We start from the raw sequence: 131303 nt of genomic DNA on the forward strand, positions 1-131303 counted from the left end.
ACATCTTCCCCTTCTCCTGCCCCCATCCCCTGACAACCACTGTTCTTCTGCTCTGTGCTGTCTTTTTAAAAATTGGAATATAATTGCTTTATAATGTTTGTTAGTTTCTGCTGTACAACAAAGTGAATTGGCTATATGTATACGTATTATTGGGCTTCCCAGGTGGCTCAGTGGGTAAAGAACCCGCCTGCCAATGCAGGAGGCATAAGAGGCACAGGTTCCATCCCTGGGTCGGGAAGATCCCCTGGAGGAGGGCAGAGCAACGTACTCCGGTATTCTTTCCTGGACGATCGAATGGACAGGGGAGCCTGGCAGGTTTTAGTCCATGGCGTTGCAAGAGTCGGACATGACTGAAGTGGCTTAGCAGGCACACATCCCCTCCCTAGCGAACCTCCCTCCCTCTTCCCATCCCTCTCCTCTAGGGCATCTTGGATCACTGAGTTGACCTCCCTGTGTTATACAGCAGCTTCTCGCTGCTGCTGCTAAGTCACTTCAGTCGTGTCCAACTCTGTGCGACCCCATAGACGGCAGCCCACCAGGCTCCGCCGTCCCTGGGATTCTCCAGGCAAGAACACTGGAGTGGGTTGCCATTTCCTTCTCCAATGCATGAAAGTGAAAAGTGAAAGTGAAGTCGCTCAGTTGTGTCCGACCCTCAGCGACCCCATGGACTGCAACCTTCCGGGCTCCTCCGTCCATGGGATTTCCAGGCCAGAGTACTGGAGTGGGGTGCCATTGCCTTCTCCAAGCTTCTCACTAGCTAGCTGTTTTACAGATGGTTGTGTATGTAAGTCAGCACTACTCTCCCCTCCCCTTCCCTGGCTGTGTCCATGCGTCTGTTCTCTGTGTCTGCAAATCTAATCTTGCCCTGGAAATAGGTTCACTCCCAATGTTCACTGCAGCACTGTTCACAATGGCCAGAATATGGAAGCAACCTAAATGTCCAAAGCCAGATGAATGGATAAAGCTATGGTACATATATACAGTGGAATATCATTCAGCCACTAAGAAAGAACAAAATATGGTCATTGTAGGGATGTGGATGGGCCTAGAGTCCTTCATACAGAGTGAAGTCGGGAAGAGAAAAACAAATATTGTATATTAATGCAAATATATGGAATCTAGAAAAATGGCACTCCGTGCCTCCGAGATTGACTTTTTCTTAGTCTACATATAAGTGAGCTCATGCAATATTTGTCTTCCTGTGTCTGGCTTCTCCCACTTGGCATAAGGCCCTTCTGGTTCATCCACATTGTCACAAATGGCAGCGTTGCTTTCTTTTTTATGAATAACATATATATACATAATAGTATGTTCTCCATCCATCAAGGACTTAGGTGGTTTCCATGTCTTAACAAAGAAGGCTAAGCACCAAAGAACTGATGCTTTCAAACTGTGGTGCTGGAGACGACTTTTGAGAGCCCCTTTGACAGCAAGGAAATCAAGCCAGTCAATCCTAAAGGAAATCAACCCTGAATATTCATTGGAAGGACTGATGCTGAAGCACCAATACTTCAGCCCCCTAATGCAAAGAGCCGACTCATTGGAAAAGACCCTGATGCTGGGAAAGACTGAGGGCAGGAGAAGAGGGCAACAGAAGATGAGATAGTTGGAAGGCATCATCGACTCAATGGACATGAGTTTGTGCAAATTCCGGGAAATAGTGAAGGACAGGGAATCCTAGAGTGCTGCAGTCTGTGGGGTCGAAGAGAGTCGGACACGACTAGTAACTGAACAGCAAACATCTTAACTATTGTGAATGGTGTGGCAATGAAAAGATGAGTGCAGATGTGTCTTCTGGATGCTGATTCCATGTTTTTGGTTGCTTACTCAGAAGTGAGAGCTGTTCTAAGTCACTGTGTTTGTGGCCCTGTGTTATGCAGGAATAGAAACACTAACAAGGGATAAGTAACACAAATATGCTAAAGTTTACATAAACATTATTAAAAATCGGCAATAATTGCACCAATTGTTTAGTACATAAGCCAGAAAAGATTCTCGAAGGGAGGAGTATTCTATCACTGATTTTGTTTGAATTGCTTGAGCATGGCAATAATAAAAAGCTGAAGGGCTTTTAGTCGGTCTTATTATTTTGAAATTATTTGCAGATGGTGCATCTCCTTACTGCCTGCAGCTGGCTGCTCCCTTTGTTCTGCTGTTGGTGAGCTGCTGAGAACCTGGGAACTAAAGGAAAGAGGAACTTTCTGGATCAGACAGTTACTTCCCAGTAGGGCAGAAACACAACCACGAGCCCCTTCCCCTTATCCCAGGTGGCGCTGGTGGTAAAGAGTTCACCTGCCAACGCAGAAGATCTAAGAGCCGAGTGTTTGACACCTGGGTGGGGAAGATCCCCTGGGGAAGGGGATGGCGGCCCACCCCAGTATTCTTGCCTGGATAATTCCATGGACAGAGAAGTCTGGAGGACCCCCAAAGGTGAGAGGAGTGAAGAAAAGAAACTCAACTACCATACACTTTTGCCAAGAGCAGGTACTAATTACTTAAGATTCAAAAACAAACAAACAAACAAACAAATCCTACTGACCCATCACGAGCATTCCAAGAAGGTAAGTACAGAACACCCTCTATCTGAAGTCTGTGCATATCTCAGAAACATCTAACAGTTCCAGGGGGCCTTTGGGGAATGATACTCTAGAATAAATAGCGCATGCACGCTCATGTGCTCAGTCATGTCTCTTTGCGACCTCGTGGACTTTAGTCCACCAGACCCCTCTGTCCATGAAATTTTCCAGGCAAGAATCCTGGAGTGGGCTGCCGTTTCCTCCTCCAGAGGATCCAATGCAGGTCTCTTTTGTCTCCTGCACTGTCACGTGGATTCTTTACCACTAGCGCCACCTGGGAAGACCCTGGAATAAACGGTGACTAGGATCAAGTCCCTGCCTATAGGAACCTCAGGAGCCGGGCAGTACATCTCTCCTGACCACCTGTCCACCCAGCTTTCCCATCCTGTCCACCTGGCCAGGAGCCTGGTTGTTCTGTTGTGATGATTGAATTAGGCTTCCTTCAGAGGTAGAGGACAGCTTAGCCTTCCTGCTCTGATATCTGTTTCCAAACTTACCTCGAGTAACATTATTTCAGTACATATTGCACAAAAATGTTTAAAGTGTACTTTATAAAACAATGTGAAAGCAGATACACACTACATAAAACAGATAAACAAGGTCCTACAGTACGGGATCTTGTTTTTTAATTTTTAATGAAATAATCTGAAAGCTATTTCTGCAAACAGACTAAACAGAATTCTTTCTTTAAAAACAAAAAGCACTATGTCTTCTCATTTTGCCATTCACAAGATGCCTGAGAATGATGTGCAGAAATACTTTTCTGAAAGGTTACAAAATAACTTGCATGGCATTCCATGGCTCTTTGATTTGGTAATAAGAAGCAATCACAGTAGCTTATTCACTTACAGAGACTAATTCATGCCCAGGGATACAGTCTAGAATTTGGTAGGCAGTTACTAACAGCTGCAGAAAAACGCCGTGAATCCTGGGGCGGAGAAGAATCATCATAAAAATTATAGCAATAGGATCTGCAAGGATTAAGGAGCAGCACTCAGATGAGTTTCACTGTACAAAACACATCGTACAGATGACTGGCCTCCCTAGATGCAACCTCAACTCAGGAAAACACTGAGAGAAACCGGGATGTGCCAAGAGGAGTTGTTCTTGTTCAGCTGCTCAGTCGTGTCCAACCTTTTGCAACCGCATGGACTTTAGCCCTCCACGCTCCTCTGTCCATGGGATTTCCCAGACAAGGATGCTGAAGCAGGTTGCCATTTCCTTCCTCAGGGAGTCTTCCTGACCCAGGGATTGAAGCCAGGCCTCCAGCATCGGCAGGTGGAGTCTTTACCACTGAGCCACCAGGGCTGCCTAAGTGTAGGTGGGCCATATAGACAAAGCAGCTATGATGAGCTCTGTCGCTGAAACAGTGCCTCCCTTCCAGAAGCATAATGGAGGAAATGACTAATTCTCGCCAAGGTTTGGGAAGATTTCTGAGAAGAAATGCCCTCTGTCCACCATTTGGACATAAAGTAGAGAAAGAAGAAAGGAGGAAACCAAAATATCTTAGGGCTTGATAGCCCAGATGTCAAGACAGTTGAGCCTAACTAACCAAGCCTCAGGCGCAGGCTTGGAAGGGTGTCTGCCCAACATGCCTGCAGGATTTTCACCTGGTTCTTGGGGAATTAGAACGACAATATATTTTCTATTTTTTTTTTTAAGACTACAAACACACTCCATTTCATACAAAGAAGGCGGGCTGCCAATCTTTTGGAGCTGAGATTCTTAAATTATTCTTGGCTATAGACTTGAATGTGTGTGAACTCAGAGCCCTTCTTTGTTTTCTTATCTCATTCCGGGGGAACCCAGATAATTTCTGGTCGCAGCTGCATATCTGGGTTTGTAAGTGATCTCCTGGAAAATCACCATTAAGTTGCTGAAATTATCCTTTAAACTTTTAATTTCATTCCATGACATAACACATTTGAGCTTTGTTCTTATGGCTCCATCTCGATTCCTGGCATTTCCCCAGCCGTGCTGTATCATCAAAGAACTTTACGCATTTTTAAACAAAATGATCCTACTTTCCCAGAGCCTTTCATTTCTTTTTTCAGGGTCTTCGACTTTTTAAAGATCAATTACACTTGCAAAAAAAAATAATTCCAGAATATTGGTAACTGTGGCTTCCATTATCCACTGCCTCATATGTGAACTTTTAACTTCTCCTTTAAATACATTCTTGAAAAATTATTCAATCTTTTGTTCTTCTAATAACGTCATCTCTTTCTCAGCATGCCACTGTTTATGACTATGCAATTAATTTTTCCTTCCAGACCTAAATTTGTTGACTCTTAATAATCACCCAACTTCCAGAGTATCCAGAATATATCAATAGATAAGGATGTTACATCAATCTCTACTTTCTAAGAAATTCTAAGCTGAAAAAGTATATAGATATTATTTTATCTTGATACTAGGATCATAAATTACATTTTTAAAGATTAACTACATAAAACATAAGACTTTTAAAGATTAACTACATAAAATATAAGATTTGTTCACAGCAAAAATTTACCCAAACAATAAATTAATTATATACTTAACAAAGCAAAGGAAAAGCACAGGAAAATGTTTGCAGACTATCCATGGGAAATGAATAGCATCCAAATTACATCTTACTAGACCCCTCCTACACTGTTGGTCAGAATGTAAATTGGTGTAGTCACTATGGAGGACAGTATGGAGGTTCCTTAAAAAACTAAAAATAGAGTTACCACATGACCATACAACTCCATCCCGGGCATATATCCAGAGAAAAACATGATCCAAAAGGATATATCACCCCAATGTTGACTGCAGCACTGTTGACGGTAGCCAGGACATAGAAGCAACGGAAGCGTCTATCGACAGAGAAACAGATAAAGAAGCTGTGGTGCATACATGCAATGGAATATTATTCAGCCGTTAAAGAGATAATGCCATTTGCAGCAACGTGGGTGGACCTAGAGACTGTCATACTGAGTGAAGTAATTCAGACAGAGAAGGAGAAATGCCATATGACATTCTGCATGTGGAGTCTAAAAGGAAATGATACAAACAAACTTACAAAACAGAAAGAAACACACAGACTTGGAGAACGAACTTCTGGTTGCCGGGGAGAAGGTTGGGGGGAAGAACAGTTAGGGAGTTTGGGGTGGATATGCACACACTGTTTATTTAAAATGGGTAATCAGCAAGGACCTGCTGTACAGCACAGGGAACTCTGCTCACTGTGATGTGGGGGCCTGGGTGGGAAGGGGATTTGAGGGAGAGTGGATCCATGTATGTGCATGACTGAGTCCCTTTTCTGTCCATCTGAAACTATCACAGCATTCTTAATTGGCTATAACCCAATACAAAATAAAAACCATACAGATCCTTATGAAGAGCTGTTACAAATCAATAAGAAAAGAACAAACACCCTAGCAGAAAAGCAGGTAAAGAACACGATTATTATTTTCATAGAAGAGATTCAAAAGGCATGAACTGAGAAAGGAAAACAACGTTAGTAATAATCAAAGAAAGAAAACTTAAAATCAAACTGAGAAAAAAAGGTACTGATTAGATCAACAACTTTTTTTTGGTGGGGGAGGTGGGTAGAATTGGCTTACGAGATAAATCAGGATGTGAAAACATGGGCAAGCATGTGAAAGGACTGTGTGTTTCATAAAAAGTAAGAGCAACTTTACCAAGGAGCAATTTGATGGTCTCTATTAAAAATTTAAACATGCTTTGGGTTTGATCCCTGGATGGGGAAGATCACCTAGAGGAGGAAATGAAAACCCACTCCAGTATTCTTGCCTGGAGAATCCCATGGACAGAGAAGCCTGGCGGGCTACAGTCCATGAGTTCACAAACAGCCGGACATGAGTGAGTGACTAAAAAACAACAAAGATGCTTCTTAACCCAACGATTTCATGTCTAAGGAACTATATGAAGAAAAGAATCATCCACTTGTAGAAAGAACTCTGTAGAATAGTATACATTGCTCTATTGTTTAAAATGAAGGGAGAGGATGAGATTTCGTGTTTGTTTAAATGACAAAAAATACTGCCTATTAAATATCAACAACAAAGCTAGTATTATTGAAGAGGAAATAAAGCGCATGATAGAAACTTCCAAAAATGAGTAGAATTCTTTCTTATTCATACTGTAGCGTTAGTCGCTCAGTCGTGTCAAACTCTTTGCAACTCCATGGACTGTAGCCCGCCAGGCCCCTCTGTTCATGAGATTCTCCAGCAAGAATACTGGAGTGTGTAGCACATTTATAGAGAAGCAATAATCCCTCACTCACTTGACATAATATGGGAAACCTGAGAGGTGACTGAGTGCTGAGAGTGTCTGTCAAGCATTAAAACAAGGCAAAGATCAACTTAAACCAGTGTAATGTTAATAGCTAAGACAGTTCAGTTGGATCTATTGTCACCTATGACATCTGCTGGATCATCGAAAAAGCAAGAGAGTCCCAGAAAAACATCTATTTCTGCTTTATTGACTATGCCAAAGCCTTTGACTGTGTGGATCACAATAATTGTGGAATATTCTGAAAGAGATGAGAATACCAAACCACCTGACCTGCCTCTTGAGAAATCTGTATGCAGGTCAGGAAGCAACAGTTAGAACTGGACATGGAACAACAGACTGGTTCCAAATAGGAAAAGGAGTGCGTCAAGGCTGTATATTGTCACCCTGCTTATTTAACTTCTATGCAGAGTACATCATGAGAAACGCTGGGCTGGAAGAAGCACAAGCTGGAATCAAGATTGCTGGGAGAAATATCAATAACCTCAGATATGTAGATGACACCACCCTTGTGACAGAAAGTGAAGAAGAACTAAAGAGCCTCTTAATGAAAGTGAAAGAGGAGAGTGAAAAAGTTGGCTTAAAGCTCAATATTCAGAAAACTAAGATCATGGCATCCAGTCCCATCACTTCATGGGAAATAGATGGGGAAACAGTGGAAACAGTGGCTGATTTTATTTTGGGGGGGACTCCAAAATCACTGCAGATGGTGACTGCAGCCGTGAAATTAAAAGATGCTTGCTCCTTGGAAGGAAAGTTATGACCAATCTAGACAGCATATTAAAAAGCAGACACTACTTTGCCAACAAAGGTCCGTCTAGTCAAGGCTATGGTTTTTCCAGTGGTCACGTATGGATGTGAGAGTTGAACTATAAAGAAAGCTGAGTGCTGAAAAATTGATGCTTTTGAAGTGTGGTGTTGGAGAAGACTCTTGAGAGTACCTTGGACTGCAAGGAGATCCAACCAGTCCATCCTAAAGGAGATGTTCATTGGAAGGACTGATGTTGAAGCTGAAACTCTAATACTTTGGCCACCTGATGCGAAGAGCTGGCTCATTTGCAAAAACCCTGATGCTGGGAAAGACTGAATGTGGGAGAAGGGGACGACAGAGGATGAGATGGTTGGATGGCATCACCGACTCAATGGACATGAGTTTGGGTAAACTCTGAGAGTTGGTGATGGACGGGGAGGTCTGGTGTGCTGCAGTCCACGGGGTCACAAACAGTCAGACATGACTGAGTGACTGAACTGAACTGATATTAATTATTCATATGAAAATAGCCCTTATAACATAAATTTAAACATCTATGGGGAAAAAATTAATATTTGTTTCTTAGATCCATTTTCCCCACAGTACAATGACTTGATTTAAACCAGGGGCTAAAATAAGGAATTCCCTGGTGGTCCAGTGGTTAGGACTCGGCACTTTCATCACTGAGGGTATGGATTTGATCCCTGGTTGGGAATTCTTCAAGCTTCATGACATGGTCAAAAAAGAAAAAAAAAGAAAAGTAAGCCAGTGACTAAATTAATGGATGAATACTTATACATTTATTATGAGTTTTGTGACTTTTTAATCTATATATAAATTGAAGGAGGCAATACAAGAGTTTTACTCTTATTAAATGAATTTTGCAAATAACCTAATCTTGGAGAAATTCCATTGAGTATAATTCCAGACTGACAATTCTCCAATACACATTGTAGATTACTTATTTTCCTAACCTCTTGCATTGTCTCTTGTCTGTTTTTACATTTTTGGTGTATTTGTTACACAGGTGGAAAAAAAAAAAAAGACTATGCCAAATTGGGATTGTGATAAAAGACTGCATTTCCTTTCAGTATTATTTTGGGACATTGTTGAACAGTCCTGCTCAAAGATTATTTGATTCTCTAGGGAACATAGCTTTGTTTGTTATTAATTACTACTAACTATGGCCCAGATTCTTAATTGTAGCTTTTTGTCCAGTAGAGTTGCAAAGATTTGTCTGGTGAAGAAAGTTCCACCAAAGATTACAGTTTTCTTGCCCCGTCAGGACTTAATTAGCTTTGTTTCTTATAGGCTGATTGTTGCACCCTCACCAAATTCATATGCTGAAGTCCTGACCCCCAGTGCCTCAGAATGTACTTGGAGATAGAGTTTTAAAGAGGTAATTAAGTTAAAATGGGGTCATTGGTGTGGGCCCTAATCCAATAGAACTGGGGAAGAGGAGACCAGGAGGCAGCATACACAGAAGACAGACCGCATGAGGACACAGAGAGGCCTGCCATCTTCAGCCCATCCGAGAGGGCACAGAAAGCCTGCCCCGCCACACCTCGGCCTCTGACCTCTAGCCCCTAAGATCGAGAGCTACCACATTTCTGTCATGTAGGCCTGAAGCCTGTGCTACTTTGTATGGTAGCCTTAGTAAACCAATACACTTACAAAGTTATTTCAGCACAACTTTCCTGACTGAATAAACAAATTCTTCCAAGAAGGAGCTTTAAAGTTTTGCTGAATCTCCAACTAATGTGTTAAATAAACATTCTACATTTGAATGAAAGTCGAATAAAGTTTTAACGTTTCGGAGATCATATTTTGACAAAAAGTGGTAAAATCTACTCCCTGTTCTCGTATTGGACATTTACTCCATCCAAGTCTTCGTTCCCAAATGTCCTATTGTTAATTCTTTTGATATCTATCTGATAACACACCCACCAGTCAGTCATCAGCCAATATTTTTATCAGCTTTTTTTTTTTTAGCATCCTCTAGAGACTTCAGTTAGAATGCCCCGTGCCAGCCCTTTTCCAGGTCACCCAGATTTTTTCCTGCCTTCTTTGTGTTATCTTAGGTCAAAGGTTGCTGACAGATTTTTGGCCACTGAAAGGTCCAAGCCTTAAATTCCAGAGGGCAGGAAGGTGAGGGAAACTGAGGCTTTTCAGGCTTAAGAAAAATGTTAGGGGGACTTCTCTGGTGGTCCAGGGGTTAAGAATCCGCTTGTCACTATAGAGAACGCGGGTCCCACCCAGGCTCAGGACCTGAGATCTCACATGCCATCGAGCAGCCAAGCCCGAGTGTCACAACTGCTGAGCCTGTGCTGAGAGCCGGGAAGGCACAGCAACGGAAGCCCGTGTGGTCCAGAGCACATGCTCCCCAGCAAGAGAAGCCAGTGCCTTGTAAGGAAGAGGAACCCCTGCTCACCGCAACTAGAGAAAGCCCTTATGCAGCCAAAAGTAAATAAATAAATAGACAGACACTTAAAAAAAAAAAAGCTGTTAGGGAGCAGTCACCTAGCCCATCATGGGGACCGTTCTGTGGGGAGCCTGACACTAGGGATTCTGCGTCAGCCCCATTTCAGTGATGTTAGCAGACATAAAGCCTAATAGAGCTTTGTGGCAATGCATCTGGGACCTTATCTTTAATCTCACCCATCAGAACCTGACACTTTATTCACAGCAAGGCACTCTCTGCTTATATTACGAAAATAGCTATTCCACATCTCTAGAGTGGACTCAGTTGGGGCCATTTGCTGAAGACAGGGAACAGGTCTGATTCCTTACAATGCAATGGGAGGTAGTTGTTTTTAACTAAGGAAAAACACTAGTATTAGTTGCTCAATAGTGTCCAACTCTTTGTGACGCCATGGACTGTAGCCCAGCAGGCTCCTCCGTCCATGGGATTTCCCAGGCAAGAATGGCCACCAGAGCGGGTATCCATTCCCTTCTCAAGGGGATCTTCCTGACCCAGGGATTGAACCCAGGTATCCTACATTACAAGCAGATTCTTTTCTATCTGAGCTGCCAGGGAAGAACCCCCACCAAGAAAAAAAAAACACCACTAAGTCATTTTCAATTAGAAAAACATGTATTAGCTGACTCAAGGCACTTGGAGGCCACAAGGAAGCCCTTAGCCCAGGGGAGAAAATGTATCACAGTGTCTGGAATAATTAGTTATTAATAGCTATGTAATTGAATAATTCATTGCAAATTAAATAAGTGATTCACATAAAAATAAATAAGTAAAATTCCATTTCAATTATAATTACAAGTTTAACAGAATTAGCTAGCACTAATTCAGAGGACTGCTGGACTGGGGCAGGCACACAGGGACAGAGACGTCAGTCTGGAGGCTCGGCATCCAGGCCCTGTAACGGGAAACAGAGACGCCACCACACTTATTTTCTTCTATCCCCAAGAGGAAACAGCAGTAAATATGTGAAATGTCTGTCTTCTGTAAGGTGCTGTGCTGTCCTGTCCACTGCTGAGGAGTGGGGCAGGGGATCCTAGAGGCCATCCCTGAGCCAAGATAACAAGAGTAGGCGCTGCCCACATCAGACAGGTGATGGTCATTGTCTCAAGTCACTTAGCCTTCACAACTAGCCCTGAGGAGGAGCTACTCTCCCCCTCTTTACAGGTGAGTGAATAAAGTTCGTGAAGTTAGGAACCTCACTCAGAATCACATAGTGGCCAAGCTGGGCGCTAAACTCTGAACTCTGGTCTCATCGACTTCCCAAAGTCATCCCTCAGGCACCGATAATTCCAAAGTGAGTCGTCAAATGAATTAGGCATGATCTGAAATCAATTAGCATTTTTTAAAATTGATTTTAAAAATTCTTATTGGAGTCTAGCTGCTTTACAATGTTTTGTTACTTTCTACTATACAGCAAAGTGTGACCCCATGGACTGTAGCCGGCCAGGCTCCTCTGTCAATGGGATTTCCCAGTCAAGAATACTGGAATGGGTAGCCATTCCCTTCTCCAGGGGAGCTTCAAAACCAAGGGTTGAACTTGCATCTCCTGCCTTGGCAGGCAGATTCTTTACCACTGAGCCACCAGGGAAGCCCAGGGGAATACAAACCACATTTTGAGTCCTTTTGGTGACTCAGAAAATCTCTAATGCTGAAGATATTTTGAGGTCATACTCTATTACTAGAGCATCCACACATCAGACAGAAATGAAAACCTTTTGTAAAGGAAGACAACATAACTCTAAACTTCAAATTATTTCTACATATTATTTCTCTAACAATATCAAACACATAATGAGGAACAATCAGGTACGACATCACATCCATTTGGATGACGATTAAAAACAAAACAAGAACAGAAAATAGCAAGTACTGATGAGGACGGGAGATACTGGAGCCCTGGTGGACTGCTGGTGTGAGTGGGAAATGGTGCAGCCACTGCGGAAAATACTGTCCTGGTTCCTCAAAAACTTAAACAGAATTACCATGTGATCTAGCAATTCCACTCCTGGGTATATACGTCAAAGTTGAAAGCAGCACCTCAAAGAGACATTTCTATACCCATTTTCATAGCAGCAGTATTCACAATAGCCAAAGTTTAGAAATAACCCAAGTGTTCATCAGTGGATAAGCAAACTGTGGTCTCTACACCCAGTGGAATATTATTCAGCCTTCAAAAGAAAGGAGGACTTCCCTGATGGTCCAGCGGTTAAAGATCTACCTACCAATGCAGGGGTCACAGGTTCAATCTCTGCTCCAGGAAGATTCCACATGTAGCAGGGGTGGAGGGTGGGCAACTAACCCCATACACCACAACCTCTGAGTCTAGCTCCAGAGCCTGGGGGCCTCAGCTACCGAAGTCCTCGTGGCCACAGCCCATGCTCGGCAACAAGACAACCCAGCACAGTGAGAAGCCTGCGCACTGCAACGGAAGAGTAGTCCCTGCTCCCTGCAACTAGAGAAAGCCTGTGTGCAGCAGCGAAGACCCGGTGCAGCCAATAAATAAAATTTTAAAAATGGAGAAGTGTTTCAGAAAGGAAGGAAATTATAACAGTTGTTATGACATGGATGAAACTTGAAGCCATTATGCTAAGTGAAATAAGCCGGTAGCAAAAACACAAATACTGAATGGCTCTAGTTACACGAGGTACCTAGAGCAGTCACATTCATTGAGACATAGAAAGCATGCTGGTTTCAAAGAGACAGTGCACGTGCATGCTAAGTTGCTTCAGTCATGTCCAGCTCTTTGGGATCCATGAACTATATACTTCCAGGCTCCTCTGCCCTTGGGATTCTCCAGGCAAGAATACTGGAGTGGGTTGCCATGCCCCCCTCAGGGGATCTTCCCAACCCAGGGATCAAACCCAGGTCTCTTGCATTGCAAGCGGATTCTTTACTCTCTGAACCACCAGGTATTTACCATAATAAAAAACATTGAGAAAAATATTTGAAACAAACCAAAAATTACCAGGCAACCAAAAGACAGATAATACTAATGTGAATTTTTAAGAACAACAAACAGTAGAAACGGGAACTCCAGACAGGGGAACTGCCAGATTATAAAGAAACCCACAATCACTATGCTCAAAGAAGTAAAAGCTTGAAATTTTTGGCAGGGAATTGGAAGGTATAAACAAAATCAAGTGTTTGCTAGGAATTCAGGGGGGAAGAAAGAGTGGAGGAACAAAAAGCACTGGGGATTTTTAGGACAATGGAATTGTTCTGTATGCTATCCTGTACGTGATGTCATGCTTGCACATGTGTGCCTAAAGACATTGCAGAGGATGAAATGTGCCCATCCCAAACTGGAAGCCACCCAAATATCCATGAAGAGCAGAGAGGATAGATAAGTCACAGTATAGTCAGACAACCATGCGGACTGCTCTACTGCAAAGAACATGAGCTAACTGCAACTCGATGAGGCCACAGGCGTGAATTTTAAAACCATAAGTTAAAAATGCCTTGCTGCAAAAAAATTAAGTGATTTCATATGTAATACCTGAAATAGGTAAAATTGTCTGTACTGTTTAAGGATGCATACCTGGGAGTTCAGGCTGTTTAGAAAAGCAAAGATGAGATTGTCATAAAAGTCAGTATGGTGATTCTGTTTGTGAGAGGAATTATGATTAAGAAGGGCTGAGAAAGGCAATATTTCATTTCTTAACTTGGTTGATGGTTACAGGAATGATTACGTATTAGTATAAATGACTGTAGAGTCAACAAACTATGACCTGTGGGCTAAATTCTGTTTGCCACCTGTTCTTGTAAATCAAGTTTTACTGGAACACAGCCTTACTCATTTGCTTACATATGTAAGCAAGAACACAGACAGAGTCTCTATTTCAGCATTTACACAACCATGTGGGGCTCCATGGCCCCTATTTTCTCTAACACATTTGAAGATTCATGGTGTATTTTTAAACATGTGTATTGTCCAAAGATGCTCAGTTCAGTTCAGTTCAGTCACTCAGTCGTGTCTGACTCTTTGCAACCCCATGAACTGCAGCACGCCAGGCCTCCCTGTCCATCACCAACTCCCAGAGTTTACCCAAACTCATGTCCATCGAGTCAGTGATGCCATCCAGCCATCTCATCTTCTGTTGACCCCTTCTCCTCCTGCCCCCAGTCCCTCCCAGAATCAGCCAAAGATGCTACAATTCATTAATTCATATTTGTAAGTCCATCCCATCCTTAACGCTAAGTGACTCCACGCTCCAGTGGGGATCTGATAGCCCCTCCTCCCTTGACCTGCCTGTGGATTTGCAAAGTGACTTGACTGTCAACTGTGTTGTGAATGTTCCTCTCATTCTCAGCAAAGCTGCTTTATCCAGGAAGAAGAGTCACCTTTCTTGGGTTTGAGGAACTCTCTTCTTTGTGTAAGACAAACAGTTTTTCAGCTACACGAGAGCTGAGTTTGGGCGCCATTGTTTAAGCTTTCCTGTGCTGCCTTTCGTGATAAATTGAGACTTTTGTTTTGTTTTGTTTTTCTTCCTTGCAGAGGAAATCAAGTACAGGAGAAGTCTTTATGGTGGGCTATATCTGATTCAGCAAAGGCAACAAACTCAGGAAGTTCAAATGCTGTCTCCCTGGATGGACCCAAACACAAAAATACCACCTCCATCTAATAAAGTAGAAAACACTACGCTGGAGCAAAAGATGCAAGAAATGGTCTTTTTAAGAAACACAAAACTCGCGTATTTTTTATCACATCTTCTTAGAGGCCCTTTCTCATTAGTCATTCAACAAACGTTACAGTATCTATCCAGTACTATGCTAGGAACTCCCCACATTAAGGAGCTTACTTTATAGGCAAGGGATAGGACTTCCCTGGTGGTCCAGTGGTTAAGAATCTGCCTGCCAATGCAGGGGACATGGGTTTGATCCCTGGTCCAGGAAGATTCCACATGCCATGGGGCAACTAAGCCTGGACACCACTACAGAAGCCTGTGCACTCTAGCGCCCATGCTCTGCAACGAAAGAAGCCACTGCCGTGAGAAGCCTGCACACGGCAACTGAAGAACAGCCCCCGCCCCCCGACTTGATGCACCTAGAGAAAGCCCATGCACCGCAATGAAGACCAAGCATAGCTAAAACTTACTTTAATTTTTAAAAACGTATAAGAGGAGGGAGAGCCCAGTGTGAGCAATGCCGGAGTGGGGTTGAGCCCAGGTGGGTATGGAGGACACTGGGAACTCCCACTTAAACTGGCTGAAGAAGAAGGGGGCCTGGAAAGTCTTCCAGGACAAGGGGAAATTGAGCTGAAGTAACCTGGACACCAGTTAGCCAGAAGATGAGAAGACCCAAAATTCCAGGCAGTCAGAACAGCTTGTGCAAAGGCCTTGAGCTGTACAGACATGCAGCTCCTCACGAAACTGCACAGTTCTGTGCTTTAGGGACGTGAGTGAGATAGGGCTAGAGTAGCAGTTGTTCAAATCTGAATAATTTCTACACAAATATTTGAAACTATAGGCTTCCATCTGTAGGGAAGAAAAGAAGTCCTCAGGTGTGTGGTCATGGACTTGTCATGCTTTTTGGTAAACAGGACCCAGAGTGTGACAGAAATGTGCACAATCAGGGCACATTTAGTTGCAGTAAAAATTGCAACTGTATGATCTTGAGCTAAATACTCCAGTTCTCTAAGGCCTCAGCTGATTTACCTACAGAGCAAAAAACATGCTGCTGCTGCTGCTGCTGCTGCTGCTAAGTCGCTTCAGTCGTGCCCGACTCTGCGACCCCATAGACGGCAGCCCACCAGGCTCCCCCGTCCCTGGGATTCTCCAGGCAAGAATACTGGCGTGGGCTGCCATTTCCTTCTCCAATGCATGAAAGTGAAAAGTGAAAGTGAAGACCCTCAGTCCTATCCAACTCTTAGCGACCCCGTGGACCGCAGCCCACCAGGCTCCTCCCTCCATGGGACTTTCCAGGCAAGAGGACTGGAGTGGGGTGCCGCTGTCTATTCCACAAATGGATGCGCATGAAAGCGTTCTGGGAGCAAATGTGATGTGACGGTAACCACGAATGCACTAAGTCTCACTGGGTTTGCCATCAGTGTCATTAAGATCACAATTTTTGTAATTATATTATTACCATAGTTTTCACCATCTTGACAAAGTTAATCACTTCCCAGGAAGATGAGCAATGAAAAGAAAGGAGAATAGAGAGGATAAAGTAGAGGGGGAAGGGAGGAGAGGCCCAGGGACTCCAAACCCCAGAGTCCCTGGGGGCAGTGGCAGAGGGAAGCCTGCAAGCAGGGCCAGGAGGAAGGCCACGGCCGTAGCTGCGGCGTTTGGCTGGGCTGTATGAGAGGCAGGAAGGGGAAGTGGCTCGTTGTGTGGCAGGCAGCGAAATAATAAGAAAGTGAGCCTGTGAACCAACAGTTTGCGGCTCTCAGCATATTTCTTGAGCAGCTATGATCACACTCTGTTTTTTGTTTTTAAACGAATAAAAGCAAGGAAATCCTAAAGTGATGTGTCTGTTCAGGTTGCACGAAGCCTTCCAGTGCATAGTCAACATGCGAGCTCAAGTGCCGACTAGAGGAAAATCCCAGAAAGTCTATTCATATCCTAGCAGAATGCAGAATGTATAAAACACGACTCCATATGTGTTTTTAGTTCCATATGTTACCTCTCCTTGGACACAGCCGAAGGCTGGCACAGATCCTGTAACTGAAGAAACAGCACTGCCTGCAATCGTGGGGGGCTGGGGGGAGTCAGGCCTTCACCCCCATACCAGGGAGAGCAAATGTCCCTAGCGTCTCCTGTTCACACAGCTCCTGTGGGCGGGGTAGGCGCAATGAGCTCAGGAGGCGCCTCCCCCATCTCCGGGTGTGGGGTGGGCTGTGGGGAAGAGGTTGTCGAAGCAGAGAGGTGCTCAAAGGAAGCCAAAGACTAGGACCGTTTGTTTAAAGCAGCCTGGCTTCTGGGACAGCTCGAGATATCTGACTAATTCCACACTGCAGCTCATTGCAGCTCATTTGCCAGACTTAGTGCATGGAAGCCCAGGACCCGTCAAGAGGCTCATTTGTGGTAATCAATGTCATGAAGAAACAAATAAGCCAAAAATGGGGGAGGGGTGGAATTCTGCAGACAATGAAACTCAGAAACAAGAAATCAAGCGGAATGAAACAAACTTATTTCCCACAGGACCTCTCAACAATGCAGTAATACCAGGTGGAGCTAGTGGTAAGGAACCCACCTGCTAATGCAGCAGACATAAGAGATGCAGCTTCAATGCCTGGGTCAGGAAGATCCCCTGGAGGAGGGCATGGCAACCCACTCCAGCATTCTTGCCTGGAGAGTCCCCATGGACAGAGGAGCCTGATGGGCTATAGTCCACAGGGCTGCAAAGAGTCGGATACCACTTAGCACTCACACCCATGAATCATCAAGATAGGATTTGGGAGTTTCAAAAGGAGAACCTTTTTTTTTTTTTTTTTGACAGAACGCTAAACCAGAGTCCTCATAATGCCATATTGATAAAACACTAGTGCTAATTATACTGTTAATAACATATTGCATTTGAGTATCTGACATGTTGAAGAAAGTTTTTAAGGCAGACCTGAAACTACTTTGTGTGTATATGAATGTATTTTATGGATCATCCCCTAGAATACAGTGTGTGTGTGTGTGTGTGTGTGTGTAGTCATGTACAGATGTGAGAGTTGGGCCATAAAGAAGGCTGAGCATGGAAGAATTGATGCTTTCATATTGTGGTGCTGGAGAAGACTCTTGAGAGTCCCTTGGACTGCAAGGAGATCAAACCAGTCAATCCTAAAGGAAATCAACCCTGAATATTCATTGGAAATACTGAAGCTGAAGTTCCAAAACTTTGGCCACCTGATCAAAGAGCCAACTCACTAGAAAGGTCCCTAATGTTGGGAAAGACTGAAGGCAGGAGAAGAGAGGGTGAAACAGGGTGAGATGGTTGGATGACATCACCAACTCCATGGACATGAGTTTGAGCAAACTCCGGGAGAAAGTGAAGGACAGGGAAGCCTGGTGTGCTGCAGTCCATGGGGTTGCAAAGAGTCAGACACAACTTAGCAACTGAACAACAACAACAGTATATATATGAAATAACTGAAATCATGTTAGCAATTTCTTTCCAAAGGCAGCTGGACATAGGTAACAGTCACAAGTTTACTGAGCACTTACTGTGTGCCAGGCACCGTGCTGAAAGCTTCATCCACCTGCTCTTAGCCTCACAGCTACACTCACTGGTAGCGAGTGCCCTATTTTAGAAACAAGGAAAGTGTCTCTTAGACCTCCCCCAAGAGTGGTCAAGCCCATGGCCCTCTGCAGCCGTGTGACTTTGGACATGGTTCTACAAGCCTTGTTTCCCTCCCTGTAAAATGAGGCGAATAGTACTATCAATTCAAGTGGACTTACAGCTCGTGAATAGGACCCTAAGGGGAGCCATGTTCTCTTGCACCTGTGGGGTGCCGGGCTGGGGGAATCTAAATTTTGGGCTTATCTTCTAGAGTTACCCCATGTAATGATTCATTCAGCCCCCTGAGCCCACTCCAGGTTTCCTTAGGTAAACAGGATCTCTCTGTCAGTTTCTCTTCCCTCCTCTGCCTTTCCCCAGGATGGCCCAAGGCCACATGGAGTCTGTGTGGGAAGACCGCATCACTCATGGTTCAGGCCAGGCCACTCTGGAGCATGACAAAGACCGCTAGAAACAGTGGCACAAGGGCCTCAGGCATAAGCTGCACTGTCCCCGGCAAACCCACCCACGTGGGTCCCCTGGCACACCTTGCCCTCTTCTCTGGCTGCTGGGACTCAGAGGCTACGGCCTTGTCCTCTGGTGACAGGAAGGCCAGTGTCTGAGGCTGGGCATGGCTGAACCTCGGTCACCCTCCCTGGAGACTGGCTCCCTCTCCCTCTGGAGGGCTCAAGGAGGACCAAGGAGGTCTGGATGTGCCTACCCCAAGGTGGCTCCATGCCAGGAGACCCACCCTGTGACCCTGAGTTACATGACCTTTCCGATGAGATCCCTATGAACCACCGTTTGATGTGTTCTATTATACAGAATATTTGGGGTAGCCCTGTTTTCATTCCTAGCCCTTAGTTAGCGACAGTGATGGCTGTGGGTACCACCAGGTCAGGTACCACTGCAATGCGTTCTTACTGAGACCTCTGCAGCCTCGAACATGCATGTCCTATGCACGCGCTTCATAATTATTCACTGAGCTCAAACCTAGTCATCCCTATGCTGAGCCATGATCACCAAGAATACCTCAAAGTGGTCCCCTCCAGGTTGGTGTGGGAGCAACCTGCTCCTCCCAGAACGCTCCCTGAGAAGATACAAGTTTTAAAACCGCATCTACTCATCATAAGATCTTCTTTAACTAGCTCAAGGGCAAAGGCAATTTGCTGGAAAACACAGAGGAATCCTGCAGAACTCAGCTCCAGGAGGGACAGCTGAGCCATCCAGGGAATGGAAAGTCCTCAGGCATCAGCCCTGTCCAGCTCTCGCTACCTGTATCCGTGGCCCCTCACTGCAGAGAGCTTCCTTCAGCTCATCTACCTCCTGGGCAAGGTCCTAAGAAATGTGGCCAAGCTAAGTGATCCAGGTGGGAGATGGATCTCCCTTGACTGCTCAAGTGCACGTAAACGTGGATAGGAGGGGTTATGTAAGCGTCTAGGCTTCCGGCACAGTGACGACACGTGAAAGTGACATTTGAGAATGACGATCTTGACAAACTGTTTACATCTTGGATTGACTTCTTGGGGTCTTTTTTTCTTTTTTGGCTGCACTGTGCCACCTCTGTGATCTTAGCTCCCTGAAAGAATAAGCACAGAGTCCTAACCACTGGACTGCCAGGAAAGTACCCTCTTTGGGGTCTTAATGTGAGCAATTTTTAACCCAAGTGGAGACATGCTTCTTTTCATCAAACAGACTTTAACAATATGTAGGCACCTATTGCAGAGAAGGCAATGGCACCCTACTCCAGCACTCTTGCCTGGAAAATCCCATGGATGGAGGAGCCTGCATTCCATGGGGTTGCTAAGAGTCGGACATGACTGAACTACTTCACTTTCACTTTTCACTTTCATGCATTGGAGAAGGAAATGGCAACCCACTCCAGTATTCTTGCCTGGAGAATCCCAGGGACGGGGGAGCCTGGTGAGCTGCCGTCTATGGGGTCGCATAGAGTTGGACATGACTGAAGCGACTTAGCAGCAGCAGCAGCAGCAGCAGCAGCAGCAGCAGAGACTTCAGTTAGAATGCCCTGTGCCAGCACTTCTCCAGATATTTTTCCTGCCTTCTTTGTGTTATCTTAGGTCAAAGGTTGCTGACAGATTTTTGGCCACTGGAAGGTCCAGCAGTAGCAGCAGCAGGCACCTATTGGGATGAGTACTTTGGTCTGGAAACAAAGCATCCAGGCAGATGTTCTTTATAAGACATGCCTCTGTTTTTAGATTTATTTTGTAATTATAAATTAATTATTTATTTGGAGTATAATCACTCTACAATGTTGTGTTAGTTTCTGCTGTGTGTATCAGCTATATGTATACCAAGACACAGCTGGGAAAGTGAGAGTGTTAGTTGCTCAGTCATGTATGACTCTTTGTGACCCCATGGACTGTAGCCCACCATGCTTCTCTGTCTGTGTGATTCTCCAGGCAAGAACAATAGAGTGGGTTGCCATTCCCTTCTCCAGGGGATCTTCCTGACCCAGGGATTGAACCCAGGTCTCCCACATTGCAGGCAGATTCTTTACCATCTGAGCCACCAGGGAAGCTCCTATATACAGCTATATGTGCACATATATCCCCTCCCTCTTGAACCTCCCTCCCTCCTACTGCCCACCCCCCCCCACTCCCGCCACCATCCCACCTCTCTAGCTCATCACAGAGCACTGAACTGAGCGCCCTCTGATAAAGCAGGCTTCTTGCCTCTCCCAGCTGGGGAATTCTGTTCGCTGATTAGCAGGAGAGGGGTCACACATCCACTTGAAAAGTGTCTACTGTCCTTTAGTTGCTTTCAGAGAGATGTGGCAAACAGTGACTCTGGGGATGCTTTAGTGAAAGTTATCTCCTGGTGAGCATCATGAGATGATTCCATGCAGACAGCAGGGGACAAACAGCTGTCAGAGTATGTTTCACCAAAGAATAACATGAACTATGAAGCAAGACGAAGGTTTGTCATACCAGAGAGTCAGCTCATGCTACCATTTTAAAACTGCTTAGAAAATAATTCCTCCACTCTCAAGAAAACTTAAACAAAACAGTATCTATGGAAGTCTAAAGTAATTGCTGCGGGTTCCCCAATGGCTTAAGCAGTAAAGAGTCCACCTGAAATGCAGGAGACTCAGGTCTGATCCCTAAGTTGGGAAGATCCCCTGGAGGAGGAAATGGCAACCCACTCCAATATTCTTGTCTGGGAAATCCCTTGGACAGAGAAGCCTGGCTGGTTACAGTCCACAGGGTCACAAATGACTGCACACACAAGCATAGTAATTGCTTAATATGCTTTTGCCCATTCTCTTGGGAAATTATTAAATGAGTCAAGGTATAATTTATGATTTTGCACACGATCATGATTTGAACAAGTGCCTTTTGAGGTTATGTGACACCTAAAAAATGACTTTTTTAATTCCTATGTTCCTTTGCACACAAGGAAACCACTTTTCCTTTTGTTTCTGCTTTGTGTTCTATCAGCCTTCCAGAAAAATCCCACTTTGACTGTAACAAAAGAGTTCAAATGTGTTACTCTACAAATTACAGGTTACAAGCAGTCAGTGAGGAATGAAGTTCATTCCTTCTCTTTCCACACATTCTGAGAGTTCCCGGCAGATAATACCGTTGATCACGCTGCAGGTGGCCCACCTTTCACGTGAACCGAGAGGATGGGAGACCGCGGTCAGTGGAAAACAAGCTGTGCAGAAATGGCATGCCCCTGCACGGCTCCAGACCATGGGCTTCAGAGCAGGAAATGGCAGAGACGCACTTGGTGTGACTTGGAGCTGCCCATCACCCACATGCCAGGGACTGTCATGTCCCCATCAGTTTCAACGAGAGCCTGATCCAGACACTCAGAAGGTGAGTCCAGACCAAGGAAAATTTCAACATACGGCAGTGATCTGGAATCTCTCCAGTGAGATTGTCTTGATTGAGCACAGTTTGAAAGTCACCATGGCTTATGGGTTTAGAGCCCAGTGATCTTAAAAGGTCCCTTTCAGGGGCTTCCCTGGTGGCTTGGTGGTAAAGAATCCACCTGCCAATGCAGGAGACACAGGTTCCATCCCCGATCTGGGAAGATTCCACATGGCTTGGAGAGTTCCAGAAAAACACCTATTTCTGCTTTGTTGAGTATGCCAAAGCCTTTGACCGTGTGGATCACAATAAACTGGAAAATTCTTAAAGAGATGGGAATACCAGACCACCTGACCTTCCTCCTGAGAAATCTGTATGCAGGTCAGGAAGCAACAGTTAGAACTGGACATGGAACAACAGACTGGTTCCAAATAGGAAAAGGAGTATGTCAAGGCTGTATATTGTCACCCTGCTTATTTAACTTCTATGCAGAGTACATCATGAGAAACGCTGGGCTGGAAGAAGCACAAGCTGGAATCAAGATTGCCGGGAGAAATATCAATAACCTCAGATATGCAGATGACACCACCCTTATGGCAGAAAGTGAAGAAGAACTAAAGAGCCTCTTGATGAAAGTGAAAGAGGAGACTAAAAAGCTGGCTTAAAGCTCAATATTCAGAAAACTAAGATCATGGCATCCGGTCTCATCACTTCATGGCAAATAGATGGGGAAACAGTGGAAACAGTGGCTGACTTTGTCTTTCTGGGCTCCAAAATCACTGCAGATGGTGATTGCAGCCATGAAATTAAAAGACACTTACTCCTTGGAAGGAAAGTTATGACCAACCTAGACAGCATATTAAAAAGCAGAGACATTACTTTATCAACAAAGGTCCATATAGTCAAGGCTATGGTTTTTCCAGTGGTCACGTATGGATGTGAAAGTTGGACTATAAAGAAAGCTGAGCACCGAAGAATTGATGCTTTTAAACTGTGGTGTTGGAGGAGCTTCTTGAGAGTCCCTTGGACTGCAAGGAGATCCAACCAGTCCGTCCTAAAGGAGATCAGTCTTGGGTGTTCATTGGAAGGACTGATGTTGAAGCTGAAACTGCAAAACTTTGGGCACCTGATGTGAAGCACTGACTCATTGGAAAAGACCCTGATGCTGGGAAAGATTGAGGGCAGGAGGAGAGGGTGAGAGGACAGAGGATGAGATGGTTGGATGGCATCCTGACTCAATGCGCATGGGTTTGGGTGGACTCCAGGAGTTGGTGATGGACAGGGAGGCCTGGCATGCTGCGGTTCATGGGGTCGCAAAGAGTTGGACACGACTGAGCGACTGAACTGGACTGAACTGGAGCGACTGAGCCCACGCACCACAACTACTGAGCCTGTGCTCTTGAGCCCGGGAGCCGCAACTACTGAGCCCTGAAACCCCTGAAGCCCCCGCACCCTAGAGCCCGTGCTCCGCAACAAGAGAAGAAACCGCAACCAGAAGCCCGGACACAGCAACAAGAGAGTAGCCTCGCTCACGGCAACCAGAGAAAGCCCGCACAGCAACGAAGACCCAGCGCAGCCAAAAACAAAGAAATAAATTAAATTATTAAGAAAGGTCCCTTCCAGGCAAAAATGGAAGATACGGTTGTCTGTTTTCTATAATGCTCTGTCTGTGCAGATGCCAAATACATTCTACTTTCTTGACCGAGTGCATCCGACTCATTAGCTGTGTTTAACACTACATCTATTGCCCAGAGACACCTGGTATATCTACAGAAAGCGAATAATTGTGAGGATTGAATGAAATTAAGCACCCTGGATCAGAGATGGTTTTGTGCAAGGAAACGGCACAGCTGTTGCCCTTTTAAAAGGTGAAATGTGACTAACTGGATCACCTGGAAACCAGTTAGGCTGAAGTAGGCAAAAGATATAGCTGTTTGGCAGGGGGAGACAGAGCTTTGTGTGCACAAAATGTGACATCAGGAGTTGGAATTCTGTGGATATAAACTTCAAGATTTCCTTTCCCTTGTGATGACAAGGGGACATTTTGAGGGCAGATGCTGAGCCTGAGTTCGAGAGAGGTTGGACTTTTCAGGTGCAAGAGAGCCTATATATAACTAGGTCTGACTGCCTCATGAAAATTTTTGTTATGTCTGTGGCAAGGCCACATTCTTTGAAAAGAAAATGGATTTTATGCCTAATTCTCTTTAGCAGTCTATGTGGCTATATGCTGAACTCAAATGAAAGCTGTAATTATGCTGCTAGCGGAAGGATCGTGTACAGAGCCCAGTGTCCTTTCCACATCCAGCACACAAGGAAGGCAGAAACTGTGAAAAAAAACCTGGCTGTTACAGTGCTAACATGTATCTATTCAAATGCTTCATCTGTAAGGGACTGGTTGAACTAGGGGCACCAGCAGTGGTGGGTGGAATTAACCGGTCCTTTGGGTGGAGGGTGTGAAATTGACCCAAAGGCCTCATTAGTAATGTCCTCTCACCACCAGACCTCAGTAGCTCTGGAACAAAACGAGGTAATGTGTGCACTTTGCAGCATCTCACGTTTGATGCGGTAAACAGCAAAGAGGCCAAAGTCAACCGAAGAATCCTGGTACCTGCTGTATTTCCAGGGTTTCTCGGTGCCTGGTGCTTGCCGGGGCTCAGTAAACATGTCAGTGTTACATAATCGGCAATGACGCAATAGGGCCACAAGTTGGCCTTGAATAACAGTGAGCTCATCTCTTGGTTATTTCCAATCTCTGTGGAAATGGGTGGGCTTCTTGGGGAGCTTCTTGGGTGGCAGGGAGCTACTGCAGGACGGAAGCTGACATGCTCTCAGCTCCCACCGGCCACCAAAAAGGATGTGCACCGCTGGGGACCCAGGACCTGGGCATGCAGGCCAAAGCAAAGCCCATGAAGGGGCCTCACAGGGCCCCCACCAAGTGGGTGCTACCTCTTCTCAAGACAACCAGAGAAGAAGGGCTGCCCTCCAGTTACCTTGGAGGAGCTGCCATGTCCTTTTCCCGGTGGCTTCCTCTCCCCTCCTGCGGGTCCTCCTTCACCTCTGCCTTTCTGCTTTCTCCATCAACGGTGCTTCCTGGCACTGCCTGAAGCCTGTGCCAACCTGCTCCTTGCCCATGCCTCTGGCCTCCCATGCTTGCTCCATGAAGGAGTCTCTACAGACACTGTTCCCTTCAGTTCCTGTCTTGAGAGGGGCTGACGTGGGGTCAGGCTTTCCAGGAAGCAGAGTGATGAAGAACCTTCCTGTCAATGCAGGAGACCTGGGTTCAATCCCTGGGTCAGGAAGATCTCCTGGAGCGGGGAACAGCAACCCACTCCAGTATTCTTGCCTGGAGAATCCCATGGACAGAGGAGCCTGGCGGGCTACAGTCCATGGGGTGTCAAAGAGTTGGACACGACTGAAGGGACTCAGCACGCACGCATGACACGGGGTCAGCTGTTCCCTGATGGATGTTTTAAAGCAGCCAGTCCATAAAAAAGGACATTCAACTGAAAAGAGAACTAGGGCAGACAGCGGCCCCATCACTTAATTACAAGATCTTCCCACATATCCGCCCATCCTACTATTACCTTCCCCCAAAAAAACCTCCCCAAGTTTCAGGACCGGGGTGATCCCTGGCACAGCTCAGCAAAGGAGAGTCAGGTGCTGTCTGAGGTGGCTCCATTGACCTGGTCAAACCTCAAGGCTCAGACTCTGCAATGAACATCCTATGATGTCTCCACTGGGACTGCCTTGGAGTCTTCCCCTGACACCCTGATGATGGGGACCCTCCGACAACTACATCACAGTGCTGTCACATGGAAGGCAGTTGACATTGTCTGTGGACTGAATCTCTGCCTTGCTTCCAGAAATGGTTGTCAAATGTACATGTGGTGTTATTGGTGGTGTCTGGTTTCCTGTTTTGATCTGTTTTTTGACATTTTTAGAAATTTTGGTAGAACACATCAGTTCAGTTCAGTTGCTCAGTCGTGTCTGACTCTTTGCGACCCCTTGCACTGAAGCATGCTGGGCCTCCCTGTCCATCACCAACTCCCAGATTTCACTCAAACTTACGTCTATTGAGTCGGTGATGCCATCCAACCATCTCATCCTCTGTTGTCCCCTTTTCCTCCTGCCTTCAATCTTTCCCAGCATCAGGGTCTTTTCCAATGAGCCAGTTCTTCGCATCAAGTGGCCAAAGTATTGGAGTTTCAGCTTCAACATCAGTCCTTCCAATGAATACCCAGGAGTGATCTCCTTTAGGATGGACTGGTTGGATCTCCTTGCAGTCCAAGGGACTCTCAAGAGTCTTCTCCAGCACCATAGTTCAAAAGCATCAGTTCTTCGGCGCTCAGCTTTCTTTATAGTCTAGGTCTCATATCCATACATGACCACTGGAAAATACACATAAAACATAAAATTTCCCATTTTAAAGTGTACAATTCTGTGGCACTAAGTACTTTCACATTGTGATGCAACTATTTCCACTATTAATCTCCAGAACTTTTCCATCATCCCAAACCGAAATTTTGTATCCACTGCACAACCCTCCATCTCTCTTCCCCCAGCCCCTATATGTGTGTGTGTGTGTGTGTGTGTGTGTGTGTAAATGTAAATGTCGCTCAGTCGTGTCCGACTCTTTGCGACCCCATGGACTGTAGCCTACCAGGTTCATCTGTCCATGGGATTTTCCAGGCAAGAGTACTGGAGTGGGTTGCCATTTCCTTCTCCAGATCTTCCCAACCCAGGGATCGAACCCAGGTCTCCCGTGTTGTAGGCAGACGCTTTACTATCTGAGCCACCCGAGAAGTCTATATATATATACTTTATATATAATTCTTTGGTGATGGACAGGGAAGCCTGGCATGCTGCAGTCCATGGGATGGCACAACTGAGTGACTGAACTGATACAATTGTTTATATTTAATATATACTCTTTATCTTTACTCTTTTTTAAAAAATAACAGCAATTTCAATGAGTATGGCATGGTAAATCAGCATGGGTTTTGATTTGCATTTCCCTTTTGATGAAAGTGAAAGAGGAGAGTGAAAAAGTTGGCTTAAAACTCAACATTCAGAAAACTAAGATCATGGCATCTGGTTCCATCACTTCATGGGAAATAGATGGGGAAACAGTGGAAACAGTGTCAGACTTTGTTTTGGGGGGCTCCAAAATCACTGCAGATGGTGATTGCAGCCATGAAATTAAAAGACGCTTACTCCTTGGAAGGAAAGTTATGACCAAGCTAGATAGCACATTAAAAAGCAGAGACATTACTTTGCCAACAAAGGTCCATCTAGTCAAGGCTTTGGTTTTTCCTGTGGTCATGTATGGATGTGAGAGTTGGACTGTGAAGAAAGCTGAGCGCCAAAGAATTGATGCTTTTAAACCGTGGTGTTGGAGGAGATTCTTAAGAGTCCCTTGGACTGCAAGGAGATCCAACCAGTCCATCCTAAAGGAGATCAGTCCTGGGTGTTCATTGGAAGGACTGATGCTGAAGCTGAAACTCCAATACTTTGGCCACCTCATGCGAAGAGTTGACTCACTGGAAAACACCCTGATGCTGGGAGAGACTGGGGACAGGAGGAGAAGGGGACAACAGAGGATGAGATGGCTGGATGGCATCACCGACTCGATGGGCATGAGTTTGGGTAAACCCCAGGAGTTGGTGATGGACAGGGAGGCCTGCTGTGCTGTAATTCATGGAGTTGCAAAGAGTCAGACACGACTGAGCGACTGAACTGAATGACTAATGATGTTGAGCATCTTGTGCTTATTGGCCATCTGGATATCTTCTTTGGGAGAACAAAATCCTTTGCTCAGCTTTTAACTGGGCAATTCTATTGTTCTTATGGCTTCCCTGGTGTCTCAGAAGGTAAAGAATCCTCCTGCAACGCAAGAGACTTGGGTTTGATCCCTGGGTCAGGAATATTCCCTGCAGAAGGGAATGGCAATTCACTGCAGTATTCTTGCTGGAGAATCCCATGGACAGAGGCACCTGGTGGGCTACAGTCCATGGGGTTGTAAAGAGTCAGACATGACTGTTCTTATCGTTCAGCTGTCCCATGTGTTTTTAATCTAGATGAAGAAGTCCTTCCTAGGGACTTTGGAGCTGTCAGTGGCCCAAGTAATAGTGGCCTGACTGAGCCTGTGTCCCTGCCACATGCCCTAATACTTAAACACACATGCCAGGCCCCTGAGAAGCGGGGTTAGGAGACAGCAAGCAGCTGGTCTCCCCAAAAGGGAGTAATTAAATAGTTCTTGAGGGAAGGACCGCTAAGGCAGGGCTGCAGGTCCAGGGACTCGTTTAGGGCAGGGGGCCTCACTAGGCTCCAGTTGGAGTCGCCCCCACCTCTCCTCCCTCCGATTCCCAGCACCAGAGGTTCTCACCCCAGGTCGAAGGTTAGCATCACTAACCTCTGAGGAGCTTATAAAAGTGAGTTTGAGCAGGCCTTCCCCTCAAACCCCAGACCCTCTGGGGGTGTCTCTTGGGAGGCTACATCTTTGAAACGTGCACAAGTAACTCCAAAGCGCAGTCAAGGTTGAGGACCACGGTTGAGGGATTCACAAGATGCCCTGACCTGACTTGAACTCGGTGCGTGCACTGGGTTTTGCGTGTTGCAACCTTGTTTGACTGGTTGGCAGGGGGAAGAGCGCCACGTGTATTTCTGTTCTACGGTCTTTAGATCCTGGGAGAAACGAGGACACCGCCCCCCAAACCGTCCCAGCAGGCACGGGGCGTGGCCCAACGCCACCACAGGCCCGGGGGCCTCCCAGACCGCCCCGCAGGACTACGCGTCCCCCCACTGCCCCCAGCAATCCCCCCACCCCGCGCTCTCCAGCCCTCCTCCAACCACGCGCCCCCCATGCGCGCCCCGCCCGCGAGGTCCCCCGCCCCTGCCCAGACCTCGCTGACCCCGCGCCCCCGCGCGCCTCCTCCCGACCCCCGCGCGCCCGGCTCTAAAGTAAACAGCAGGGAGCGGCGGCGGCCCGACGGTGCTGCTGCGGACTCGCCTCCTTGGAGCAGCGGGCGAGTCTAGCCATGGCCGAGGGCGTGCCGCCCTCCCGGTTGGGCGGCGCGGGCGGCCGGGGCCTGCACAGGGGCATCATCCAGTGGTGAGCGGCCTGGGGGCAGGGGGCTCCCGGCGGATGGGAGGGGAGGCGGGGGGGCGAAGAAGAGGGCACAGCTTCCTCCGCTACTGCCCCTGGGACCTCCGGCCAAGTGCCAGGGGCCACCGCCTGCGCCCGGGGCAGATAAAAGGCTCGAAAGGACAGCCGTTCACACGCAGGAAGGACCAGCGCTTTCTAATGTTGGTGGGATAGGTCTAGACACACACACACACACACACACAAAATCTGCCATTTGGGTTTCCCACCTGGGGGCTACTTTGTTGGTCTGCCAGACACACACACACCATGACCCACGGGGGTTTCCCACCTGGGAGCTCCCCGTCGGTCACACTTCCCTGCAGGAAGTAATCCAGCCCGCCCTCGAGGGGCTTGGTGGTGGGTCTGGGCTTCCATCTACATGGAGAGCACCCAGCTAGGCCAGGAGAGGAAGTGTGTTCTCTGACTGTGCCATTCTGCCTGGGAAGTTCTCTAATTTAAGGCAAAGCCGTTTTTTTAGCTCTAACAATGCACTCCACATTTGCTTGTGAAGTTCACTTCTGGCTATTTAAAGAGAGGAAGAAGAAACTGGAAGAAAAACACCACCAGCCCTTGGGACTGATGAACTCAAGGGTTTGTAGCTCTTCCTAAGTAGCAAAATAATTGAAACCAGCCCTAAAACCTTCGCTTTAGAAGGTGAACAATGAGTAGACAGCTGATTACTTCTCCTTTTAAGTTTTAAGGCGTATTTCTTCAGAAAGACTTTCTGAAAAGTTTCAGTGGGTGAGATAGAAAAATGAACAGTGTGTTTGTGATTGGAACCCAAAAAAGTCTTAATTGGTCACCCCTTTTCTCCAAAAGGCGATTCTTGACGTCTTTTCTCTGGCATAAGAAAGAAAATAAAGAGAATAAGTATTTTTTAATGTTTTAAAATAATTTTAAAATTTTAAAAACAATAACCACAGTACACACAGTATTTTCCAAGTGTTACAAGCAGGCCTCTGCTTCTTTCACACTTACTCAGGCCCCTCATCATATCAGCAACCTTCTTACAAAAAAGGGCTCTGAGGAGGCCGTTGTCAATTTTCAGGTCACCCTTTAGTCAGTTAGACTTTCTAGGACTGGAAAAAGTCTAGAGACTTGAGAGAATGATTCGAGATTCAAAAAAAATACCTGGAGCTTCTCCTAGGGTCTTTTGTAAACTGGTGGGATGCAGGCTGCCCACGAAGCTGGTGCCCTAAAGGCAGGATGGTGTTCAAGGCCTGTGTCGCCAGTTTTGCCCCCGCAGGCCTGGGATCCCTGGGTGGGGTTGCGCTCTTCAGGCTTGGGAGGGCAGGAGGTGAGGAGGGGCAGAGTTTCCCCAGGAAGACTGCTCTTTAGGCATCCAGTCTATGAGGTGCTAGAGAAGACTCTTGAGAGTCCCTTGGACTGGAAGGAGATCAAACCAGTCAATCCTAAAGAAAATCAACCCTGAATATCATTGGAAGGACTGATGCTGAAGCTCCCATACTTTGGCCACCTGATGCAAAGAGCAGACTCATTGCAAAAGACCCTGATGCTGGGAAAGACTGAGGGCAGGAAGAGAAGGGGATGACAGAGGATGAGATGGCTGGATGGCATGAAGAAGTTAGAACCCTTGTGCACTGTCGGTGGGATGTAAATTGGTGCAACCACTATGGAAAATTATAGCGAATCCTCAAAACATTGAAAAGAGAACCACCGTGTTATCCAGCAATTCCCCTTGAAAGCAGGGATTAGAACAGATATTTGTACCTCCATGTTCATAGCAGCGTTATGCACAATAGTCAGAGATGGAAGTAACCCAAGTGTCCATCAGTGGATGGATGGATAAACAAAATGTGGTCTATACATAATGCACTATTTTTCAGATATAGAAAGGAAGGAAATTCTGACGCAGACAGCAACATGGATGAACCTTGAAGACATTATGCTAAATGAAAGAAGCTAGTTCCCAAAGGATAAACACTGTGTGATTTCAGTATATGAGGCACTGAGAGGAGTCAAATGCGTTGAGACAGAAAGAAGAGTGGTGATCGGCAGGGGCTGGGGGGCTTCCCAGGAAGTGCTAGCAGTAAAGAACCTGCCTGCCAATGCAAGAACCTTGAAGAGATGAGAGTTCGATCCCTGGATCAAGAAGGTCCCCTGAAGGAGGGCACGGCAACCCACTCCAGCTTGCCTAGAGAATCCCATAGACAGTGTAGCCTGGTAGGCTACAGTCCGTAGGGGTCACAAAGAGTCAGACATGACTGAAGTGACTTAGTTCGCACACACACAGGCAAGGGCAAGGAATGGCCGGTACAGAGTTTTAGTTTTGTGAGAGAGCCAGAGTTCTCTGGATGGATGGTGATACACAACAAGGCACCAACAATTTCACAGTAATGAGAAGACAGTTAATGGCACTGAACTCTGCATTTTAAAATACGCTTTATGGTATATATATTTTATCAGAATTTTAAAAAATGAACAGTTAAAAAAACAAACAGAACCCCTCAGTTTGTAACAGAGCCAGCCTGGTGTCCTGGAGGATGTTAGAAGATGGCCTTTGCAGATGTAACCAGTTAAGAGGAACTCTCACTGGCCTTGGGGGCACTGGAGTGGAGCATCCATCCACAGCCGAGGAAGGCCAAGGGTTCCTGGCAGCTGCAGCAGCGAGGAGGGAAGGATGGAGCACATGCTCCCCCAAGCCTTAGGAGGAACCGACTTGGCTGACACCTGGTTTCTGGACTGTCAGCTTCCCCAACTGTGACAGCATACATTTCTATTGCTTAAAGCCACCTGGCCTATGGTAGTTTGTTACCTGAGGAAATCAAGACAGGGTCAAAGCTTCCCCCATCCCCATATGTTGACTTTCCTCCTTCCAGGAAGCAGATGGGATTAACAACTGTGGCCTGTAGTTTGCAAGGACCTCAGCGTGCCTCATCCCAGAAAATAAGCCGTAGGTCATCAATAAGAAAGGAGATGCATTGTTGGTAAAGTGTTAGTCACTCAGTCGTGCCCGACTCTGCGACCCCGCGGACTGCCACCCACCAGGTTCCTCTGTCCATGGGATTTTCCAGGCAAGGATACTGGAGTGGGCTGCCGTTTCCTTCTCCAGGGGATCTTCCCAACCCAGGGATCGAACCCGGGTCTCCTGCAGTGCAGGCAGATTCTTTACTGATTAAGCTACAAAGGAAGCCCACATTGTTGGTAAATTCCCTGCTAAAAAATGCTTCTGTGTTTAAAAACTGTGCTGGCTTCACCAAGGAGGGAAAGTCAGGGGTATGAATTGGGAGATTGGAATTGACCCATATATACTACTGATACTATGTATAAAATCGATACCTAATGAGAACCTACTGCATAGCAGAGGAAACTGTATTCAGTGGTCTGTGGTGACCTAAATGGGAAAGAAATCCAAGAAAGAGGGGACAGATGTATATGTACAGCTAGTTCTTTACCATCTGAGCCATCTAATTTTGATCCCTAGGTCAGGAGATCCCTGGAGAAAGAAATGGCTACCCACTCCAGTATTCTTGCCTGGAAAACCTCAGGGACAGAAGAGCCTCATGGGCCACTGTCTGTGGGTTGCAGCTAATTCTGCGTGGCTAGTTCACTTTGCTGTACAGCAGAAACTTATGTAACTGCAAATCAACTACACTCCAATACAAATTGATTTTAAAAATGAATCAAAATATAGTGGCTGTCCTAAGTCACTTGGGTTTAAAAGTTATGTAAACAACTGTTTCAGAGAAAGAGGGGGAGGGGAGGGCTGTGCATACATGTCCCAGGTCACAGGCGCATGGGGACCGGGAAGCCACATGAGCTCCAGCTGTCACCCCCAGGGGTGTTGACTCTGTGGGGGCAGGGGGAGTGGCCTTGTTTTGTGTCCTGGTGAGTAAATAATCCTCTGTGTCATAGTTACAGAGATCTTGGCTGCCACCTTTGTAAAGTTACATGAAGCAGTGTCTGCTGAACACAATAATTTGGGCTTCTTATTAATATGCCTGCACACCAAAAAGATATAAAAGCAACAATACTGCACCATGTTGGAAGTCTAACGTCACAATCAACTTATTGATACTTAACTCTGGGCTAAGCACAAAAGGGTACATTGCAGATACTGACAGATTAGCCATGGTGTTCATTCAGTAAACTAAGTATGTTTCATTTAGTTAGATCCACCCTTGTCTCTGACCCTTATGAAAGCATCCCCTTCTAGAATCACTGATGCCAGCCTCCTCTTCCTGCTCTTCCTCCCCGCCCCACCCCAGGTTGGTTGACAATTTCTGCATCTGCGAGGGATACAGTGTGCCTCGCTGCCTCATGTATGAGATTTACGTGGAGACCTGTAGGCAGAATGCTCAGAACCAAGTCAACCCAGCCACATTTGGGAAGGTATGTTGTGAAGATAAAAATACAGTGTCCACTGAGTAAAAAAGTATGCAAGTTATTAATAATCAATGAGGAAATGCTGAAGAGTCGGACACGACTGAATGACTTCCCTTTCACTTTTCACTTTCACGCATTGGAGAAAGAAATGGCCACCCACTCCAGTGTTCTTGCCTGGAGAATCCCAGGATCGAGGGAATCTGGTGGGCTTCCATCTATGTGGTTGCACAGAGTCGGACACGACTGAAGCGACTCAGCAGCAGCAACACCAAGTGGGTATAACCGGCTTCACCCTAGAAACCAGCCAGATGATTAGCCTACTTCCTCACACCTTCCCAAAGCCATCCCATCCTTTGTCCACACTTCATAGTGAGAGGCCAGGAAAGGGAAGGGTGGGGTTACATTCACCAGAGAGAATGCAGCTCTGGCAGCCCCAGAGACCCCCGGCGCTCAGCCAGGCTTGCTGGGTCATTGTTCCCTGCATAGACATGCCACATCTCAGGACCCCAGAAGCACTAAGAGCTGCCTTGTGAGGTCAAACAGCTGATCCTTCCCACAATTTGCTCATATCTAGAGAACTCTTGTGCTCTCAAAGGTTTCTTCTGGAGGTTAAGAGCTCTGTCAGGGGCTTTGTTTATACCACGCAATATGCAGCAAATGTTAGCACAAGAATGGCCCATCTGAGACCCTCTACATCCAAGAAATATTCATTGAGCAACTGCTACTTCAGCACTGTTTTAGATGCCGAGAGTACAGCAATTAACAGAGAACAGAGAGAAATTCCTGCCTTCACTGCACTTATTATTTTTTTAATTTAAATTTACTCTATTTATGTATTTATTTTGTCTGCACGTGGGCTTTCTGTAGTTGCAGCAAGCCAGGGGTTCTCTCTGCTTGTGATGCTCGGGTTTCTCAATGCAGGAGCTTCTCTTGTTGCAGAGCACAGACTCTAGAGTGCAGGCTCACTAGTTGTGGCACGTGGGTGTAGTTGGTCTGTGGCATCTTCCCGGATGGACCAAGGGTCAAACCCATATCCCCTGCCTTGGCAGGGAGATTCCTAACTACCAGTTCCTGTGTTTATTATTAGTATATTATAGTCGATGGTGGCAGATAAAGAATATAAAATATGTAGTTATTAGATTGTGTAAATGGAGAAGGTACTGGCACCCCACTCCAGTACTCTTGGCTGAAGAATTCCATGGACAGAGGAGCCTGGTGGGCTGCAGTCCATGGGGTTGTGAAGAGTAGGACATCACTGAGCTACTTCACTTTCACTTTTCACATTCATGCATTGGAGAAGGAAATGGCAACCCACTCCAGTGTTCTTGCCCGGAGAATCCCGGGGACGGAGGAACCTGGTAGGTTGTCTTTGGGGTCGCACAGAGTCGGACACGACTGAAGTGACTTAGCAGCAGCAGCAGATAGTGTAAATGCTGAGTAGAGTAGAAAGAGTTAAGGATCCACGTGTGTGTGCCTGTGTGTGTATGTATATGGATGTGTGTTAGGGGAAGGCCTGTAATTCGAGGGGAGGCAAGAAGTAACTTTTGAGTCCAAGCTTCCAGGAGATGAAACACTGAGTATGGGGCTATATGAGCAAAGAGCAGAGCAGGCAGAGCCAACGTCAAAGACGCAAGGCAGGAGGGGGCTGACACAGCAAGGAGGCTGCAGTGGTTGGAGGGCAGAGACCAGGGAGAGAGGATCAGAGGCTCAGCTCTGGCAGGTGGGAGAAGCCCAGGTGTGTAGGGGTCAAATCCTGGGTGTATTTGAAGGACAGCCAATAGGATTTGTTGATGGAAAGAATTAATAGAATCACAGAGCTTAATTGTTTTAGCAATAATAGCTTTCATATTGCTTCATATTTACTTTCAATCTGGTTTTCAAGAACAGACAGAATCTACTCAAAACAAGTTAACAGGATACTTTTGATTGTTATCATTTTTTAATTTTCTTTTGGCCGCACTGGGTCCTAATGGTGGCGGGGGGCTTATCTAATTGCAGCACTCAGGATTCATTGCCCTATGACGTGTAGGATCTTAGTTCCTGAGCAGGGATCGAACCTTCATCCCCTGCAATGGAAGGTGGATTCTTAACCACTGGACCACCAAAGGTCTTGAAAGGAGAACTTTTTTAGAGGGATATCTCATTTAATCCAATTGCAAGAAGTTTGACCAGACCTCATAGAATCTAATCTAGTACTGCCCAATAGAAATGTAATAGGAACCAGATATATAATTTTTAAATACTCTAGATTTTCCTCTTAAAAGTTTTTAAGGTGAAATTGATTTTATAAATTTTAAATTTCACCCCAAATATCCAAAATACTATCATTTCAAGATGGAGTCAGTATTTAAAACTCACTGAGTTGTTTTGTTCATTCTTCTTGCTAGATCTCAAAAATCAGATGCATTATTTTACACATAGTTGTTCAGTCACCTAGTCGTGTCCGACTCTTTGCGACCCCATGGACTGCAGCACACCAGGCCTCCCTGTGCCTCATCATCTCCCGTAATTTGCCCATGTTCATGTCCATTGTGTTAGTGATGCTGTCCAGCCATCTCATCCTCTGACACCCTCTTCTCCTTCTGCCCTCAATCTCTCCCAGCATCAGGGACTTTTCCAGTGAGTTGTCTGTTCGCATCAGATTACCAAAATACTGGAGCTTCAGCTTCAGTATCAGTCCTTCCAGTGAGTGTTCAGAGTCGATCTCCCTGAAGATCGACTGGTTTGATCTCCTTGCTCTCCAGGGTACTTCCAGGAGTCCTCTCTAGCACCGCAGTTCAAAGGCATTAATTCTTTGGTGTTCTGCCTTCATTACAGTCCAGCTCTCACAACCGTACATGACCACTGGGAAGACCATAGCCTTGACTGCATGGACCCTTTACATGTACAGCCCATCAATCAGACCAGCCCATTTCAAGTGCTCAGTGGCCACTTGTGGCTGCTGGGTCGCCTCTCAGACAACCTAGACTAGGTTCTGAGTCACCAGGCATCTCCTCTCTCCCTCTGGTGTGTCTGTAAACCACTATGATGCTGCTTCTCCTTCCAGGCCTGCTCCAGGCCCCATCCCAGAAGCCAGCGTCCTCCCCCAGTGTTACGGTTTCCCATGATGGCTGCTTGTATGGTGCTTGCTTTCCAAGATGCTTTACTTGACCTTCTGCCCCAGGCCCTGACTCTGTAATGATCTGCAGGCAAGAGAGGCCGGCAGGAAGGATGGGTGGGTGGGAGGAAACAGTTGGCTTCTTTAATGCTTGGTCTTGTGACAGCCGTCAGCCGAGGCAGGTAGCGTTAGAAGTCAAGGAACAAACCATGAGTGAGTAAGGTCAAGGTTCCCACAGCCTGCTATAACGCGGGGGCAGTTGACTTCATTATGGACTTCATTCAATTGACTTCATTCAGACTTCTTTCCACCTGTTATTCCCTCAAAAGTATCCTGTATTCCGAAAAGACCTTGGAGGTCACTGGTCTAACTGCATATCCAATGACCAGCCCTTCAAAGTCACCTCCAACTGGGAGCTTTGTATGAGAACAGAATGCCCTCTGGGGGCAGAGAGAGGCCTGGGACTCAGAGCTGTGAGGCGGCAGCGTGTTTCTCTGTGTCCGTTACAAGGAATTGACTCTTCCCCTGGGCAAACAGCCCTCCCCCAGGATCCGTGCTTGGCAAGCAGAGCACAGGCGGATAGAAAGCCACCTGGCTCCTTGCAGGCCTTGGGGCAGCTCACAGCCTGCAGGATCAGACCCCCACTGGAGCCCCCTAGCTGGTGCTGAAATGACCTGGGGATAAGGAGCCTGCTCACAGGCCACAGAGGTGTCAGTCCAGCCTCCCTCTGGCTTCTAGTCTTTCTTCCCTTCCTGTCTGCTGCCTTTCTCAGGGTTCCTCAGTGGACAGAGTGGAACTGGCTCCTGACATGCCCTCACTTTCCATCCACTCATGGCCTGATTCTCTCAGGTTCTTTTGTTCTTTTAAACAATATGATAAGCATCTGTGAAGCCACCACCCTATAGGAACCATGTGGCCAGAAACCCCTCTCCCTGCCTTCCCCAGCTCCTGGGAACCATCAACCCCTTCATCATTATCTTGCCTTAAACATATTTTTTTAATTTTGGGGGCTGCATTGTGCATTATGTGGGACCTTAGTTCCCCAACCAGGGATGGTACCCGTGCCCCTGCATCGGCAGCGTGGAGTCTTAACCACTAGACCACCACAGAAGTCCCTTTCTTGCCTTTTTAAAAAGAATCTTAGTACATTTATATCATTTCTTTTTTCCTTAAACTTCTGATCCCCTTAACCCATTTTGCCCATGCCCCACCCCTCCTGTGACCTCTGGCAGCAACCAGTCTGTTCTCTGTGATCAGTGAGGTTTTTATTTGTTTGGTTTTCGTTTCGCTTCTGTTTTGTCACTGTTTTTTAGATTCCACATATAAGCAAGATCATACCATCTTTGGCTTCCTCTGCCTGACTTATTTTATGGATTGCATTTCTTTCAAAAAGCCCAGTTTTCATTTTTGTGGCTTGACTTTTTTTGGAAGGAAATCATGCTATGTGTCATCTTTGGGGACTTGTCCACTTCCTCTTACATCAAGACTCCTCTACATCGTTTGACTGCTGTGTAATAGTTCAGTTGACTCGTTCGCTCTCCTACTGATGAGCATTTGGGTTGTTTCCCAATTTTGCTGTTATGAATATTCACATGTGTCTCCTCCTGTGCACGTGGAGCTGTTCTCTTGGGTGTGTGTCTGGGGGTGAATTTGCAAGCTGCTGGGTTATTTGACATCATTTTCTGAAATGATGGCTCCTGTTGGGCTCCCATTGAGAACCCATGGGCAATTCTGTGAATTCCAGTGATGTTTCCAAAGCACTGATATTCACTTCTCCACTGAATATTCTTGGCTCCCAACTTTTAACTTCCCTGCCCATTTGTTTCATTATGACTTCAATGTATTGGTGTTTCTCTTCAAAGATAGGTTCCCCAAGGGTACAACTCAGTGTCTCAGGAGGGCTCAGGACGGAGCTTTTATTTTTATTTTGTTTTACTTGTTTGGGTACTAACCCTTTTATCCTTCCCTGCCATTATGTTGGTTTCATTTAAAGCTTGTGGTCAGCAAAAGTTTTTTTTTTTTATCACTATTTTTAATCACCATTTTTTTTTACACACGAGTTAGAAGTAAGGTGGCTCAATGATGAAGAATCCATTTGCCAATGCAGGAGACACAAGAGATGCAGCTTCAATTCCTGGGTTGGGAAGATCCTCTGGGGTAGGAAATGGCAACCCACTCCTGTATTCTTGCCTGGGAAATCCCATGGACAGAGGAGCCTGGTGGGCTACAGTCCTGGGGGTTGCAAAAAAGTCGGACAACACCGAGAGACTGGGCACAGGCCTCCCAAAACTGCTTTGTAAACTGAAACACTCCAGATAAATAGAATGTCTTGTCCTTGTTATCAGATTATTGTCAAGCAGATGGGTGTTGGAACCCAAGAGTGGCTGTTTCCTTATTCCAAGTTGTAGCTTCTTAGTTCTGACCTGCTGAATCTTCTAGACTCAGAGTCATCCAGCTGTGTCAGCTGCTGAAGCTCACACGTAGCCCTCCCTCAATAAATCAAAAGTGATGTGGGCACGAATGAGGTGTTAGGCTCTGGAGCTCCCTGAATGTCTCTGGGTGAGGTCTTCCAACCCACCAGGAACTCCCCAGCTGTCTTATCATTCAGCCCACATTTTGCCCTTTCATCACTCAACATATTGGGACACTTCCTCTAAGGCTTTTGAGTCTGGGCATCCTGGCACTACAGCACTTTCCTTATCTGGCAGCCTTATCAGATGGGAGTGGGGTGACTTGAGCTTGACACATTTGGGCTCTGGATCATCCCTGCCTCCTTTTTTAAGAAACCTAAGGCTCCTGTTCAAAACCTCTCTTCAATTTCCTTCTCAGTCGTTTCTCATCCAGGGTGGTCCCACTGCAGTGTTCCAAAGAAAGTGTTAAAAAGAGCCTCCGGTATGATCGCGGGCATTTGTCCAGTGTTTTTGATCTTCCGACTTCCTTTCAAATCCATCCCCCAAGACACTGGGGTCCTGGCTTTCAGTTCCTGTTGGGAATTTGCCCAAAGAATGAGCCAGTTCAGTGGTGCTGGTCTTGGAAAGGGACTCTGAGTTGCTGAATCTGTGACTCAAAGAAGGGAGAGGAAGGGGAAAAGGATGTGATCCCAAAGCTTGTTTACAAGAGAAATAGCAAAATACCCACTTCTCACTTCCTGCCTCTTCCCCTGGGAATGGAGTTGATTCCAGGTTCCACACAAGTTCCTGTGCAGATGTTGGGGTGTTTCTTGCTCTGCTCCACAGTCCCGGGTACATGACGGGTCATCTCACTCCCAGTGCAAGTAACAGGCTTACGAGGATGAGGAAACTTCCCAAACGCTGACTTCATTTTTTTTAAAGTAACATTTCCTGATGCTTTTCTGATTATGAAATAATACATTCCCTTAATAGAAAATGTGGAGATCAAGAAACGTGTACAAAATAAGAAGGCAAATGTTGGCCGTGGCCTCATTGTCCAGAAATGCAGCCTGACCTCCCTAGAAATGTTGGGTAATACAAAGCCCCATTGTCATTCTGGTTTACCAAAGGGTACCTGTCTAACAAGGTCCAGCCGCATGTGACATCCACACACTCTGAGTTAAAGTGGAATGGTTTCCCCAATCCTCCAGCAAGGTTTCTCATGAGCAGACTACTAGGAATGGGGACCTCCTTTTCCTCCCTCCCCTCTCCCACCACCTCTCTGGGTTTTGGGAGAAGTAAAAGTGGACAGAAAATTTCTACCACACTTCTTCACATTTGGGGGCTAGGCAGACCCTTGTCTCCTGGTCCCCCAAGGGGCTTTTGCAGAGCAACCCTTGAGAATGTTCTAGAATGCATCCCTGGCTTTAGTGAATGACTCATTCCAAAGCCTGACTGCCCATCCTGGGGCCTTGCTAGGCAGAATCTGGGCCTTCTCACCTGTCAGCTCTGTTTTTTTTTATGATTTTTTTTTTTAATATGGGCCATTTTTTAAAATTTTCTTAAAAGTTTTTTATTGAACTTGTTACATTAATGCTTCTGTTTCATGTTTTGGTTTTTTGGCAACGAAACATGTGGGGTCTTAGCTTCCTGACCAGGAATCAAACCCACATCCACTGTATTGGAAGGTGAACTCTTTACCCCAGGACTGCCGGGGAAGTCCCCTACCTGTCAGCTCTTTATCACTTGTGGCCAGCGTCTGGCTGTGGAAACTTCTCAGCCATTTTTGTCTTGAACAGGCTGTGGGTGTGTTGGAGGCAGGGCAGCGACCACACTCCTCAGCCTGCCCCCAAAGCCACTGGCCAGCTGTCTCTCATTGACTTGGAGTCCTGTACCCAAGCCAGACGTTGAACGCAGGGGCCTCAACATCAGTCCTTGATGCTAATTCTTGAATCTTCTTCCCCAGGGTCTGAGGTAATTGCACTACCCCATCCTACCCACTCTTCACAGGTCAAGGGGTGATCTGAGGGAGCTCTGAGGGAGAGGCTCTGAGGGAGCTGTGAGCAAGATAAGGTCTGCAGGAGTGCTGAGAGAGCAAGGCTCTGAGGGAGGGAGGGCTGGCTGAGGGAGCCAGGCTTTCAGGGAGCTCTGAGTGAGAGGGTCTGAGGGTCTGAGGGGGCTCTGATCCAGAGACTCTGAGGGAGTGCTGAGAAAGGGAGGCTTTGAGGGAGCTCTGATCCAGAGAGGCTCTGAGGGAGCCCTGAGTAAGACAGGGTCTGAGGGGCCAGTGTGGGAGAGAGGCTCTGAGGGAGCAAATCTGGGGGAGCACTGAGGGAGAGAGAGTCTGGGGGAGCACAGCTCTGGGGGAGTCCTGAGGGAGCACGGCTCTGGGGGAGCTGGAGTGAGGGATGGGCTGGTGGTCTGAGGGGGCTCTGATCCAGAGAGACTCTGAGGGAGCACTGAGCAAGAGAGGGTCTGATGGTCTGAGGGAGCTGTGAAAGAGAGAGACTTTGTGGGATCTCTTAAAGAGGGACTTTTTTGAGACAGCTTTGATTGAGGGAAGCTCAGAGGGAGCCACGATGAAGAGGCGTCAGGGGAGCTCTGAGTGAGGAAGGGTCCTTGGGAGCTCTGAGTGGAAAAGGGTGTGAGGGTGAGGGAGCTCTGGAGGTTAGTTGGTCGGAGCTAGTTCTGAGGAAGAGAGGGTCTGAGGGAGCTCTGAGTGAGGGGGAGTCTGAGGCAGCTGTGAGGGAGGGAAGCCCTGAGGCTCTGAGGGAGGGAGCTTCTGAGGGAGCCTCTGAGGGAGCTCTCCTGTCAACGGTTTCATGTCTGTTGCGGTTCTCCTTCCTTGATTTGGCCTCATGACTTTGATGTTAATTGTGCCAGACCGAAAGCAATTATACTCCAATTAAAATATATGTAAAGTGAATAAGGAAAAAAAATAACGTTCCAGACCTGCCCTCCTCTCCCTTTCTGTGCCTCCACACCCGGTCCAGCGGGGCGAGCGGAAGTAGGGGAGCCTTCCTGTAGGAAGAGACAGGCAGGAGAAATGTTTCATGACATCCAACCCTCCCACTTGGAAGCTGAGAATAAAAGAGAGAGGAAGGCAGACCCAGAGACATAGAGAATATGGAAGAAATCATTACATGGCCGCCTGGAACATCCTGCCCTCCTGCTCTGTAGTTTTGTAATTTTACCAGAATACAGGATTTCCCTTTCCAACAGTCATGCATTTGGATACTGTGTTTGTCACAGACCTTTAGACAGAACAAACTTCTGGTTTTTAAAAAATATAATTGGTAATAGATATCATATCAGTGCTAACAATGTACATCAGAAAGATAGTGTGTAGGGAGGGAGGTGGGAGGGAGGCTCAAGAAGGAAGAGACGTGTATACCTATGGCTGATCCATGTTGATGTTTGACAGAAACCAACACAGATACTGTAAAGCAATCATCCTTCAATTAAAAATAAGTAAAATTTTTTTAAAAAAAGATAATGGGGATGGGGACTTCCCTGGTGGTCCAGTGGTTAGGACTCTGCCTTCCCAATGCAGGTTTGATCCCTGGTTGGAAAACTTAAGATTCCACAGCCACTTGGCATGGCCAAAAATAAATAAATAACTGATGGGGAGATGAAACATTGAGTCAGAAGTAGCTCTCATTTAATATTTTGTAACATTTGCTAGCCAAATCTTTCAAATGAAAAGTAAATGAATAAATTTTAAAATGCCAATCACATTGGAAAAAGGAAAGTAGCATGATGGACTGTTTTGCAGTGTTAGTAATGCCCTGGTTTTAGAGGATTTTTAATGACAAGGGGAAATGTTTACAGTACAAGGTAGGGGAAGAAAGTGGAAAGCAGAGCTGCTGACACAAGAATTGTGACGATGCCAGTATTTCCAGTGTAGACTTGCAGAATCCACTCGCACAGCGAGGCTTTGGGAAAAAGTCAGGAATGAGCTGCGTTGGAGTTTACATGGTGGTTTCCTTGGAGTGCTGTGTTTTCTTCTTTATACTTGTCTGATTATTCCATATTTCATTTATTTATATTTTCTTTATGATTAGAAAAGAGGGAATACAGTTTAAACATGGCAAGAGATGAAGCTGAAAGTTCTATTTCTAAAGTTTAAAATTGCAACTTTAAATCTAACTTATTCTTTTAGCTCGTGCACTTGGTTTTCCCTGATCTTGGCACCCGGAGGCTGGGAACAAGAGGCAGTGCCAGGTAGGTTGATCGTTTTGGTTTTATTCTAAATGTTAAAAACACACATTTTGAAAAATCACAAAATGGATGATCAAAAAGTGCAAAACTAAACAAACTATAAATATCAAGTCTTCCCAAAGAATTTCCATAATTAAATGAAATTCCCAGTGCCTGGTACAATTCAGATGATGCCAGAACTGAATTTGAGTCTCTGTTTTCTCAAGAGATTGTGTTAAAGTAAAAAGTCACAGTGTATTTTTCTGTTTCAACACTTTCAGTGTTTAGACATGTAAATGTCTAATAGTTAAGTAATGATAGCCCTAGAACAATAAAACTATTTTAATTACTCTTTGAACTAAAATTGCTAAGTGTTCCATCTAATTCACATATTTGAATTATATTCAAGAAACCAAGGTACCCAGGTGATATTTTTAACACAAAAGGAAATTCCAGCATTATCGGGTGCATCCTGTTACAATTATCACTGTTATCATTGTTACTTGTTGTTTGTTTTAAATCAAGAAAAGTCAGGAGAAATCAGTGAGAGCCAGAAATCACTAAGAAGGGACAGAAGCCAAGTTAGGGAAGGACTTGCCACCCATGAAGGAGTTGAAGGCATGGGAAGTGTTTGCCAAGTTAAGCATTGGGCAATAGTTAATTTGAAAAAAAAAGTTTGTTGGGCTGCTATGAGCCCATACAAGCTGCTGCCTTTCCTGGGCTTAGCAGAGGAGGAACCAAACTTCCTTCTGGGGGTTTGAGAACCTGAGTCCATTCAGCAGAGGGAACACTGGCCTTGGTCTGCATTTCTTTGAGGTCAGTGGCAGAGATGACAGGAGGCTTTCCCTGTGGCATCCCTCAGATTCAAGTGTCATAAGTCGGGAAAGCAGAGGAGGACATACACGTACTTGCTTCAAAGCCGATGCGTGTGAGATAGTATGAAATGGTCCACCTACCAGAGCCTGGTCAGGCTGAATGACTGACTAGCTTTTCCTGCTAAATGGGGTCAATGATGAAACCCAGAGAACAGCTCTAAGTCTTCCTTGGCTAGTCTGTCCTGTCTCTTCTCTAAAACCCACTTAGTGATTTGATACCATCTTTAAGACCGTGTTTATTTTTCAGGTATCATTACGATGGAATCTGTATCAAGAGAAGTTCTTTCTTCTATGCCCAGTATTGCTACCTTCTGGGTGAAAAAAGGTGCCCCAGGTTAGTACCTGTCACTTAGGTATTTTGGTCTTGGTCATAGCCTGATTCCTATTAGGACCATTGGTACTTGCTTTGACTTGAATTGGCTCTTTGAAGCATGCACGTCACATCAGCACACCTCTGACATGGACAACGTCAATCTCTGGCAACATCGTCTGCCAGAGAAACGTGTACCGCATTCATTTCCTCAGTTATGGATCATTTTCATCATCATCTCAACAGCCAGGGCCATTTTGCACCATCTTTGTTCTTCTCCTCTGTCAAATTTGACAGAATTGGCCACGTCCTTCTTGAAATTTCCTTTAGCCCTCAGGACTCTGAGTCATCCAGTCCCTTCCCTAGAATGAGCCCTTCTTGGTCTCCTGACCTCTCCCCTCCCCACCAGGACAGGCATCTCCCAGATACCGGGCGCTTCATCATTAATGATGCTTTTCCTACGCTTTGACCCCAGGACACCGCCTTCTTTTCTTTCACCTGCCGCTCCCTCCATGGACGAGTCCTCCTTCTGAATCACTTCTCCTGCTCCTCATCTCACCCACCCCGAGGGATGTTCTATTTGGCCATCTCCTGGACGTTTCCATGCAGAGGACCCATTGGCCCCTCCCACTGAAGATGCAGAACTTTAACTTCATTCTCTCCCTCCCGTCACCTCTGCCTCGTGACACCCTCAAATCCCAAGAGATAGAACCTATGCAGAGGGTCACCCCAGAGCCCTCCCTGACTCCCCAGGTCACAAGTCCTGTTAATTCTCCTCTCCTGGATCTCCTGATGGCTCTTCCTGGTTACAGATGTTTCCTGTGTGTCCTCGTCATCTCACATCAAGATTATTTTCATGGGTCCTGTGTAAGCTCCCTCCCTTCACCTCACCACTGTCTGAACACAGCCATGAGACTAACCTGCCCCTAGTTCTTCAGTTTTCCTCTCTCTTGCTTGGAAATCTCAGGAGCTTGCTCTTACCTCCTGTGTAGAGCCTACAGCCCCCTCTTCCCAGACTGGTGACCGTCCCCAGCTCCTTCGGTAGGCACTTCTCATCCATGTTGCCAGTTCCTCCCGAATGCACAGCCTTGGTTTCAGCCATGCTCGCTTTGCTCTGAGGACATCAATCAAATGCGTGTCTGTCTTGGCTCCCCATCATCCCATCCTTGCAAGACGTCATTCCTTCTCTCTCAGTCCAGCTATCCGTCCAACCGCTTGGATGAATCCCCAGGGAATTACAGAGTGGGGAGCAGGGGGGCGGAAACCATCTCAAAGGGTTCCATACTGTGTGATTTCGTTTATAAAACATTTTGAAATGACAAAGTTTTTTCTTCCTTTCTAGTTGAAGGGTAGTTGATTCACAATGTTGTGTTAGTTTTCAAGTGTAGAGCAAAATGATTCACACACACACACACACACACACACACACACGTTTTCATATTCTTTTCCATTATGGTTTATCACAGAATATTGACTACAGCTCCCTGCGCTCTACAGCAGGACCGTGTTTATCCACCCTGTATATAATAGTTTACATCCGCTGATCCCACCCCCCAAATCCATCCCTCCCCCACCCTCCTTGTCTTTGCGTCAAGCCTGTTCTCTATGTCTGTGACCCTGTGTATGTCTTGTGGATTTGTTTGTTTGTGTCATATTTCAGGTTCCACAAATAAGTGATATCATGTGATATTTGTGAAATGGCAGAATTTCTGGAATGGAGGACAGCTTCCTCCTTGCTGGGAGTTAGGAACGTTGGGCTGAGGGAGCAAGAGATGGTGCAGCCACCGTCACCTTGTGATGAGACACGCACTGTCTCAGCCGCGGTGCCGGAGGCAAGCGTTTCCATAGGCGAGCTACATGCCCACATGCAAAAATGAGTTTAAGTAAGACTTGGGAAATCCGAGTGAGATCAGTGAATTTGTATCAGTGTCAAAACCCAGATTGTGATATTGTACTCGAGTTTGGCAGGATGTCACCATTGGGGGAGATCAGGCAGAGGTAAAATGGAGCTCTCTGAATGATTATTTTATTTTTTATTGGAGTATAATTGCTTAATAGTGTTGTGTTGGTTTCTGCTGTACAATGAAATGAGTCAGCCATAGGTATTCATATATCCCCTCCCTCTTGGACCTCCCTCCTTTCCCCTCGCCCCATCTCCACCCCTCTAGGTCATCACAGAGTGGAGTCAGAAAAAGAAAAACAATACCGTATATTAACACATATATGTGAGATCTAGAAAAACGGTGGTGATGAACCTATTTGCAGGGCAGGGGTAGAGACACAGACATACAGAACAGACATGTGGACACAGCAGGGGAAGGGGAGGGCGGGGTGAACTGAGAGAGGAGGACTGACGTACAGATACTGTATGTGTGTAAAACAGACTGCTGGCGGGGGGGCCTGCTGTTAGCGCAGGGCGCTCAGCTCGGGACCCTGAGTGATTTCTTACCCCTGCTACCTACATTACAAATCATGAATCAAGCCTGACCCTTCAGTCCAGGAAAACACGTGATGGCAGGTCCTAGGAAGTGGCCAGTCTTCTGCCAGCGTCTTCTGCTGGCGTCCATTCCCGCTTCGGCAGTTAGAGTCCAGATTGTCCCTGAGTCTCAGAGCCCTCCTCACTCTGGCCTGTGTGTGTGTGTGTGTGTGTGTGTGTGTGTGTGTGTGTGTGTGTGTTGGGGGCCGGGGGGCTGGACAGGTAGCACAGATGTTCACCTGTGCCCTAACCAAGCACTCCCCCTCTGTCCTCACACACCTGGAAGTAGGCAGGTCGCTGTGTCCGCCCAGGGCACACCCTCAGGTCCCGCTGTTAGAGCTCACTTGCATTCAGAACCCGGAGGGGATCCCCCAGCCAACCACAGACCAGCATCTTCCTTGTTCCCCAGAGTGACGGCTCCAGTGAGCCAGGCGCTTCTCTGAGGGTGCAGGCAACTGAGGTCTGATTAGCACTTTCCTGCTAATATTTGCCTCAGGAAGGAAAAGGCATCTGGATTTTTCAAGGGCATCTTGTGTTGTGTTTTTTTTTTTTTGTCTGGACCTCATGTTAAGGAAAGAAATGGAAACCTCGGATGAGAGCATCAGCATAGAGATTTGGCTGGGAGCCAGGCTGGTGGCTTTAAGGGACTCTGGGGGTTTTTCACTTTCTCATCACTGCCACCACCAGGCACTGCAGAAAAAGCAGGTAATCTAATTACAATCAGTTTAGTCTTGAGATAAGCCCCTGTCTCCTCCTTGTCTCCTCATACCATCCCTCAGAGCCCTTTCAGATGAGAAACTCTACTGTCAGCTCTCTGCCACCACCCACCACGCCCTGTCCCTGACGCCAGCGGCTTAGCAGGAGGACAGGATCCCTAGCCAGGGACATCTTTCACTGGACTCCTCACAGGCGGCCCAGGAGCAAGCAGCCCGGGAGCCCCGGCGTCTGCAGCGTCTGTTTTCCCTGGAGGTGAGGGCGGACCGGGGTGGACGACCATGTTGTGGTGGGTCCCACTGAAAACTGCTGAGGCAGTGTTTCCAAGAAGAGACCAAGATTTGATCTGCAAAACCAACGAGCAGCTTGAGGCTTTTTTTTTTTTTTTTTTTTAGGAAAATGACTATAAATATGCAGCGTGTGCCAGATGCAAAGGAGCCCTTTCCTAACTCCAGGGTACTCCTGCCCTGCTCCCCTCTCCAGGGTAACATCTTTATACAGGGAACAGACCTCCCCAGATCCCAGTCTTGTTTAGCTGGCAGCCGGACTGAGCTCTGGACCAAGGTCTAAGCGCTGACCTAGAAATTCTTGGAGGATGGAGGCCAAAGTATAAAATGCTCTGTTATCGTCAGGGGAAGGGGAGGGAAATGGAGAGAGAGTGTGTGTCGTCGTCACATCTAGAGAAACAGCTCTGCTTAACGTGTTTATTCTCTACCTCCTAAACACCATTCCTGGCTGACATATCACAAGGAAAACTTTGTCATTTTCCAAATAGATGAGACCCTGGTCTATCTAATGTGACTTCTGAGATTAGTGGGACAGAGGCCCAGGTTTCTCTCAGGACATATGAAAACTAGCCCTTGCCCTCATCTGTCCCCCAGTCCACACACACGCACACACACAAACACACACACTGACACACACACACACACACACACTCACTCAGCTTTTCCAACTTAGCATATTAAAAGCCTGTAAAAAGCTTCTAAAATTGGGCCTTCCTGAGTCACGCCTGCCTTTGTTTTCTGTGCCTTTGTTCCTCTGCCAGCTCATGAACTCAGGGGGCTGCCTGGCAGCCTGCAGAACCCAGGACCTTGGGTCCATGGCTGGCTGGTTGTGCCCAAGGGAGCAGAAAGGCTCCGGTTTATCTTTCACATTCATCACCCTGGGAGGGCGAGTTCAAGGGAGCCGTCAGCCAAGCGACCGTGGGCACCACAGACCCAGAACATCTCGGTGACTCTGTGGAGTCTTTCCCGTGGAGTCCATGTGGCCCCAGCGCCTGCAGGAGATAAACCCTCCTGGGGCCAGCCCTCCCCTCACAGCAGGGCTCTGCTGAGTCCCTGGCGGCCTCCTCCTCAGGTATAATCAGGGGTCCAAGTTGCAACCCGCACTTGGGCCGTGTCCACCCTGTGCTTTGCAAGGCTGGTTGGAACTTGTTAAGGTGTTTTGTTTTTTTTAAAAAAAATAGGCATTACCTGGTTGTTGTCTAGCAGCTCACAAAACATAGGTGTGGAGGATCCCGCCCTGGACTGCACCCTTGCTGGGGGGAGATTTGAAAAGCAGATGAAGCTCCCAAACCATCTCACCTGTTCAAAGCACCCTTCACATTCTCCTCTCCAGCCCAGACGCCCAGACAAGGTGGCATGCCATCTGCCGAGGAGGCCTGGCTTCCGGTTGCTGTTTTCCCTTGTGAACGATAGACTTTCAGCAGTTTCAAAGGTGTCCCGTTAGATCATCATTTTGTAATTAAGTTGCCCATAAAAATCTAATGGGAATAGAGTTAAGCAATGTAAAAGCAACAGCCCCCAGCACAGAAAATAAGGAATCCACGCTACTCAGCCACACTCAGCCAATCCAGTTTAAAAAGAAGGCTGTTCTTCCTAAATGGGAAAAGAATGAAAAAGAGTAGATATATGTATGTGTATAACTGAATCCCTTGGCTACACGCCTAAAACTAAGTCAACTTTGTTAATCAACTATGTGCCAATATAAAATAAAATAACCAGTGAGGACCCACTGAATAGCACAGGGAACTCTGCTCAATATTAGTAATAAGCTAAATGGGGAAAGAATTTGAAAACCAGTAGACACATGTATATGTGTGTATATATGTATGTCTATAAAACTGAATCACTTCGCTGTATACCTGAAGCTAACACAACACCGTTAATCAGCTATACTCCAATATAAAATAAAAATTTTTTAAGTTGCTCTTTTCCACTTTGTTTCAAAACCCTCTCATCTTCCTTTGCCCTCCTCGTGTACATTATTCATTATCACACATACGTGTGTCTTACAGCAGTGGTCCCCAACCTCTTTGGCACCAGAGACCAGTCTCATGGAAGACAGTTTTTCCATGGACTGAGGTGGGAGATGGTTTCGGGATGGTTCGAGCGCGCTGCATCTCCTGTGCACTCTATGTCTATTATTATTGCATCAGTTACACCCCGGGTCATCCAGCATTAGCTCCCGGAGGTTGGGGGACCCCTGTCTTAAAAGATGGAAGCGTGGAAGAGGAGGTAATAGTGATGAAGATGTGAAGTCAGAGCTGGGTTTCTGGCTCTGGGAATTGTTTCTTGTTTCCTGTACGTAACTGGGGAAAATAATGAATTATTATCCGCTACCTACTGGATCGTTGTGAGGAGTAAGGGGGAGTGAATAAGGCACTCAGCGATGCATAAATGCTCAGTACATTTTAGTCATTAGTGTCATTGTCTATGTGCTTAGTGTGATCAAAAGTATATTAAGTAAAGCTTTTTGCAATCATAAGACCTATCCTGATATGAATACATACATTGACTATTTAACTTGAGATGTAAAAGTATCAAGTTGATAAAAAAATTAAGTGGGAAAAAAATATATCAAGTTGAGAGGCTTCCCTGGTAGCCCAGTGGTTAAGACTCTGAGCTCCCAATGCAGGGGGCACAAGTTCAGTTCCTGGTTGGGGAACTAAGACCCCACATGCAGCATGGCACGGCCTAAAATTTAAAAAACAAGTTAAGGGTGTCTTGCCCAAGTTCATTCCCTGGGTCAGGAAGATCCCCTGGAGGAGGGAAATAGCCACCTACTCCAGGATTCTTGCCTGGAAAATCCCATGGACCGAGGAGCCTGGTGGTCGCAGGGTCAGACACAACTGAGCAACTAACACACACTGCTAACCAAAAACAGAGTCGTTGATTCATGTTCTTTGAGTAAAAATGGAAATGAAGTCCTTCGACGATGAGAAGATGAAACACCTTCCCTCCGCAGTCTGAGGCTGAACAAGTCCGGGACGTGAATTCGGTTTTATTACATTTTTATCTTCTTACCTTTGTGCTTGCTTCACGTTGTTGTTTCACTGCTGTTAGGGTGATTTGCAAGGGCAAATGATGATGCCAAAATGATGCAAACGAAAGTCTGGATTAATGACAAATGATGTCAGAACCTGAGAATGTGGATGCAAATTGTAGTTAAGCTAGAAGAAAGTTGTATGCCAGAAAGCGTATTAAGCTAACACAACACTTGAGATTTTCCGAGGAAAGGAAAAAAAAAAAGGCTGAGTCGTGTGGCATATAATGATGTCCAGCCCTCTTACGCTGGACCCTTTTTAGCCAAATTGATCGTAAAAGCTAATTAAAGTCAAATGTGTTTTTTATGTGTCTACACTGAAGCAGACAGTCTGCAGGACCCAGGAGGGACCCTGACCTTCCTCTGACCTCCTTTGTGAGGCTGGGAGAATCCTCTAACCTTGGTGCACCCCCTGGAGACTCTGAGCGAAGGTTACAGGCTCTGGGGGTTGGAAAAGTTCTTTTAGTGGTGGGAGATTGTTATTGTTTAGACGCTAGCTGGTATCCAACTCTTTGCGACTCCATGGACCATAGCCTGCCATGCTCCTCTATCCATGGAATTCTCTAGGCAAGAATACTGTAGTGGATTGCCATTTCCTTCTCCAGGGGCTCTTCCCAACTAAGGGATGGAACCTACCCCTTCCTTCCCCTTCATTGGGTGGAAAATTGAGGCTCTCAGAGCTCAAGTGGCACTAGAAAGAGCAGCCAAGGATACCTGTTCTGTTGTGGAGTTAGCTGCCGCCTCCTTCCCAGGCTGGCCCTCCCTTGTCCCCCAGCAGTTAAATCTTAACCGCCTGGGCCCTGCCTGTGAGGACAGCCCACAGGGAAGCCGAGTGACCTCTCCGGGCCTCTCACCTCCAGGTAACTCCTGCGCCCTGGCTTTGTTTCTGTTGTGGTGATTTGACACCTATTTTGTTGTTGTTCAGTCACTAAGTCGTATCCGACTCTGCAACCCCATGGACTGTAGCTCAGCAGGCTTCCCGGTCCTTCAGTATCTCCCGGAGCTTGCTCAAATTCATGTCCATTGAGTCGGTGATGCTGTCTAACCATCTCATCCTCTGTCGCTCACTTCTGCTGCTGGGGAGTTGGCTCTTTGCATCAGGTGGCCTAAGTATTGAAGCTTCAGCTTCAGTATCAGTCCTTCCAGTGAATATTCAGGGTTGATTTCCTTTAGGATTGACTGGTTTGATCTCCTTGCTGTCCAAGGGACTCTCAAGAGTCTTCTCTAGCACCACAGTTTGAAAGCATCAGTTCTTCAGCGCTCAGCCTTCTTTTATGGTCCAGCTTTCACATCCGTACGTGACTGTTCGAGAATGGACTGACCCAAACCTAAGATCAAGGGAGAGCTCCTGGGACTTTAGAGAGGCTTGGAGGGGATGAAGGACCTTCCTGCGTGAGATGAATGCCATTTTCCTCCACTTCCTTCTGACCACCACCATCCCAGGCCATCCCTGCCTTGAAGACCATGCACTTGCGTCCAGAAGCAGAAGCAGAGTGTTGGTCTGCTACCTCACACCACATGCGCAGAACTGAATCTATTCTCCATGATGTATAGAATCTTCTCTCCAAGGTGACATGTGAACCCACTTGCTGTGGTGACATGGACCTTACATATTATTCCTTCTCAGTTTCCCTGTTCTGTGAAAGTGCCCTGCCCCATCCATTGACTCAGAAGATATTATCATTTCTAAGTTGATCATTTTCAAAGCTCCAAATCAGAAAATAGAAGACCTCATCTGCATAATGATTTTTCTTTTCTCACCAGAGCAAGTTCTAAGCATGAGGATATCATATTCTTGCTTCTGAAGGGAATAAACTTTTAAAAATAAATTTGTGGTTGTCACAGTTATACAAACGAATTTAAAAAAACCTTAAGCAGGTGATAATCAGCAGTTGTGGAGAGAAACTTGGAGGAGGGTTTTGAAATCAAAGTTGTGTGTGTGTGTGTGTGTGTGTGTGTATGTGTGTGTGCTGTGTGCTCAGTCGGTTCCGATTCTTTGCAACCCTATGGACGGTATTCCCCACCCAAAATAACCTCACTGCAAAAGAACCTTTATGCCTGAGCTCAGAAATAAGGGTCTAACTAAAATTCTCTCTCTCTTATCTGTTATGTCACAGTGGAGACATTGTTGCCTTTGAAAAGTCTACTAATTATAACCGCATTCTGGAAGAAGAAGGAGCAGTGAGTGTTGAATAAAATAGATGTGCTATGATAGACCCTGAAATATTCAGTAATTGTTGAATTAGATGCAATTATTTTCTTGGGTATAATGTTATTACGGGCAGCCCTTAGCCACTCACCCCCCTGATCCTCAAGGTGATTCTGGCTGGTAATGAGGGAGCATCAGGTGAGGAGGAAGCTGGTGGCTGCTCTCAGTGAGCGCAGTGCCCGTGGGACACAGGCGGGGTGGCGCTCCTAGCCCTCAGGGTAGGGCGGGCAGTTCAGAAGACCTCTCTGTCCTCCTGTGGCTTGTAGACAAGGGCCTACTGCAAACCCACATGGACGATCTGCTAAGCGAATTGAGTAGCTCAGAAGGGAATAGCTCAGTGAGTAGTTTAGAAAGGCTCAGAGTGCAGAACGAGAAAGCCAAGGAGGATATACTGACTCTGGAGCTGTGCTGCCACAGAGCAGGCCGTCAGGTTGGAGAGGATGGAGGGGGCTCCCCTGACCCAGGTGCAGTCCTCAGGGCAGGCTATGGGGCTCAACTTCCAACTTCCCAGGAACGCTCTCACCTACTCTATTAGAATGGAAATTATTCCAAAGATGTCAGGGAAACCCTGAAGAAATCATTTCAGTACAGTCCTTCATGCAAATCAGGAGCAGCCATGCCTCCCCTTGCTCCAGGGTGGGAGTAGGACAGGGAGGTGAACAGCAGTGTGGCTGACACAAGGCAGGAATGTTGAGTTCACTTTCTGCTGCGTTGCCTTTTTCCATTCTTAATGAAAATGTTTTGCACTCTGTAATCTGTTCTTCGAAAGGAAAGTCAGTGCCCCTCACTTTCCTTGTTTATTCGGCCCTGAGATTTTATATATGACTGACCATTTCTGTAATCCAGGGACGGTGACCCAGACAGGAGATGGTTGTAGTTCAAGGGTGGATGACCATGTAGACAAGCATTGTAGAATGTGTTTATGGCATCGGATTTTTCATAGGTAGTCTTTTTATTGTTTGTTACTATACAGCATTTGTGGGCTTCCCAGGTGGCACTAGTGAAGAACCCACCTGCCAGTGCAAGAGACAGACATGGGTTTGATCCCTGGGTTGGGAAGGTCCACTGGAGGAGGGCTTGGCAACCCACTGCAGTATTCTTGCCTGGAGAATCCCATGGACAGAGGAGCCTGGTGGGCTACAGTCCATGGGGTCCCAAAGAGTTGGACACGACTGAAGCGATTTAGCACGCACACACACATAGAGCATTTGTAATGCAAGGCCATTTTGAAATATTAAATATGTGAAATATTAAATCCTAATTGCTCCTTGATGACTAGAGAGTATAGTCTTATAGAGGAAGGTTAGTATCATTTGCAGTGAAACAAGAGGGAATGGTTGCTGGGATCAAGAAAGTCCCCAGGGGTGTGGATGAAAGATTAACCTATAGCAGCAGTGAATAATTATCATCTGACTTGAAGAAATAATCTGTGTGAAAATGGTTTTAGGGTGACAGTCATTCACCGATCAAGACAGAACCTGTTGGATCCCCTTCATCTGAATTCAGGAGATGTCCATTCTGGGAGCAGGAACTAGCAAAGAAATACTCCTACCACATGGTAGGCTTGGGACTTCCCTGATGGTCTAGTGGTTGAGAGTCTGTGCTTCCACTGCAGGGGACATGAATTTGATCCCTGGTTGGGAAGTTTCACATACTACACAGTGTGGGGAAAAAAAAAAATTTTTTTTAACAGTAAGTTTGCACACATGAGGGAGACTAATGCTCCGTGCCTTGCTGCCTGGGGCAGTAAATGGCTTCTTAGTCTGCCAGTGACCACAGTTGTACGAAATGGACTAAGATTTGCCTTCTGCCAGGCCCGTGAGGACTGTCATTCCCTCCTGGGCTGGGTGATGGTCAGGAAATTCAGGGCTTCTCCTCATGCCCTATAAAAAGACTCCACCTGGGATCATGTCACATTCTAGAATAAGGGTCTCCATCACAGAGCAAGAAACAGGTCTGTGCATTTTCTAGCAACTGAGTCTGGGGGCATGTGGAAGGGGAGATGGGGCTTTAGAGGGAAAGGTGGCAAAGATCGGTGGTCTTTAGAGTGGGTGGTACAGACCCGGAAGTAAATGTTATGGCATCAAAAATGAAGCAACTTCAATTTTAGTTGAAAAAGTGAACTCACTCAGTCGTGTCCAACTCTTTTCGACCCCATGGACTGTAGCCTACCAGGCTCCTCTGTCCATGGAATTCTCCAGGCAAGAATACTGGAGTGGGTTGCCATGTTCTTCTCCAGGGGATCTTCTCGACCCAGGGATCGAACCCAGGTCTCCCACATTGTAGACAGACGCTTAACCTTCTGACCCACCATGGTGGTCACAAGTTATGCATTACTCCACATGAAATGAAAATGTTGCTCAGTCATGTCTGACTCTTGTGACCTCATGGACTGTACCCCACCAGGCTCCTCTGTCCATGGGATTCTCCAGGCAAGAATACTGGAGTGGGGTACCACTTCACATAACTATCAGTAAAAACACATGGCCCCAGGAAAGAGTTTGGCTAATGTCACAGCCAGATAATATTATTATAGGGCCTGCAATGCAGGAGACCTGGGTTCAATCCCTGGGTCAGGAAGATCCCCTGGAGAAGAACATGGCAACCCACTCCAGTATTCTTGCCTGGAGAATTCCATGGACAGAGGAGCCTGGTGGCCTACAGGCCACGGGGTTGCAAAGAGCCAGAGACAGCTGAGCGGCTGACACACACTAGGGCCTCGGCAAGGTCTGTGAGAAACAGGTAATGCTAGAAGTGGGCTGCAAGCTGAAACGACTCTCTGTATTCTCCCAGGTGACCTTTCTTGCTGATGAATACTGCAACTGCTGTCAAGACATTTTGCAACATGTGAGGAACCAAGAACTCGAGAGGGTAGGGTTTTATCTACAAAACGCAAGCATTTATGATTTGTTCTTAACCTTTCTGCTTGAAGAGACCCCTCAAGGGATGTGGAGCAGGAATTCATCACACTAAAGTGCTTAGAATGCAACTGTTTTATAGTCAGTGAGCTCTTGAAGGTGATATTTTTATTCAGTTTAATCATCTGGAAATTTTCCAAGGTGCTCATATGGATAATTTTACACTTTAAATATAAACTCAGCTATTTTTAGATCCTCATTCCAGCTGATCTGAAGCAAAGTACTGATGGCTCAGTGGTAAAGAATCTGCCTGCCCATGCAGGAGACGCAGGAAACATGGGTTCTATTCCTGGGTCAGGAAGATCCCCTGGAAAAGAAAATGGCAACCCACTCCTGTATTTTTGACTGGGAAATCCCATGGACAGAGGAGCCTGGTTGGCTACAGCTCATGGGTTGCCAAAGAATGGGACACAATTTAGCAACTAAAGAACAACAACTTTATTTACATTGGGATTCTCAGTGATGGTTTTCAGAGCTGTTACTGATACATGCTAATGCATGGAGAAGGCAATGGCACCCCACTCCAGTACTCTTGCCTGGAAAATCCCATGGATGGAGAAGCCTGGTGGGCTACAGTCCATGGGGTAGTGAAGAGTCGGACACGACTGAGCGACTTCACTTTCACTTTTCACTTTCATGCATTGGAGAAGGAAATGGCAACCCACTCCAGTGTTCTTGCCTGGAGAGTCCTAGGGACGGGGGAGCCTGGTGGGCTGCCGTCTATGGGGTCGCACAGAATCAGACACGACTGAAGCCACTTAGCAGCAGCAGCAGCAACACACAAGACAGTTTGAAGCAGGGTGCTCTGACATGGGAATCATCAAGAGTGGGTTGTATTCTAGAATTGTCCATGAAAGGCATGAAGAAATCTTTTAGCCATTCTATCTTTTACCATATAAAATGAAAATCCAGAGAAGCAAGTGCACATTTAAATGAAAGGTCTTCTGAGGCTTCAGTGTTCTAAGCACTTCCGCTTTGGGAGATGATATTTACTCAGCATGAAGGCATTTCATGCTTTGTAGAAAACATTGGCCTGAAGGAGGGACCAGGCTGTCTTCAGAGTGACCCCTGGCCTATTAACACCATGTTATAAACACCCCCCAAGTTGAATATCCAATCCACTCCTTCTTGTCTATGATGCTTCATCAAGTACCAATTGAATACTTACCCCGTGACCAGCACTGTATCTGGAACAAAGAGGGTACTCCCTTGGAGTCTTGAAAAGCTGATAGTCTGGTACTGAAAGGAACAGTGTAAGCCAATGAGTGTGATACGGTACAGAAAGTTCTAGAACACGGTGTGATCGGACTGTTCTCGGCTCCCAAGGGAAGAAAAGCAGAGATGCCTGGAGAAGTTTCCCTGGAAGAGGCCATGTTGCCGGCGAGTCTCATAGAAAAGCAGAAGTCCAACAGACGCTACATGAGGGAGAAGAGGGATTCTGGGAGGAACGCATGGTGCACACAGAGGCAGAGGGTGGTCACAGGCGTCCCAGGACAGGAAGGTCGCTAGGACCGGATTTATTATCTCACCGGCCCCGTGGGAAACTCTGACTTACTGAGAAGACGGTGGGTTGGCGGTGACATCAGATGCCATATTATGGGAGCAGAGGGTGGAGAGGAGGTTTTGCCACAGTCAAGGTGAGAAGGAAGGAGGGCTGGGTCGGGAACAGTGACAATGACATCAGAGAGAAAGAGGGACAAATCAGAGAAATATTTCTGTAGCAGGCGAATCGGGATGGATGACTCGGAATGTGGGAGGCAGGACGAGGGGTGGGCTGACACAGTGCTGTCTCATCCAGACCCATGAGCCCCAGGAGCCTCCAGCCTGGGGGTCAAAGGATTACTCCACCCTGCTCAGCCCGTTCTTGTCTTTCTCATTAAATACCTGAGTCTCTTTGGAGATGTCTTCTTTTGAACAGAAATTTGAAGAGGTTTTCAAATCAGGTACTCCGGGGTCAGCACTCACAGCCTACACAGAAGAGACAGCGTAAGAGTCTGGGGTTCTTGGAGTACCTGGAGTCAGTACTGTGTTGCCTCAGGATATCTGAGCTGCAGAAATCTCAGAAGGCCAGAGTCTTCATGAGCTGGCAACTCAGATGGACCACCAGATCCGCACGGGAGGAAGTAAAGGCAGGGCCCTGCCATTTTGTTCCTCAACAGAAGTCTTTAAAGAAGGCTCCTTAGGCTCGGGGAAGAATGGACACGTGTATATGTGGCTGAGTCCCTTTGCTGTCCACCTGAAACTATCACAGCACTATTAACTGGCTAGACGCCAATACAAAATAAAAAGTTAAAAAGATGCAGCTGGCTTTCAGGAGGTACACTCAGAATAAAGTGGCAAATACACTATTTATGGAAGTATAGGCTCTTTTATCAAGATTTATAGCATTAACCCAGATCATGATAAAATGCCATTTCACTTTAAAATGAATAAATATTTTGCCAATAATAAAAAGAAGTACCCTTTGTAGAATCACACTGGCACCCTTCAGCTGGCACTGTCCTTAGTCAAAGCTATGGTTTTTCCAGTAGTCTTGTATGGATGTGAGAGCTGGACTATAAAGAAAGCTGAGCGCCAAAAAACTGATGCTTTTGAACTATGATGTTGGAAAAGACTCTTAAGAGTCCCTTGGACAACAAGGAGATCCAACCAGTCCGTCCTGACGGAAATCAGTCCTGAGTATTCATTGGAAGGACTGATGCTGAAGCTGAAACTCCAATACTTTGGCCACCTGATGCGAAGAGCTAACTCATTTGAAAAGACCCTGATGCTGGAAAAGATTGAAGGCAAAAGAAGGGGATGACAGAGGATGAGATGGTTGGATGGCATCACCGACTTGATGGAGATGAGTTTGAGTAAGCTCCGGGAGTTGGTGATGGACAGGGAAGCCGGGCGTGCTGCAGTCTGCAAAGAGTTGGACACGACTGAGTGACTGAACAGAACTGAACTGTCGTAGGTGAATTCCAACGTGATGTCAAGGAGGAGGCAATATATCTTGGGTTATATATGGTTACACGTCTTCCTGAGCTGAAAGTAATTGAAGGGGTCAGTCCGTCACTGAAAATGTATTCTGAGCTCTGCTTTGTGCCCCCAGGGCCCTATCTTCCTCCTACAGTAATCAGTAGAGCCCCCTTGTTATCATAATCAGCCTTCTTTCTAGAAAACTGCCTCAGGACCAGTCTTCCACCCACCCAGCAGGTGCCCTCTGATGGATGTAAAATCACTCTAAAATACAGCTTGGGAGACCTTCCTTAATGCTCCAGTGGCAAAGACTGTGTGCTCCCAAGGCCGGAGGCCTGGGTTCCATCCCCGGTCAGGAAACTAGATCCCACAAGGCACACTAAGAGTTTGCATGAAAGTGGAAGTGTTAGTCGCTCAGTCGTGTCTGGCTCTGCAACCCCATGGACTGTAGCCCGCCAGGCTCCTCTGTCTGTGGGATTCTCCAGGCAAGAATGCTGGAGTGGGTTGTCATTCCCTTCTCCAGAGGACCTTCCCAACCCAGGGATCGAACTTGGGTCTCCTGCATTGCAGGCGGACTCTCTAACATCTGAGCCACCAAGAAGCCCTAAGCATTCGCATGCTGCAACTAAAAGATCCTGTGTGCCACAACTGAGACCTGGAGCAGGTCTTAATTATATTATAGATAAAATTATTATTTATTAATAAATATCATTTATAAAGCCTGGAAAATCCCATGGACGGAGGAGCCTGGTAGGTTACAGTCCACAGGGTCTCAAAGAGTCGGACATGACTGAGCAACTTCACTCACTCTATTTATTAATTAATAATGAGATTTACTTACTTAGATAAACATTTTTAAAAGTAAAATACGATACATTAAATACAGCTTGGAAAAGCTGACCGGCAAAGCTTTCCATGGATTGGAATGAAATTCATCCAGTTACCGTTCGGGGTTGATGAACTGCCTGTGGAGGACTGGTCTCACCAGGCACAAAAGCAGGGCTCAGAGCTATGTTCTGTCCCTCACGTCAGGTGGAGGACTTGCTGATGTCCTTCTGGAAGTCTCTGCAGCAAGACACAGTGATGCTCCTGTCGCTGCCTGACGTGTGCCAGCTCCTTAAGAGCTACGACGTGCAGCTGTACAAGGTAGGCTGTTCCTTCCAGGTGCTGGCTTGTGTCCTGTCCAGAAGTTGGCACCCAGTGCTGGGGGCTTCCCAGGTGGCGCTGCTGGTGGTAACAAACCTGCCTGCCAGTGCAGGAGACGCAGGAGAGGTGGGGTTGATCCCTGGGTTCAGGAAGATCTCCTGGAGAAGGAAATAGCAGCCCACTCCAATACTCTTGCCTGAAAAATTCCATGGACAGAGAAGCCTGGCGGGCTGCAGTCCATGGAGTTGCAGAAAAGTCAGACATGACTGTAGCGACTCAGCGTGCTCACACTGGGGTTAGGGCCACCACCCTTGCCCTCTGGGGTGTCCCTGGATCTCAGATCTTCTGAGCAATCAGTGGTGGGGCCAATGGACCAGGAGCCTTAGTGCTTTCCCTCAGACTCAGTTTTCCTTTCTGAATTCACTGAGAATCCGAGTGACCTCGTGTAGAGAAAAAGCCAGTGAGTGTGATACAGTATGGAAAGTTCTAGAACACAGTGTGATTGGACTGTTCTGGGTGCTCAAAGGAAGAACAGAGATGCCTGGAGGGGGCTTTCCAGAGAAGGCCGTGTTGCCGGCAAGTCTCGCAGGAAAGGAGAAATTCCACAGACTGGACACGGAGGAGAACACACTTGGAGGAGCACGTGGGGCAGGCAGAGGCAGAGGGTGGCCACAGGCGCCACAGGGCGGGAAGGCCGCTGTGACCGGACTTACTGCCTCACTCGCCCTGTGGGACACGGACTTCCTGAGGAGACTGTGGGTTGGCAGTGACATTGGATGCCGTATTATTGGAGCCGAGGGTGGAGAAGAGGCTTTGCCACAGTCAAGGTGACAAGGGAGGAAGGCTGGATTGAGAGATCCGATGACTTCAGCGAGGAAGACAGACAAATTAGAAAGAGGGATGGACACAGCATGACTGGGGGGTCCAGTGACTCAATTCAGTGAACCCTGAATTGAGTCAGAGTCCTTACTCTGATATTTTAACAGAAGAGGACTTTTAAAAATAGGTAATTGGAGTCATTGCTTTGGATTGTACACAACTTCTGGGGTTTGTAGGTTTGTTTTTTGAACTCTTTGTCTAGAATGATTAATTGTAGTTTGGGGGTCAATTACATATAATTTCTGGAGTGAAATGTACTTTCCTTAAGCTTGTCATGAACTTTTACCTTTTATTTTATATTTGTTTTTAGGGAAAAAAAAATCTAGGGCTTCTAAAATTTTAACACAAAGGTTGAAAACTTGAGGTTGGGGTTCAGCCCTTAAATATTTTGGTTTGACCTCAAAACCAAAACCAGTCTCAGCCAGCATTCATGTTGTATACATTTGTGAATCTGTCCTCAATATTTTGAAATCTTTCAGAGTTCTGATTCCAGCCTCTCCAGCCTGCTCTCCTGCCCAGTGGGCAGCAGCCAAGGCTACGTGGTGGCTGCGTCCTTAGCTGGGTGGGGGCCCCTCTCTCGGGCTGTGGCTCACGTGACCCCTGGCCTCTTGTAACCGGAGGCTGCCCGCACTGGCTGGCGGCCATGTGTCTTATCACTTCTGTTGCAGGGAATTGAGGACGTTCTCCTCCATGACTTTTTGGAAGATGTTTCTATTCAGTATTTGAAATCTGTCCGGTTGTTTAGTAAGAAATTCAAGCTGTGGCTCCTCTCTGCTCTGGAGGGCTTTCCAGCCCTCTTACAGATCTCCAAACTCAAAGGTGGGTTTCCATGGAGTACGTGGATTCTTTGAATTCCACGTGGGGTAGGTCGTCTCCCCTCTACTGCAGCCTGAGGCATATAGGATCTTAGTTCCCCAGCCAGGAATCAAACCCGCACCCCCTGCCATGGAAGCATGAAGTCTTGACCACTGGGCTGCCAGGGAAGTCCCCCTCTCCCCTCTGGTGTCACTTTGCCCTCGTGCACTAAAGTGCAGTCCACAAGTCCTGGCCGCTTCGGCTTTCTCAGCTTTTCCTTTAATGCCCATCAGGGAGGCATGTGTTGATCCATCCAAACCCTCTTGCTGATTCCCCAAGCAGGGCCAAGGGGTGGGGAGGTAGAAAAGGGCAAGGGGGAGGCCAACCAGCTCTGCCACCCTTGGCTCACTGCCCACCCAAGCAGGGCCAACGAGCTTCCTGGCCTCTCTGTGCTCTGCTCAGGCCCCACAAGGCTCCAAGAGTTTTGCTCCCTCCTTAGAAATTCCTCCCAAGGCCCAACTTGCCCACGCTCCAGGCCTCCAGACGTTCACGCCCACGTGGAGTGTGAACGCAGGAGGCTGTTGGTCTGCTCAAGCCTGCAGCGGCCGCTCCAGGCCTTTCTGAAGCTGACTGTTGGTGTCCCTTCGACGCCATGGCCCTCATAAACTCCAGCACACGCCCTCTGGATGGACAGTGTCTTTTATGGTCCTGGAAATACCCTTGTTTCCCCCTCCTGCCTTTGTGAGGTTCTCCATCATCGCCTCTAGCTCTCCCCGCCCAGCCCCACCCTTCTGGGCAGCTCAGGCCTCTCCCAGCGCCCAGCCCTCCCCACCTATTCCCCTCCGTGCTGCAAGTCTGCCTCCCTGGCACCCTGTGTGTGCCATCTCCCCCGAGGGCCCACAGAACGAGCCATGCCTTATCTTCACCCCCTGGTACCCCCAGCACCCCTGGCTGCATTGATCCCTGTTTGACCCATTTGGAAACTCACAGGCCCAGGGCGAGCGATCACCAGTCAGGAATGAGGCAGGAAGGGTCCCCCAGAGAGAACAGTGAGGTCTGGTGCATGCTGGGAAAGGGGGCCCAGGATAGGGGTCCCGTTTTCCGGTGGCCGCTTCCCCACCTGCCCTCATCCTGCCCTCCAGCTCTCATCCCTCCGCCCCAGGCTCTTCAGTAGCTTCCACTCAGATGGTCCTGCCTCCAGCCTCACTCTCCTTGGTAACACGGCCCTCCCCTCCCATCACCCCCAGCACCTCTGGCTGTGTTGATCCCTGTTTGACCCACTTGGAAACTCACAGGCCCAGATTGTGTGATCACCATGTCCCCGTTATGTGGGTGGGCCACGCTCCTTCACTGCTTGACCTCTGACCCATCCCCGCTCACCTGCCCCCAGGGACCTCCAGCACCCACTGGTGCTCCCCAGAGACTCCTGACTCGTGCCCAAGAAGCCCTCGTTCCTGCTGCTGTTTGTACCCCATCGGCCTACCCCAACCCCTTGCCTGGCCAACTCCTGCTTACATGTTAAGACCAGACTGAAGATCCACTTCCAGGTGGAGCTGCTCCCGACACTTTCTACCCCAAGAAGCCTTCGCTCCTTTCTCCCCATGGCTTATGTTGCCATGAGCTCTTGCCCTGCTGGTGGGAGACTGTGCCTTGGTGACCCGTCCTTAGCCAGAGCCTCCTGGACAGTGGAGGTCCCTCTCCTTCCTCCAGCTGTGAAGGCGCTGGAGGGAGTATCCCCGGGAATGAACGCATGAATATAATGAGTGAATAAGTCCATCCAGGAGGGCGTCCCCCTCTCTCATTTTTGCATTTCTGGTCATTCCCCAAGGAGAGCATGCAAAGAGGAACTCAGAGTTCCTGGGCAACATGGTCACCTGCACAGAGCCCACGAGGCAGGTGCTGCTGACACCATTTTTCTAGAATTGGGGGTGGGAGAGCAGAGAGGGTTAGTCACCTTGCCCCCAGAGGATCTAGAGCCATGTGGGAAAGGGCAAGGGAGGCAAGGGTACTGGGGGCCTGGCTGTGCGGGGCAGGCAGGCAGCTGTGCCATTCTGGGCAGACAGATGTGCCAGCTGTGGGCACCACCTGTGTGCGCCTCCTCTCCCTGCCTGCTCCCTTTCCCTGCCCCTAGTCAGTCATGTGAACTTGAAGTTATAGGATCAATAATGGCCGTGTGTATTGCTCTTGACAGAGGTTACTGTGTTTGTCAAAAGGCTAAGAAGAAAGACATACCTTTCCAACATGGCGAAGGTAGGTTTCCTGAGTGTCCCCCGGGCCCTGTCCTGGCCCCCCACCCACCCAGGTGTGTGTTGGGGCCACCAGGTTCTGGGCTCTGACCTTCTCTGTCTTGCGTGACCACGCAGCTTCAATGTTAGAGGCAGGGGGAGAGGAGCCAGAGAAAAGATTCTGGAATCTGTTCTGAAATCCCATGGCAGCAGATGGGGACAGAGCCTGGGACCAGTCCTCTGCCCTAAAGCAGCCCCGGGCAGGGAGGCGTCCAGCCAGGCCCGCCTTTGACAGTCTCCATCCTCCTGGCACAGAACTTCTTCCCCAGACCCAGCTCCTCCAGCTGGTTCCCCGTTCTGTGCTCAAGGGCTGATGGTCACGGCTCTGCAGCACAGCCTCCATTCCAACCCGTCTGCAGCAGCCACCTCAGGCTCCAGAGCCAGCCCTGCTTAGAGCCAGCGATTCAGTGTTCCCCGGGGGGGTTTTCTTAGTGCCCGAGGGCCCGTTTCCTCTCCATAGAACTGAAGTGACTGGAGCGCCTGCTCCTGGGGCAGGGATACGGGTGACCCACCTCCCGTCCTACAGACCCTGAGTGTGGAAGGGATTGGATCGTCCCCTTGCGTGTGCATGCGTGTGCCCATTTGTGTCCAACTCTTTGTGACTGCATGAACTGTAGCCCGCCAGGATCCTCTGTCCATGGGGTCCTCCAGGCAAGTGGGTTTCCATTCGCTTCTCCAGGGGATCTTCCTGACACAAGGACTGAACCCCTATCTCCTGCGTCTCCTGCATCGGCAGGCTGATCCTTTACTGCTGAGCCACCAGGGAAGCATCCCCTTGGGCACTGGAGGCCAAATTCACTGCCCAGGGCTCCCAGGGGAAGAAAAGGCACGGCTTCTGTGTCCCCTCGGCTACCCTGTAGAGTCTGCCCACCTTTTGCTTTTGAGAAACACACTTGCCTTGTAGACCCCGAGTCACCCACTGGTTCTCTCTCTGGAGCATTCAGGCTCCTTGCTGGGGGCACGGAGGATAAGTGGCTGGGAGAGGAGGCGCCACAGGCCCTGAGACCCACCTGCCCCCAAGCAGAAGCGTTCCAAATGCTGCATTTCAGAAAGACAGTTGTCGAATGTGGGAAATTCAGACATTTTCATTGTCAGCTGGGATTCCATTTTAGTGGGCAATACCCCCAATCCAGTTTTCTTTCTCTTTGATAACTACAAAATCATGGTAATTTGGAGAGGGGGGCATCAAGCCCCAGTATGATGATGAGATTTCAGTAAGTGTTGTGTGTGCCTTTGTCTTCAGACCATGAGGATGGTGCTGAGAAACACCAGAAGGGTCAGCATCCTGAAGTCGGATCTATGCACCATCTTCCATCAGGGCGTTTTGGATATTTCCCAGAAAGTCCTGTCCAGGGACCTGAGCAGCGCCGATGTCCTGGGAGAGAACACAGAGATGAAATGTAATCCTCCTTCAGCCGCTGCTCTGTGCAGTGTTTGGTATATGATCGGGGCTGGCGTGGCCATCCCCAGTATATGAATCTGCTGAACTAACTAGGGGCTTCCATGGTGGCTCAGTGGTAAAGAATCCGTCTGCCAATGTAGGAGACACGGGTTCAATTCCTGGGTCAGGAATATCTTCTGGAGAAGGAAATGGCAACCCACTCCAGTATTCTTGGCTGGGAAATCCCATGGACAGAGGAGCCTGGCGGGCTTACAGTTCATGGGGTTGCAAAGAGTCGGACGTACCTAGCAGCTAAACACCAGCAGTTCTTCATAAGTAGCCCCTCCCCCACCTCTCGTCTGTCCCTTGAAGATCTCCCTGCTCCCTGCTAACCGGCTGTCCCAAATCCCAGATCCTCCCCCAGGAGACTCCCCTCCAACCAAACCAGCATCTGAAAAGCATGCACTGAACCCAGTAGACCTCAGGGCTACGGAAACCCCCCTCCCAGGCCACTGACTCTGCTAGAAATCCCAGGTGACTTCCCAAACCTTGCTCTCACCCTCAGCCCAAGCTCAGAGAGACCCAGGAGGCATCAGGCCTCCCCCGCCAAGTGCGTGCCAGCCTTCCAGGGGCTCCCTGGCTCCTGATGGCCTCCTGTGTGTCTCTCCAAGGGGGCACAGATCGGCAGGGAGACAGCATGACACCTGAGAGGTGAATGCTTGAGGTGTGCCTGGAAATACTTCCGGATGGAGCCTTGTGGGGCCTCTGCCAGGGCCGAGGCAGTCCATTGGGTTTCCAAATCTTCCTGGCGTGTGGTGGCACTCAGCTGGGGGGACCAAAGGCTGTCCTTCTGCCCTCTCTCCCCCACTGCTGCCTGCACAGGTGGGGGCCCCAGGTCCCTCATCACTTCCCAGCCTCCACCCCTCAGGTCTGTGCTGACAGAGTCCACAGCCCCCGGCAAGGCACCTAACATCCCTCAGCGGCTTTGATGTCCTTCATCCCCTTTATAAAAACAGTGGGGATGGGTGAGGTCATGTCTGTATCATGCAGTGAGCTCACTTGGAGCCAAGTTCTGCATAATTACAAGGTGTAGTTACGATTTCAAAATCTTTCTTCCCATTTTAACAAGGAGCAGAGGGGGTCGCTGGAAGGCAGGAGCACAGAGCTCTGAACCAGTCGACCTGGGGTGACACATCCCACCCAAGAAGGCATCCTTTGTGTTCACAATGAGTGTGAGGCCCCAGGGAATGCCTTTGAACTGCTGTGAGGATGTGGTCCCCTAGGTTACCTGGTATACAAATACCTACTGGGAAATTCTGCCGCATGGCTCACCATCTTTTGGTTTGTTTTGTCTGTTGATAGGTTTGAGCAGTTTAATTTCTTTGCTGGGGACGTCAACAGATCTCAGTGTATTCATGAATTGTCTGTCTTCAAATCTCCAAGAATTTGTCTTCCAGGTACAAAAACATATTTTTTTAAAAAAGAGAAGAAGTAAGTGTTGGTCATTCTAGCTATATTATAGAACTGAGTGCTCAGGACCTGGTGCAAAGGGAAAGGGTTTTCTCTGGGGCTCTGGACAAAAGTGTGTCATGGTGGGGATGGCACTTCAGGACAGGGAAGTAATATCTCAGAGGCTTGTACATCATACAAGTGTGTGTGTATTTGCTTGCAAGTGGCACGTGTGTGCATGGGTGAGCATGTGTGTGGGTGGGTGTAGGCAGGTAAGTGTGAGTGTGTTTGCCCTTGTGAGTATGTGAACACCAAGCAGGAGTGTTTAGGAGGGAGATAGGTTTGTCCATTGACAGATATTGACTTAAAAATAAAGTCACAACCTAAAAGTTGAGAGTTATGTTTAATTCAGCAGAAATTTTCAGGACTTCAAGCCTGGGAGACAGCATCTCAAATGACCCTGAGAGAGCTGCTGCAAGGAGGCAGAGGGAAGAGTCAGGTTATATAGACATTTGCAACAAAGGGCAGGTAATCTGAACATCAAAAGCATTTTGTGAATTAAAGAAAACCAGATATCCCAAGTTAAGCAATTTAGTGCTTTTCTGTGTATGGAAGATGCAAGAGTCTGGGCTTTCTGAAATCATTCCGCTCATATGCATCTCAGCTATCTGGGGCCAGAATCCTGTGTTTTTCACACCCAGAGTTCCTCAGGACTCACCGTAGGGAATGGCTGCAGCCTTGTGGATGCCAGATTGCAGCTATTCTTTTCCTTCCTTGGTGCCCTTAGGGCTCAGGAATACACATTTGGAGGGCTGGAATCACTGATGACCGTGACATCCTTGTTTACTGATATGGCAGGAAATACTCCCTTTCTCAGGAGAACGGTGCTTATATGGGGGTTTTACATACGTCCCAGTAAAGTGTCAGGCTTGGGTTCATGAAAGCCAGCATGAATAGGTTTTGGATGTGGGTGGGTTTGGTCCTTCTGACAGACATGTCCCTTGGGTTCAGTACACCCTTTGGCTTGATTGTCGTCATCACCGGGATCAGAAAGTCACAGTACTGAATCAGGTTCAGCCGCTCACTGCTCAAAAATCAATACTGGAGTGAAGCAAATGTTGGTAGAGAAGAAAATTGGTTTTGATCAGAATGCTTGCAGTCTGGATTGAGATGATGAAACTCGGTGTCCCCAAAACCACCTCTAGAGATTCTGCTTGGCCCTGAACGTCTTTAAAGGAAAATGGGGAAGTGATCTCAGTTAATCGCTGAGAAGAGGAGGGAAGGGTCCTCCCCGTCCTCCACGGCATGCAGGCTTGTGTGCAGGCTCGTCCGCTCCTGGCGGTCTCTCTCTCTCTCTCTCTCCTTTTATTTTTTGTCATGTGAATGTGTACTTCGGTCCTGTCCGACTCTTTGCAACCCCGTAGACTGTAGGCCGCCAGCCTCCTCTGTCCGTGGGATTCTCCAGGCAAGAATACTGGAGTTGCTTACCATTTCCTTCTCTGTAGATGCTTTCTTGTTCACACAGTTTGTTCAGAAGATTACTGAAGGGGAAGCTGGGAAAGAGATCTGGTCATCTGTTGATTCTTACTCTTCATTTCTACTTCTTTAATCTGCGGAAAGAAGCAGTAGGTCAGGCAAAGCACTGCATGATCAAAAGGTCTGAAAGGTGTGCTTGGGCAGGAAATGAGCAGGGCAGAGCCAGGGAGGTGGGGAGGGGGGGTGGTGCCTGGTTCGAGGTTAATGACAGAATGGAAGAGGCCTCCTCCAGACAGTACCTCCTGCCAAAGGCTGCTTCCAGTCACCCTGTCGGAGCTGACAATGCTATTTGGGGAACCCCAGCACCAGGCCCCAAATGCCTTCTGCCCATGAAGACACCCCCCTCTGAAAGCTAAGGCATCTGGGAATGGGCTTGACTAGGAAGCGAAGGGCAGGTAAGAGTAAATTAAGCTGAGAAAGGGAGACAGCATTCCTGAGAGAGGTCGGCAGGAGTGGAGTGGGCATAGGGAAAGCAGGGGACCAGTCTAGGGAAGAGGGGAGACATCGCTGCAGCAGAGAGCCCTGGAGGGCCTGGAACCAGAAGGTGACTCGAGTTTTCTCCAGAAGTCTCCAACAACAGGTCTTCCCAATCCCTCCCTCCTGCAGAAAGCCCAGGGAGGAGCTTGATAGCTGGGTTCTAAGCCTTGGCAGGTGTCTATTCTCATTCTTTGCTTCTTAGAAATAATCTTTTCAGATTCTGTGTGGGCTTTTTAATCATTTTACTCATCTGTTAATTCTTGGCTGGGTCTTGCTCCGTGGGCCTCTCTCTAGTTGCAGTGAGCAGGGGTGACTCGCCAGTTGCGGTGGCCCCTCCTGTGGCAGAGCGCTGGCTCTGGGGTGCACAGGCTTCGGCACTCGCAGCACGTGGGCTCAGTAGTCGTGGCACGTGGGCGTAGCTGCTCCACAGCATGTGGGTCTTCCCGGATCAGGGATCAAACCAGTGTCTAGGTTGGCAGGTGGGTTCTTTACCAGTGATCCATCAGGGAAGCCCTGCCGCGTGGTTTTGATTTCTCCTCCTTGGTCCTTGGCAGAGCTCACTTGTACCAGAGGTCACATGCGCAGTTGCATAGCTATGGAGACTCCGATTTGTTCAATAGGGTGAAGCTCTCTGTCCTCTGGTCCTTGTTTCAGGCACTCACGCAGCCTCAGCCGTGCCCCAGCCGAGCCCACTGAAACCACGGGTACCAGTCCTGCCCCACAGCAGCCCAGGCCAAGCCCATGTGACATGGTGTGTCCACCCTCACCCCCACAGCCCTCATGAATGAGACATCTCAGGAAGGCGGTGGTTTTCTGTCTGCCTGCATTTGATGGGGTTGTTTTTCTAAAACAGCTTGACTGATTAAAAAAAAAGACTACTGTCAATAAAATACTCAGACTGTTAAAATGTGAAGCCTCAGGCATGTCCAAGATGACTAATCATCTCAAGTTGTTAGCATCTGGAACACGGGGAGACGCTCAGCTGTGTTGTCTTTCATTTGGTTCCCCCAGTTCTCGTGCAGTTTGGGCCCAAGAGTAATTTCTAAATGTGGGAACCCAAGGTGTCATGCTATGGCAAGAGGAGGAAAGCTCGGGGGTTGGGCTGAAATCGCCCACTGCGCCTTCTCTGGTGGTTTAGGGACATCTTTGTGTGTGCTGAACCCCCTCAGGGGTCCTCCCAAGAGCCCCCCTATCCAGGAGGTCCAGAGGCATGAGGAGAGGATGCCCCTGCTAAGGGGAGTCTGTTTCCAAACCCAGGTTCATGTTCAGGATGCATTGTGAAGCTGAACAGACTGGAAGGTCAGAGGTTGGAGCAGAGAAAGGTTTATTGCAGGGACATGCAAGGAGAACGAGTGGCTTATGCTCAAAACTCCCCAGAGGCTTTCAGCAAAGCATTTTCAAGGGCCAAGTGAGGGGGCGGGGCTCAGGGTGTGTGATTAGCTTGTGCACAATTCTCTGGTTGCTGCTGAGATAACAGGGCAGTTAACGAGACTGATCCTTAGACACTGGAAGGCCTGCGGGCTGTGTGCTCTGATCAGTAAGTAGTTAGTTTCTTCCGCTTGTTGGTGACGTTTAGCATTGGAAAGGCTCAGGAAAAATACAGAAGATGCTCTCATCTGGGTACTTCAGCAAGGAGCCTCAGCAGACGATATGGGGGTGGGGGGGTGTGTCCCAGGGAGGCCGCCCGCATAGGGTCTTGCTTGGTTACAGGTCCACACCCACCCAGAGCCCTGAGTGGTCCTTTGAGAGTTCTCAGTGGGGGCTGAAGACAAGCAGAGATGGAAAGGCACCTCCTTACTCCTCGCCAGTCACCGCAACTCTTCCTTGGAGACTGTGGTTGAGACTGGGGGGGGTCCCTGCGCAGGGGAGGTTCAGGGGCTTCCCCCTAGCCTGTGCTGGGGAGCTTCTGCAACTCTGTCAGTTTGTAATTCACCAGAAGTGCAACCCAAGGCTGCTGTGTGTCTGGTGGGGGAGTTCCTTGGTCTGCACATACAGCATCCCCCAGTACCCAGTTAAATGCCACTCAGGCCATCGGATGACCACACAGGTGGGCCTTCCAGGCCTCAATAACTCACCCAGTGCAGCAGCCAGCTTGGTGCTTTCCAAAATCAGCCCCCTTCCTCCCGTCTCTGTGGGATTCTGGGCCCCTTTATCACAGCATCCGATTTGCCAAGTATAAATTAGCCCCCGATGTCCCCAGTGGCAACTGCCAAGGGGGCCTCAGCGGGACTGCCTTGCAGGGGTCACCCTGAAGGGGTCCTCACAAGTGACCTCTTTTTAAAAAATTGTGGGGATTAAAAAAAGAAGTAGGCCCCTCTCCCACCTCTTGTCTTCTCCCCACCACTTCAAAAGGTCTTGCCAGGAATCAACCCCGACGAGCGATGGCGAGAGACCAGGCCTGGGCCTTCTCTCCCCCTGCCCTTCCCGCCTCCTCTCCCCCTTAGGCCACATCAGTGTCTGTACCCGCCGTGGGCGACTTTGACAACATGCTCGCCTCAATTTTTATCATAAACCCCAGCATTTTTTCTCTCTCTCTCTCAAATGTAACAGCCAAGCAGAAGCAAAGAGGAGTTCATCCAATTGGCCGCCAGCTTCCAGCTGAGGTGGAATTTCCTCCTCACGGCAGTGAGCAAAGCCATGACCCTCTGTCATAGAGACAGCTTCGGTAAGTCCGAGGACACACAGTGGTGTGTAGGCTGCCGGCCACAGGTGTGGTTACAGCTCAGTGCTCTCCTTTTTATGTAAAATAAAACACGGACACAGAGAATCACAGAAAACCATGCTAATCTTTGTATAACAACACGATGATTCATCAAATGGTTGGACCCTGCCTCCCTCTCCTGTCCATGAAAATAATCAGTAAACAATCAGAAATAAGAACAAAGTTTTACTTGAGCCAGACCAAGGACCAGCGCTCGCAGGTAGCCCTGGTGGAAAACAATCCTCCTGTCAATGCAGGGGTTGTGGACTCAGTCCCTGGGTCGGGAAGATCCCCTGGGGGAGGGCATAGCAGCCCACTCCAGTATTCTTGCCTGGAGAAGTCCATGGACAGAGAAGCCTGGAGGGCTATAGTCCATGGGGTCGCAAAGACTCAGACACGACTGAAGCAACTTAACACACACACACTAGGTCTAGCCCACAAGCCCGCTCCCCAGACGACCCTGAGAAGCTGCTCTGGATGCTCTGGAGAGCAGCACAGTTTCATTTCTTGTCAGAACAAAGAACATTAAACAAGTCATTTCCTCAAGGTTTAAAAAGAGAGAGAGACCAGCACGCACACAGCAAGTCAGCATGGCCTTGACACCTGGAAGAGGGGGTCTTATCATTGACGGAGGACCAGCATTGGTGTCCCCAGAAGGCAGGCATTTAATCTCTGTTTTCAACATGGACGTTCTTTACTTCTGGTCAATACGTCCTTTTCTCTAACAGTCAAAGCAGAGGACCTGTGTAGGGTTGACAGGCCATAAACTTGATACCATTTTCGTTAGCATCGGAGTCAAGTTCACTCATGTATAAAGCCAGATGCCTCCTCTAGAGTTCAATATGTGGAAGTTTCTTTTATCATTCCCCTGCCGTCATTGTCAGATACGCAAGAAATCTCCTCTGACTTTTTAATTATCTGCTTTGGGACATTCTGAGAAAAGAACCAGGCACCCACTTTTACTCCCTCCTGAGATGGAGGGAAAAAATGGGTTCTTTGGGGCACCTGGATTTAACTTCCAGGAATAACAATTGATAAAGCTCCCCCTGTGGACTTCCCTGGTGACTCAGACAGTAAGGAATCGGCCTGCCCATGCAGGAGACCTGGGTTCAGTCCCTGGGTTGGGAAGATCCCCTGGAGAAGGGAATGGCTGCCCACTCCAGTATTCTTGCCTGGAGAATTCCGTAGACAGAGGAGCCTGGCGTTAGAAAGAGTTGGACACGACTGAATGACTGACGCCTCTGTATGCAGACGGTGGGAAGAATGAAGCCGAGTCTGTCTTGCAAACTTTCTTGCCAAGTGGATGGTCTTCCTGTGCTGGGGGAGGTCTCACCTGTCACAGCTGTGTGCAGATGCGTAGGACAGGAGAGTCGTGGGGAGGGACAGTCATCCCTGAGGCCCACAGCCCCGTGGACGGGATCACTCGTTCCAGCAGATATCTGTGCATCCTGCAAAGTCCCAGGCTCCTTCCTGGACACTGGACACACAGCCATGGACAGATGGACAGAGCCTCCACCCACGAGCTCACACACCAGTCAGGGTGAGGAACCCCTGCCCCAGGGCTGCCAGAGGCCCTTGCAGTGGGTACGGGGATCAGGAAGAGCAGACAAAGAGCAGAGAAGCCCTATTCTAGACCATTCTGCAAACTCGGGGTCTCTTTGGCGGGTAAGCAGCCACACAGGTGACACCCATTCATCATGAGGCTCTGCCCATGAAGGTCAGGATGACAGGCTTAATGTTGATGCTCTTCCAGGGCAAAGTTCAGGTACAACCACAAGAGGAAAACCAGCCCTGTCCGTAGTTTGTACTGCTGACTGAAAAAAAATGCACAATCTGAAAGTTAAGAGTTATGTTTTATTTAGTGGACAAAACTGAGGACTTAAGCCTAGGACACAGCATCTCAGGTAGCTCTGAGGGACTGAAGAAGTGAGGGGCGGAGCCAGGATGTATATGAGTTTTTTGCAACAAAGACCAAGTAGTGGGAACCTCGAAAGATTGCTGTTAATTAAAGAAAGCCTGACATCTCAAGCTAAGGAATGCGTGTGAGTGTGTTAGCCGCTCAGTCGTGCCCGACTCTTTGCCACCCTGTGGACTGTAGCCCCCCAGGCTCCTCTGTCCATGGGATTTTCCGGGCAAGAATACAGGAGTGGGCTGCCGTGCCCTCTTCCAGGGGATCTTCCCGACCTAGGAATGGAAGCTGGGTCTCCGGCATTGCAGGCAGGTTCTTGACCATCTGAGCCTCCAGGGAAGCCCTGAGGGGTTGAGTGCTCTTCTGTCCGTGGGAGGATGCAAGAGTCTGGGCTCCCTGAAATCATTCCTTTGATATGCTTCTCCGCTCTCCAGGCCGCTATCCTGTGTTTTCTCACCCTGAGTCTCCTCGGGGGGGTGCTGCTGGGGCGGCTGCAGCAGCTGATGACTAGATGAGGAGTGGACACCTTGCCTCCATCCCGCGTTCCCCCAGGGCTCACTGTCGGGGGCTGCAATGTGGTGGCTTGGTGGCCGCAGCACCCTTTGATAACTCATAGAGTGAGTGCCATTCTCGGCTTACAGCGGTTTCCCCCTCCACCTTCTTGGACCTTTATACGACGTCAGAGTATTCACACCACCCGTTCTTCCTCTGCACATGGACCTTGGTTTCACAAAGTCAAACAAGCAAAGAGTTGTTTCAGGGTCAGACTTATTCCAGACCAGGCCATGTCATTTCACAGAACTAGGCTCTCTCACTCAAGACCTAGCAGAGAAGAGTGGACTTTGTGCAGAGCTTTGAATTGCGCAGAAAGGGTCAACACACCCTTCTGGGGTTGTTGCCGTCGATCATGGTCTGAGTTATTTTATAGCTCTTGCAAATTGTATCAAACAGGTAATATGATTCTCCTGCCCAGAAGTGCAAACTATAGTGTGTCGGGTGGGCGCAGCTGAGGACAGCCGTGTGGGGCATCTATTCGTAAATTAATGTCAGCGGCATTCTTTACTGTCTGTGTATGTTTAGTCCTTTGAATTCTCTTTTTCAAATTTATTTTTTATTGGAGTATAATTGCTTTACAATTATACTGTTGGTTTCTGCCTTTCAACAACATGAATCAGCTGTATGTATACGTATATCCCCTCCTCTTGGGCCTCCCTCCCGCTGCCCCATCCCTCCCCAGTAAGTCCTCACAGAGCACCGAGCTGAGCTCCCAATGCTATAATCAGCTGCAGCAGCTTGCTGTTTCTCTGATTAATTGAGTCCCATAAAATCTTTGAAATGCATTCATTTTATATCTGTGTAAGAATCACAGTTTTATCTTCATTAAAAAATTACCTTTTTATGTGTGGCAGAAACCAACACAATTCTGTAAAGCATTTATGCCTCAATTAAAAAATAAGTAAATTTGAAATTTAAAAAGATTTTTAAAGATTAATTTTAAAAATTATCTTTTAAGAACTGTTATAAGCCAGATATCCCCCCCACCCCGTTTCTCAACTGAACTGTTAATTATCCTTTTGTTTTCTGGAGCCAGAGGCCTTGGGATTCAGAGCACTCAGCTGGTGCCTGCCCGCCAGCTCCCTAAGGACAGCCCCTGCACCCCTCATGCGTTTCCCCCAGGAGATGCAACCAGGCAGTGGGTGGTCGAGGGGCTCGCTCTCCACCTCCCGGAAGGGTACCCGTTTCCCTGCAGGTGGCCCTCCTCCCAGCTCACAGAAGCTGTGCTCATGTTCCCTGTCATGACTCAGCTCACTGAGCACCTCGTGCTAAAGCCACCTTCTGGGGTCCTCTGGGTATGGGATGCTGCGAGGGTGATGGACGCTGCAGGGACTCGGGCTTTGCCAGGGGGAATGAGGCTCTAGTGCACGGGAGCTGAGAGCCCTGGAAAAGCTGTTCGTTCCACCGGGATCTGTTTACCTGTCCATCTGTCTGTCTGCTTATTCACTGGGGGGTTGTTATGTCAATGTAGGCTCCTGGCACCTGTTTCACTTGCTGCTTTTGGAATATGTGATTCATATACTTCAGTCGTGCATTGAGGAGGAAGATGAGGAGGACAACGTGGGGAGTCTCAAGGAGATACTGCCAGATGACCAGTCTCCCGTCCAGCCAGACCATGAGCCCCACCACCCTCCAGACTGCCCCCCAGCTCAGGAGCGTGAAAGCCTGAGTGCAGATCCCCCCCGGGTGATGCTCAGATGCAAAGGCCAGAGCCCCGGTGCCACGGCAGGGAGCAGTGTGGTGGTCAGGGTGCCTGGCTTCCTGGTAGACACCGTCACGGGCAACAAGGTACGCACACCGCGGCCCGGCCTTCCGTCCACCGGTGTTCTCAGGGAAGTGAGAACCCAGAGGGCTAGGAAACCCACGTGCTTGTGCATAGCCACTTAGCTGTGTCTGACTCTGCAATCCCGTGGACTGTAGCCCATCAGGCTCCTCTGTCCATGGGATTCTTCAGGCAAGAATCCTGGAGTGGGTTGTCATTCCCTACTCCAGGGGATCTTCCCAACCCAGGGATTGAACCCAGGTCTCCCGCATTGCATGCAAATTCTTTACCATCTGAGCCACCAGGGAAACCTAAGAAACCCATAGAGGGGGTTATACACCGTCCAAACAAGGACACGGGATTCTAGATTCATCTCTACTTTAAGCGATTTTGCCAGTGTGCCTGTTGACCACTGCTCAGCTCCAAAACGTGCCTGGTCTGATGAGAGCTGTGGAATATGGGGACAGCTGAGCCTGCCTGGCATGAACAGACTCACTGAGCAGCAGATCACTACAACTAAGAGGAGTGACATGCACTGAAAATGCCTCTGGCAGCGTTTAAAGAAAGGAAACACTGAATAGTCTGAGTACAAAAGATTTTTGAAAGGATGGAATTGGGGTCCATCTTGAAAGATATAAAAATAAGGATTGCAGGAATTCTCTGGTAGTCCAGTGGGTAGGACTGTGCACTTTCAGTCCCAGGGCCTGAGCTTTGATCCCTGGTTGGGAAATTAGGATTCTGAAAGCCTTGCAGCATGGCCAAACAATTAAAATAATGAAAAGTAAGGCAATTTCTCTGGTGGTCCAGTGGCTAAGACTCCACACTCCCAGTGCAGGAGGCTGGGGTTCGATCCCTGGTCAGGGAACTAGATCCTGCATGCTGCAACTAAGACCTGGGGCAGCCAAGTAAATAAAAAATAAATACATATTAAAAAAATAATAAAGTAAGAATGGCTACTTATCAAATGTACTGTGCACACTTGATATTTATTGTCTCAAAGCCATACAACCCTGCACAGTATCTGTTCTTATCGTTTTCATGCCATGGATGAGGAGACAGAAGCTCAGAAAAGCTAAGTAGAGGCCCAGAGTCACACAGCAAGTAAACGGAGGCTGACACCCTGGCCTGCCTGATCTCATCATTCTTCTCCTACAGTGCTAGATGGGAGGAGGATGGTCCAGGCCCCCAAAAAGCTAGGACACAGGATGCAGAGATCTGAGAGGGGGTCGCGAATGCCAGGGAGGGGAGGCAGATTGAGCAGGAAGTTCAGCTAGATGAGAGGCAGGAGAGTGGGCTGGTTGGGGAAATAAACCTTGACAACAACTGTCAGTAGTAATTTCTAAAACTCCTGCACACATGTTTGGAAGCTTGGCCTCTTTGCGTGGCATTCTTTTCACATCCACAAGTTCCCCAGACCCCTGAAGGCAGGAGTGTGACCTCAACCTGGATGAAACGTGGTCAAAGCCACGTGGCTGAGTCACAGCTGGAACTGTCTGTGCCCTGCAGGCATCCTAAGTCGCTTCAGTCGTGTCCAGCTCTTTGTGACCCCATAGACTGTAGCCCACCAGGCTCCTCTGTCCGTGGGATTCTCCAGGCAAGAATACTGGAGTCAGTTGCCGTTTCCTTCTCCGGGGGATCTTCCACACCCAGGGATCAAACTTGTGTCTCCTGCATTGGCAGGACGCACCACCTGGGATGCCCGTCCATGCCCTGCAGCCCTTCCCCATTCCAAGCGCACAGAACCTCGGCAGGCTGTTACCGAGCTGGACTGGACGAGACACCCACTGACCTGGACAAATGAAACAGGAGCCAAAGAGCCACTTCTCACAGTCACCAACCCTCTGTCTCCATCAGGCATTCATTTGCTGACCTCGAAATAGTAAATTCAACACCCAGTGCTTCCGCGCTCTCGGTGCTAGAGGCTCTAATGTGAGTCTGTAAATAAACTCATCTCCCTGGGAGTGTGTATATGAAGTCAACAAGACAGAGACCGGGAAATGGGAAAACACTGGCCCCCAATCAGGACTGGTGACGGGGGAGGGGTGCTGGGCCACCGAGAGAAGGAGCAGATGGAGGCGGTTCAGGCTGTACTCATTGAGCTGCTGGTTCAGGGCCGTGGGCAGAGAGAAGGCCCAGCTCAGTCTGGAGAAGGGACAGGTTGGCCAGACTGTGCCCTAGAGAACCCTCTCCTGGCCCCTGACCCTTTGGAGAACACACCCTGTCCCGGGTGACAGGACCCACCGGAAGGGCTTATCCTAATTGCTTGGGAGCCCCAACAGGACGCGTGTCTGAGCTGGATGTTCGAGTCTGATGATTTGGGAAAATATCTGTAGCCCACTGTGAGCAATCCCACGTCTTCCATTTAAGCGGGTTTCCTAGGTGGCTCAGAGGTAAACTCCCCCTGCCAACGCAGGAGATGGATTCAGTCCCTGAGTCGCAAAGATGCCCTGGAGAAGGAAATGGCAACCCACTCCAGTATCCTTGTCTGGGAAATCGCATGGACAGGGGAGCTGAGAACATTCGGCAAGACGCTTTATTTGCCTGCTCAGCTTCCTCTTCTACAAAATGGAAATAAAGACATCTAATTCCATAGGCTATAATGAGGTATAAATAAGTTAATTATTTGTAAAATTCTTAGAAGCATAAAAAGTACCCATAACCCTAGTCATTGTTATTATTTCTCCAACAAAACCTCCTAATCTGAACGCCCTTCCAGAACATTCTCTCCCCAGTCCCCTAGCCACTCTGGAGTTTATTGCAATGGGTGCATTCCACCTATAATTAATTGGTGGCAACAGTAGAAAGGACATTAAATAATTGAACGACATAATAAAGCAATACAAGCAGATACATGTCAGATAATCCAAGGTAATATGCATTAGAGATTAATTAAACCTGCTTGTGCTCGTGCGAGCCCGCCAGTTTAGCCATAATGACTTAAACACTCGAACACTGAAAAGTTAGGCTCGTCTGGTTTCCATTGCACTCACTAGTCAGCGTGTGCACTTGTCTTCAGCAAAAAGGCACACGCTCAGGGTCCCATGTGCTTTCCTCTGCCACGAGTTAACACCTGTTCAGCTGCACCTCTGGGGCTGACGCCCCTGAACAATTCAGCTCAGTCCCTGCACCTACAGCAGCAGCTCAAGTCAGCAGTCCCCACTGCCACTTCCATCTGTCGCTCTTGTCCATTCTACCAATGCTCAAAATAGTAAGATGCCAAGGCATGTCTTAAGCATAAAGGAAAAATTATACTGCTATTAAATAAAGGCCATTCTCCCTAACCTGGCAACCAGTTCCAGTATTCTTGCCTGGACAGAGGAGTCTGGTGGGTTACAGTCCGTGGAACTGCAAAGTCAGACACAACTGAGTTTTCAGTTTAGGTCATATACTGAAGCATGAAAGCATGGCAAAAATATTTAAAAATAAGTGACTTCGGCCAAAAGGTAAAGATGAAGACAGGTGGTATTTGTTTTTGGTTTTTTTTTTTTTTTTGCTTTGTTTTTTGTTTCGAGGGACAGAAGAAAAACATCTTTTCATTGGTTGGTGACGGTTATCATTGAATTTATGGAGAATGGGTGAGATATGTACTTTCATTAACCTTGCATTCAAAGTCATCTTTTGCACATCTTTGTCAAAATATGCTAGCTTATGGAGATGGAGGGGGCACTGTTGAAGAAACCAGACCAAGAAAATACATCTCTGTCAGTTTGAAAGTAATCATATCTGGGGATTTGCCCATCTTTCGAATACCCTTGGAGCTGGGGGTGGCGTATTATCCTTGTTTCTCTGATAGGAAGGGTTGCTCAAGCAACTTGATGACTATCTGAGAGACAACATAAGAGTCTGTGAATGTCTCATGTCAATTACTACCCTATAGAGTGTTAATGTACAGAGAAGGCAATGGCACCCCACTCCAGTACTCTTGCCTGGAAAATCCCATGGACGGAGGAGCCTGGTGGGCTGCAGTCCATGGGGTCGCTAAGAGTTGTACACAACTGAGTGACTTCACTTTCACTTTTCACTTTCATGCATTGGAGAAGGAAATGGCAACCCACTCCAGTGTTCTTGCCTGGAGAATCCCAGGGACAGGGGAGCCTGGTGGGCCGCTGTCTATGGGGTTCCACAGAGTCAGACATGACTGAAGCGGCTTAGCAGCAGCAGCAGAGTGTTAATGTAACCCATGAGAGTCTTCACAGACCTCCTCCTTTATACACTGGTCTATTTGACCAGTGGTGGAGGGAGGGTCTGTGTGGGAACTTGAGCCAACTGTGCCGGCTCATAGGGTCAGTATCCATCTGGAAAGCAGCCAAGGTGACGAGCATTACAGCTGCGAGGAGACCCGTGGGCACTTCACAGGCTCCCTCCTGACTTTCACAACTGATCCAGGCTCTCTGAGTCTGTTTTAATTTCTAATTTTTTGGCCGAGCTTCGTGGCATGAACGATCCTAGTTCCCCAACCAGGGATCGCACCCGCACCTCCTGCATTGGACGCACAGGATCTTAACCCCTGGACTGCCGGGGAAGCCCCTGCCCTGTGCCTTTCATGGCAGTGTTGCTCCCCTCTCTGGCCTCACAAACACCTGCAGTGCCCCCATCCTTCTCCTCAAGGGAGCCACCTGCTCCCACTCTTGCGCCAACTCCCAACACCCTCTCTTGTGCCATCCTGGGTTTCAGATTCCTTCCACAAAGTCTTCAGCAGCCCCTGAGTGCTCCCCTGGGAAGTCAGGGTCCCCTGCACTAGGTCCAGGGTGAGATGAGTGTGTGGTAGGAGAATTCAAATGGTGGATCCTGAAACAGGAAAAGTGTAACTTTCTCTTTTCATTTTTTCTTCTAAAACACCGCCTCCCCGCCCTACCCACCCCACACAGCTCATCCAAGTATTGTTGGAGGATAAAGCCACAGAAAGTACCATCAGACTCAGCCTTCCTCTGGGACAGGAGACCCTCATAACCCTGACAGATGGACAAAAATTTGTGATCCACGTATCGGATGTATCCCAAAGCTCTGAGGATATTTATCTTAGGGAAAGTCATGCTGACACGGGAGATTATTTATTGGACTAGGACCTGAGAAAACATACATGTTTTTCATTCTTAAGGATAGAGTAAATGATAACACTTTTGTATTGGTGAGAAAGAAGATTTTATGTAAATAATAAAGGTAGCACTGTTTTCTGTTTATATGTATTTCAAGGAATTGGTTTTGATGAATCATATAAACTGATTTGGAGAATAATTTTTGCCTCTGTTGCCTTTATTCAGAGTATTCAAAATACCTTTATTTTGCGGTATTTCTGTGGGGACTTGAGAGAAATTTGAGAAATCCCGTTGGTAATAACAACATGGATCATTCTCCAGTGAAAGATAAAGTTCGTAGAATAGCAACCAGTACAAGCAGTCAAAGTGAAGTGAAGTCGTTCAGTCGTGTCCGACTCTTTGCGACCCCGTTGACTGTAGCCCACCAGGTTCCTCCGTCCATGGGATTCTCCAGGCAAGAATACTGGAGTGGGTTGCCATTTCCTTCTCCAGGGGAACAAGCAGTCAAAGGCCTCTCATAATATTTTTCGTCCTCTTCAGGAGTACCCTAATCAACATAGAGTTTGTAGAAAGATCCCTTCAGGCCTTGAGGAAGAGGGGAAACTCAATTATTTGATAGTGCTGTTAGAGTTACTCACTGCTCCAACACAGCAGGGGTCCCCAACCCCCGGGATCTAATGTCTGATGATCTGAGGTGGAGCTGATGCACTATCAGTGGAAATAAAGTGCATGAGGGATGTAATGTAACTTGAATCATCCCCCAGGCCCCCAGTGCATGAAAACATTGTCTTCCAAGAAACTGGTCCCTGGTGCCAAAAAGTATGGGGAGCCCTGCTAAGGATCCCACCTTGGCCTCATTCACATGGCTCTTTTCTTAAAGTGATACAGAACTATGAACCCAACGGTGTCCGCCACGAATGTGGATGTCCTGCTGATGCTCTGTTCCTCTCTAGCACAATCCCAAAAAACCCTGAAACTGAGCATAGATCCCTGTTAAACCAGACCATTTGTATGTGACTGATTATGATACTTGAAAGGAATTTAACAACTCATGCTTAACACAATGTCTGGTAGCAGTGGAAATAAGAGAATGTTTTATTGATCTCCTATTACATAAATGAATTAAATTTCCCGAAATGCTTGGGAATTTTAAAGAAATATCAGAACTCTAGACCACTAGATTCATTATTCATTGTTATGGTTTAAAAACTAATCATGTTTAGAGCCTTTACTACTGCATTGAATATGTGATTTCGTTTCTTAAGCCATCTGGGGGCAGTTATTTGTCAAAAAAAAACAAAAAACCACACTCAGAGGCCTGCATCCCTTGGCTTACTGTTACAATGACTTTGCATATCCTTTGTTCACATCTAAGTGGACAGGTGATGGGCTGAGTCAGGGAACAAAGGCAACAATAAGCTTTATGGGTCCAGGAACAGTGAATTGTGTTTGCATACTTTGGGGTAAACTGATTAGCTGAGAGCTGACAGAGGGCATTCATCCTTGAAAAGACCATTCAGGCAATCAAAGAAAATTCCACTTATCTGTTTTTCTGCAGGGTTTGAAGTTAGGATAAGGGGTGGGGGAGGGTGGGTAGTAACAGAGAGGAGAGGAAGGGGCTTCCAGGGCCCTCATCGGCTCCAGCTCTTGGTCTGGGGGTGGCCCTACGGCATGTTCACCTTGTAAAAATGTGTTTCAAAGCTTCACATTTGCTTTGATTGCTTTTCTGTATATGTTTTATATGACAGCGTACTTTTTAAAACAGAAGTCTGTGCATGTAAGGAGGGGGTGGGGGAGAGAAGGACAGGGAGTTTGAGGGTTAGCGAACTATTATTATAAACTACCACAGTGAGGGCTGACTGCTCAGTCCCTTAAGTCATGTCTATTTGTGGCCCCGTGGACTGTAGCCCGCCAGGCTCCTCTGTCCACGGGATTCTCCAGGCAAGAATACTGTAGTGGGCTGCCATTTCCTTCTCCAGGGGATCTTCCCAACCCAAGGATCAAACACAGGTCTCTTAAGTCTCCTGAATTGCAGGTGGATTTTTTACTGCTGAGCCACCAGGGAAGCCCATAAATGACCACAAACTACATACAAATATATATATTATACTACTGTTATATATAGGATCAATAAACAGCAAGGTCCCACTGTATAGCATAGGGAACTATATTCAGTGTCCTGTGATAAACCATCATGGAAAAGAAATTTTTAAAAAGAAGGTCTATATATGTGTGGCTGAGTCTCCTTGCTGTATGGCAGAGATTAGCACGACATCACAAATCTACTTCAATAAAAAGTTTAAATTAAAAAAAAAAAGAAATCCGTGCACACATTGTGGAGATTGTGCTGGGGGTTCCCAGTAGGAGAGAATGAGGCTAAGATGCACACAGGAGGGTTTGGAAAGCAACGAGAGCCCTGTATTTCTCATTCCCCATCATCAGCAGGTGCTTGGATGGTTCTGCGAACCTGGGCTGGGCTCACTCAGCCAGCTGCTGTCCCTGACAGGCTCGTGGGGGCCGGCAGGTCTAGGGTGGTCTCCCCTGGGATCCCTAGGCTCCTCTCCCACATCCCTCCGGCAGCCCAGCCCAGGCATGTTCTCACAGCAGAGCTGGGGGCCAAGGAAGCAGAAATAGAAACAGGTTTTCATGCTCCTGTTTGCATCAGTGCCTGCCCCATTACCCAAAGCAAAGTGGAGACGGTTCTAGGAAAGGGTGTGCACACAGTGGGGATGTCGAATGGGTGGATTTTTCCAATCTGCCATATAGAGGTCAATGCTACCTACTACCCAAATCATTATCCCAGATGTTTGATTAGGGAGACAGTTTTGCAGGAGAATGACCTGCTCGAGGTCATTTGGGCAACACTGAGAACCTGACCATCAGAACAGGGTCCACAGTCACCCCATGGCATCATCCACCGCGACCTTTTGACAGCACTGCCTTCATGCAACGTAACCTGATAAGAAACATAGACATTAGCTCCTTAGTGCTGCAAAGAGCCCATAGTAGTTTCCGAAACAGTCACTTTAAGTAGGAATAACGATGAGAACTTGTACAGATGGAACTCTCCCCAGGGCACATCACTGATTGTCAGTGTGGAGCCTACAGCGAGAGCAGCACGTTGAATTTTCTTCACATAATAATAATAACTACACCCACGTAGATCCTGGAACATGCATTTTCACTCGTGATGATGGTGAGTTGGAGGCCCACTAACACTCTGTCAGTGGATTTTTCCAAAACCAGAAATTTGATCTAAAAGGTACAGTGATGTGTTCCAAAACTCATGCATTCTTTTACCAGGTCCTTTTTAAATATGGGGGATCATCAATGAACAAAAGAGGCATCTCCCTGCTTTAGAGGATGAAGAAGTTCAGAACAAGCCTCCCCAGAAAGTTCCACATTGGCATGGGGGCCGTGCAGGCTTCAAAGAAATACATTCCCTCCCTTGACTATGTATGCTTGACTCTCATACTTTGGCCACCTGATGTGAACAGCCAATTCACTGGAAAAGACCCTGACACTGGGAAAGATCGAAGGCAAAAGGAGAAGTGGGTGGCAGAGGATAGGATGGTTGGATGGCATCACCGACTCAATGGACATGAGTTTGAGCAAGCTCCAGCAGATAGTGAAGGACAGAGAAACCTGGCATGCTGCAGTCCATGGGGTCACAGAGTCAGACACTTTGCAGTCCATGGGGTCGCAGAGTCAGACACTTTGGACAACAACAACCCTGACTACCTAAAAGAATTTAAAGCCAAGAAGAGAGTCCTCACCAGATATCTTCTGGGCCCTTTATCCTGAACTTCCCAGTTTTCAGAACCATGAAAAATAAATGTCTTTTGTTTGAACCGCCTAGCCTATGGTATTTTGTTATAGCAAACAGACTAAGACAGCCCTTTGTCCCACGTTGAGTGACATTAAGAACTGAGATTGGTCAGTGGACTCAGGTGTGATGCGGACCAGGCTGATCCTTCCATTACAGGATTCCACATAAATATTTCATTTAATAATTTTTATATAGATTATTGCTGCCTATACTGATTGAATCATTCAGTTCTGTTCAGTCGCTTAGTCATGTCCAACTCTTTGTGACCCCCACGGACTGCAGCACGCCAGGCTTCCCTGTCCATCACCAACTCCCGGAGCTTGCTCAAACCCATGTCCATCTAGTCGGTGATGCCATCCAACCATCTCAGCCTCTGTCGTCCCCTTCTCTTTTTACCTTCAATCTTTCCCAGCATCAGGGTCTTTTCCTGATGAAGTCAGTTCTTCACATCATGTGGCCAAAGTATTGGAGTTTCAGCTTCAGCATCAGTCCTTCCAATGAACACCCAGGACTGATTTCCTTCAGGATGCACTGGTTGGAGCTCATTGCAGTCTAAGGGACTCTCATGAGTCTTCTCCAACACCACAGTTCAAAAGCATCAACTCTTCAACTTTCAGCTTTCTTTATGGTCCAACTCTCACATCCATACATGACTACTGGAAAAACCATAGCCTTGACTAGATGGACCTTTGTTGGCTTTTTAATATGCTATCTAGATTGGCCATAGCTTTTCTTCGAAGGAACCAGTGTCTTTTAATTTCATGGCTGCAGTCACCATCTGCAGTGATTTTGGAGCCCAGAAAATAAAATCTGACACTGTTTCCACTGTTTCCCCATCTATTTGCCATGAAGTGATGGGACCGGATGCCATGATCTTCGTTTTCTGAATGTTGAGCTTTAAGCCAACTTTTTCACTCTCCTCTTTCACTTTCATCAAGAGGCTTTTTAGCTCCTTTTCACTTTCTGCCATAAGGGTGGTGTCATCTGCATATCTGAGGTTATTGATATTTCTGCCAGCAATCCTGATTCCAGCTTGTGTCTCTTCCAGTCCAGTGTTTCTCATGATGTACTCTGCATAGAAGTTAAATAAGCAGGGTGACAATATACAACCTTGACGTACTCCTTTCCCAATTTGGAACTAGTCCATTGTTCCATGTCCAGTTCTAACTGTTGCTTCTTGACTTGCATACAGATTTCTCAGGAGGCAGGTAAGGTGGTCTGGTATTCCCATCTCTTTAAGAATTTTCCACAGTTTGTTGTGATCCACACAGTTAAAGGCTTTGCCGTAGTCAGTGAAGCAGAAGTAGATGTTTTTCTGGAATTCTCTTGCTTTTCCTATGATCCTATAGATGTTGCAAAATAATGACTTTTTCAATTCTATAATTGTTTCTAGACATATTGGCTGGAGTTCATATAGAAAGCAAAATTTTCCCTCATCAGCGATTTGGTGGTTGTTGTTGTTGAGTCGCCTAGTTGTATCTGACTCTTTGTGACCCCATGCACTGCAGCATGCCAGGCCTCCCTGTCCCTCACCGTCTCATGAAGTTTGCCCAAGTTCATGCCCATTGCATCAGTGATGCCGTCCAGCCATCTCATCCTCTGGTGCCCTCTTCTCCTCCTGCCTTCAATCTTTCCAGCATCAGGGACTTTCCCAACGAGTCTGCTGTTTGCACCAGCTGACCAAAATACTGGAGCTTCAGCTTCAGCATCAGTCCTTCCAGTGAATATTCAGGGTTGATTTCCTTTGGGATTGACTGGTTGGATCTTGCTGTACAAGGGACTCTCAGGAGTCTTCTCCAGAACAATTTGGTTATCTTGAAATATGATTCATAGAGGGAAGGCAGGATCAATGCTTGAGTTACTTTTGCTTAAAAAAGAATAAAAGTGGGGGAAGGATAAATTGGGAATTGGGGATTGACATATTCACACTAGCATACATAAAATAGGTAACCAACAAGGACCTACTGTATAGCACAGAAAAACGTTTTCAATATTCTGTAATAACCTAAATGGGAAAAGAATTTGAAAAAGCATAGATAGATGTATATATGTATAACCAAATCACTTTGCTATACCCCTGAAACCAACACAATATTGTTAATCAATTGAACTCCAATATAAAATAAAATGTTTAATTGTTTAGAATTATTTCGGGGAAAAAAAAAAGCTTTTTCAGATTAAGCTGGATGTCCTAACAGTTTCCACTGATGATGAATGAGGATTTCTTTTCAGTTGTTTCTAATCATTATTAACTCAGAGACGTGTGCACTCTCTTCCCGGTTCCCCCCAATACTAATTCACATAATTAGATTATAACATCAAAAGCAGGAATTTGCCATGGGTGCAGTCTGTGTGTATAGGTCTAGGACTTTCTCTCGCCCGTGGGCAACGAACCCCACAGTCAAGATACAGAACTGTGATTCCGCCGAGCTCCCTCATGCTACAGCTTTTTACAGCCACACACAGTCACTAACCCTAGCAACCTACTGTTTGCCACTCCTACCATTTTGCCCTTTTGAGAATGTTATGGAAATGAAATCACACAATATGTAACCTTTGAGACTAGCTTCTGGTCTCAGCAGGATGCTTTTAAGATCCACCCAAGTTGTTGCATGTATTAATAGTTTGTTTCTTTTTAATGCTGAGGGGTATCCCATGGTATGGATACACTGCTGTTCATTCACTTATTGAGGGATATTTGGATTGTTTCCAGTTTGGGGTTTTCATGAATAAAGCTGCTATGAACAGTGGTGTATATAGGGTTTTGTGGGGAACATTTTTCTATTTCTCTGGGATAAATGCCCAGGAGTGCAATTGCTGGGAAGTATGGTAAATTGGTAAATGTAAGTTTGGACTTTTTTTTTAACTGCCATCATTTTTTGTTTTGATACTTAAATTATTCCATCTTTTCCCAGTAGATCTTCAAAGTTGCTTCTTTGACATGTTCAGTTGGTCTTTTCTAGCTGCTGCTGCTTTCCTTTCTTTCTTTTCTTTTCTTTTTTTTTTTTTTTTTTTACCCAAGAAAACCTCCCAGGCTCCTCTAGTAAATCTCCAGCCCCAAATTTAAATTGTGCTTTGTTACTTTTGACTGTGTGCCTCTCATTTTCCTTAACAAATTAACGGGAATTGATGGGTGAGCAGCAGACCTACACTCTGATTTCTCCTATTACTTGTCAAATCTGCTTGTAAATATACCAAGGACCAATTTCCCGCAACCAAACCTCACATTGTTTGCTAGTAGAGGAATACTTTTCTGTAACTACACATACATGATGGTTCAGGATTGTTTACAACACACAAACCTGAAACCTATGGGAAATGTTACTAAACCAAGTAACTGAGCTCCAGTTCCAAATAGCTCCTTTGCATCATTTAGCGACCTCATGGAGTGCTCATATATTCCCAGTAGGGCTATAAATGGCGCACACACACAAAATCACTTTGGAAAATGGTTTGAAAGTGTTTCTTTTTGCTTGGGTTTTCATAACAGAATGTCATAAACTGAGTGACTTAGAAAAGAAACCTTTGTTCCTCCTTTGGAGGCTGGAAGTTCCAAGATCAAGGAGTCAGTTTTCTCATGAAGGCTCTCCTCCTGTTTGCAAATATCTGCCTCTGGCTGTGTCTGTGCACGGGCTTTCCCGGCACATGAAGTGAGGCAGGGGTATGGGCACTCTGTCTCTTCCTTTCCTTATAAGGCCATTAAACCCATCAAGACCTAGTTCAGTTAGTTCAGTTGCTCAGTCGTGTCAGACTCTTTGCGACCCCATGAATCGCAGCACACCAGGCCTCCTTGTCCAGAACCATCTCCCGGAGTTCACTCAGACTCATGTCCATTGAGTCAGTGATGCCATCCAGCCATCTCATCCTCTGTCGTCCCCTTCTCCTCCTGCCCCCAGTCCCTCCCAGCATCAGAGTCTTTTCCAAGAGTCAGGTCTTCACATGAGGTGGCCAAAGTACTGGAGTTTCAGCTTTAGCATCGTTCCCTTCAAAGAAATCCCAGGGTTGATCTCCTTCAGAATGGACTGGTTGGATCTCCTTGCAGTCCAAGGGGCTCTCAAGAGTCTTCTCCAACACCACACTTCAAAAGCATCAATTCTTCGGCGCTCAGCCTTCTTCACAGTCCAACTCTCACATCCATACATGACCACAGGACAAACCATAGCCTTGACTAGATGGACCTTAGTCGGCAAAGTAATGTCTCTGCTTTTGAATATACTATCTAGGTTGGTCATAACTTTTCTTCCAAGGAGTAAACGTCTTTTAATTTCATGGCTGCAGTCACCAACTGCAGTGATTTGGGAGCCCCCAAAAATAAAGTCTGATACTGTTTCTACTGTTTCCCCATCTATTTGCCATGAAGTGATGGGACCGGATGCCATGATCTTCGTTTTCTGAGTGTTGAGCTTTAAGCCAACTTGTTCACTCTCCACTTTCACTTTCATCAAGAGGCTTTTTAGCTCCTCTTCACTTTCTGCCATAAGGGTGGTGTCATCTGCATATCTGAGGTTATTGATATTTCTCCCGGCAATCTTGATTCCAGCTTGTGTTTCTTCCAGCCCAGCGTTTCTCATGATGTACTCTGCATATAAGTTAAATAAACAGGGTGACAATATACAGCCTTAACATACTCCTTTTCCTATTTGGAACCAGTCTGTTGTTCCATGTCCAGCTCTAACTGTTCCTTCCTGACCTGCATACAGGTTTCTCAAGAGGCAGGTCAGCTGGTCTGGTATTCCCATCTCTTTAAGAATTTTCCACAGTTTATTGTGATCCACACAGTCAAAGGCTTTGGCATAGTCAATAAAGCAGAAATAGATGTTTTTCTGGAACTTTCTTGCCTTTTCCATGATCCAGCGGATGTTGGCAATTTGATCTCTGGTTCCTCTGCCTTTTCTAAAACCAGCTTGAACATCAAGGAGTTCACGGTTCACGTATTGCTGAAGCCTGGCTTGGAGAATTTTGAGCATTACTTTACTAGCATGTGAGATGAGTGCAATTGTGCAGTAGTTTGAGCATTCTTTGGCATTGCCTTTCTTTGGAATTGGAATGAAAACTGACCTTTTCCAGTCCTGTGGCCATTGCTGAGTTTTCCAAATTTGCTGGCATATTGAGTGCAGCACTTTCACAGCATCATCTTTCAGGATTTGAAACAGCTCCACTGGAATTCCATCACCTCCACTAGCTTTGTTTGTAGTGACGCTTTCTAAGGTGCACTTGACTTCACATTCCAAGATGTCTGGCTCTAGATTAGTGATCACATCATCATGATTATCTGGGTCGTGAAGATCTTTTTTGTACAGTTCTTCTGTGTATTCTTGCCACCTCTTCTTAATATCTTCTGCTTCTGTTAGCTCCATACCATTTCTGTCCTTTATTGAGCCCATCTTTGCATGAAATGTTCCCTTGGTATCTCTAATTTTCTTGAAGAGATCTCTAGTCTTCCCCATTCTGTTGTTTTTCTCTATTTCTTTGCATTGATTGCTGAAGAAGGCTTTCTTATCTCTTCTTGCTATTCTTTGGAACTCTGCATTCAGATGCTTATATCTTTCCTTTTCTCCTTTGCTTTTTGCCTCTCTTCTTTTCACAGCTATTTGTAAGGCCTCCCCAGACAGCCATTTTGCTTTTTGCATTTCTTTTCCAGGGGATGCTCTTGATCCCTGTCTTCTGTACAACGTCACGAACCTCATTCCATAGTTCATGAGGCACTCTATCTATCAGATCTAGGCCCTTAAATCTATTTCTCACTTCCACTGTATAATCATAAGGAATTTGATTTAGGTCATACCTGAATGGTCTAGCGGTTTTCCCTACTTTCTTCAATTTGAGTCTGAATTTGGTAATAAGGAGTTCATGATCTGAGCCACAGTCAGCTCCTGGTCTTGTTTTTGTTGACTGTATAGAGCTTCTCCATCTTTGGCTGCAAGGAATATAATCAATCTGATTTTGGTGTTGACCATCTGGTGATGTCCATGTGTAGAGTCTCCTCTTGTGTTGTTGGAAGAGGGTGTTTGCTATGACCAGTGCATTTTCTTGGCAAAACTCTATTAGCATTTGCCCTGCTTCATTCTGTATTCCAAGGCCAAATCTGCCTGTTACTCCAGGTGTTTCTTGACTTCTTACTTTTGCATTCCAGTCCCCTATAATGAAAAGGACACCTTTTTGGGGTGTTAGTTCTAAACGGTCTTGTAGGTCTTCATAAAACCGTTCAACTTCAGTTTCTTCAGCATTACTGGTTGGAGCATAGACTTGGATAACTGTGATATTGAATGGTTAGCCTTGGAAACGAACAGAGATCATTGTGTCATTTTTGAGATTGCGTCCAAGTACCGCATTTCAGACTCTTTTGTTGACCGTGATGGCTACTCTATTTCTTCTGAGGGATTCCTGCCCACAGTAGTAGATATAATGGTCATCGGAGTTAAATTCACCCATTCCAGTCCATTTCAGTTCACTGATTCCTAGAATGTCAACATTCACCCTTGCCATCTCTTATTTGACCACTTCCAATTTGTCTTGATTCATGGACCTGACATTCCAGGTTCCTATGCAATATTGCTCTTTACAGCATCGGATCTTGCTTCTATCACCAGTCACATCCATAACTGGGTATTGTTTTTGCTTTGGCTCCATCCCTTCATTCTTTCTGGAGTTATTTCTCCACTGATCTCCAGTAGCATATTGGGCACCTAATGACCTGGGGAGTTCCTCTTTTGGTATCCTATCATTTTGCCTTTTCATACCGTTAATGGTGTTCTCAAGGCAAGAATACTGAAGTGGCTTGCCATTCCCTTCTCCAGTGGACCACATTAATCTAACCCTAATTACCTTCAAAAAGCCCCACCTCCAGATATCATCCCATTAGGGGTTAGAACTTCAACATATGAATTTCGTGGGCACAAATATTCAGACCAGAACAGAAAATTCTGTATAAAATTAAACATATACCTATTCTAGAACCAAATGATTTCATTCCTAAGTACTTACCCAAAGGAAAGAAAACATATATTCACAAAAAGACTTGTAAAGAGGGCTTCTAGCAACTTTAGTCATAATAGATAACACCTGAAAACAATACTAATACCCATCCATCAGTTCAGTTCAGTTCAGTCACTCAGTCATGTCTGACTCTTTGCGACCCCATGAATTGCAGCATGCCAGGCCTCCCTGTCCATCACCAACCCCCGGAGTTCACTCAGACTCATGTCCATTGAGTCAGTGATGTCATCCAGCCATCTCATCCTCTGTCGCCCCCTTCTCCTCCTGCCCCCAATCCCTCCCAGCATCCATGGGAGAGCAGATAAGCCAATTTCAGTGTATTTATGGTATTCATCTAATATACCACAGACTGATGGCTTAAACAACAGAAGTTTATTTTCTTATAGTTCTAGAGCCTGGCAAGCACCAGATCAGGTACCAGCTGGTCTGTGAGGCCTGTGGGCTCTCGAAAATGACAGCTGACAACTCAAAGGCTTGAGAACCAGGGGAAGCAATACAGTGGGTCCCAGCCCGAGTCCAAAGGCTCCAGAACAAAGAGTGTCAATGTCCAAGGGCAAATGCACAAGGGTGTCGCGATCAGGCAGAGAGCAAATCGGCCCTCCCCCTGCCTTTCTGTCCTGTTCAGGTCCTCAGTGGATAATGCCCACTGCATCAGTGAGTGTGATGCTCTTTATTCAATCTGATTCAAATGCTAATCTCTCCCAGTAATACAGACACACCCAGAAATAATGTTTTACCAGCTATCTGGGCATCTCTTTCTCCAGCAGAGCTGACACATTAAATTAACCATCACCACAGGCCAAAGACAATTTATAACACAACACCCCAAACCAGGAACATAGGAAATAAAATTAATTCTTATGAATCAATACAAGAAAACACAGACAACCCAATAAAAACAGACAAGAGGTATTAACAGGCATTTCACAAAATGAGAATATCCAACTGACCAACACATGCATGAGAAGGCAATGAACCACATGAGCCATTAAAATAAAAATGAGTTATCAGGGACTTCTCTGGTGGTCCCGAGATTAAGACTGCACCCTTCCAATGCAGGGAGCACAAGGTCAATGTCTGGTTGAGGAAGGAAGATCCCACATGCTGTGCGGCACAGCCAAAAAACAAAAATCAAACATTTTTTAAAAAATGACTTATCATTACTCATCCATAGATTGCAGGGGGTGGTTAAAGAACCTAACAAGAATATGCCGATGAGAATATGGGGCAGCAGAAATCACCAGACACTAATGCTAGTGATAAACTGATACAATCATTCAGGAAATCAGTGTGACGTTATATAATAAAGTGAAACACACTTGTGGCCTAGACCCGCAACTCCACTGCAAGGTACGTTCTCTAGAGAACCCTTGTGTGTGCGCACCTGGGCCTGAGCTTGGCTTCCTCCCAGGAACTGAGTCTAAGAAGCGGACTTGACGTAGGTGCTTGCTTCAGGATGTGGTCCTGCAGAACCACAGTGGAGGGCACTGGCCAGAATTACGGGGATATGGCAGAAGGAGAGCCACTCCAGGGGAGGATCACTGAGTTGCTTACCACTGTGAGGAACCGGGGCTCAGCCCTGTTGGAGATCCTCCAAGAAACTGTGTAGCATGACCTTCAGAATCATCCACCTGCAACTTGGAAGTGGGGAGCGTTCATCCTCTGGTTCCTAAACCCACTGGTCAAAGGTTGTCCCAGTGGGGATTAATGTTCTGCAACTGTGGGTTTCCATGTTGCTCAGCTGAACCCTACTTATGTTCCATGTGGCAGCTGGCATGAAGGCCCTGAGGCAGAAAGCAAGGGGCATGCAGACCGCTGAGGTGACCTGATGCTGTCTGCACCTCATTAGACAGTCACCACAGCAACAACCGGAGGAAACAAAGGGGCCGAGAGTAGTGAGAAAGGGCACAGATGATGCCAACACACCGGCATACAAGACTGTTTGTAGAACTCTATTACTGGAAGGGAAGGGAAAGTGAAGTCGCTCAGTCGTGTCCGACTCTTTGCGACCCCATGGACTGACACCCACCAGGCTCCTCCATCCATGGGATTCCCAAGTCAAATTCCCATCCACCAGTTGCTATTCAGTGGCTCAGTCGTGTCTGACTCTTTGTGACCCCACAGACCGCAGCACACCAGGCCTCCCTGTGCTTTCCTATCCCCTGGAGTTTGCTCAGACACATGTCCATTGAGTCAGTGATGCCACCCATCAGTCAGAGACTGTTTTTACATCGTGGTCCTCTCGTACAGTCCTCTGTTACACCATCCTGGCCACATTCTCTCTGGGGGCAGGCATTTATTCTCCCTCTCTCCATCAGACTGCGCCAGGGTCTCAGCTGACCCACGAGGGATAATCAAGAGGTCGCATGCTCCGTGAAGCATATGAACTTACAGGTGGAACATGTGTGATCCAGTTCCTCAACCAGGGACCAAACTAGGGCCCCCTGCATGGGAGCTGGAAGTCCCAACCACCAGACCACCAGGAAAGTCCCTCACCTTTATTTTAGCGTATAAGTGCAGGGGTTAATAGTCAGCTGCCTGTTGCTCTGGCTAAGCCTTGAGAAAATCACCGTGGGAGAAGAATAAAAGCAAAACACAACAATACAGCATAACCCAGATGAAAAGTACATCAGGTTGATCAGTTGGGGTCGGCATACCCTGAGAGGCTAAAGAAAAACAGTGTGGACCTTGGAATGCCGGGTCAGCGCAAGTTCAGACCGCTGCTTGTGCACACACTAAGACGTTTTCCCAAGGCATATGCAGGTTTATGACCTCCAGGCAGGTGATAGCCCTTGTTAAGAAAATAACAAAGATAGTTTAAAGTAATCAGTAAAATAGGAGATGTGACCGGGGACACAGGAGGCTGACTTCATCATACACAACAGATACTTCCTGCTTGCCAAGACACTAAATAAAATTGATGTGGGCCCGAGGAACAGGGTTCTGGACCCAAGAGGTCTTGAGTCCCCTGGTCCCATCTTTCAAACTGTAATTCTGTCTCTAGTCTCTTTTCCCCAAACTATACGTCGACCACTTGCGATCCGTATCTGCTGCTCTGGCCACAACACGTAAGTAGTGAGCAATTTGATTATGATTTTAGATGTCCTGCCCTGTGCTCAGCCGTGTCTCATTCTCTTCGACCCCATGGACTGTAGCCGGCCAGGCTCCTCTGTCCGTGAAAGTCTCCAGGCAAGAATACTGGAGCCGGTTGCCTGTGCCCTCCTCCAGGGGATCCTCCTCACCCAGGGACGGAACTTGCGGTCCTGCAGGTGGGTTCTTTACTACTCAGAGTCTTAGATGAACGGATGGCAATGCCCTCCTGTCACAGCCAAGTGTAAGACAACCACGGTCCTTACAGAGCAAGAGGACAGGGCTTTGGCCTCAGAAGACTTGGTAAGACTAATCATACCTTCCCCCTTCGCTCAGCTTCCTCCTCGACCAAACGACAACCACCCCTGCCTCTTGTCTATTTCACAGCACAGAGCGCTTGCTTCATGCCACGCACTGGCCTAAACCTCTTCAAACATTAACCGCTTTCACCCTCCCATCCCTCTCCCCCGCGACGGTAGATACTGTTTTCTGTGTTTCCTAATGAAGGAACCGGGCACAGAGAGGTTACGTGACTCGGCAGGGCCGCACAGTTGGTGAGTGGAGGAGTGCGCTGAGCCGGGACCTCAACGGCCCCGCGTCTGGCTGCAGAGCGCTGTGCCATCCACCCGGAAAAGGAGCGCAGCCCCGGCCGGGCGCGCAGGGAGGACAGCGCACCGGGGCTGCAGTGCGTGCGGGAGCCCCACCTCCCGGCGCAGCGCGCGGCTGCGAGGACCGCCCGGGGCCCCACCCGGCGTGCCTCTCGGGGTCCCCGGGCCCCGCGCTCCGCAGGATGTCGCGGCGCGGCGGCCGGCGGCCCGGGCCCCGCCTGTGCTGGCTGCTGTGGTGTGGCGCCCTGCTGTCCCCGGCCGCGGGCTACGTGATCGTGAGCTCCGTGTCCTGGGCCGTCACCAACGAGGTGGACGAGGAGCTGGACGGAGCCTCCACGGAGGAGACGCTGCCCGCGCTGCTGGGGGACTCGGGCAGCCTCTGGCAGCGCAGCTTCCCGGCCTCGGCGCACAAGGAGGACGCGCACCTGCCTCCCGCGGAGGGCGCCGCCCGCTCCAGGCCGCCCCCCGCGCCGCCCGGGATGTTCTCCTACCCGCGCGAGGGCGGCGCGAGGCTGCGCCCGGGCATCGCCCGCTTCCTGGCCCACGCCAGCTCCTGGGGCTGTCTGGCCACCGTGTCCGCCCATGAGAAGGTAAGCCGCCCCCGCCGGAGCCGCGTGCAGGGGCGTGCCTGGCGCGCCCCGGGGACCCGGAGAGCCTGGGGCCACTCCCGTGCTCCGATCCAGGTCTAGCAGACGCGCGCGGGGGTCTGGATCGGCGTGGGCAGCGTGTAATTGATGAAAGCAGATTTTGCTTCGGTTACCCGGGCAAACCCGGGACGGGGAAGGAGTGGGTGAGGGGAAGGACAAGCAGGCTTCCTGCCAGGTGGATGAGGACCGAAGCGCGGTCTTGAAATGGCCAAAGAGGGGGTGTAAATCACCACGCCTGACCAGAGGCCTGGACAAAAGAAGCCGGAGCTGCCTTTGGCATCGCCAAGTGGCACACCGGCCCCTCCCCGCGTCCAGCCCCTCCCCGCATCCAGCCCCATTCCTGCCCGCCGGAATTGCCCTGTCACCTGCTGACTCCAGAACAGTGGCTTTGGTGGAAATTTACATTTAAAACCATGGCATTGGAGAATTGTTCTGGAAAGGAGGCTCACTGTGCCGAAGCTGTGAGTGTTGGAGCGACAGCGCTGTCCCCAGCTGCAGCTCTCATCCTTGAGTTCACAGGTTATTTTATTCACCTGTTAGACATGATTCCTCCTGAAGCTGAAATAACATGGACACTTGATGAGGATGTAGCATTCCTACATGAACACCCTCCATAAAGCTTTTAGGGCTGTTGAGATAGATGTAAGGAGTCCAGTGGTGGTCCAGTGGTTGGGACTTGGCCTTCCCTTGCAAGGGGTGTGGTTCCATCCCTGATGGGCAGCCAAGATCCCACCTGCCTTGCCCCAAAAAGACAAAAAGCAGAGGTAATATTGTAACAAATTCAGTAAGTGAAAACAGTCCACTTAAAAGAAAAAACTAAAAAAGAGACCTATGGCAAAAACGATCACAATATTGTAAAGTAATTATCCTCCAATTAAAATAAATTAATAAAAATTTAAAAAGAGATAGTTGTAAGGGTTTTATTACAGGGCAGTAATTTGAACCCCTATTTATTTAATGCAAAAAAATTTATTTTATTATGACGTTTGTAGATCATGGGGTAGGGTGGCGGGGGAAGGTTCTGGCCCCAGGTCCGAGTCTCACCAGCTCCGAAACTGTGGCTAAGTCATTGGGTCCTTCACTTTGCTTTCCTCATCTATGAAATTGTGTTGGACTAGGTAGTTCTGATGGAGAAGGAAATGGCAACCCACTCCAGTGTTCTTGCCTGGAGAATCCCAGGGAAGGCAGAGCCTGGTGGGCTGCCGTCTATGGGGTCGCACAGAGTCGGACACGACTGAAGTGACTTAGCAGCAGCAGCAGCAGGTAGTTCTGAAGGTCCTTTTATGCTTTGGAAAAAAAAAAGAATCTAAATGACAACTTTATTCTGATGATGGTGATGATCTTAACGTCTCCTACAGCCTTCAAATAGTTTTTCACAGCAATATCTTATGCTCCTAAGACACACCTTCAGAGGATATGAACCTGGTCTTGGTTTAAAACATAGATCACTCTCAGCAATTAAAAGTCTAATGCCAAAGTATTCAAAGATATTATGACTTTCAACATTCCTTTTCTTAGCCTTGTTAGTAGTTCCCTTTTCCACTATTGACATTTATACCAAATCCAATAAATTCAGAGAACATTTACTACGTGCCTGGCATGTGTGCCCAGCATGACCAGCCAGTTTGCAAATCAGTTCAGTTCAGTCGCTCATTCGTATCCGACTCTTTGTGACCCCATCGCAAAGTCTGTGAATGACCAGCTGAAAACAGGATCTGGTAATGACATGTTACCATTTTGTAGGATTTCTTCAAAGGTTAAAGCCACCCCTTATCATAATCCTACATACTGTTGTTAAGTGATACTTCAAAGACAGCCCCCGAGTGCTGAGCTAAGTAACAATGAGAAACACACTCTATAAAGGTCATGATGCTGGACCCAGCAGGGCTTGGGAAAAACCTGAGAAATATTTGTGTGTATGTCTGAGAATTTCACCTGCTATACTGAAAGATCGTGAACAGAAATTGCTTTTTCATGCTTCTGTGTCTTCCTTGACGCTAATAGGGTAAGAAACAAATTCCCTTAAGTTACTGAATTATATGACTGAAATATTACTTACTATAATAAAATATATGAGTGATAAGTGAGGAAGTGGTATAACCCGAAAGGAAACTGTAACAGAAAGTTCCTGGATTCCAAAGACCAGGTAAGATATGAGATTTAAATTCTATCCCCAGAGTTGCCAAAAATTTGGGGGAGGTGGTGAAGGCAGTGGGATTCCTGGGGCAGCTTGTGAGAAAGGTCTTTAGTAACCCTCCACCCCTCCATGAATTTCATTGCCTTTCCCCCAAATAACTTTCAATTTAATAGAGTGGTTTTTAATTAGTTAGTTTTTTATTTTGTCCCTTAATTTTTTGGTTTGTTTTGGGCCACACCACATGGCATGTGAGATCTTAGTTCCCGGACCAGGGATCGAACCTGGGCCCCCATGTGGAAGTATGGAGTCCTAACCACTAGACCACGAGGGAAGTCCCAATACAATGTGTTTGCTGTTTTTCTGAAGCTTCAAGAATAATTCCCTCACCAGCCCCCATCCACAGGTGCCACTGCTAAGCTCCTCTATAGAAATCATGAAGCCACCAGCGTGTACTGTGGATAGATTGGGAACCACTCTGCCTGGGTTTACGACCGGTCAAAACTGTGGTGATGTCATGCTGCCTTTGCAGCCCCAGTGCTCTTTTCTCTGGTCAGAGACACAGACTTAGCTCCCAGCTCAAGTCAGTCCACAGCCCTGTATTGAAAAGGCCCCCCCTTTTTTTTCCTTGATGTTTGTTAGATCCCAGGCCTGCCATTTGGGACCTGCCTGCCCATCAGTGATGGCCCCTTCAACAACAGTACAGGGATTCCTTTCTTCTACGTGACACCCAAGGACCTCCTGGTGGCCGATCTGATGAAGAACCCCATGGCCTCGCTCCTGCTGCCAGAATCCGAAGGAGAGTTCTGCAGGTAGGCAAGGGCCTGGCCTCCCTCACCCAGCTCCTCCACACAAGGCAGGGAGGTTGTGGCGTTCATGGGGCCCTGAGACGCAAAGCCATTCCTCACCACTCGACCAGGGCTGTTTCTGGTACTGGCTCTTGGTCTCACCAGGCTCTGAGACTGTGGCCGAGGCACTGGGGTCTCCATGCTGCTTTCATCATCTATGGAATTAAGCGATGAACTAGGTAGTTTTGAAGGTTCTTTTTTGTTTTGAAAAAAATTATCGAAGCAACAACTTTATTCTAAGGTTGGCAATGATTGTAACCCCTTAGGCAGCTTCCAAATGGGTTTTCACATTTCTGTTTTATGTCCCTAAGACACGCCTTTGGAAGACAGGAAACTGAAATGTGAAGCTGATCTTGGTTTAAAATACAGATCATTTCAAGCAATTAGAAGTCTAGTCCTGGGGGGATTTCCCTGGTGGTCCACAGGCTAAGACTTTGAACTCCCAGTGCAGGGGGCCTGAGTTTGATCCCTGGTCTGGGAACTACATCCCGCATGCCACAGCTAAGACCCAGCGCAGTGAAATAAATAAACAAATAAATAAAAAAAATTTTAATATATTTTTTTAGAGTCTAACGCCAGGGACTTCCCTGGTGGTCCAACAGTTAAGACTCTGTGCTTCTAACACAGGGGGATCCCCAGTTGGGGAACTAAGATCCCACCATGTGCCAAGGCGCACAGCCAAAAAAAAACAAACCTATAAAAGTCTAGTGCCAGTGTGTTCCAGATACATTGGCAACATATGTTATAAGAATGTATTATAAAAAAAAAAAAGAATGTATTATAGGCCGTGGAATCAGATCGATAGAATTCTACCATTCATGAGGTGTGTGATTTGGGGCTCAAAGTTATTGAACTTTGGGAGCCTCCATTTCCTCATCTGTGAAATGGAAATAGCAATTTCTACCTCCTAGGGTGATGGGGAGGGTTGGAAAGATTTGAGTGTCTTGCAAAACACGGGTGAGTAAATGAGAGGTCTTGCTGTGATGGCAAAGGTGGAGGTGGGGAGGAGAGGGTAGAGAAGGAAGAGCCAGTGGCTTGTCCCCCAGGAATAGGCTGCACAGAGTCTAGTCAGTGTTTTTCTACCGGCCCCCATGAGGCATGCGCAACGAAGACCCAGAGTCCCTAAAATCACTTACTCAAAAACTATCTAGGGATTTCCCTGGTGGTCCAGTGGCTAAGACTCTACATTCGCAGTGCAGGGGGCCCGCATTTGATCCCTGGCCAGGGAACTAGATCCCACATGCTGAAACTAAAAGGCTTAGCTAGCACAGCAGAATAAATAAATACACATTTTAAAATAAATAAATGTTACTTCTTTTTAAGAAGACAACTCTCTAAAAGAAAGGACAGTTAGGCAAAAATGGAACACTGTCTGAAATAAAATGTGGTGCTGCTGGGGAGATGTCTGCACCCAGCTAGCTTCTGGAGGGGGATGCATGGAAGGGACACCCCCACAGGAGTAGCAGAGGTGCCAGGAGACCTCGGGAGAGTCCCTTCACCCCCAGAGCCGCAGTTGTCTTCACCTGTAATGTAGTGATGAACTCAGGTAAAATTCCTCCCAGCTCCAAAATGCTGTACTTCTGTATGCAAAGCATGAAAAACACATTAAGTGAACAGACGTCAGTTCTTAAGGGGCTTCATTCATGTCTGACTCTTTGCAACCCCATGGACCCTAGCCCACCAGGCTCCTCTGTCCATGGGATTCTTCAGGCAAGAATGCTGGAATGGGTTGCTATGTCCTTCTCCAGGGGATATTCCTGACCCAGGGATGGAACCCGAGTCACCTTCATTGTAGGAGGATTCTTTATTGCTGAGCCACCAGGGAAGCGCTTCTTTGGGGCAGGGAGGTGGTAATAATCAGAGCAACAGTGCGCCATAAAATGCAGCCTGGATAAGGCCCTGTTGCTTATACCCCACCTCCACCCTTCACCCATCACCCCCCATGCCCCACTGCTCCCCGCCCCGCTCCCCTGCACTGGAGCTGACAATGGAGATCCAGCCAGCCAGCCAGAGGCAGTTCAGCTGACCCAGTGCTTTACCTGGGCATCTTTCAAAACCCAGACAAGATCCACAAGATCCTAAGATTCTCCCACCTAAACTCTTTCATTAGGAAAATAAAACAAAATTCTGAATATGGCCTAGGAGACTCTGCCTGGGAGCTCCACCTACCTCTCAGAATAAAAATAATGGCTGATCTCTAATAGTTAATATGATCCCTAATAATTAAGTTAATGCCCCTAATAATTAATAATTGACTTAATATGTGGTTTAGGCCTTACTTCATTGCAGGAGACACTGGTTTGATCTCTGGGTTGAAAAGATCCCCTGGAGAAGGGAATGGCAACCCACTCCAGTACTCTTGCCTGGAGAATTCCATGAATAGAGGAGCCTGGTGGGCTACAGTCCGTGGGGTCACAAAGAGTCAGACAGGACTGAGCAACTAACTCTATTAAGTGAGAGCTTTAACCTGAAAACTTGTCATCTAAGCTGATGTATGTGTTTGGCAAGTAGCTCAGAAGTCCTTTTTTAAAAATTCTGATAATTGACATGTTGATTTGATACATTTATGTATTACAATATGTTACCCCTGCAGTCCTAGCTAACAACTTGATCACATCACATAATTATCATTTCTTTTTTGTGGTGAGAACATTTAAGATCTAGTCTCCTAGCAACTTTGACATTTATAACACAGTAATGTTGAATATTCATTGGAAGGACTGATGCTGAAGCTCTAGTACTTTGGTCACCTGATGCGAAGAGCCAACTCATTGGAAAAGACCCTGATGCTGGGAAAGGTGGAGGGCAGGAGGAGAAGGGGGCGACAGAGGATGAGATTGTTGGATGGCATCAATGACTCAATGGACATGAGTTTGAGCAAGCTCCGGGAGATGGTGAAGGACAGGGAAGCCTGGCGTGCTGTGGTCCGTGGGGTCGCAAAGGGTCGGACACGACGGAATGACTGAACGACAGCAACGCTGGGTATGACCCCTGTGTTGACTCTAGATCCCCAGGACCTAGTCATCTTCTGACTGCAAATCTGTGCTCTCTGAGCAACATCTCCCCAGTTCCCAAGCCCCTAGACCCTCAGAGCCACCGCTGAGTCTGTTTCAGTGTGTCCGGCTTTTGTAGCTTCCACGCATAAGGATATCACGCAGCATTTGTCTTTATCTGGCTTAGTGTGATGCCCTCAAGGTCCATCCACGTCGCTGCAGACGGCATTATTTCACTTTTTATTGCTGCATCATAGGCCATTGTACACCTGTGCTGCCTCTTTACCCACTCACCTGTCGACAGGCACCTGGATGTTTCCATGTCCACCTACTGTAAATAGTGCCGCTGTGAACTTCTGCATACATGTGTCCTTTTGAATTAGAGCTTCTGTCTTTTCCAGATATATGCCCAGCAGTGGGGTTGCTGGGTCATGTCATAAGTCTATGGTTAGTGTTTTAAGGAACCTGCATACTGTTCTCTGTAGTGGTTGCACCAATTACGCTCCCACCACGAGTGCAGGAGGGTTCCCTTTTCTCTAAGCCCTCTCCAGCATTTATTATTTGTAGATTTTTTGATGGTGGCCATTCTGACCAGTGTGAGGTGATACCTCACCGAGGTTTTGACTTGTATCTCTCTATTAATAATCAGCGATACTGAGCATCTTTTCATGTGCCTATTAGCCATCTGCGTGTCTCCTTTGGAGAAATATTTATTTAGGTCTTCTGCCCATTTTTTGACTGGGTTGTTTGTCTTTTTGACATTGAATTTTATGAGTTGTTTGTATGTTTTGGAGATTAACCCCTTATCAGTCGCATCATTTACAAATATTTTCTCCCAGTCCACAGCTTTTCTTTTTATTTAGCTGATGATTTCCTTTGCTGTGCAAAAGACTTTTGCGTTTGATTAGGTCTCATTTGTTTATTTTTGGTTTTGTTTCTTTTGCCTAGGGAGACTGAGCTAAGAAAAAATGCTGCAATTTATATCCAAGAATGCTTTGGCTATGTTCTCTTCTAGGAATTTCATGGTGTCGTGTCTTCTATTTAGGTCTTTAAAACACTCTGAATTTGTTTTTATGTGTAGAGTGAGGGAGTGTTCTAACTTCACTGATTTATGTGAGACTGTCTTTTCCGCATTGTATATTTTTGCCTCCTTTGTCAAAGATGAGTTGACCATAGGGTATGGGTTTATTTCCAGGCTCTATTCTGTTCCGTCCACCTATTAGTATGTGTATGCCTTTGCTGGTACAGTTTGCTCGACTCCCATCTCAGGCCACATTGAACTGAATGCTGTTACCTGCACTGCGTTCTCTTGGGCTTCCTAGGTGGCTCAGTGGGCAAAGAATCCGTCTGCAATGCAGGAGATGCAGGAGACGTGTGTTTGATCCCTGGGCCGGGAAGATCCCCTGGAGGAAGGCATGGCAACCCACTCCAGTATTCTTGCCTGGAGACTCCCATGGACAGAGGAGGGCTGTGGTCATAGGGTCACAAACAGTCGAACACGAGCGACTGAGCACATGGCCTCTAATCTGATCTTCTGCCTCCCTCTCTAAGGAGCCTTGTGTTTACCTTGGGCCCGTCCAGATAATCCAGGATAAACTTCCCATCTCACAGTCATTGACTTAATCATATCTAGGAAGTCCTTATTGCCATGTAAATAACAGTCAGACGTTCTGGGGACTAGGACGTGGACATCTTTGCGGGGGGCTTTATTCAGCCCGCCACAGATGGATGTACAGGTTCAGTGCATTTGCAAGCGTGGAGAGAAACATGGTAATTCATTCTGACGTAGGCTAAGGCTCTCCTTGGTATTTTGAGGGAGTCATGATTGTTCCTATTTATAACATACATGTTTTTTAAATATAGATATTAAAGTGACTCACACCTGATATGCAGTCAATTCATATAAATCTTAATATATTCTTAGCACAGCACAATGATAGAGAAAGGTGAAAACTGCAGACAGGTGGGTTGTAAATTGAACGGTCCTGTGAGATCGTGACTCGCCCGTTAGAGTGAATCCCTGCTGCTCTCCCGCGTGGAAGTGGACCTGGCTCCCCCTTTTGCATGTCTTGTCCCTCTGCACGTGTCTCTCTGGAGTCTACTGAATCACAAGACTTGATGGTGGATCAGAGAAAATCCTAGCCCAAGACACTCACAGAAATGTTGTAGCCTGTCCTACAAAGACACATGGCCAAGGCTTCCAAATGACAACGATTTCATCCCAAGAAACTCAGAGAAGTCGTGGATAAGAACATCAACCAGGAGTGGAAATGGCATCAACAGCATGAAAATGGACCAACTTGTCCAGAGTCTCAAAAAATAGAGGCTGGAAGGGCCTGCTGCTGCTGCTGCTGCTGCTAAGTCGCTTCCATCGTGTCCGACTCTGGGTGACTGCAGAGACGGCAGCCCACCAGGCTCCCCCGTCCCTGGGACTCTCCAGGCAAGAATATTAGAGTGGGTTGCCATTTCCTTCTCCAATGCATGAAAGTGAAAGTGAAGGTGAAGTCGCTCAGTCGTGTCCGACTCCTAGAGACCCCATGGGCTGCAGCCCACCAGGCTCCTCCATCCATGGGATTTGCCAGGCAAGAGTACTGGAGTGGGGTGCCATTGCCTTCTCCGGAAGGGCCTGCAGATGAACCCAAATAACTTTCACAGTTATTCCAGAACAGACTGTTTATAAAAACAATAGTGTTGGGCTTCCCTGGTGGCCAGTGGTTAAGGTTGTGTGCTCCCAAGGCAGGGGGCATGGGTTCCCACATGACAAAAAGTAAAAATAAATACATATATAAATTTGGCCAAGATATTAAAAAAGAAAAAGCCTATTTGAAAAGAAAACGTGACCCTTCCTGAGATGGATTTGCTCCCCTCCATTATCACCACCACCTCAACCTCAGTCACACAGAAATGCACAAATGCAAAATCGGCCGCAGTCACTATTAAAAAGCTTTAATAGTGAGGTTCTCTTGCTCCATTAGGAGCCAAGGAATGAAGTTAAGCTAGAGTCAGAGGTCAAAGAGTAGCAGATGGTGTCTCAGACTAGGGAGCCTGTGTGCATGCTAAACAGAAAACAAGGGGAGTACGGAAGACCTCTAGGTTCAGGAAGGCAGAACAGGCGGTTCCTCTGTGCCTGCTAACACCCCCAGCTAGGGGAGTGGGCCCCTAAAAACCCTGGACTAGTCTGACAGAACAAGGCCATTCAAGGCTTGCAAACAGTACTAGCAGCATCTCTTCCATTATTGTGCTCTATAACCCTCGTAAGATGTAAGATTTTGTCTAAAGAAGAGATAACAGGCTTCAGGGGAAATTCATTCTCTTGCCTTTTCCAGCTTCTAGAGGCTCTCTTCTCTCCTGGGTTCAGCCCCACCTCCCATATTCAAAGCCAGCTATGGCCAGGAGAGTCTTTTTCCCATCACATCACTCCAACTTTCTGTTTTGCCTCCCTCTTCCACTTTTAAGGATCTTTGTGATCACACTGATCCCAGGTTGATAATCCAGGTCAGCTGATGAGCTCCCCTTGGCCATGAAAGGTGACACATTGGAGAGTTTGGGGTGGACATGTACACACTGCCATGTTTAAAATGGGTCACCAACAAGGACCTCCTGCACAGCACAGGGAACTCTGCTCAATGTTATGTGGCAGCCTGGGGGGGAGGGAAGTTTGGGGGAGAATGGATCCATGTATTTGTATGGCTGAGTTGCTCTGCTGTGCACCCAAAACTATCACAACACTGTTAATTGGTTATACGCCAATATAAAACTAAAAGTTAAAAAACAAAAAGTAACACAGTCACATGTTTCAAAGATTAGTATGTGGACTTTTTCAGGGGCTATTATCCCCCCTATCATAGTGGGAAGGAAGTTAGAGGGGTTATCTACTGTGTAAGTGAAAAGCTTTCAATTTACCTATTTAAACACATTATCTTCTTTCTTGGAGAAGGAAATAGCAACCCACTCCAGTTCTCCTGCCTGGAGAATTCCGTGGATGGAGGAGCCTAGTAGGCTACAGTCCACGGGGTCGCAAAGAGTCGGACACGACTGAGCGACTTCACTTTCTTTCTTTCTATAGTTCCTTTTGGAGAAGGAAATGGCAACCCACTCCAGCGTTCTTGCCTGGAGAATCCCAAGGACAGACAGGCCTGGTGGGCTACGGTCCATGGGGCTGCAAAGAGTCAGACACGACTAAGGAAGTAACACACACACATACACACACACATCTTCTAGCTGGTGTAATCACCACCAATGGAGATGGAAAATGCTCCCTTCTTAAATGCAATGTGTTCTTCTATGATGACTTACTTATGAATCCTCACTTCATTGCTTTCATGAAGGAGCAAGTTTGTGGGGAAAAAATGGCTTTACTAGCAAACAAATTCAGTACAACTGATGACAGTCTTGTCGGGTACATGTAAATTTAGTTCCCATTTACTATTTTTACTTTCTCCTATCCATCTCAGGTTTTTATGCAAACTTCAATGTCAATTCAGTGTTTACAGCTGTTATGTAGATTGCCTCCCATCCTTCTTTCATCTTAGAAAAATTCACAATTCAGCAACAACACTATTGCGGTTCAAAACCATCATGAATGGTAACACTTTCAAATGGTACACAATGTTCTCACATGAAGCAATTTATGTGGGTGTGTCCACTCTTTCTCTTGTTGTGACTCAACAGAGTGTGTAATAAAGAAAAACTTGTAGGCAGGTGAAAACAAGTTCCCTAAGTATAAGCAAGACATGTGTTTTGCTTAACAAATGTACCTTTCTCAAGTTAATGTTATAATGGACAGGAATGAGTTCTAATGAGTCAGGCCTCAAAGCCGCCGTTTCATGATATACACCATCTTTGAAAAGAGCATCCTCAGAGTCTCCTTGGTCATCTGTACCTGGGGTCCCAAGACCACCCTCAGGTTCCTTGGAAGAACTCACAGGACTCAACAGCTCATGGTTTATTCCAGTGAGAGGATACAGATCACGGTCATCAAGGGCAAAAGGTGCATGAAATAAAGTCCAGGAAAAACCAGGCCTGAGCTTCCAAGGGCTCCTTCCCGCTGAAATTACATGGAGATACCCTTAATCCTTCCACAAATGATGTGAGACAATAGGTGCAAGATACTGCCAACCTGGGAGGCTCACCTGAGCCTTGGTATCCAGGGTTCTTATTGGAATCCAGTCCCTTGGCAGTTTCAACATCTGCATGATTGATCTCAGCTACTCAGACTCAGGGCCCGGGAGGTCAAGCTGACCCAGCATGGCCCAGGGCCTCAGGCACAAAAACATGCTTATGAAGTAGGGAATCTCAAGGGCTCAGAGGCATCTTCGAGGAGCCAGTCAGGGGTTGGTCCTCCTGAAGACAGGCCTTTCAGAACCCAGGTCTGCTGAGTTACCCCTTCACTGCCCACCAGGAGATAATGGTATGTGACCGTTATTTTTTTTTTTTGGTCTTTTTCCAGCTTTATTGGGGGTATAATTGACAAAATTATAAGATATTTAAAGTACACACCCTGATGATTTGATATACATACACATTGTGCAAAAATTCCCACCACCTTACAGCCAGTGAGAAGAGTAGAGAGATTCCTTAAAAAAGTAAAACTAGAGCTCCCGTATGACCCTGCAATCACATTCCTGGGCATATATGTGGAGAAAAACATGATCCGAAAGGATATGAGCACCTCCGTGTTCATTATAGCACTGTTTGCAATAGCCAGCACATGGAAGCAAACTAAATGGCCCTCAACTGAGGGATGGAGAGAGAAGATGTGAAAGAAAGGGCGGTGTGTGTTTATATACAATGGAATACTGCTCAGTCATCAAAAAGAATGAAATAATGCCATTTGCAGCAACAGGGATGGACCCGGTTTGTCGTCGAGTGAAGTAAGTCAGAGAAGCAGTAATATGGTATGACATCCCTTATACGTGGCATCTAAGAAAAAATGATACAATGAACTTACTTACCAAACAAAAAAACACAGGTTTAGAGAATGAGCTTATGGTTGTGGGGAGTGGGAGGAAGGAAGGGGAGAAGGGATAGTTAGGGAACTGGGGATGGATATGCACACACTGCTATATTTAAAATGGGTCACCAACAAGGATGTACTGGGTACCGCAAGGATACACAGTGTTACCTGCTCAACGCGACATGGAAGCCTGGATGGGAGCGGAGTCTGGGGGAGAAGGGATACATGTATCTGTATAGCTGAGTCCCTTTGCTGTCCACCTGAAACTATCACAACATTGTTAAATGGCTATATGCCAAAACAAAGTAAAAAATTTTTTTAAATCCCACCATGTAGCTAATTAACATATCTGTCACCGCTATTTATCTTTTTTTGTGGGAACATTCAAGTTCTCTTCTCAGAAAATTTCAACTATACAATATAGCGTTGTTAACAAGAGTTGCCATGTTATAAATTAGATTCTCAGATTTTCTTCATCTTATAGCTGCAAGTTCATACCCTTTTACCAAACTCCCTATCGGGCCCCTAGCCCCTGGAAACCACTTTTCTGCATTACATAATTGTAATAGTCAAAGAATACAGAAATATATAAAATAAAAAAGAACTTTTCCCCAACACCTCAAGCCCCTCAAATCTCTTTCTGACTTCACTCAGTGTGATCATTTCTAGGTCTGTCTATCCATGTCGCTCCAAATGGCATTATCTCACTCTTTTCATGGCTGAGTAATATTCCATTGTATGTATGTACCACAAATGTCAGAAAGAAAAAGACAGATATCATATAATATAACTTATATGTGGGATCTAAACTATGACACGATGAACTTATCTACAAAGCAGAAACAGACTCACAGACATAGAGAACAGACTTGTGATTGCCAAGGGGGAGGGTGCTGGGGGAGGGATGGACTGGGAGCCTGGGGTTGGTAGATGTGAACTATCACATTTAGGATGGATAAACAAGGTCCTACTGTATAGCACAGGGATCTGTATTCACTATCCTATGATAAGCCATCATGTAAAAGAATATTTTTAAATAATAAAATATATGAAATATTTTAATATTATATATATATATATATATATGACCGAAGCACTTTGCTGTACAGCAGGAATTAACACAACCTTCCAGTAATTTTACTGGAACACAGTACATCAACTGTGTTCCAATAAAATTTAAAAGTTAAAGTATTTTCACACAGCCAGTGTGACAGGTGTGTTTGTGCACACTAGATGTCAGTCTGCATTCTCGGGCCAGGAGACAACTTGGGAAGTGCTAGTCAAGGGCACGCAGGCCAGGGCAGGGCTCTGCAAGGCCCTCACTGGGAGCCCCTGCTCAGTCAGCTCACTGCTCTGTACAGCTCCGGCGGCGCCGCTCGCCTGACCCCGTCTTCATCCATCCATCTGTCGGTGGACACTGAGGTTGTTTGCTTGTCTTGGCTATTGTGTATAGCACTGCAGTGAACAGTGGGGTGCGTGTATCTTTTTGGATTATGATTTTCTCTGGGTATATGCCCAGGAGTGGCATTTCTGGATCATATGTGTCAAAGTATTTTCAAGTAATTCCAGAAAAATGTAAAAACCTGGATGATATAACTAGCGATGTAACTATTATTTTCTCTTTTTAGTAAAATCCTTCATATGTCCTGCTGATGTTCTGTCATCATTTTAATATCTGGAAAATGTCCTTCAAATGCAGAAAAAACATCGTGGACCCAGAAGATCCTCGCTGTGCCCGGTTAACGCTCACTGGTCAGATGGTTGCAGTGTCTCCAGAAGAAGTAGAATTTGCCAAGCAAGCCATGTTTTCAAGGTAGGTATGTGGTTTTAGTGTTTGTTCTTACCAAACCCTTAAAAGTTACTACGACACAGGCATCAGAAGTGCCTTCCTTCATGTGCAGATATTTGTGGAGTTATTGACCCGCCCAGGAGATGGCACCCCACTCCAGTACTCTTGCCTGGAAAATCCCATGGACGGAGGAGCCTGGTGGGCTGCAGTCCATGGGGTTGCGAAGAGTCAGACACGATTGAGTGACCTCCCTTTCACTTTTCACTTTCATGCATTGGAGAAGGAAATGGCAACCCACTCCAGTGTTCTTGCCTGGAGAATCCCAGGGACGGGGGAGCCTGGTGGGCTGCTGTCTATGGGGTCGCACAGAGTTGGATACAACTGAGCGACTAACACACACACACACACACACACACACACGGATTAAGGGGCTTCCCCCTGTGGCTTAGCATTAAAGCATCTGCGTGCAATGCTGGAGACGTGGGTTCGATCTCTGGTCTGGGAAGTAAGATCCCACATGCTGTGCAGCAACTGAACCCAAGCAGCTCAACTACTGAGCCTGCACACCATAACTAAGGCCTGGTGCAGCCAAATAAACAAACAGCAATACTAAAAAGCAGAGACATCCTGCCAACTATGCCAAAAAATAAAAAAACAGAGACAGCACTTTGCCAAAAAAGGTCCACCTAGTCAAATCTATGGTTTTTCCAGCAGTCATGTATGAATGTGAGAGATGGACCATAAAGAAGGCTGAGTGCCAAAGAATTGATGCTTTCAAATTGTGGTGTTGGAGAAGACTCTTAAGAGTCCCTTGGACAGTCCCAGGATCTCTCAATCCTGAGAGATCAACCCTGAATGTTCATTGGAATGATGGATGCTGAAGCTGAAGCCCCAATACTTTGGCCACCTGATACAAAGAGCTGACTCACTGAAAAAGACCCTGATGCTGGGAAGGATTGAAGGCAGGAGGAGAAGGAGACGATAGAGGATGAGACGGTTGGATAACATCACCGACTCAACAGACGTGAGTCTGCACAAACTCTGGGAGACAGTGAAGGATGGAGGAGGCTGCCGTGCTGCAGTCCACGGGGTTGCAAAGAATTGAACATGACTTAGCGACTGAACAACAACATTTATTTGTATTTATTTTGGCTGCACTGGAGCTGCTTGCTAGCTGTAGCTCATAGGCTTAGTTGCTCCGAGGCATGTGAGATCTTAGTTCCCAGACCAGGGATTGAACCTGAGTCCCCTGTATTGGAAGGTGGATTCTTAGCCACTGGACAGCCAAGGAAGTCCCAATAAATATTTAGAAAATAAATACTCAGTTTTTAAACAACAAAATAAAAAGAGAGAGGGCTTGAAATTCTTTTAACATCTCATACAGAGACATTTTAAGCCTTTCTTGATGCTTCCTGATAGCAATGACCCACGTCCCCTGAACACTTTCTCCATGCAGGTTCCTTATGAGCCTCACTGGCTGTTCCCCACGCAGCCCTGTGATCCCAGCAGCATCCCTCTCACCCCACATGAACAGTGAGGAGAGGGCAGATAGCGCATGAGGCTTCCCAGTTTATCAGCAGCCAAACTGTGGTTCAAACCACGTTGCCTGGCTCCAGACTTGCGCTGTCCACCACCCTCTGGGGACGAGAGTGTCCTGCCCTCCTTTCGGGGTCCCAGACCCCAGCCCTCCCAGGGACAGAGGAGCCGGCAGGGGCTACAGTCCATGGGGTCGCAAAGAGTCAGACAGGATTGAGCAGCTGAACACAAGCCCAGGAGCCCTGGCATCTGGCCCTGTGACCTGGCCAGGGCTACGTCTGGCCCTGTGACCTGGCCAGGGCTACGTCTGGCCCTGTGCTCCAGAGGCGCACCCTCTAATGAAAGCTCCCATGTGGCGACTTCTTTATTTCTGCAGACACCCAGTGATGAGAAAGTGGCCTCGGCCATATGAATGGTTCTTCATGAAGATGAAGATAGAACACATCTGGCTTCAGAAATGGTATGGGGGAGTAGCCGACATCTCCAGGGAGGAGTACTTCAGAGCCATTCCAAGAAAGGCCTGATGGAGGGAGAAGAAAGTCCTTGATGCTTGCGTAAAATGGAAACCTTTTACGCAGCGCTGCTGGACAGCGGTTGACTGCTGTCTCTTTGTGGAAGGGTTCACAGCAGGCCTGTCACCCTGACAGCAAGCAAGATGAAAGCAGGTCACCAGGGACCCCTGTGCTGGCAAGAGAGTGAAGTGGCCATTTGCAAATACCCAGATCACACAGGGACTCCACCTAGAGAGTCTGTTCACGTGCTTTCAAACCAGACTCACCTGTGTGGGAGCATTGTTGGTTGTCATAGTGACATGTTGAGACAGCTGCTGTTCCATTCAAACAAAAATTATGCCTGTATGTACAACGTGATTGTTTTGTATTATAAGAATGTTTGTTGCTTCTTGTGCCCAAAGCCGTGTCTTGGTTCTAAGCTCACTGCAACCACAGAAGAACTAAATACGCATATACAGCTGTCATCGTGTGTTCAGGGTGAGGGTGCAGGAATCTTTGTCTATGGGTTACTATCCTGCTGGGCTCCCCTAGTGGCTCAGTGGTAAAGAATCCCACCTGCAATGCAGGAGATCCAGGTTCGATCCCTGGGTCGAGAAGATCCCCTGGAGAAAGAATCGGCAGCCCACTCCAGTATTGTTGCCTGGAAAATTCCATGGACAGAGGAGCCTCACGGGCTAAAGTCCACGGGATCATAAAGAGTTGGACATGACTGAGCGACTAACACTTTCACCTTTTCACTACCATCCCTCTCTTGAATGGTGGATGCATTCTTGAGTCTCATTTGCTAAAATGTACTGGTCACTCATGAAGCTTTTTTCCCCACTGCAACGTGACAAACCACGTGAGAACCCCTGAGTTTGGTGCACAGCCCTGTTCTAGGCAATGATCAGGTCATGATAGTGCATGAAGGGAGGGGCAGCTTCGGCATCAGGCTCCCCAGACCCCCTCTCCTGGTGCAGTGACAAAGCGTCCCCTTCTCTTAGACACAGGGGGTGGTACTCAGTCTGTGGTGCAGAGAGAAGAGGGGGAGAGGGAGAGGCTGGAAAGGAAGACGAGGCCACGTGTAAGAAAAGGGAGGAAAGAAGTCAGTAGCTGAAGGCATGCTTCCTGCCCATCCGTGGGCCAGGCCCTCGACAGGATCGTCTCCCTGGAGTCTGACAACCAAGGAGACGCATCATCGTTGCCACTTTCAGGCAAGAACACTGAAGCTCAGAGCGCTGAAGTCAGCATCCCAGGGTCTGACTCCAGCACGCGCTGCACCCAGAGGACAGACTGCCACCCAGACGGCCTCTGGTTCTCCCAGCATGCACTGCGCGCCATGGACAGAGTGGTGCCCGCACAACTTCCAGCTCTGAGAGCAAGACAAAGAGTTACTGAAATACACAGGCAGTCACTGAATCAGCAAAATCCGTAAAGCGATGACTAACCTACCTGTGGATGATCAGCTACCACTTTCTACCAAAAAAGAAAAAAGTCTCTAAAATCTGATTCTTACTTTAGATTTTAAATTTTCTACAAATTACACACAGGAGCACCCACATCATACCTTTGTACACACCTAAGACCTTCAAGGACCTGTGAGTACACATTTGAGACCACTTATGTTTGAAATTTATAAGGAATCTAGCAAGGCCCAGTTTTCTGCCTTTTCTATGACTCTAAACCCTCTTTGGTGGGTTAGGTATGTTGTATAAACATTAAGAACACAGCCTGCAAAATATAGGAAGTATTCACTTAAAAAATGAATAATAGTGTTATTACTTGCTACACTTTTGTTTAAAAAGTAAGACATGAAGAGAGTTTGAGTTGTCAAAATATTTTTAAGTGCCTATTCATAAAAGCATAGTCAAATGCACAGAATTCTTTATTTATCAAAAGTCAAGTCACAAAAGCATTCTTTAACAATAGCAATGTCTAATATAGAAGAATAAAGTAAATTTGAGGGTAAAAATAGAGCTACCATATGACCCAGCAATCCCACTCCTGGGCAAGAGGAGAGAAAACCATAGTTCAAAGAGACACACACACCCTGACGTTCACAGCAGCACTGTTTACAATAGTCAGAACGCGGAAGCAGACGAAATGTCCCTCAGCAGAGACATGGATAAGGAAGATGTGGTTCCTATATACAACAGAATATTAATCAGCCATAAAAATAAAACTGCAATTTGAAGAGACGTGGATGGACCTAGAGACTTATGCAGAGTGAAGTAAGCCAGAGAAAAACAAATAACGCGCAATGTCACTTGTATGTGGAATCTAGGGGAAAAAATGATACAGATGGACTTATTTGCATAGCAGAAATAGACATGTAGACATAGAGCACGGATGCATGGACACTGGGAGGGGATGGAATGAACTGGGAGGCTGGGACTGACATACATACGTTACTATGTATCAAATAGATGACTAACGAGGACCTACTGTGTAGCACAAGGAACTCTGCTCAAGGCTCTGTAGTGACCTGATGGGGAAAGAAATCCAAAGAAGAGGGAATACCTGTAAACATGTAACTGACTCACTTTGCTGCACAGCAGAAAATAATACAACATTGTAAAGCAACGATACTTCAATAAAAATCAATTTAAAAATAGATCAGAACCCTAAACATGAAATGTAAATCCATAAAAATTTTTAAAAAATAGAAAATCTTTGAGACCTAGGGCTGATCTAAGCTAAGCCTTCTTAGACTTGACACCAAAGGCCGAAAGTCCATAAAAGGAAAGTTCAATAAATTGGACTTCATCAAAATTTTAAACTTTCATTCTACAAAAGATCATCATGTTAAGAAAATGAAAAAACAGGCTACCTACTGGGAGGAAAAACCTGCCGATGGCATATTCCACAAAAGCCTACCATCTGGAATAGACGGAGAATGCTTAAAACTCAACAGTTTTTTTAAAAATCCAATTAGATGATGGAGAACATGAACAAACTTCCTCTGAAGGTAATGGCAGATAAGCACATGAAAAGATATTCAACATCATCAGTCATTAGGGAATTGCAAATTAAAACTCCAATAAATACCATGGGGCACCTACCAAAATTGCTAAATTATAGTAACAACATCAAACGTTAGCAAAGATGCAGAGCAATGGGATCAGTCTATAGCTGGTGGGAAAAATTAAACAGCCACTCTGGAGAACCAACTCACAGTTTTTTACAGAGCTAAGCAAGTGAGTGTCATACCACTCAGCAATTGCACTCCTGGGCATTTATCCCAGAGAGGGACAAACTTATGTTCACACAGAAACTTGTACATGAATGTTCAAAGCATTTTTATTCATAATATTCCAAATCTGTAAACAACCAGATGTCCTTTAACGGGTGACTAGTGAGACAAATTGTGATACAGTCAAGCCACGGAATACCATGCGGCAATAAAAAAATAATTTCCGATACAAGCAACCACCTGGATGAGTCTTCAGAGAACTATGCTGAGTGAAAAAGCCCATCCCCAGAGGTTACGTACCATGTAGCTCCGCTTATAGAACATTTTGAAATGTGAAGTTCCAGAACCTGAGACTAGGTCAGGGTCACCAGGGAGGAGGGTGGAGAAGGAGAGAGGCAAGGGTGATCTTAAAAGTGGTACTCACTGTGATGGAAAAGCTCTCTAGCTTGTCTGTATCAATGTCAAAACCCCGGTTGTGATACTGTATCATTCTGCAAGACTCTGGGCAAAATAGATAAAAAGCAATCCCTATTCAATCTTTCAACTCCCTGTGAATCTACAATGATCGGCAATTCTCTCAGAACCTACAATTCTCTCAGAGTAAAAAGCTTAACAAACAAAATTGAAGGCTTAGCTTAAATAAGACATTTATGTCCTCTCACTGGTTCCTAATCAAGTTAAGAACTGATCTATGTGCCAAAGCCTAGCAGAACAGGCGGCAGTTTGTTTTCTTTAGCCATTAATATATGCACTGTTTGGAGGAGGGAGAATATTTCTATCAAAGTTTTCAAGAGGTATTCAACTTGATACAAATTAATAAGAATTCAACAAATCTGCTGTATGGATTTTGTGTGGGACACTTAGAAGAGGAGGTAATCTTCCAGTTTCTGGCAGAAACACATTAAGGTACAGGCGTATATAGGCCTCCCAGTCTGGGCACAGTGAGTCTCCACTGATGTTCACAGCAAAGAGCTGTATTTACAGTCATTCTCCAGTAAGGATTCTTTTTGTTTCTATGAATAAGCTATATCCTGCCCGACGCATTTTTATTTTCCATGAATGTACGCATCTATGATGTTGATGTAGACAGTGTAATTCTGATATGACTTGTTTCAATATGCCCTTTATATGTCAACATATACGTATATATTTGTATATGTATACATATACATACATGACATATACAGCCTTGTATATGTCGATTCATTCTAAGAGAGTTGTCTGGAGTTGATATGTATTTCTACAATTTTTCCAGAAAGTCTGTATTTCATTTTTAATAATTTAACCATCAAATACTGTTCTGAAAATAAAACTTCTCTAGAATAATTTCTTGATGCTTATTTGATTGCTTATACCAAGTCAAATGCTAAAAAAAAATTTGAATTATAATCAAGCTACGGTTTGCGCTATGTAATGCATGTGGAGTGTAAAATATATTTTTGCAACTGGATATGTCTATCTAATTAAACACTATTTCATTCCAGATATGACTTCCATGCTCAATTAAATAAATGTATAATATTTCTACACAGCCCTTTCATGGAATATTACCAATTGACATTATTAGATTAATAAGAAAATAGATGCCATTATAATAAATCAGCAGTTACATTTCCAACAGAAAGAAAAGAACTAGCTGGGTGACTATTGTTGATATGGCTTTTTTTTTTAAATTAAGCTGCAGCACACATCTTTGTCATGTGCGGGATTGGCATGTGGGATCTCCTTCCCTGACCAGGGATCAAATTCAGATCCCCTGCATTAAGAGCACTGAGTCTTAACCGCTGGGCCACCAGGGAAGTCCCTTGATATGATTTTTTTAAAGCTCTGAGTATAATGCAGTTAATTTGCAGACTGGAAATGCTGATATAACCACATTTCAGTGTTCCCACTCTTAGACATCTTTGCCATTTTTAGCATAGTTGGTATTCCTAGAATTCAGGGCTACCAAAAAAAAAAGCTCCCTTTTGCTGATGAGAAAATAAACCACACACACTTAAGCCTAGGTCAAAAGAAGACACATGCCTGCAAGCATGATCGATCCTGCAGCTTTCACAGACCACCCCTGACACTCAGGCTTCTCAGAGATGCTCTTGTCTTAGAGACAAAGCAGAGCGAGACCAGCAGCCCAAGTGACCCAGGACTGAGGGGTGCCTGGGACACAGGACTTTCAGTGGCAAAGTCAGAAAACTCAGGGCCAACCAAGATGGATTAAGTCAGAAAACTCAGGGCCAACCAAGATGGATTAAGTCAGAAAACTCAGGGCCAACCAAGATGGATTGGTCACCCTATCTCCACTCCATCTCACACTCCGGGTCCTGAGCAGGTCATTCCCAGGACCGACCAACCTCGGAAAATGCATTCAGACATCCAGGCACGTCCTCCAACGTCTCCACCCTCCTCCCAGCCCTCTCTGCTGCTGGAGCCCCGAGCCTCTTCTCTGACACCATCTGACTCGCTTGCCCAAGCAGGCGTCTGAGAACGCGGTGGGATTACAGTGGAGAAGAAGGCGCAGCCCCCAGGAGCCTTGTGTTCTGTAAACGATAGGTGAACAAGCAGGTTTTGAAGTCAGGTGATACGGTAATGTCTGTGGACTCGGCTCCATCACGTTAGCCAGGATCCTCAGCATCCCCACTGTTTTCTTTGGGAACCACACAGCAGACCCTGTCCTGGATAAATTCCGTGACCATCTCTGCAGCTTCACTTATAACAGAGAAATGCCACAGCCACCAGGAGCGGTCTCAGCTTAAATCAGGGCTCCTCATCCTTGACCAGCCCTCCGGCTGCCCAGGGACCCCGACGTGGTTCTCCCTGAAGCTCTCCCTGGCTCTCATATGCAGTTGTCTCCAGGGCTTGTCCACAGTCGTCAGCCCCTGGGAGCCCATCCCCTCAACCGCCTCACTCTCAGCGGAAAAAGAAAAGAGTGCTTCCCGGAGAACCGTCAAATAAACACAACCTCGATCACAGAATTGTCTCTTCCTCCGTTGCTCCCCCTCTCTGAACACTCTCTGCAGCTGGGTGAGTTTTCTGGATGCAAGTGTGAGCAAGGCCAGGTTTATGGGGGATAGTAGCAGTGCTATGGAGGAGGGTCAGACAAGGGGGAGTTTAGAGTGTCTTTAAGAGTAGGGGCTTGAAGGGGTAAACTCAGGGGCTTCCCTGCTGGCTCCGCGGTAAAGGATCCGCCAATGCAGCGGACACAGGGTTAGAGACGAAGGCGTCATGTGTCTCATTATTTTCATGCGCATGTTGGTCATCTGCCCCCGGGTCAGCCTCCTCGGTGAGGCTGTGAGCCACTCCAGGGGCTGATTAACACGCCAGCCGTTTGTGGCTGATGGTTAAGTGCTTGGCAGATGGTAAATGATCGGTGGGCTGTGGGCCTGAGCCCCTACCTTTCAGTCACACGTATTCTTTCCTCCTCCCCCGGCTCTGGCTCTCCTCCTAGCCTGTGTGTCCTCACGGAGGTCGTCCATCCTGACCTTTTCCAGATGGGCCTCTGACCCACCCTCGCAGAGCTTCTGACAAAGCTGTTAGTCCCAACAGCTGCGCAAAGAACCGTCGCGCCCCCTGGTGGCTAGATCGGGAAACTTCCCCTTGTTTAGACCAGACTCCTGGTGGAGGAAGAACCTAGAATGTATACAGTCCAGGGCAATTCCCAGAGGCACCAGCCATGCGCACCGAGTGCTCTGCACTCACTTGGAAAATACAGTGTTTTCCTGCATGTGATGGCAGGACAAACTCAAATACTTTGACATTTGGATAGTGATATTTTCATTGATAATTATTAATTACCTGGCGGCTCAGAAGGTAAAGAATCCACCTGCAAGGCAACGGACCTGGGTTCGATCCCTGGTTTGGGAAGATCCCCTGGAGAAGGAAATGGCACCCCACTCCAGTGTTCTGGCCTGGAGAATCCCATGGATGGAGGAGCCTGGTGGTCTATAGTCCCTGGGGTCCCAAAGAGTCAGATATGACTGAGTGACTAACACTTTCACTTTTAAATTATTTTTTTATATTTTAGTCATTTATAAATAATTAGCTAACTGCAGCGGAGAAGGCAATGGCACCCCGCTCCAGTACTCTTGCCTGGAGAATCCCAGGGATGGGAGAGTCTGGTGGGCTGCCGTCTATGGGGTTGCACAGAGTCAGACACGACTCTTAACAGCAGCTAACTGCAGCAGTTACTATCATTTAACTCATCCTGTGAGCTAGGTATTTTATATACTTTTTGAGAAATCTCTTTTAGTTTCTACATCCACCCTGCAAGGAAGGAAAAAAACTTCAGTTTTCTGTGTGAGAAATCTGTTCAGTAAGCAGTTCTCAGACCAGCGTTCCTGGGAACTAGGACCAGGTAGGAGGCCCAGTGAGTACTGAACCCAGGGCCATCTGAGGGCTGACACCAGCCTCCTCTCCCTCTTCTCAATGCTTGGGTGGGCGGGGAGGGGATTGGAGGAGAGCCAGGTGGATCTCCGTAGTTCTTCTTCTCTGCCTTCTTTCCGTGGCCCCAGGCGAGTGGCTGTTCCGGGTGTGCCCTCAGGCTCAGGGAGGGGCAGGTGCAAAGACAGTGGAGAAGTTACTAAGCTCTCTGTTAGCTCTTCACAAGCTGGACCTGGTTTAGTAGCCTACCAACCGTGGGATGTAGAGAATTCTGTCTAATTGCCAAGTGAGAAAACCTGAACAGAGCCCAACTAGTAAATGGTGATGAAAAAAGAAATCATTATCAGGACTTTCCTGGTGGCCCAGTGGTTAAGAATCCACCTGCCAATGCAGAGGACACGGATTTGATCCCCAATCCAGGAAGATTCCAGAGAAGGCAATGGCAAGCCACTCTAGTACTCTTGCCTGGAAAATCCCATGGATGGAGGAGCCTGGTGGGCTGCAGTCCATGGGATCGCTACGAGTCAGACACGACTAAGTGACTTCACCTTCACTTTTCACTTTCACGCATTGGAGAAGGAAATGGCAACCCACTCCAGTGTTCCTGCCTAGAGAATCCCAGGGATGGGGGAGCCTGGTGCGCTGCCGTCTATGGGGTCGCACAGAGTCAGACACAACTGAAGTGACTTAGCAGCAGCAGCATCCAGGAAGATTCTATGTGTCATGGAGCAACTACACCAGTATGCCACAACTCCCGAGCCCAGGAGGCACAGCTGCTGAAGCCTGAGCACTGAGAGCCTATGCTCCACAACAGGAGGAGCCAGCGCAGTGAGAAGGTCTCACACCGCAACGAAGAGTAGCCCTCTGCTCTCCACAACTAGGAAAAGCCCGAGCAAAGCAAAGACCCAGCGCAGCCAAGAAAATGATACAAAAACAGAGAGAGAAACCCAAAAAACATTATAAGGAATGCCTAAACAGAAATTCTTACGGTAAAAAGCGAAGTAAAGACCCTCTTGATGAAAGTGAAAGAGGAGGGTGAAAAAGTTGGCTTAAAACTCAAAATTCAGAAAACTAAGATCGTAGCATCTGGTCCCATCACTTCATGGCAGATAGATGGGGAAAGAATAGAAACAGTGACAGACTTTATTTTGGGGGGCTCCAGTCACTGCAGATGGTGACTGCGCCTTTGAAATTAAAAGATGCTTGCTCCTTGGAAGAAAAGCTATGAGCAACCTCGACAGCATGTTTAACAGCAGAGACATTACTTTGCCAACAAAGGTCCATCTAGTCAAAGCTATGGTTTTTCCAGTAGTCATGTATGGATGTGAGAGTTGGACTATAGAGAAAGCTGAGTACCAAAGAATTGATGCTTTTGAACTGTGGTGTTGGAGAAGACTCTTGAGAGCCCCTTGAACTGCAAGGAGATCAAGCCAGTCAGTCCTAAAGGAAATGAACCCTGATTATTCATTGGAAGGACTGATGGCTGAAGCTGAAACTCCAATACTTTGACCACCTGATTCGAAGAACTGACTCTTTGGAAAAGACCCTGATGCTGGGAAAGATTGAGGGCAGGAGGAGAAGGGGACGACAGAGGATGAGATGGTTGGATGGCATCACGGACTTAATGGACGTAAGTTTGAGTAAGCTCCGGGAGCTGTGGATGGACAGGGAAGCCTGGCGGTGGTGCAGGTCATCGGGTCGCACGCCAACAGTCAGACCCAATTCTGCGACTGAACGGAAACAGAAACCACAATTATATAGAGCCAGGTGACCAGAAGAGGGCGCTCTCACGCTGCGGGAGGAAGCTGCCCTACAGGATAGGAGAAAGTCTTCTCTGAATACAGCTGAAGCAATGGAAATCCATGGGCTCTTTGTTTACTCTAGCCCTCCGAGCTTCCTTTCCCCACTCCAAAAGAGTTCTTCCTTTGCTGTGCAGGGACTTGCACTTGCTCCCCAGGGTCGCAGACCCCAGACTATGTTTCTCTGCTGATCCCTGTGCCTGCTCAGTCGTGGCCGACTCTTTGGGACTCCATGGACTGTAGCCAGACTCCGGTGTCCATGGGATTTCCCAGGCAAGGCTACTGGAGTGAGTTGCCACTTAATCCCTTTTTTTTTTTTTATTTTTGGCTGGAGAAATAGCTGACCTTTGTTTAGGTCAGCAGTGGCACCCATGTGAGCCCACCCATGCTCTGAACCACCACCCAAGAGGCTTCCTCAGGCTTCTTTGTGTCTTTTTCAGTATCAAATTGTGATTCACATTTTAATTTTGATTCAATAATACTTCCAAGAACAGTAACTCAAGTGTGGACTCACAGCCTCCAGCCAGGCTTTTGCCATCTTCCCGGCCCCCCACCCCACCTTCCCAATCTCCCACTTCCTCAGATCTTCCAGCTTCTTCTTGACCAAGTCCCTGCATTAAACCCCTCTTTACTTGAAATACCTGGAGTGATTGAATGCTGCTTGACTTGCCTTTCAACATAAAAGAAACGTTTGTGCCATTGATCTCTGAGTTTCTCATGCAAGAAAAAAGCCTTTGTTCTGTCGTGACTGTGTCTGACATTTCCTAATTTATCATATAATATTCTAATAAACCTTTGTTCTGAACTTATATGAATGCCACTGTTTATAGGCAGTTTAAAAGGATTTTGTAGTTGACCTAAAAAAAGTTCCCAAAAGTGTCTGGAAATAATAAAACAGGGATTTTTGTTTATTTGTTTTTTTAACATAGCAGGGTTTTTGTCTTTTGTTTGTTTGTCTTTTAAATGTATGTAATTTCTTAGATGGCAAAGGACAGGGAAGGCTGGCATGCTGCAGTTCATGGTGTTGCAAAGAGTCAAACACTGTTTAGCCACTCAACAACAAATTTCTTTTTTTAGATTTTTTTTTTAATGTGAAGTGAAGTCACTCAGTTGTGACCCCTTGGACAGTAGCCTGCACCAAGCTCCTCTGTCCATGGGATTTTCTAGGCAAGAGTACTGGAATAGGTTGCCATTTCCTTCTCCAGGGAATCTTCCCAACCCAGGGATCGAACCCAGGTCTCCCGCATTGTAGACAGATGCTTTACCACCTGAGCCACCAGGGAAGTGGATCATTTACAAAATCTTTTGTTGAATTTGTTACAATATTGTTTTTGTTTTTATGTTTCAGTTTTTGGGCCATGAGGCATGTGGGATCTCAGCTCCCAGAGCAGCTATTGAACCTGCACCTCCTGCATTAAAGGGTGGTCCTAAGCACTGGATCACCAGAGAAGTCCCTAAAAGTTATTTTTAAATAAAAATTGTACTCATGGTATCCTTCTGGAATGTAGCTGGTGATTTTTAAATTTTTGAATAAAGACTCAATTCTCTCTCCAGACACTATACTGAGAAAGGAAAACTGCCCTGTCCTTGCCCTGAACCTGACTGGCACACTAGACATAGAGTCAGTTGCAAACTTAACTGGAGACGTTTCTCCCAAGATCATGCTACAAATGGAAAATGTCATAACCAACCCCTTTTCGAGTGACTTCTGATTTCTCAGTGAGAAATCATGTTCTAAATTCAGCAGCTGTCAGAACCTTTGATGTTTGAAGTCTAATCAGTAATGGTACCACAAAATTGGGCTCACTTCTTGGTGAGTGTCAGGCCAAAAGGCACAACGAAGGCACAGATTGTTATGCCCAAGTCGCGAAATCTCCCAGTGACCGCCAGGGAGCCGATATCCGATGCAAAAGCAAGAGAGTTTTTATCACCAAGCTCGAGCTGGGGCTCCCACCGTTACCGATGCAGCAGCTAAGGAGAGGAGCCCCGAGTTTTGGGTTACACTGCTTATATAGGGAATATTCAGGTGAAAGGGTAACAAAGGGGGTGTTCAGGCTGAAGGACTACTGATTGGTTACCCTCTTCTATAGGGTTGTGTGTGGATTTCTGATTGGTTTTTTTACTTCCACGGTAAATCATTACTTCCAAGGTAAATCACAAAGGTAAATCATTACTTCCAAGGTAAATCACAAATTCTTGAACTTAAAGTCAGAAGGTTTAACCTAAGGGCTGATTGGCTCATGCACAGTGGGGCAAGTTTAGGCAATATCCAAAGTCTAAGTCTGTTTGCCCAGTACCTTTGCAAAATGGAGTTCTTTTACAAGATGGAGTAGCTCAGGCTCTACAAGATGAGAAGGAAGGATGGGAAAGAAGGAATTTATTACCTGCAACAAATAAGGAGAACACTGGGGATCTTTCCCAAAGCAGTGCCTCCCAAAATCGAGATGATTTTAAGCTAAAGGGTACATGCCCATGCATGAGGGGCTTGAGTATAGGAGAATTCGCACAGAACTGGGGCAAAGGTCGACAGAGTCCAAGCTTTAGGAGATAAAAGTCAAGGGTCAGAAAAAGTTAACATCATCATCTCCAGTCTATCAGTTCCATCACTCAGTAGTGTCTGACTCTGTGACCCCATGGACTGCAGCACACCAGGCTTCCCTGTCCATCAACAACTCCTGGAGCTTGCTCAAACTCATGTCCATCCAGTTGGTGATGCCATCCAACCATCTCATCCTCTGTTGTCCCCTTCTCTTCCTGCCTTCAATCTTTCCCAGCATTAGGGTCTTTTCCAATGAGTCAGTTATTCGCATCAGGTGGCCAAAGTATTGGAGTTTCAGCTTCAGCATCAGTCCCTCCAGTGAATATTCAGGGCTGATGTTCTTTAGGATCAACTGGTTTGATCTCCTTGCAGTTCAAGGGACTCTCAAGAGTCTTCTCCAAAACCCAGTTGAAAAGCATCAATTCTTCAGTGCTCAACTTTCTTTACAGTCCAACTCACATTCATATATGACTACTGGAAAAACCATAGCTTTGACTAGATGAACATTTGCCTTTGTTGGCTTTTTAATATGCTGTCTAGGTTGGTAATTGTGCGGTAGTTTGAGCATTCTCTGACATTGCCTTTCTTTCTTTTCTTCCAAGGAGCAAGCATCTTTTAATTTCATGGCTGCAGTCACCATCTGCAGTGATTTTAGAGCCCAAGAAAAGAAAATCTGTCATTGTTTCTATTGTTTCCCCATCTACTTGCCATAAAGTGATGAGACCAGATGCCATGATCTTAGTTTTTTGAATATTGAGTTTTAAGCCAGCTTTTTCACTCTCCTCTTTCACTTTCATCAAGGGCTATTTAGTTCTTCTTCACTTTCTGTCATAAGGGTGGTGTCATCTGCATATCTGAGGTTATTGATATTTCTCCCAGCAACCTTGATTCCAGCTTGTGCTTCATCCAATGCAGCATTTCACACAATGTGCTCTGCATATAAGTTAAATAAGCAGGGTGACAATATACAGCCTTGACGTACTTCTTTCCCAGTTTGGAACCAGTTGGTTGTTCCGTGTCTGGCTCTAGCTGTTGCATCTTCATCCGCACACAGGTTTCTCAGGAGGCAGGTAAGGCAGTCTGCCTTCTCATCTCTTTAAGAAATTTCCACAATTTGTTGTGATCCACAGCCAAAGGATTTAACATAGTCAATGAAGCAGAAGTAGATATTTTTCCAGAATTCTCTTGCTTTTCCTGTGATCCAATGGATGTTGGCAATTTGATCTCTTGTTCCTATGCCTTTTCTAAATCTAGCTTGAACATCTGGAAGTTCTTGGTTCACGTACTGTTGAAGCCTAGCTTAGAGAATTTTCGGCATTACTTTGCTAGTGAGTGAGTGAGGTCGCTCAGTTGTGTCCGACTCTGCGACCCTGTGGACTGTGTCTGTGGGATTTTCCAGGCAAGAGTACTGGAGTGGGTTGCCAATGTGAGATGAGGGTAATTGTGTGGTAGTTTCAGCATTCTCTGACATTGCCTTTCTTTGGGACTGGAATGAAAACTGACCTTTTCCAGTCTTGTGGTCACTGCTGAATTTTCCAAATTTGCTCATCTTATCCTGTGAGAACTCCAAAACTGCAACTCGCTGCTGAACAACCATGAACAGGAGAATATTGGATCCCACCAAAAAATGATACCCCAACCCCCAAGGCAAAGGAGAAGCCCCAACAAGATGGTAGGAGGGGCAAAATTGCATTTGGAATCAAAGCCCATACCCGCCAGAACCTTGTGTGCACCAGGACCCAGAGACCCCACAAGAGGCTGAGCCAGACCTGCCTTTGAGTGTTTGAGTGTCTCCTGCAGAGGCAGGGGTCAGCAGTGGCCTGCCTCAGGGAGGGGCTCTGGCTGCAGTAGACCTGGGAAGCGTAGCATGTGGCATAAGTCGTCTCGGAGAAAGTCGCCGTTAGCCCCACCAAAGAGCACAAGGAGACAGCCCACAAACTGGAGAGGTTCCAGTGGATCCGGTGGTTGAGCGCTGGAGGAGGGAGGGGTTTAAACTCTGCAAAACAGCTCAAGACAGCTTCAGGTTAATCTTTACCATTGAAACAGAACTTGGAGTCTTTACAACTGATTTATTATCTTTGTTATTGTTATTTCTGTTGCCTGATAACAGCTGCTTGTTCTTTGTTCCTGTAAGATCAGTATTACTGAGACCTGTTCAAGGGCAAGCATTGTGACCAGGCTTAGATCACAAAATGGCTTAGACCTGGGACTTCCCTGGAGGTCTAGTGGATAAAACCCCAAGCTCCCAATGCAAGGCACATAGTTCACTCCCTGGTCAAGAAACTAAGATCCTAAAATAAATAAATAAAAAGAGAAAAAAAAATTGAAAAAGCAAAACAAAAAAGAACTAAGACCCTCCATGCCACATTGTGCAACCAAAAAGTAGTAGAAGACCAAATATACATATATTTTTAAATGGCTTAGACCTAAAATGGGCCTTCTCTCGTGGCTCAGATGGTAAAGAATATGGCTGCAACGCAAGAGACCCAGGTTCGATCTCTGGGTTGAGAAGATCCCTGGAGAAGGGAATGGCAACCCACTCCAGTATTCTTGCCTGGAGAATCCCATGGACAGAGGAGCCTGGCAGGCTATAGTCCTTGGGGTCATGAAGAGTTGGGCATGACTGAGCGAAAAACACTTAAGACCTAAAATGGCTTTTCTTGTGTCGAAGGGCAACATCTAGGGGACTTCCCTGACACTTCCAATGCAGGGAGCACAGGTTCAGTCCCTGGCTGGGGCACTAGGATCCCACATGCTGAATGGTGCAGCCAAAAACAGAGCTACCTCTGGTTCTTTTTCTCCAGGAACCCACTACCTTATCTGCTTATGGTAGGAAGGAAATAGTCCACTTTGCCTGGAAGATCTATGTCTTTAACGTAGAAAGTAGCCTCTATTTCCAACCCCAATGCAGGCTCCAAACATAAGTCTTTATAGGAAAGACCTTGTGTTGGTATCTTGACTTGCCATTTCCAAGAAACAGGGCCCTAAGTCCACTTTGCAGTTTAGACCCAAAGCTGACCCCTGTATGCCTCATTGAGGCTACCCAAACATTGCTTCATTTAAATTTGACTCCTTTCCCCCTATATCACATAATAACCTGGTCTCTTTCTTTCACTGATGAAATGCCCTAGGCTCTGCTGGAATGCAGTCTCCCTTCCCAGGAGCCGGTAAACCGGTCGGCCTTGGGGTTTGTCCTCAGGACACTGGCTGAGGGAACTCGGTGATGCCATTCAAGCATCTCATCCTCTGTCGTCCCCCACTCCTCTTTCCCTCAACCTTCCCCAGCATCAGGATCTTTCTTTTCTAATGAGTCATCTCTTCATATGAGGTGGTTGGATGGCATCATCGACTCCATGGACATGAGTTGGAGCAAACTCCAAGAGATAGTGAAGGACAGGGGGGGCCTGGCGTGCTGCAGTCCATGGAGTGACAAACAGCTGGACACGACTTATTTACTAAACAACAACAACAACATGAAGTGAATCCACATGCAACTGATTTGTAAGCCGTCATGCTAACTTATTCATGTTCGGTTCAGTCACTCAGTCGTGCCCGACTCTTTGCAACCCCATGAACCACAGCACGCCAGGCCTCCCTGTCCATCAACAACTCCCGGAGCTTACTCAAACTCATGTCCATTGAGTCGGTGATGCCATCCAGCCATCTCATCCTCTGTCATCCCCTTCTCCTCCTGCCCTCAATCTTTCCCAGCATCAGGGTCTTTTCCAATGAGTCAACTCCTCACATCAGGTGGGCAAAGTATTGGAGTTTCAGCTTCAAAATCAGTCCTATCAATAAACACCCAGGACTGATCTCCTTTAGGATGGACTGGTTGGATCTCCTTGCAGTCTAAGGGACTCTCAAGAGTCTTCTCCAACACCACAGTTCAAAAGCATCAATTCTTCGGCGCTTAGCTCGCTTTATAGTCCAACTCTCACATCCATACACGACCACTGGAAAAACCATAGCCTTTACTAGACGGACCTTTGTTGACAATGTAATGACTCTGCTTTTTAATATGCTATCTAGGTTGGTCGTAACTTTCCTTCCAAGGAGTAAAGCATCTTTTAATTTCATGGCTGCAATCACTATCTGCAGTGATTTTGGAGCCCACTAGATCATGCATATATAACCTAAATCAAATCCCTTATGACTATACAGTAGAAGTGAGAAATAGATTTAAGGGACTAGATCTGACAGACAGAGTGCCTGATGAACTATGGACAGAGGTTTGTGACATTGTATAGGAGACAGGAATCAAGACCATCCCCAAGAAAAAGAAATGCAAAAAAAGCAAAATGGCTGTCTGAGGAGGCCTTACGAATAGCTGTGAAAAGAAGAGAAGCCAGAAGCAAAGGAGAAAAGGAAAGATATAACCATTTGAATGTAGAGTTCCGAAGAACAGCAAGGAGAGATAAGAAAGCCTTCCTCAGTGATCAATGCAAAGAAAAAGAGGAAAACAATAGAATGGGAAAGACTAGAGATCTCTTCAAGAAAATTAGAGATACCAAGGGAACATTTCATGCAAAGATGGGCTCAATAAAGGACAGAAATTGTAGGGATCTAACAGAAGCAGAAGATATTAAGAAGAGGTGGCAAGAATATACAGAAGAACTGTACAAAAAAGATCATCATGACCCAGATAATCACGATGGTGTGATCACTCATCTAGAGCCAGACATCCTGGAATGTGAAGTCAAGTGGACCTTAGGAAGCACCACTGTGAACAAAGCTAGTGGAGGTGATGGAATCCCAGTTGAGCTATTTCAAATCCTGGAAGATGATGCTGTGAAAGTGCTGCACTCAATATGCCAGCAAATTTGAAAAACTCAGCAGTGGCCACAGGACTGGAAAAGGTCAGTTTTCATTCCAATCCCAAAGAAAGGCAATGCCAAAGAATGCTCAAACTTATTAATGTTAAAAGAATAAAATATTTGTAGTAAACCATAATCATTGGTTTTGATATTAGAACTATTAGGTTTGAAGAAGCCAAATTAGAGAGCAATACTGCAAGGTAAGCCTGATGGCAAAGGAAGACGGAGGCGGTGGGGAGACTTTCTGGATCTTTGAGATGCCATGAGCAGGTGTGTGAAGCTTCTGCAGAGGAGAGGGAGCCAAGATTCTGGCATCTTCTTTCTGGCAAGTGGAGATAGGGCGGTTGCCATCAGAACACTGACTTAGCCTTAGCAATATCTCTGTTTCTCTCTTTCTGTTGTGTGGTAGCCAGTTAAGAAGAATTTTGATCTTGCTGTACTTTTCCTTTATTTGTTCAATAAACATTTATTAAGTATGAGCATGGCAGTTGTACTGGGTATTGGGACTACAGTGCTGAGCAAGGCACAAGCCTTCTCTTCACTTGCAGTGATAATGTAAAATATATACATAAATGGCTAGACTCTATCTCTGGAAGATTCCACTCTCTGCTGTCTCTTCTTCATCCTCCAGGGGCCCCACATGGATGAGCCTTGCCAACTGGCTTTACCACGGGTTCCTGGATTGAGTTGCAGTTGGGCTCCCAATGGTCTTCAGAAATCTGTTTGCCCGTATCCAGTTGACTTGGAGTCTCATTCCCCAGCAGCTGTTTCAGTTCTTTCCTTTATCCTCAAAACCCAACACCTGCCCCATCCCAGTCTCTGGTGACCTCACTTTCCAACCTCTTGAGAAATGTGAGTTGCCCACTGAGAATGCTTTCGGCTCCCTGATCTGTCTCTGGATCCAAACTTGCCATTTCATTCTCTCCTGTGATGAAAGAAGGTGTATATCCCTTTTCTTCTAAGCTTGTCAATCCCACTCTTTTTGCAACTTTTTGCAGACCTGACCAATCACTCACTCACTCTAACCTCCACCCTCTATCTCCACTTGTCCCTGGTTCTGTCTCCTCAGCCTACACACATTCCCAGATCCCCCACTCCAAGAAAGAAAATGTTTCCCTCAATCCTACGTTGTTGTTTAGTCGCTCAGTCATGTCTGACTCACTGACTGTAGCCCACCAGCTCCTCTGTCCATGGGATTTCCCAGGCAAGAATACTGGAGTAGGCTGCCATTTCCTTCTGCAGGGGAACTTCCTGACCCAGGGATCGAACCAGCATTACCAGTCTTGCTTCTCCTCAAGTGACTTAAAAGGGTATATACTTACAGCCCCCACTATTGCAGTCAATAATGTCCTTGCCGTCTTCTTCCTTCCAATGCCTCTTCATTCTCTTGCCCTTCCCAACCACTGCTCCTTCCCCTCAAGGTCTTCTACCTCCTCTCATCAAATAGTTTCCTTTGCTGGGCATTTCAGTCCTCATGGCTCCCTTATCATCTTTATGCCGTCACCTCTCAAATTAGGATCCGAGACCTCACCTCTGTCTCTAGCTGCTGGCCTACATTGCCAGTGCACATTTCTTCATGAGTGACTTGCCAAGGACCTCAAACTCAATCCAAGCCAAACCAGTTCTTCCTGCTGCGTTCTCTACCTTTGCTTGGCACTGTCATCCTTCCAAGCACCCTGTCTTTCCCTTGTTGTTCGTATCTGAGCAGTTTTAAGACCTATAAATACTGCCTCAACCATAGCTCTTTGTACACTGTCATTACTCTCAGATCCCGCTGCCAAGACCCTTGTTCAGTCCATCCTATTGGTCTCTTATTCTGTAAATAGTCCCTTAGTCTCTTTCACTCAGTCTCATCCTCTTTAGATGTCTGTTCCTCAAAGATATGAGGTTAATCTTCTAAATCAAAGTAGAATCATGTCACTTCCTGGTTTAAAAAAAAATGTCAGTGGGTCCCTCTTGTCTACCAAGTCAAGGGTAAACTTCATGGTATGGAATACAAGTCCTATGTAACTTGGCCTCAAATACATTCTGACCTTCAGTCAGTTCAGTTCAATCGCTCAGTCGTATCCGACTCTTTGCGACCCCATGAATCATAGCACGCCAGGCCTCTCTGTCCATCACCAACTCCCGGAGTTCACTCAAACTCATGTCCATCAAGTCAGTGATGCCATCCAGCCATTTCATCTTCTGTCATCCCCTTTTTCCTCCTGCTCCCGATCCCTCCCAGCATCTGGGTCTTTACATGAGATTATTATACTAACTTGACTGGTAATCATTTCACAGTGTATATCGGATCACCATATTGTACCATATACATCAATACCATATACATCATACACCATATACATCAATTTTCATTTGTCAGTTATGCCTCAATAAAGCTGAAAAAAATATTTTTCTCCCTAAAAGTTGTTTCTCAACATCATTCAAATTTTAGTTCATATTCGCTGCTTCCTGTAAGCATCACCAGATCTTTCCACCAGAAAGTTCTCTTATTATTTGGAGCTTCTCTGATACCTACTACAACTTACCCAGTAATGAGACATAGAAAAATGTGCATCCTATCCCTGCTACTCAGTTGTAAATAACCTTGTATCTGATCTATCTTTGCATCTTCCCGTACCGTGCCTCATGGGCTTTGCTGGTGACTCAGTGGTTAAGAA

General features: G+C 46.9%; 2 protein-coding genes across 4 annotated transcripts; both read left to right on the top strand.

Annotated features, from left to right (window-relative positions):
- Positions 1-29107: 29107 nt before the first annotated feature.
- Positions 29108-81203, top strand: RFX8 (regulatory factor X8). Of its 3 annotated transcripts, XM_069580574.1 has the most exons (15): positions 29132-29236; positions 33499-33622; positions 43266-43327; positions 44426-44512; positions 53123-53186; positions 54662-54772; positions 56008-56085; positions 60126-60239; positions 61787-61937; positions 64105-64163; positions 65442-65598; positions 66942-67036; positions 71592-71706; positions 75678-75994; positions 80837-81203. In XM_069580574.1, exons 1-15 carry the CDS (start codon positions 29163-29165, stop codon positions 81029-81031), a joined length of 1803 nt encoding a protein of 600 aa, XP_069436675.1. In that variant the 5' UTR covers positions 29132-29162; the 3' UTR covers positions 81032-81203. The 3 variants fall into 3 exon arrangements, with proteins under 3 accessions (XP_069436678.1, XP_069436675.1, XP_069436676.1); XM_069580577.1 differs by lacking the exon at positions 53123-53186 and having other exon boundaries at positions 29108-29236; XM_069580575.1 differs by lacking the exon at positions 60126-60239.
- Positions 81204-95302: 14099 nt separating this feature from the next.
- CREG2 (cellular repressor of E1A stimulated genes 2) lies at positions 95303-114573 on the top strand. The gene is made up of 4 exons (XM_069580578.1): positions 95303-96117; positions 98951-99120; positions 109805-109918; positions 111807-114573. Exons 1-4 carry the CDS (start codon positions 95710-95712, stop codon positions 111952-111954), a joined length of 840 nt encoding a protein of 279 aa, XP_069436679.1. The 5' UTR covers positions 95303-95709; the 3' UTR covers positions 111955-114573.
- Positions 114574-131303: the final 16730 nt, after the last annotated feature.

Source organism: Ovis canadensis, chromosome 3, assembly GCF_042477335.2.
Source record: "Ovis canadensis isolate MfBH-ARS-UI-01 breed Bighorn chromosome 3, ARS-UI_OviCan_v2, whole genome shotgun sequence".
Classification (NCBI taxonomy): domain Eukaryota; kingdom Metazoa; phylum Chordata; class Mammalia; order Artiodactyla; family Bovidae; genus Ovis; species Ovis canadensis.

Bases quoted from the DNA above. Each gene is read 5' to 3' on its own strand.
- CREG2 (XM_069580578.1), top strand. From the start codon at position 95,710: ATGTCGCGGCGCGGCGGCCGGCGGCCCGGGCCCCGCCTGTGCTGGCTG. The intron at 96,118-98,950 runs GTAAGCCGCCCC...GATGTTTGTTAG, and splicing joins CCGTGTCCGCCCATGAGAAG to ATCCCAGGCCTGCCATTTGG. The intron at 109,919-111,806 runs GTAGGTATGTGG...TTATTTCTGCAG, and splicing joins AAGCAAGCCATGTTTTCAAG to ACACCCAGTGATGAGAAAGT.
- RFX8 (XM_069580574.1), top strand. From the start codon at position 29,163: ATGGCCGAGGGCGTGCCGCCCTCCCGGTTGGGCGGCGCGGGCGGCCGG. The intron at 56,086-60,125 runs GTAGGGTTTTAT...CCCTCACGTCAG, and splicing joins GGAACCAAGAACTCGAGAGG to GTGGAGGACTTGCTGATGTC. The intron at 64,164-65,441 runs GTAGGTTTCCTG...CTTTGTCTTCAG, and splicing joins ACCTTTCCAACATGGCGAAG to ACCATGAGGATGGTGCTGAG.